Source organism: Pollicipes pollicipes, unplaced genomic scaffold (assembly GCF_011947565.3).
Source record: "Pollicipes pollicipes isolate AB1234 unplaced genomic scaffold, Ppol_2.1 Scaffold_7231;HRSCAF=8579_pilon_pilon_pilon, whole genome shotgun sequence".
Taxonomy (NCBI): domain Eukaryota; kingdom Metazoa; phylum Arthropoda; class Thecostraca; order Pollicipedomorpha; family Pollicipedidae; genus Pollicipes; species Pollicipes pollicipes.
In genome coordinates this window covers 28,236,755-28,380,933 of record NW_023597034.1, presented here as the reverse complement: position 1 = coordinate 28,380,933, position 144,179 = coordinate 28,236,755, and the positions used below count along the sequence as shown (strand labels likewise).

Below are 144,179 nucleotides of genomic sequence, written 5' to 3'. Positions count from 1 at the left end.
CGAACTCCGAGTCATAAACCATTCGTAAAAAGGCGAATATAATAGCCGGAACGCCCGGCGCCGTCCAGCAAACCATCTCCATGCGCGGCCCCGCTCCGCCAGCCATCTCCAGGCCCGGCGTCGCTCCGCCAGCCATCTCCATGCCCGGCGTCGTTCGGCCAGCCATTTCCATGCCCGGCGCCGCTCCGCCAGCCATCTCCATGCCCGGCGCCCTCGACCGGCCATCTCTATACCAGATGCCGCTCGGCGATTATCTCCATGCCCGACAGCGCCCGGCCAGCCTTCTCCCCGCCGGGCGCTGCTTGGCCGGAGGCATTTAGCAGCGGCTTCTTCCGCCTCCGACAGCGCCGGCCAGACGGGCGCGGCCGTCAAAAGTTTCCAGATAAACAGGTGGAGCCGTAAACATGCCATTCATCTTGCCGCCTGAAGCCGGCTCCAAAGAGATCACGGCCGTCGGTCAGAAAGGAAAAGAACCGGCATCTGAACCTGGCTAGGGCTCCGGCCCGGTTTCAGCCCAATTCATCTTCAGCTCAGCCCCAGCCCATCTTCAACCCAGCCCTGGATTGAGTTTTCATAGCTGTGAATTCGGCCGTCCTAGCTTTAGAGGACGTATGCTGTATGCAACTGGTTCACAGCTGCATCGGGGTTTGCATATATGTGACTCGACGAGAGCCCAGCCCGTGTTGTCGCCAATCAAACGCTGCGTGCGCTGACGTCTTCGGGCCTGACACATGAATAAATCAGCTGAAGAAGTGTCCGTAGCTGTAACTGATCTCTGGAACGTATGCGATGCTCAATGTTTGAAGCTTGTTGCTTGCACTTGCTTTGCATGGTTACAATTGGACCATTCAATGTGCAAAAACCGGGTAAAAATCGTTTGATTCCATAGGTGGCATCGTATACTTGTCCTTGAAATGTCTGAAATGCCCTCACAAGGCAATATGTAGTCATGAGCATATCCAATTCGCTTGTACGTTGTCACGACTGACAGCTCAAACGTAGGATTTGTCGTGGATTCTACTGGATCAAAACTAGAGGCAAATTTTCTTAGATCCAAATAGCGACATACGGCCTGGAATGTCTTTCTATTCCACCGTCAAAAGTTCCATTCTAAGCTACTACGCGTCCGCCGTATTGCACGCCGGTCGTATTACACGCCACCAGCCCGCCCGTGGCCTGGAAGGGTTGCCGGGGACCTGCAGTGTCCATGACTAGTATCTGGTCTGGAGAGGCTGCCGGACCCGTGGCGGATATCTGGTCTGAGGGGACTGCCGGGGATATGATAGGTATCTTCCTGGAGGGACTGCCGGCCACGCGACGGGTATCTGGCCTGGGGGGGCTGCCAGGGACACAACAGCGTCCGTGACGGGTATCTGGTCCGGAGGGGCTGCCGGGGGCACGACAGCGTCCGCGGCGGGTATCTGGTCCGGAGGGACTGCTGGGGGCACGACAGCGTCTGTGGCGGGTACCTGGCCTGGAAGGGCTGCCGGGGGTCGTGGCGGGCATCTGGTCTGAAGGGGCTGCCGGGGACATGACAGGTATCTAGCCTGGGAGGGCTGCCGGGGGCACGACAGCATATGTGGCGGGTATCTGGTCTGGAAGGACTGCTGGGGGTCGTGACGGGTATCTAGCCTGGGAGGGCTGCCGGGGGCACGACAGCATCTGTGGCGGGTATCTGGTCTGGAGGGGCTGCCGGGGGTCGTGACGGGTATCTAGCCTGGGAGGGCTGCCGGGGGCGCGACAGCATCTGTGGCGGGTATCTGGTCTGGAAGGGCTGCCGGGGGTCGTGACGGATATCTAGCCTGGGAGGGCTGCCGGGGGCACGACGGCATCTGTGGCGGGTATCTGGTCTGGAGGGGTTGCCGGGGGTCGTGACGGGTATCTGGCCTGGGAGGGCTGCTGGGGACGCGACAGCGTCCGCGGCGGGTATCTGGTCTGGAAGGGCTGCCGGGGGTTCCGGCCTGGAAGGGCTGCCGGGGGCACGACAGCATCTGTGACGGATGTCTGGTCTGAAGCGGCTGCCGGTGACACCATGGCGTCCGCGCGTCACGATGATTGCAGCTCCCTGACCCGTCTTGGGTCGGTGTCGGATGACACGTTTCCCTGCGGGGCGGCACCCCGCTTCCTCCAAACGGAAACCACAGGCCGAGCGTGGCACGCAGGCAAACCGTGTGAAACGTGTTTCTAAGCAGCCGGCACCCCAGGGTGTAAATGGTTAACAATGCTGCGAATTGCGAAGTGTGGAACTGGACAATGTTATGACCTGCAACGCTTAATTGCATCAATCCTATTAACCTTCTCACCAGCATTGCCAGATGGAAGCTCACGGTCTACTGCGCTCTCAGCAAGCACGTCGTGAAAAATGGTGCGCGCAACAGTGTGTTGTTTTATTTAAATCGAGAGCTATTTAGAAAATCGAAACGCTCCCCATGTGCTCAAAAGGTACACCTTCACAAGTCAATGTCTATAGACATTGTAAATGGTATCATGTCTTGTAGGAGGCATTATCCATGCTTTTCACTTCCGACAAGTCCTCTCTACAGGAACTCTGAGCATGCCGTCATGCGAAAATCTACTCGGGTTGTCCGATCTGTGGGAGAATCCAAGCCCCTAAAACCGCGCTTGGAGCAGCAGGTAGTTATTTATCCGAAAACCAGGCCTGGAAAGAAATGACTCTGATCTTTCACTGCCTTAGCGGGGATCGTGCCGTCGAACGGCCATTCGGCCCGCATAGGCCAAGGACTGACTTAGCCTGTGTTCTGTCATCTTACTTGTTATCACGAAATGACTCTGATCTTTCACTGCCTTAGCGGGGATCGTGCCGTCGAATGGCCATTCGGCCCCCATAGGCCCAGGACTGCCTTAGCCTGTGTTCTGTCATCTTACTTGTTATCACGAAATGAACCGCGTAACTGGGGCGAAGCGCCATTTAGCCGAGCGTTTCCGGAGGATCCTGGGCCCCGTGAACGACGGATCGGTGGACCCCGCTGACTCGTCGGCCGGGTGAGGTCACGTGACCGGCGCCCGTCGGCCGCCGAGATCGACTCTGGCTGCTCCGATGCGGCCGTCGGCGCCCAGTCGTCGACGCCGGCGTGCAGGGGGCGGAGGTGGAGCCCGCCGCGCTGCCAGGACAAGCCACAGTTGACGGTCAGTGCAGAGCTCGGCGGCACCGGGCCGGTGTCAGGCGTTGTTCAGTGTTTGGCTCCGCGAGAGTAGGTCGGTTACCGGAGGCGGGCGGTCAGTACAGAGGTCTGTTTCATTGAACCTGCCCAGGAGATGACAAGAACCGGAGATTGTATGTCATTTCCTGCGTCCATGTCCTGCATATCATGATAGTTCATCTTCCCTGTGGGCAGCTCTGCTCTCAGGTGTAGGTACCAGATCGTGCGGTCAGCCAAAGCCTGAGCACCGAATTCGTTTGGTTAGTCAGTACCGTTTCTGTGGCCGTTGTAAATTGTTGTACTGAGGTCAGCACCAGCTTAAGTACAAAATAAAGCAGGCGGTTTAAACTCCAGTGGTTTGTATACATACATACATATATATATATATATATATATATATATATATATATATATATATATGCATACGGGAGTCGCCATATCGATCATTTCCATTTTACAGACAACGGCAAAACTGTGAGGTTCGACAAATGCGTGGTAAATACTCCGCTGGTCATGATCGACGCAGTCCTTTATTTGATCTTGCATCTACATTGTCACTGAAGTCGGTAAAAACTGACCAAACAGATCTAAATCATATGGCTGTGCTAAATGAGCCGATGCCTACCAGTGGCCCTGGCATTCAAAGATAAAGAACAATATAAGGTATTACCTTCTGCTTTCAGCAAAACGCTTTGAATAAACAGCAGTACACTTTTAACAACAGCCCACGGACTTTTTGCGCAAGGGACGGTACCATCCTCCTGACGATAATGGACTTCGAGCGATGTTTCTGAAGGATCGAAGTCGGGAACACGATGCTTTACCGAACCGTGGCTTCTACATTGCGGGGTAATGGTTCTGTTCTGGGTTGAAAAAGTTCCATTTCTGTCATTGAAGAAATTCGGAATCGTCTAAATTGCCGCTTGGAGCGAAATATTTTAGAAACCGCTGCAATATAACTCTAAAGGCATTACATTAGAAAAACAAAGACAAATAAAATGCAATGCGGCATAATAATGAAGCATTTTCGTTTCGGGAGTTAATTTGCCCTTAAGTATCACTTGCTGGCCATCAGTCGCTGAATGATGATTGAGACCAAACTAAAAAAATTATTAAATGCACGCATACTTAATATAACCATTCAAGTGGCGTATAGTTCTTAGGTTGTTCTTCTCAGGTCTCAGTTCTTCTCAGGTTGGTGGTGCGGATTTCGCCTCCCAGCCAAAAAGATGAAGCCTCCTGTTTTCACTCATCACCTGTATACACCATTTTTTATAAACCGCAATTCTTACGGTTCAGCCCCCACATCTTATTTTGAGAAACTTTACCCCTGCTCCTGACTCTGGAAAGGAAGTGCATTAAATCTGGGGAGAAAACTGTTTTAAGTGCATTTCGGAGGAAGGTTCAGTCATTTTTTCCTGCTCTCTCTCACCTCCACGTATTTTGCACAACCGCATCCATGTACCCCTATATTTACAGGTTCTACAAGCACTTGAAAACAATAGTACTTTTGGTTTATGACATCGCCGTACAATCAGCTGGAAGTGTTGGCGACCAACTCAATAGATGCAAACAGCACTTTTGAACACCTCTAACACCTTTAATTAGCTCACTATACAATATGGTGAAAAATGAAAGCGTTTTATCTCCCGCCTGTCCACCGACCAGAACGCCAAATCTGAGGTGTGACGGGCAATGTGAGGCATACACCAGCGATGCTCGGCATCTTACCTCAAAGCCACTGATCCTCTCAGCAGCAGGAAGCCAGGATGAATCCTTAACTCGTGTCGTTGCAACGTCCTCCGTTGACCTCTAAAGATACAGGTAGGCTTGTCACAAGAACAAGCCTCCTGGATCGGCAAGGCTGCTTGACGCTATTACCAGAGACGCTCCCCTATGATAGATATTTAGGAAAGCCGCACAAGGCCTTCAAAAAACCTGACGATTGATTATGTTCTTTAAGCCAGTCAGCTTCTCACGACAGGAACACAGCCAACTACAGCCCACAGCCTGCCGCTGAACCCGATCCATTATCTCGTGGCGAGCATTCGAGCCCATCTGCCTCAAATGGCACAACGCTTTAAAACGCCGAGAAGCAAACTGATCACGTTCGTCGCAAGATGCTGTGGCCAGCCACGATTCTCACGACTGGAAATCAGCCTAGTTATTTGCTACTTTACACTATTCAACACTCGGGGCATTGGGAAAGGCACCGTGTCACCACTTATCTGTGACGTCAGCACTGGTATGGTAAAGCCTGTAGTATATTCTGTCACTTGATAGAAACCAGTGTCCTAGAATTGACGACTTTGGGTGTAAATCACCCTAAAACGAAAACCGAGCTAACTTGACACCATCAAGCATCAGCAACGCTCCACAGAACCCGTACACCTATAGCTATATCCTGCATTGCCCATATGTGAATCATGCCATTGTATGCACAGAGCAAAGGCGCCAGGTACCTTCAAGCCCGAGAGCCCAGCGGCTCCAGCCGCTTGCATGCATCAAGTTCGGTTTATTTACAAAATGCATCACAATCTACAGTTGTGTGCCAGATGCAAGGTTTTCACGCATCCCTTTTTGGGTCACACCACGTTAACACAAGCAAAGCAAAGCAAAGCCTGGCAGATAATTTTAGTCCAAATATTTATTTTAACCGAAGTAACTTGACCGCTAAATTGCACCACCTCCAAAATGTAGCAATGAAAAATCCAAGAAATGCTATCTAAATAAAATATAAAAGATTAATATCACCATTTCAGTACTCATTTTCACGAATCTTAAGTCAAATCGGTGGATTGCAAAATGCGACCAAAAAACATTCAATTCTTTATATTTATTTAGGTAATCACTTTTGTTTTTCTTGGTCCCTTGGTCTGGAGTGTGATTAAATGTTATGTTTTACTTATTTTCTGATTGTCTTTAAAGACACCATCTTCAGCTTAAGATATTGACCAAGTTATCTGCAAAACGTGCCATCAGCAAACTTGCGCACATATTTCATGTAATCAATTAGATTAATTCGCCAGCCGCCTAAACATGCTTGATATGCACCCAAGCGTGAATAATTCGTAGGCCATGAAAGAGGCAATTTGAAACACGGAGGTTATTTCTACCGCCATTTTTGACTTGTTAAACCCCCAGTTAGTCGGTTTTTGGGCTCATGGCGGGGCTCAATAATAAACATAAGCCAATGCAATTCCATTTCCTCGCCACGTTATACAGCCTGCCATACATAGCTTTAGGGCGGACCAGGCGCAGCTAATGCAGAAGTGTTTGGTAGCGGAATTCTGCTCTACGGAACTGCTTTCTCATGCAGACCTCCTCTTACTTATTTCGCCTTTTAATGTTATCGTTTGGTGTGCATGACTGATATATATTTTGTGGGTGGGTTGGATGACCCAGTCTATCAGCAAAGCATGCGAGAGATGCTGGCTTTTTGTGGTGGGGGGGAGTAAAAATAATTCTGCCCTTAAAAAACAGTACATTTTTTATGGGGCAACTAATTCCTGATCTTACTTGCTTTCACTTCGAACACATTATTTGTGGCCAGATTTAGTCATTTTATATTTTAGACCATCGACTTCTGTTTATAAGACAAATTGTGATGCCACAAGACATGCAATGAAACTATGTTTTTCCATACTCTTGATAATTGGCCTCAAAATTGTGGAAGTGGTCCCTCATGTCTGCTTTAACAGGATGCTGCTCACAGTGCCGTGGTTCGCTGACTGGCAAGTGACTGTACTGTAGATATGCATATGAGGTAGATATTATTTTTAGCAAAAGAGCATCCCATTTTAAATGTGAAGCCAACATCTCGATCTTGAAGTCATTAGATATGAATAACCAAACCTACATGAATGCCTTTGCTGCAGCTGAAAAGGCAGGGAGCAAAACTGGTTTGTGGCCATCTATAAGTTATGTTGCATCTGGAGGAGGGAGATTGTTTTGTGCAGTATACCCACTATTGCCCTTGACAGGGGCTAACCATGACGATCAGGATAAGTTGTTCAAAGTGGTCTGAAGGGCTTTGATGCGTGTGTTGTTAACTTTGTCTGGTGTCAAGAAACTGACACAAATGAATTGAACCAAACACAAGTTGAAAAGGGTCAAAAACAAGCTTATCATGTTTGTATTACAAGTGCTACTGTCAAGAAATAGATGAGGTGAGTTGAGATGATGTTCAATATATGGGCTGCTCCAAGTAAGTTTAAGTTGGTTAATTGCATGGCAAGTGGAAGTAGGAATCTTGCAAGAATTAGTGACTCACAAATGCCGCCGTGATGCAAATAGGTTAGACAGGATGAGACGAAGTAAGGTTTCTTTAGGCTACGCTTAGCTAGGTTGCTTTCATGGAAATAAGCATTGGTATTTTGAAAGAAATGGTGACATAATATTTGTAAATCCTGACCCCATCTTAACAGAGGCCAGAGGTATGTTTGTTGTGTTTGATTCGGTGACATTTGGTGATGTCTGTTTACTCATAAATTCCAGCTTTTGTGAATCGAATTTGTTATGCTCGCACGGCCTTTTGTGATGAAATTTTCCGCTCGTCCACACATGCTCGCGCTGCGAGCCTTAGCAAGCACAAACCAGTACTAAGTTTTAAGATATACTAAGCATCCCAGCTAAACTTCGTCTAGCTGGTATAGTGCGTTGTAATGTGGTCTGGTCTGTTGTAATTTGGTTCCATTTTTGCTATTTTGTCACCAAGTTGCTTACAAAAGTGTGCGTTTTTGTTACCGGTCAAATCCAGCACATCAGAAGCTTTTTCATCCCTAGTTCCTGTCATCAGTAAGCATCGCAGACCTCATACCGACCGTCCAATCATTGGGTCATCATCCGACTCTCGCTCGATGATGATTAGTGGAACGGCTGCTCGAAAGTTAGCAGATAACTCTGATATACCTAAAAGTTTGGATAGAGTTCCATGATAATTAGGCAAGGTGACGGTAATAGACGAAAGAGTATTACAGGTTGTGTTAGTCACCGAGAAAGAGTTGCTTTCAATTTTTCGAGTCACAGGCAGTTTTCCCAAGTTGTGAGGGTGCTGCAGGCTTTGGGGAAGGCTTTGGACGGCTGTTGGGAGTTATGCCAAAATTGCAGTTGTTTTAAACGGAGAAGCATCAGAAGAGTCAAAAGTGCACCAGTTTCATTGACCCGTTTTGTTTCACCGTTCTTAGACGGAAAATCTTTGTATGATTCGGACCTCAATGCGGTGGCAATTAACTTAAAGGATTGTTTTCTCTTGGTGGTTGTGCAATGAAGGATGAACTCTGTTTCATATAGCACGACGTGAAAGGTTGTTAGTTGATCCCGTTAATGTGCAAAATGACAAACTTGAGGGCCTTTGCTGAAGACACTGGCATCGATGTCATCTGCCAATGCAGCCCGCTCAATTGCATTCTATGGACTCTATGCAAATTGCGTGCGGACTCATCGGACGGATCGTTTTCGGCCATAATGTAAATAGATCTGAGTGAATCCCATTCCGAGGTGCAATCCGGCTGTCTTCCTCGGAACCCCATTCGAATGAGGCACTATCCATCTGCCTTGGACGTCTGGCCCGCGCTATCTTCGCCGTTCAAGCCCCCCTCCCCCCTCCCCCTCCCCACATACACACTGCGGAAAATGACTTCACATGGCATTAGGTTAAACTTCACAGCGCATGAATTCATGTAGGTTCCTTCGTAATCACATGTTTGTCGGGGTAAAAGTGCGTGCGGGCACATCTTTGCGAGGAAGAAAATATCCGCGTCAGCAAAACTTAACTGCCAACAAGTGTACACAAAGTTTGTTGCATCCCATGTCTTGGTATATGCACCTTTTCGTAACTGTATTTTTTACTACATTTTATCACATGCAATTTTACCTGTTACGTTTTTGTAATTGCAGTTCTTTGTGCACGCAATCATTCGCATGTCGTTTCTTTGCGTCTGCAGATTGTTGAATCGTGTTTTTTCGTCTACGTTATTCTGGGTTTCACCTTAAGCACGCAATTCATTTTAAAACACTGGAGAAAAGATGAATGAGGCGCAGACATTTGACGCGTCACCAGTTTGGTTCATCGTTCTATTAAATGTTGTTCCTGGCTCCCTTTCGGTTCCTTTGACAAAACAAAGCCCTCGATCTTGGTTCCGGCTAGTTCTTCCGACTAAACAACCACTGGATTCTGGTTATTGTTGATTCCTTCGACAAACCGAGATCCTGGATCTTGGTTCCCACTCGCTCTTTGAAAAAAACGTTGAGCCTGGTTACCACTAGTTCTTGCAACAAAGCTTAACCCAGTCACCTCTGGTTCTTATGATAAGATAAAGGTCTAGATCTTCGCTCTCACTGATTCTTTCGACAAGCCAAAACCCTAGATCTTGGTTCCCTCCGGTTCTTTCATCAAGACATGACCCGTGATCCCGCTTTTCACAATTTTTTGACAAATTAAGTCCCTGAATGCTGGTTCCCCTGGGTCTTCCGAGAAAAAAAATCCTGGATCCTGGTCCTCACCGGTTTCTTAGCAGACCATGGCCCTGATTACTAATTCTCATTGCTTCCTTCGATAACATCGGACTTTGAACGCGGATTGTCACTGCTTTTTCAAAAGAACAAGACTCTGATTTGTGGTTCTCGGCCACAAAGTCATGCAAGTCAAACGCGATAACCCACATGTTTTGTTTTCACAAGTAAGTCATACACCACACAAAAGTCACATATCACAGGCAAGTCAGACAATCAGCATGCTCCGATACCACTACTACGAATAACAAAGGTTTACTGCTAGTTGAATGTTATCGCCTACAGCTTAGAAGTGAGTAAACCCCATAAATATTAAAGCTGTGTAATTAACATGTTTATATTTAGCCTAGTTGTTTCCAAAGAAGATATCTGAAAAACGTCAGTTGGCCAGGGTAAAGCTGTGTGGTCTGTGTTAGTTTGGTTCGGCGCTACCGACCATTACCATTGTCTTGGTCAAGGCGGATAAGTCGCCTTCATTGGGGTCTTACGACACACTCAGCTGCTGAGGCTATGTAGCGCCGCCTGTCTCTCACCCCGGCAGGAATGGCGGGCACCACGGGAATCGAACCCGTACCTCTGCTTTCCCAGGCTAGCAGTGGTTAACGCACAAAACTGTTGCATGATAGATAGATCACTTAATAAGAAGTCAAATACCGGCATTGTTTTGTGTTACAGACGTGGTTTCTGATCTTGTCGCTCAGGTGGTGTGGCGGAGGTTTGCAGTCAACTGTGTCTGAAGCCATTTTGGGCTTATTGGGTTGGAAAGGAGGTCCATGCCGGCCGCAGGTATGAAAGGACTGGTTGGTAGGCTAATTTTGTAGCAAAGGAATGAATATTTCGGTGAAACTTAGGTGATTGTGGCGGACGCCAATTTTCCATGCCTGCATACATTCCACCAGCCAGTCCTCGAGCCGAGCTTGGGCTGCAAGTGCCAAAATTGGGCATTGTAGCCATAGGTGCAAGATCACATGCATGTAGAAAATTTCTGAATGGTTAATTAATATTATTCTCATCCAGTCTAGGACCTCAGGAACACTAAAGGTGTAGTTTTATATTGCTTGGTGCCCTCGATGTGGCACTTGCAGCGCACGGTGCTGCACTGTTTTGAGAGAAAAAAAAACAGTGCAGACGCTCACTGCTCGCCTGCGTCAAACGTCCACTTAATGAAAACTCGCGTCCCTGAAACGAGCACGTTTCTCGGAATCCCCCCCAGTGACCGCATGTTTTCCGTTCGCCGTTGCTAGGCAACACAGCTGCCCGTATAAATATGCTGGGTCGTGCCGGAAATCTTCCGAAGACATTCCCGGAATTTATCGTGCGCTGGAAACAGCTGGGAACCACATAGCCGACGCATGACAAACTAGTGCATTGAATTCTGCCCTGTGAGCCATGAGCACAATGAGCAATGGGTACTATTATATTTCAATCGAACATCCGACATTCAACTACCACTCCACATAATGTAAACTCGGTTTGGTAAGGCATCATTTGCAATGTGCACTATTCTTTTAGAGTTGGGTAGAATTCCTTGAAATGCCTGACTTTTCCAAATATTTATTTCATGTCCATCTTTAGCTGTGGCATATCCGTCAGACAAATAGCACAATAATGATGCCTATAATAACGGACGAATAACAAAATGAGACAAATAACGGACGTGAGTGTTTCAGGTAATACTAGCTTGTTCAGCCAGCGTAATACGCGTGTGACGCATGGCGCGATGTTGGTGATGCACGGCGGTTGCATGAGACACCGACCATTACATGAGATCTCTTGCCTGCTTTTATGAAATGCCAGACTACGCCAGACGCATACGGCATGTCCATCTTGAACATCATAAACCTATCCCGAAGTCACCGAAAGCAAGCTAGTGGAAAAACCAAGGCTGCAAGCAGACACCACACAGCCTTGAGTACTAGAGTGATCTGGAGTATGTCTCAAAATATTTCCATTCATACGCTGTCAGGGAGAAAAGGGAGAGTTGTGTATCAGATTTTACTCCAAGCTCCCTAATACCATAACCCCTTTGAATAGGACTAAGATTCTTATATCTGCAGACCTTTAGCCATATATATTGTGGTCAAGTTTTGTTGAGCACGCCTCCGGTTTTGGTAAGTGGCTGCTAAGAAACACCCTTGAAATGATGCAACCTGCATCCCCTGGGACAAATTGTGCTAAATGGTGGGGGAAGATGCACTGATGCTTCTTTCGTAGCGAGTAGGCTGGATCATAAGCAAGCGAAACGCGTTGCCATTTGTGAATAACATACGCTCGACTCTTCCATGCCGTGATTCGTCGTGGGCCCGGCATGACATATTTCCGTCCTTTTGTAATCAACCAGCGTTTGTTTCACAATTACTGCCACCTCGGTTTTGGATGCTCAGGCGGAATTATGTACAGAGGCACTGTAAATGTGAACTTTGGTCTGGATAAAATGGCGTGAGATTAGATCGCGCTGAAGTCTACATGGCTGTAGGCGATTGAGTGTCTGATTTTTTAACTAAAACAATGGGCATACCTTGTAAGATTGCTGACCTTTGGAAGGTCAAAGTCAGGCCGTGGTTGTCACAGAAGCCCATTTCTAGGGAATCGTTCAATCTGATGCGAAAACAGGGTGTTAGACGAATTAATACATCTCTGAGATAGGCAAAAACTTAATTTGATTTAGAATTATGACAAAATCCATTGACCAAGGGCCAGGTATGAAGGTCAGACCGACGTCAAAAGGAATCTGCTTTTTTACTCAGGAGCTTGTTTGATAGCGTACTTTCTGCTGCTCATCTCAAGCTTATTAATAACAGTGACCGTAACAGATATGTTCTATGTACTTTTTAAATATCGGAGTAGGCCACTGACTAAAACACCGAGGTCAACACTTTGTTTTCAGAAGCATACCGCCTAGCGTAACATACGTCACCTCTGAAAAAGTGGGGGGAGGGCAGTTAACACGCTGACTCACCCCTCTTGAAATGAGCGGGTCCTGATCCCTTGCCCTGTAGCATCTACCTGCTTTTAAGCGTGCTACAGCCCGTTCTGTTCCTACGCCCATGCACAAGTCTCAAAACGTTCTCAACAATCAACAAAACATTTCCAAAACTCTCGAAAAACTGCTTCGAAGAATTAATAACACTGCGCACCATAAGCATTCGTAGAAACGAGTAATATTGACGTGACTTAATTCGTATGTAGAACATTTGGATAAGGCCAAGGACAGAGAACAAGGGATGCACAAAACGCATGCACCATGTACGGTGAATCGTTCGCAAAGCCGTTGACACAAGGACAAAGTCATCGCGGGGGTTCTGGCCGCGTGAGCTGCAGGCTCCTCAGCTGGGCCTTGTTGGGGACCAGCTGCCGTGGGCGTGGCTTTGTGCCAATCCATTGAGAACTGCGTGCTGTCCCATCTTATGTCGATCGATGGCGCACCAGGGCCCGTCTGATGGCCGATAGTTTATCCTGGCGGCCTGCCCCGGACTGGACACCAGGCGACCCCGCCGCCCTGCCGACTCGTTGGCCCCATCTGGAGGGCATCCGACGTCTGGCCAGCCGGCCACTCGATCTGGACACTGTCTTCTGCTAGGATGAGGTCCGTTACCCGTCTACAGCGCGCCTGCTGTCCGTCCCATCTCAATCTTGTTTGCTGCCGAGCCTGGGCTAGCTCTGGTGCTCCACCCTGGACCCGCACGCTGCTCAGCCCTCCCCTCCCCTTGATAGTTGAGGTCCGCAATGGGACGACCTTGACCTCGCTGTCTGAAGGTCGTCGGCTGCTCCCACAAGATTGGGAGATCGCTTGCTGCCTGTCTGTTGCCGCCTGGCTGTCTGCATGCAAGCCATTTGCCAGAATGCGCGCACAAGTGCTGAAGAGCAGATGATGAGCACTCTTTGACGATTACATTCGTATCACGGCTTTTGTCTGTAATCGATTTTGTGCAGACAGGCTAAGGTACAATGACTCGGGCCATGTGGAGAGCATCGCATGGTGTGGGAATGAGTCTTGATGGATGCAAGTCGGACAGAGACAGTATTTTCTTTAATATATCCCATGTACCGGGTAAGTTGTTGAAGTAACAACACAACTTATTAATGCCTGAAAATACAAAAAAAGATGAATGAGTGTATAGGGGACTACCAGAGAAGTTCTTTGCCCCCGTTCTGTCTGTGACACACAGTTGAGATTGTATAGAACACTTAACACCGGGCCGACCCCCTGCGGTGCCCACCCCTTCTTCAGGAAATTCAGGGAACGTCCTCACCAGACGCGGGCACAACTACAACTTAACAGCTGTACAGCTTTGGGGTGCTTTTTGGGTGGCGGCTGAGAATTTTACATCTCATTTTGAAGTAGCAAAAGGTTGTGCGAACTTATGGCGAAGCACTGGCTCTTGGGCGCTGCTGTGCTTTGTCCGCGGCATTTGTTTGCGGCGAAAGTTCCTGATTAATGCCGCCTCAGGTGGCCGCGGAGGCAGCGCTGCGACGTTAATCAAGTTTTCATTTCCGCTCTGTTAAATCCATAGCTTCTGTGGGACTGTGGAGAGCGTGGGCGTCCCGCGGTTCCCAGCGTGCGGAAGCATGACATTGTGGGCTAGGCGGACCTGTTTTGTCTTCGGCCGTCTGGACCTTGTCGCGTTCAATACACGCCCTTAGGCGGCGCCGTTTCTCGAGACTTCAAACTATTTTCCTTTATCTTGGCGCACTAAAAGTTCCGGCGGCTGCCGATGGAAATGGTGTGGCGGTCGCCTGAATACTTGGCGTAACTTGCTCGGCCAAGTGGAACTCACTGCCAATACAATCAGTCGTCAGTCATCCGCTGCGGCCTCGTGCGCTGAAGTGGCAGCGTTATCTTGAGTTGTGCTGGCTGACTTACCGCACGTGACATCCATTGATGCGGAAAGCATGCTCCATTTCATTATTAGTAGCGTCGGACAGCATCCGCCGTGGAAGTCATTCGCCATGTTTCGTAATGATGGCTGACGCTTTGCGTAAACGGACCGCAGCACTAGGCGAGTCGACAGCCCATGTCGTTTGCGTGGCTCTGGGCCGCTGGCAACTTTCTCGAAAGCGTATGGTGTGAAATGGTTAAATGGTTATGAAACATCCCTCCCACGGCAATTGCCGTGTAAATGCGTTAATCGGTTTAATATGCTTGAAGTTTTTGCCTAGAAACGATTATCGTTGATGGAAGTTTTGGGATAATTATCGTTTGCTACAAATGTTGTACATCATACGGCTGGTGTTTAAAAACTTGTAGGGAAGCTGTACTATATGGATTGCTTAGCAGATATCCCTAACATCAGGCATCTAGCAAGCTCAGGCAAGTCGCGTCGCTCCAAACATGCAACAAATATATGTGCTGTAGAAAACGTATGACATCATGATACATCTTCAAAGGCATTGGCAAGTTCCGTGACAAAATGCTGGTCGCAGCCGATCAGTCCCGACTCTTCAAGCGTTTTTCTCGTGACATCGCCAAGCCGCTTCAGCCAGCTGTCGCTGAAATGCGATGACTGCATGACGAAGCTGAGATACTCCGGGATAATATTGACATCCTGTATTGCCTCGGTGCGGTTGCTTTTTGGTACGAGGCATGTCGGATTGTCCTGCGTCGGGGGTATGTACGAGGATGTCGGGGCAAACCACTGTGTTTTCGAGGACAGGCATGGGTAGATAGTTCCCAGTTATTGAGAAAGATCTTCAACCGTAACAAGTTTGATATCACCCCATACGTGATATGCAGTCGTGTATGTACCATGTCTGTTGAATGTGTTCGATAAGCATGGGCGGATGTAAAGCATATGTGAGAAGGGCATTGCCTTGGTGAACCGAGTTGCCTTCGATAATGAAGTCAAGTTATGTTGTTCATGTGGTGGCTGTTAGGCAATTGCCGGCGGCGCTTATGATGCGAAATGGACACGTATTGCGGAGGTGGGTAGGGACAGAGTCGCATCCAGGGGAAACCTCCGTCGCTGACCGTGTTGAAGGTCAATACCCCTGTTCATGATTGTATCGATGATCAGCACCACCACTGATGATCGTGTTGGTGACCACCACCAATGTTGATGATCGTGGTAATGATTAATACCATCGTTGATCGTTGAGATGATCAATACCACAGTTGATGACCGTGTTCCACCATAGAGCTGGCGGTCGAAGGTCAACACATAGTCTTGATTGTGCGACAAGACGCTTGTCACTGCTAATTAAAACGCGGATTGACTCTTGCCTTTATCACCATCAGGTTCATTGTATTCACACTGCATTGTTGACTGAGGCAGTTTTCGTTATCTTTTTATTCAATAGTTGGACACCTTTTCAAACGAATATTCGATTGATATCAACTTCTTGAAGTGCGACTGCATCGTAGCATTTATGTGTCGCAATGTATGCAAATTTTACAAAAGCCTAAATTGTTGGCGTGGTGAATGAACTGTGGTATGGAGGGTTGCGAACAGTTGCAACCGGACAAAAAAAAAAGCAAAGAAGTCAAAGAACAAAAAGTAAAATGAGTCAAAGTCAAATGGCAAAACGTCGAACAGGATAAAAGTTAAATGCCAAAAAGTGAAAAGGGCAAAGAGTCAAATGGCAAAAAAACGAAAATGGCAAAAGTCAAACGCAGAACGTCAAAAAGGATAAAAGTGAAATGGATAAAGGCCACACGGCAAAAAGCCAAAAGAATAACAAGTCAGATAGCAAAAAGTAAACTGCTTAAAAGTCAAAAGATAAAATTAAACTGTAAAAAGGCAAAAGAGAACACTCAAATGTAGAATCTCACAGCGTTGAAACCCAAAAGGGATAAAGACTACGTCAACAATAGGTTTCCCAATTGTCTCTCATTTCCCTTGTAGTCTTTCTCACTAACATTTAAAAAGCGAAAAGATGAGTCTAAGAAATCCAAGCCAAAGGGAAGGAGGTGCCTGAGAACCCTGAAGCAAGTAAGCTAAAAAAAAAACGTTTTTCCATTGCGCGGGGCATCTCCAGCTCAAATTCAGGGAACTCCCTGGGCTCTTCACAACTGCGAGGCCTGTGCATCTCATTTATGTTCAGGCTGGGCTTCCTTGGTATGGCAGCATGGCCCCTTGCAAGCCTGCAGGGGCCCTTTTGTCGTGGGTGTAGTCAGTGACGGCGTGGCAGGGAGGGAACAGGGAGACATTTACCAACCCGACATTTTAGTTAGCAGATCCAAATTTGCGTTTTTGACCCTTTCTGCATTAAGTCGTAAATTTGACGGAGGCTTCCACATTAAGTGTCTCTACTTGCATAGTCCGTGGAAAACTATGCAGCTCGTCCCATTTGTTGGAATACTGGGACACAGTCAATGTCCAGACAATAATAAAAGCTGTGACTTTATCGGACAGCCTGATAAAATCAGCCGAACACTTTTAACAGTAGTTGTTGCTTTTTACGACTTATTCCTGTTCAATCACAAATGCGGTTTCTAACAAGCAACCAGGTCCGTTTAAACATTTTAGTAGGCACCTGATGTGTCAATATTTTCTTCTTTCATTTGTCTCAGTCATTTACAAATGGGATTACCTGTGCCTCCCCAACACTCGAAATGACTGAGAACGGGGCATTCACTTTATCCAAATTAGGAAAGTATGACAATTTTCTGAGGGGTTTGAATGGAGAATGGTGATAATGTTATAAAATTGGTTCATTTGTCTTCTTGCCATCAAAGCTCAAAAGGCCCATTAAAAAGCCTCGCCCAGCAGGATTCTCCGCGAGAAGACTCCACTTTATGTAGTGTTCCCGAAACGACCTGAAAAGTGTTTTCAGAGCTCAAAATCCGTGGCACCGCTCGTCTGAGAGCATTGTTGTTTTAGGGCCATGGTCTTCTATGTTTGAAAGGATCTAAAGCAGATAAGCTAAAAGACATCATATACCGAAAAATCACTGTGAGTTAACACGCGCTCGGGTGGGAGGGTCAAATTGACCCCCCCCCCCCCAAGGTTTGTCCAGAATGGTTTCCAAACGGAGTGGCGCAGCCGCGCCAAATGTCTCACAGCTGTAAACAATTGAATAGCGGATCGTTTGGTATTAAAAATTTAGATGTACCTTACAAGGTCGCTGACCCATGGTAGGTCAAAGTCAGGCCACGGTTTCAGCGAAGTCAATTTCTAGGGAATTGTTCAATCTGATGCAACAACGGAGTGTTAGACGAAGCTATACACCTCTGAGATGTTTTCTTAGGCAACACAAATATTGATTGAGCAAATTAAGTTCACCTAAGGTCAGGTATGAAGGTCATACCAAGGTCAAAGCCAACCTGTTTTATTACTCTAGGGCTTGCTGTATGGGGTAGTTTCTAGTGCTCATTTGAAAGTCATTGATGACAGAAATTGCATTATACATCTTCCATGGACTTTTTAGAGGTCAGAATAGGTCACTGGCCTAAAATAACCTAGGTCAACTTTTTTAAAGACATACTGCCTAGCGTAATCTTAAAGTTTCTTTTTATTCTTTAAAGTTTTAAATAAACAGGTCAAACGAGGTCACTCACCTTAAAGAGCGTGTAACATTTTGCTTAGCAACAGTTATCTAGGTTCTGGGGATACTTTAGAGACCTACCGGGAATCTGACCTTTTTTGATCTTATTTGACCCAAAGGTCATGACCTGGGAACCTCAAACTTCGGCTGAAGTGAGTTAACGTACACACTCTGTAAATTTGGTGTCTCTAGCTCCCTTAGTTCCCGAGATCTCAGGGGGTCAAACTGACCCCTCCCCATCCCCACCCAAGCGAAGGGTACCTAGCCGGCCACCGGGGCGCATATTAAGACCCTTTACCAAAAGGACAGCTTCCTTTCAGTTGCTTCAAGACACTACATCACGAAAAATCACCTTGAGTTGAGACGCTTACCCGAGGGTGTGGTTTTCTGTTCGGATGAGGAAAGGGCTTCAGCCGCCTCCCTCCCCCCCCCCCTCACTTTGGCTTCAGTCGCCCAAAATTTTGGGTAGAAGTGGCCAAATCTGGGGAGAAACCTGAACGCATATTTTGTGGTAATTCGGGTCATTTTTCTCTGTTCAGCCCCTTCCCCCCAACCATCTTGAAAAACCCCGCCCCCGCTCTGCCACCACGCGAGAGAGCCCTTTTTATCCAAAGCTAGGGCCCGGCCTGTGCTCCTTTCGCGGAGTTACAGAGTCGACAAATGATTTATTCCAACAGGCTGGGCGGGGCGGGCTTTTCAAACACTGCCACCCTCTCGCCTTAGCCCCCCCCCCCCCCCCGTGAACGCCTTAACAGAGGCCCACGGTGCGTTTTGGAGCCCTGTTCAATCCAGGGAAGTGATTTTTATAGCCTGTTCTGCCGTTGTCAGTTTTACGCTCAGCCCTTTGGACTTTTTGTGAAATGACTTTTGATATTTGAATTTCGTCCATTGGACTTAATGCCCGTTTGGTGTTTGCCTTTGACTTTTAGGCCTTTGACTTTTATTGCTTGTGACTTTTGTCTGTTCGACGTTTTGCATTTAACTTTTATCCTTTTGACTTTTTGTCATTTTGCTTTTGTCCTTTTGACCTTTGGCTTTTTGCCATTTTGGCATTTGACTTTTATTTTGCTTGACTTTTCGCCATTTGACTTTTATTTTGTTTGACTTTTCGCCATTTGACGTTTTGCCATTTGACTTTTTGTCCTTTGACTTTTTGGTTCTCACTTTTTGTCCTGTAACTGGAAACAGTAGCCTTGGGTATTGATGGAAGGGATTAGCGGAAGTTTGCCAAATGTTTGTACTTTCACTTATTTTTAGCTCAGGCGCGGCCGACTGCGTCGGTAATACCAGATTTCTCGAAATCATTCTGCTTAACTCAGAAAATAATTCTGCTTAATTCAGCGGGTTAAAACAGCTCAAAAGAGGTATTTCTAACCCGTAACTGCTGACAAAGGCCCTCAGCAGATTTCGTCGTCGTCATGACGACGCCGTTTGACATGATGAAGGCGGTCGCGACAACTGCAGTTGTCGGGAACTCGGGATACGCTTTGGAGCTTCCTAGCAAGCAAAAAGAGTAGTGCTGTTACAAAGCGTTCACGGCGTGACTTCGACTTACAAATAATTAAGATTGATATCAGCATCACATATTGATGGTACTGTGGTGACTTTTAATAGGCGTTAATGGTCCTGATGTCTCACCAGAGTGTGTTTTAGTTGTATTCCCCAAAGGCAGGACACTCTCTGGTCTATTAGACTGGGCCATTCACATTTGTAATGCGCGGTATCGTTGCTTGTTGCGTCACGATTTCTTTTATCGAAGACAAGAGCTCAATGTCGGCCACAAATTCCGAAGGTAAACCACGCCGCGTGAAACGCTCGACTATGGCGGTAAGAATAAAGTGAACTTTTGCGGCAATTCATAATTTGGTATTTTATCTATGCACACAGCAATATCGCTGAATGTGCAGTGGCCACATCACGGCATCAGTTTGGATGTGATCCGATCATGGTTCGTGCGTCATGCTGATGATTCATGATCCACTGCACCGATCGCTGTACCCAACATCCCGCATGCAAAAGAAAGCGCAGGATCACTGACCTCTTATTGGACATGCAAGACGTTGTTAGGAAATTGTTGAAAAATCACCGCCCTGCGGCATTTGAATAATTTTCTTCATTTTTGTCACCGTTGTGTTTACAGCGGGCGTGCCTCCCCTGCGACAACAGAGGGCGAGACTTCACCGATCTTAAGTCGACTCGGAGCCCGAGGCGAGGCCTGGCGAAATATGATAACACCGCTCCCGAGAAGGAAATGGAACCGTCGGGGATCAAGGGGGCATCTAAGGAGTTTGAACAGCAGATTATTGATCTTGAGGCGATCAAAGCAGGCCAGTGGATGTTTTTAGTGGTCGTGTGTCCCAGCTTATCGATTTTCAGGGTGATATCTGTCACACGTTGGGCTTTCGGGGCCGAATCTGCAGGAGTTTTGCTCATCACGCGCGCAAAATACGGTCGGCAAGATTGCTGCCAGTAAATCACGGTCGCATTGGTGGCAGCTGGAAACCGAGCTGACCCTCATCACCACCACAGAAGAACATCTTGAAACACGACAGCTATGCCCACAGAACAAAGGAAAAATACAGAGGAGATGTGCTGCGAAACTCACGTGATCCCGACCACGTTCGGTTATTTTCCTCACGCGCTGGCTTGCTCGCAGGTTGTGAGCACCAGGTGGAGCCTGGCGTTGCCGTTGACATCCAGTCTGCTTGCAGTGCTTGAGGCCTGGACTGAGTGAGCTCCGCACGCGGAAAACTTCTTCGGGCCATCCCGCCAGTCCGGATGCAGCGCCACGTCGCGTGATGAAGCCGCCGCAGGAGGCGATGCTGGTCCCGACGACGGCACCGCTACTGGCACTGGCACTGCTCGTCTGGCACGCGGCCGCCCTCTGTCCGGCGCAGTGTCACTGCAACCACACGGCGCTGACGGTCAGCTGCGAGCGCGGCCGGCTTGAGCACTTCCCCATCCAGCTGAACCCGCGCGTCGAGCGGCTCTCGCTCGCCGGCAACAGGATCGCTCGGCTGCGCGGCTCGTTCGACTACTACACCCGCCTCGTGTCGCTCAACCTCAGCCGCAACGCCGTCAGCCAGCTGGCCGAACAGACGTTCGAGCACCAGCGCCGGCTGGTCGAGCTCGACCTGGGTGACAACCTGCTGACCGAGCTGCGCCGCCGCACGCTGGCCGGCCTGCGGCGCCTGACCAGCCTTTCGCTGGCCGGCAACCGGCTGGCGCGGCTGGAGAACGGCGCGCTCGACGACCTGGCCGGCCTGAGGCGGCTCGACCTCAGTCGTAATCGGCTGACCTCGCTGGCCGGCGGCGCGCTGCGCGGCCTGCCGCCGCTGGCCGAGCTCGACCTCTGCGACAACCGGCTGGCGCGCGTTGGCAGCGCCGAGCTGCGCCAGCTGGCCACCGTCGGTGAGCTGCGCCTCTGCAACAACCAGCTAGCGGCGCTGCCGGCGCCAGACGGCGCGCCGCTCTCCGGAACGCACACGCTCGACCTCTCCGGCAACCGACTAACGGAGGCGCGCGGGCTGGCCGCGCTGCGCGGTCTGCACCGGCTCGACCTCAGCGGCAACCGGCTGCTGACGCTGGCCGCCGCTGCGCCGCCACCCAGCCTGCGTCAGCTCGACATCAGCAACAACCGGCTGGCGGCGCTTCCCGGCGACACGCTCGCCGGCCTGCCGCTGCTCGAGGAGCTGCGCCTCTGCGACAGCCCGCTGCTGGCCAGCGTCGCCGCTGATGCCCTGGCCGGCTGCCCGGTGCTCCACACACTACACTTGTGCAATAACTCGCGGCTGGAGCGGCTGCCGGCGCGGCTGCTGCCCGCCGGCCTGCGCCGCGTCGGCCTGCAGCACAACCGGCTGGAGGGCGTACCGCAGCCACCGGCCGCCGCCAACCTCAGCTGGCTGGACGCGCGCGGCAACCAGCTGCGCTGCAACTGCTCGCTGCTGTGGCTGCGCGCCGCTGTGGACGGTCTGCGAGTGCCGGACGTGCTGTGCGCGACGCCGGCGCCGCTGCGCGGTCAGCCGCTGTCGACGCTCAGCGCCGGCCAGCTGTGGTGCGCGCCGCCGGCGGCGCTACTGCTGCTGGCGCTCGGTCTGCCGCTGACGGTGCTGGCGCTCAGCGCCGGCGGCTCGTACCTGCTTTGCCGGCGCCGGTGCCGCCCCAAGACGGCGACGACCGACGCCGCCTGCACCGCCGCACACAAGCCGGCGGCCGGCGGGCCGGACGCCGGCCTGCGCTGGCCGCGCTACTGGCCTTACGAGGACGCCTGCGCGCGCTGCGACATCGCCGGCCGCACGACCAAGCTGTTTGGGGCCGCGTCGCCGGATCTGTACAGTCCGTCTGGGCGAGACTGGGACCTGTTCGAGCCCGATCTCACGCTGACGCTGACGCCCGACTGGCACCCCGGGGCGGGCGCCTGCTCCACCGCAGGCTCGGGACCTGCCACACCGCACAGCGTTGATGCCACGGCCAGTCTGTTTGGATCGAACAGTAGGATTTTCTCGTTGTACCCGAGCGCCGACAGACGGTCCGCTGTGTGCAGCGTGCCCAGGGTCGGGCCTGCCGCGCACAGCGTCCGTGAAGCGCAGCGTGACGATGCTTGGTCTGCTGTGTACGGCGCCCATGACGTCAGACCCGCTGTGCGCAGCGTCCAAAGCCGCTCGGCGCGCCACCAGGACTTCTCGCGGGCCGGCGGCGGCGCCGCGCCCGACCTGTGCCACCCGCGGTCGCGCGAGCGCCGGAAACGCAGCCCCTCCAGTCCTGACATCTGGCGGCCCAACCCGCAGACTGTCGGCCGCCGAACCGGCGCTAGCCAAGCGGTGTCGGCTACGTCCGTCAGCGGCCAGTTTACTGAGCAGACGAAGGATGGAATCCATTACATTCCAGTAACCGTTGTGTGAGCGCATGGTGGCACCGGTCTGGGCACGCCACATTCCAAATGTTGCAGACGTTGTTCTGTTGTGATATTAGCGATAAGTTGTGCGATTTACGATGTTTTGAACCACGCGATATTTACGATATTTACTAGCACACGTATGCATATATATATATATATATATATATATATATATATATATATATATATATATATATATATATACACTTCCATGTACATTGGCTCCAAAATGACCAATGAAAGGGAATGTTCCATGCCCGAAGGCATTGAAGCAAACATCAGATGTGATAAAATAAGCTCACTTATAACTGTTGGTATACTTTTAAGCGGAAAAGATTGCTCTAGACAGCACAATTTCTCTATCTAGTAAATATGCTTCGCAAGACGTCATTGTTTGTTTGTGTCGTGAAGCGTTTGTATGATGCTGAAGTGCTGCCAAACTAGCCGTGCGTAATTGCCACCTAGCACTAACTTCCAGTACTTAATGCGCTGGGAGACGGCAGCGGCGGTGCTTAAAAAGCGTTCTCTAAACCAAATATCGTTATGCGCTCGTGTTTCGACCCGTTCTCGTGCTGTTCTTGTGTATTTATCGATGAGTTAAAGATGTTAACTTGTGCTTACGTGATCTGTTATGACGTTATTATTGCGTTCTTGGGGTGTATGTTTTGTTTCTTTAATCACTAGCATTCATGTCCAACTTCGCATATTTTTTAGCACAAAACACGATTAATGCTTGGACATCCAGCTCTCCTATTCCCTATCTTGCGCCATCCTACACCCTCGCGACACCCCGCTTGTCCGGGGCAGGCTGTACGCGTCGGCCACGAGCGGGCCGAGCGCCCCGAGGGGCCCCCGAAGAGGAGCGTTGGAAGGGGCCCCCGAACGGGTACCCAGCGCCCATGCGCAATTTAAAGCTTGGCGGCCCCCCCCCCCCTCTCCAGACGCATGGAAGTCTGCCCCTCCGTGAACCATTTTGCTTCATCCCATAGCTCTGAAATGATCATTTCTGGTCGAAAGGGCTCTAATCTAAAAGCCAAAAACCAAACTAATGATTGGAGGTCCGTCCCGCTCAGCTCTATCTTGCTTCATCCCTCATCCTTGCTACACCCCGCTTGTCCGGGGCAGACTGCACTTGCCAGCCACCAGTGGACCGAGAGCCCCGAGGGAGGGGAAACTCTATCGGATTCCCAGCGCACACACGCAGGTGAAGCGCGGGGTTGGCCCCCCAGGCGTATGAACAATTGCCCCACCATAGGCCCTCTTCCTTCATCCCATAGCCCTGAAGTGATATTTTCTGGTCTCAAGAGCTCTAATCCAAACAATCAAACAACCAAACTAACGATTGGATCTTCTTCAGCTTGCTCACTGCGAGCTGACTGGCGCCCACCTAAGTTGGAAATCGTTCTTACGATCAGATCTGACCTGATCTGAACGGTCTGATCTGAACGGTTTGGCGGTATCGTACGCACTGGCCCTGAACGCCGCACGGCTTATGGGGTATTGGAATTATAATGATGTTGCCATGACAGCATATGTGCCTGAATGCCTTTGAAGCATTCAGGATGTACTTTACTGCACATTTTCGCGGGCGTGTAGCTCGGAAATTAGAGGGCTTTAGGTCTTGAAAGGGCTGGGGTGTAAAAGTCCATGGAATGATCTTCAAAATGGCTATCTCAGCTAAAAACCTCATAAAAATGTGCAACATTCCCATTTAAAGACATGTAACAGTTTTGTTAGTGGGCATCTACCATGTAGGCTTGTTAAGGCAGCCTTTCATTTTAAAGGTGAGGATCCAGTACATGGTATATCGTAAAACCTTCATGCCATGAGCAATTATTCGTTTTGGCCGTGAACATCGGCCAAGCGAACATAGTAGTTGAAATGTTTGTCGGGAGCGACGCATGTATCTATATGAGTCGAGCGCCTCTGGTTGAACGCGGTAAGGTAGTTAAGTTAGCTAGTTTTGTGCGACTGAAAATGAGTGAATGCTGTGCAATACAAGACGACGGTGGGATCGAGGACCCACGCAACGTACAACGCGTTCCGCTTGGAGAGCAGGGGACTGAATCTGAAGCGACGCGTCATCTCGTGTGCCGGGACGCTGCTACTGCCTGTGTGAAGTCAAAGTGAGTTGGGGTTGGGATTAGGACGTCAAATGATAGTGTTTGATGCCAAACTAGTGTGTTACTTCAATGCGCATAATTTGCACCAGAAAGAGCCGATGTGCTGCCATAAAAACATCTCGCGGCACAAACGACGTTGCTTCACTTCAACTGCCTTTGGTACTCCAGTAGTCGGGACAGCCGGTCTCGATGATCAGAACAAGAGTCTCTAGACTACCGAAAAATCAAGACGCGTTGAATCTTCAGTCGACATCATTTGATGCCGACCGACAAGGGTGGTAAGAGTGACGTCACAGTCCATGGCTTGCCGGTTATGACTGTGGTAAATGCCGCGACCGTAAGACATCATATATATTTTGGGCACTGTGCTGAGTCGGCTTAGATTAACACGTAACGCATTCACTTGCAAAGATAGCTCAACAGAGCTGGTGCCTACTGACGAAATTATGTCTTTGTGATGCTGATCGCACAGTCAAAATTGTGAATACAGATACAGAGAAGAGCCTTTTGAAACTCGAAGCATGTATAGGAATAATAAACCATTTTGTGTCGACATCCGGGTAAAGCCACGGTGCGCTGAGGCGACGTAGGTCCGCAAGTCGGCAGCTATTTTCGCGATTTCTGCCTTGCCATTTAGTTGGCTGAATTAGCGCTGAATCAACGGCTTCAGTTACGTTTGCTGCCCATTCACAAGTGAACAATCTTCACAAGCGGGGATTAAAGCACTTGCATCGCAGCGTGCATTTCGAGCTGAAAGTCGAGAGAACAGATGAGTTGCCAGAAGTTCTCAAGCATCAAGACAATTAATTCTGAAGCCATGGGCAGTCGCGTCGTACGTCTTCTTGGCGGGCCTTTAAGTGCAGACGCTTTCAGGACGTATCTGGATTGCAGTTAAATGAATCACGCAACCGAAATTTACACCAGACTAGTGCAGACAACTGATACAAAAGACAACGCGGCGATAACTAATGCCCACAAATGCGTTGAGAGCAGTGCAATTAAGCCCATGCAAGCACACTTTGTGTGTGGACTGAAGTACTGCGACAAGTCAGTCAGCACTGTTGTGCTGTAGAAATAAAATGTTTGCAGCGTAGGAATGGCTCAGCATAGTTTATAGCCCACAGCTCGGGTCCGAAACTTGTCATTCGCAATAGCTTTAAAGCATCACTCAGAGTGGGACGCCCTACGTCCAGAACTAACGGTGCTTTTACGGGACTCATCGAACAGCTGCACACCCCATCAGCTAATGCTCTTGTGATAAACGTGTCATCAGGCCAGTCCAAAATGGCCACACATCCAGCCCCGACACGCCCGCAGGCATGCGAGAGCGCAAAGAAGACATGCTCTCAAATGCATACAGATTAATCTGTAAGGAGGTCAAAACTTTGTGTTAAACTACGCTGCAAATCGCTCGCGCTCCAGCGCCACTCCGGGCAGGCAGAATTTACCGACGGGCGAAGCTAGCATTCTCCGACGCTTAAGCCTGTAAGCCGTGCGAGTTTCTCGTTCCCATAGTCAACAGAGTTTCAAAAAGCTATGGTTCCATCTTGTTTGGAAGTTGTTCTCACGCCGAAAACAGCGAAAATGCATAGAAGAAAACAGTCGGAGAAGCTCAACACTGCGTGGTGTATTGAGCACTGACAGCTACTGATTGCATACCGTACTAACATCGTTGTCGGGTCTGGACTATCTTGGTAAGCAGGTGTGGTAGTACTTCTGGAATGAGCATCTTACAGCAAAAATGGGACAATTGTGGTAATTTCGATGAAAGTTGGTGTAGTGTACGCAACACCTACCATGACATATTTTCCACCTGTGCATTCAGTGACTGCGAATGAATCGTAGGCTTAACGAGAAGGATTCAGCAGGGTAGGAACTTTCCAAACGCGGCGGGGCAAATTTCTATCTAGACGGAAAAAATTTTGAGCCATCGTGATCGCTTGGTACGCTAATATGCACACAACACTTCGGTCAGTTAGCTCTTTAGCCATCGTGGGGTGTTGTGGAGTCCTTCGCAGGTCTGGAAGATGTTTGGCTCTCAGGCGTGCACGTGCCGCAGCCCGAATTCTGTCCTTGAAGTTGTTTGGATTCGAACCAGGGTTTTCTGACTGCGAGTCCAGTGCTGTACCAACTCAGCTAATCGGGAAAGAACAAAATTGATCATTTGGCTCGCATTCAGAAGCCCATGGTTCGAATCCCAGCAATACCAAAGAGAGAATTCGGGTTGTGGTGTGTACATGGCTGAACACCAAGCATCATTCAACCCTTCTAAGGACTCCATAAAAACTGACGACTGCCGGAGAGTGAAGTGGCCGAAGCGTTCATTGCATACTAACACACCAAGCGAGCAAGATAGTCCGAGCAATTATTTCGTCCGTTATACTGATACCTGGCCTCATTCCCTACGTCAAACTCTCTTCTCGAGTTGATTTATTGTACGCACCTCCATTGTACCTTTTACAAGAAGTGGAGCCATGGTCCCGTTCTTCCACCGCTATTCTCAACTTCAGTGACATGGCCCGGCCGGGTCCGATAGGGCAGTGATTTTGTGGCGGCTTTAATCCTTCGGGACCATCAGAACTTTGCACTTTTCATCAAAAAGTAACCGAAAAGAGCTCAAAGCAAAGTAAAACAGCAGGAGGTTGCCAAGACATGTGTGTGCATACTGAACAGGCGTGGTTGTTATCGACCAGAAAGCAGCCAGAGTTATTTTCCAAAGGCTCGTCCTGAATGCAACTTGTCAGAGCCAAACCAAGGGAGGCCAGGATCACGGAAATGATTGGAGTGTGTGCTTTATAACCTTGCGACCAAAGTCAACCACGACTTTTTTACCGCACACTTCATAGAAAGGTTCTGAACTGCACCGATTTCGTCGACCGGATTGATCAGGCATTTTTGTGTGAACCAACCATGGGCCCATCCCCGGCCAGTATACAAGCAGCGGATTGTAAATAAGCGCGTGGACATTGCAGAAGGTCACTTCTTGTTCTGGTGAAACTTCATGTAAGTGGGGGGATGGTCAAATAATTGGATTAGTTCTCAGTTCCGTCTCCATGCCTTTTAGTTTAGTCTCGCGACGGATGGGCCCTCTTTATGGGTCCCTGAGTCGTCTGACCCCACTTGCACATGCTTTGCTGCCATCTAGGTCAGCGTGTCGCTCGTCCTCACGCTAAATAAGGTGCATTACGGAAGTACACATGTTGTAGCACTGGCCAGCGTGGAAGCGTAGCGTTCAACCCAAGATTGTCAGCATTATGGAGAAGTGTTAAAATGTCGGGAAATATTTCATATGAAGTTGGCGATGCTTACCGCACTGCACTTTATGCGAAAGTATCACAGTTTTGGCTAGCCGGTCAAATAACCGTCATTTCCTGCCGATGACGCTTACAGGCGAAGGAAATGTTTAAAAATAGAGCTTAAGATCGTGCAATGTAAAGCTGTCACGCAATTAAACAAGCAAACTTTGACAACTTTATGCTTGCATTCTCAAGCTCCAAACTGCGGGTTATGAGGCAACTTTTAACTGCGGCTTCTCGGCTGATGGGCGCCGGCGTGGCTAAATTTCAACTCGGCGCGCCGGAGCTAAGTGCCCCGGGATGAAAACCAGCCGAAACTTTGCAGCCCATTTTCAGGTGGTCCTCGCGCGCGGTGCAGCCCCTCACAGCTCCAGAGCCACGGTACCCGTCAGCAGACACACTTGCCCCGGGCTGAGTCAGGCGTTCCGTGGAGTGGAGTAGGGGGAGGAGGAAGCTCAGAGCCGTGGTACCACCCCGTCAGCAGGCACACTTGCCCCGGGCTAAGTCAGGCGTTCCGTGGAGTGGAGTGGAGGGGAGGAGGAAGCTCAGAGCCATGGTACCACTCCCGTCAGCAGACACACTTGTCCTGGGCTAAGTCAGGCGTTCCGTGGAGTGGAGTGGAGGGAGTAGGAAGCTCAGAGCCGTGGTACCACCCCCGTCAGCAGGCACACTTGCCCCGGGCTAAGTCAGGCGTTCCGTGGAGTGGAGTGGAGGGGAGGAGGAAGCTCAGAGCCGCGGTACCACTCCCGTCGGCGGACACACTTGCCCCGGGCTAAGTCAGGCGTTCCGTCGAATGAAGGAGGGGGGGGGGGGCGGGAAGGCGCAGAGTCTGGTGAGCGAGGTAGGATGCCCACACAGATCACACCCGGGCACAGGCACCAGACGAGCCTCGGTGGTGCCCCGCCCCGACGGCCGAGCAAGAGGCCGACCCCGGACCCCGCCCCATTAGCCAGTTTCCCGGCCTATTGTCAGTGTAACCCAATTTATGTCCGTGCTGGCGGACGTCCATGCCTCGCGTGCTTAAGTGCTCCCCGCTTCCTCCTCAGCAAACTGCTCAGGAAAAAGCACTTACGTTGTCTGGGAAAGTGGATCAAATGTTGCTTGTCACATTCCTGTGGACCTTGGGTAAGTGGTCAGAGTGTAACAAAGCGCAAATCCGAGAGGTGTTCTGAATTTTGCAAACCCGTCGGATATTTTTTAACAAAGTAGTGCTCTAAAATAAACTTACTTTGGTAAAAGCTGCTTAGATTTTCTCCCAAGTAAATATATCAGTTATTTTTGCCCGACTTTGGCCATTCCGGGGGCATAGCCTGGTTTCCCCCCACCTCTCCTGATGCGCCCTTGACTCCAGCAACATCCGATGTGTGGCTTCGCCCATATCACCAAAAACTAATGAACTCATGAAATGTACGATGCCGAAAGTGTTTCTAGTTTGATCTGGAGCGCCTGCGGCTTGGCGTCCCCCCATGTCATTGAAACTAGCGGCCATCTCTTCTGACCCAGCTCTTCCGCGGTCTCGATATCACAATGTGACCCGCGATATGGCCTCGAGAGCGCGGACAGGTTCCAATCAGCTAATGCTGTGGTCTGCGGCTGGGCTTCGTCTGATACTCACGTTTGAAACGAAAGGGTGGGGTGGTGCTGCTGCCGTGGTTGGAACGACAGAGGGTGGCGGTCTTTGAAGTTGTTGGAGGGACATTGCGTGAAGTTGGAATGTCACGTTTTACTATACATCCAGTCCGGTTCTGAAGCGGCCGTGGACAAAAAAGTAGAGCTTTCTGGACAGTCGTCTTGCTCCGTTGTGCCATTTTGTGCGATCTAGGATCCAGACAGGGGTTCCATATAAGGTCATTATAATACTTATATATATATATATATATATATATATATATATATATATATATATATACAAGGTCTGGATGACACATTCCATTTCAATCTAAAATTTTATAAAATAATATGCTGAAAAGTAAAGAAGTGGAGACATGCCAAATAAAGGGCTAGATATAACCGCAAACGTCTGGGGCAAGAGCGAAAGGTGTTACGATTTGGGTCCACATTAACGTTGTACCAAACATTTTTTCCACCAACATCGGGCATCCTATATCCGCCAATGGTCCGGGATATTCACACAGACTACGCACAAGTACCACCAGAAGCGCTTCGAGTTCACTACTACGAAGTAAGCACTACCAGAGGCGCGGGGTGAGGGCTTTGGGTGACTCAAGCTCCCCTCCCAAAACAAAAAATTCGGGAAGAAACTTAAACTAGGCGTACGGTGTTGCATGTAAATAAATGACCTTAAGTGTCCCTAAGCCCCAATCCTATACAAACTTCCGTGTATCTGAATCCGAAATATTGGGTAAAAGGGTAACCGCTGCCCTTGCAGTACCACAACATGCTCAAATCACACACTTCGTTTCAGATCGTTTTCCAAGGTCATGGATCCGCTTCTGACCCAAACATCTGGCTGGCGTGCATGGTCTCGGGTCCATCGATGTACCGAAATGCAAAGGAAGTCAGGATGTTAAATGGTTCATTCAAATGAGGCAGAAAACTCAGATTTTTACCACATTTGCTAGTCTAAAGAAGACACTGATGTCTTTCAAAAATATGGTCTGAATAAAAAATATAGGGATGTCAGACGGCTTTCCTTGAGAACTCTCCCATCACAGTCGGTCTCAAAGAGTGTGAAATGTTGGGAGGAGTAAACCAACGCCCGTACGGATTTCAAGTAAAATTCAGGGCACAGTAGCAGGCAGACATGTGCCGGGATTCTCAAGAGGCATCCCAAGACTGAATCCCTCAGATGTGAATCCCTGATGTTCTTAGATTATGGATGTTTTTTTAAAAATATGTCTCAGGATATGATGGAAATCTGGATCTCGTTTTCAAAATTTGTGAAAGAATCCTCTGCAAAAGCGGATCTTTTTGAAAATTTTCGAAGGGTTTTCTGAAGTCCTGGATCTTCTTTAATGTTGCCAAAGGTGGTTATGGGATCTTGTATTTTTAAAGCTTTGTTTGCAAATGTTCTAAAATCTTAGAGTTAACTTTACATTTTCACAAAGAACCTTTTAAGATCAATTTGCATGTTTGCGTCAAGTGTTTTAGATAGGTATGCAAGCTAGACCAATGGATGGTAGAGCTATCTTGTTTTCATAACTTGAACCTCCAAATACCGCTGCTATAAACTTGGTAAATGTTATGCATACCCTTCCCCTGCTTATCGACACCTTGTCATTGCATTAGCAATCAAGTCATATCTCATAAATGCATATATGTGAAAGATCAACTTGCAGTATTGTCTAATATAATTAATACAATGGCATCCGTACTTTGTAGGTGATCCATTATTATTTGATCGCATACACTGGCTGCTGCCTCTCCATCCTGCTCCTTCTTCAAAAGCGAATGTTTCACATTTGTTGGGGGTTTTAACTGGAATGGCAATCTTGAAAATCATTTGGTGCAGTTCACAGCCCTGCCCTTCTTAAGATATAAACCCTCTAGTTTCTGAGCTAGACGCCCGCGAATATGTGCAGACTACTCCGGGCAGACTATTTCAATGACGTCCAAGCATGCACGAAGTCATAATAATGTCATTCAAACCTGCGGTTTCACTGGCCATGTAACGATCAAGGCCAAATCAAATATATTTGACAAGTCATTCATATCTGGCGTTCGTGAGCACGATTACCAGACATAACGGCCGCGACTGGCTCTCATTCAATGCTGTGGAAGATACGATGACGTAACCAAATAATGCCGCGTTGAGCGGCATATTGACAAAAAAGAGAATTTGTGTTCTTGGGATCAGTGTTTTCAGTTAAAGGTATATCAATAGCTTTAAGTGAGCTTATTTCATCATATTTGATGCTTGCTTCAATATCGCCAAGGTTGGAACATTCCTCTTTACTGCACTGCACTATAAAAGGTAGAATTACAATCACAAATTTAACCTAATTCAGTTTTGATGTGACAAGCCATGAAGTCGGTATCTGAACATGCTGGTGAGAAATATCGTTCAGACGTTTACGTTACTCATTGAGAAATATGCAATTTGTAAATTACTTACATGCATTGTATGCCGCGACTCTTGTGGTGTGACTGTCTAAACCATGCCTTGTATTGGCTACATCAAGGCAAAGTTAAGCCTCATTTCACTTAAATGATTGTGCGCCTGCTCGTTAATCCTCGACTTGATTCGCCGTTTTTCATAACGCGGGCTGAAAGGGGGGTTGATGCGACCCCTGGCGTTTCCAAGCCGATGAAGATAAACCTTAGAAAAATGCCAGCGAGTTGGTCTTAATGAGATCTCGCGATTAGTAATAGTTTTAATGTTGTGTCTTTAATAACTGACCCCGTTATGGTACGTCAAGAGACGAATTTTCAAGACAATCGCACAATAAGTTTTCAATTATACCTACGAGACCATGCCTTGTGGCGAAACGAAACATAAATAGGTGTGTTCCTATTTCAGTTTTGAGTACAACGGTGTATATCTGTGTGCATTTTGAGCGTAAGGGTGGCATGGTATGGTTGTTACATGGCTCCGTCAAGGTAAGAATGCTAACCCGCCGCGTGCTTTCCGCAGCAGCGGTGGTCCAGGCCCGCCGCCCGCGTCGTAGATCGCCGTGCAGTGTTTCTCATAAACCGCTGCTGCTCCCAAATCAAAAAGCTATAAACACGGTTTTGGTGTCCAAATGTGCGCAGCAGATGCCCCATAGGCTACTGAAAGTTTGGGCGCCATTGCACAACATTACAAGCGGGTAAGCTCAGAAAACCTAAGAGGGTAGCATCAACCCCCTATAAGGGCGAGTCATAATTATCAACGGTGGAGGCATATTCAATACAGCATTATTATTATTCTTCAATACAGCATCGTACACAGCATTGCAGCTACAAACCCATTTCACGAGGGTGTGTTTGGCGTCATGTATTCAGAAGCAAGCACGTTAATTCTGCTCGCAAGTCGTGGAAATATATTCAGTCACTTTTAAACGCCGCTCTAATTTTCTAATTCTAAGGACGCATTTTTTCAAGGCAGACTGGTGGCCCGGCCTGCTTTGCAGCCAGTTGGGGATCCAGCCCGCAGACACCTGCTCTGCTACCATGCTGACCTGCCATTGACCCTGATGTTTGAGTTCGTAGGGCAATCTGTATTTTTTTGTTTTTCCTAGTTTTACACATACGCATTTCTTTATGCATGCATGAACAAAATACACATGAGCAAACGTCATATCAGTGCTATCTAATGAGCGAAATGTTTAACTTAGTTTAGCTACAACTCAGAAGGGGAGAGGGTGGGATTTGAAATCGGCTCTCGCCATAATGTGTCAGCAATTTCACCTTGCACCTCATCTCAATAAACCACAAGTGTGTCTTCTAAAATTGCCTGCACCAGCTGATGACTTTGCATTGCAAGAGTAAACACATGCCAGATGTTTTACATCGCGGGTCTCCTTAGTTCCCAAAACTGTTCAAAACCGCAAAATAGCATGCAGTTCAAGGAAAGCTGAGACGTTTGTTACGCGACACCGCCCCAACAGTTCCCACATTTTCAGTCTGTGTGCCCCGCAACGGTCCAATGCGTCACAGTAGCTCCGATGTCAAAACCCCTATTTAAGTTGTTGTTAGGGCTTAGGGTGCTTCGACAGTCGCGGTCATTTTTCCCCCAGACTTTTGCTGTGCAGGGCTATGCCGTGGCGTAATGTAAAGCTTGCTGTTGTAGGCTTCTCAAGCGCGTGCAAAGAGCACAACTTGCAAAATAAACGGTGGGAACACGCAGAGCGCAAGGCAAGTACGCTACGGCGCCTTCAACAAGGGTCGTGCGGCGTTAGAAGATGCCATAAAGGTGAGTAAATGATCGCGAAGGTCGATGTCATTAAGCAATGCGAGAACTATTCCCACGCGGATAGTGGGCTGTTCGCCTGCGAGCGAACGCAAGGACGATTGACGTTGCGCATGACGACCGAAAGTGGCAATACCGCCCCGCTTGCAATGAACACGTGGTTTTAGCTGTCAGTTGCCCTGTTGTAAATGCTTGGCAATCATCTTCAACGAACAGTACGGCTTTATTAGCTGCAGGGCTGGTGTCAGGACATGCTGACTGTTTGACAGGTCTGTGGTGTGTGGACTTTTAACTGCTGCACTGCCAATATGTGGATCATCCAGGTGAGAATTTCAGCTATCAGGCCTCTGCTTAAGAGTTGCAGGCAAATAATCTATAACGGGCAGTCAAGCTGTGTTGATTGCATTACTGGTATCAGGACATACTGATCGTTTGAGCATACATTCATTTTTTGTTTGAGCACACATCTATGATACATGGCTCCGTTAATGTAACAATATGGGCCTGACGCGCGCGTTCTGCGGTATCGTTGATTGCCGCCTGCCGCCCGCGCTGGCCGTAGATCACCGTGCTCCTCAAAAACCGCCGCTGCTCCTGGACAAGAAAAACTAGGAACGCATTGGTGGGGTCTAAGCACGCGCAATGCATGCCACATAGGCTACCGAAAGTTTGAGGGCGATTGTGCAAAATGCCCGAGAGGCACCCTTCAAAAATATTAGGGGGAGGGAATTGTATCGACCCCTCCCCCCCCCCATCAGGGCGAGGGTTGAAAAGAACAGGGCTATAAAGTGCACTGAATGATGTTCAAAATGACTATTCCTGTCCAAAATCCTATGCAAATGTGGAGCATTCTCTTTAACCAACGTTGCCAAGCAAATAATCGTGATATTGTCAATACTTGACGCTTTGTCCATTATATTTACCAATGCTTACTTGAAACAGGTAAAAGCAAACCGACAAACGAAACCGACACGTTTGCATGCATGGTAAGCTAACCAACAAGCTCAAGAGCAGCAACTTAAACCGCATTGCCGGCCGTTGAGGGTGGACCGTCATCACCGCAAACCCACTGGCGTGCATCGAATTTGTGTTTACTTGTACTCGTGTTGCTTGGACATCAGATTAGCACGATCGACTCAAAATAAACTTTTCCTCAGGCCACATTGCGTCGTGCCCCTGATTGGTCAAGACATGCCTCTGGTTGGTGTAGAATCCTTCCCTGCCACAATAGGTCCCAAGTAGCGCGCTGGATCCATGGATCTGGACGTGGGCCTAAATAGTTATTGATGAGTCTAAAGATGTGGGACAACACGCAACTGAGTTGATAATATCGCGTACATTAAGAACAGCATTACTCTCGCAGTAAATAAACTAGACAGCAAATGCCACTGACGCCAACGGACTGGCCACCTTACTCACTTGAGATTGTTGGTAACTATTATTTTTGTCGCATGGGCATGGCGACTGCTAAACGTTTGACATGTTATAAGAGCAAATGGCGAACATCGCTTCAAGTAGAAGCTATACCCGAAATGCTTCCATTTTACCCGAAGGCTGACGACGCTGCCTTTCGAAATGAGCACATACACAAACTGTTATCATTATTTGCCGACTCGTCATTTTGGATTATGGAAAACGACCTTGGAACGAAAATGTTTTAAGGGCTTGCAACAACATTGCTTCAAGAGTCTGGCAGCCAGTAAAGTTTGCTGAATCGGATGTGTACGCTTTGCAAACCAGCCGAGTGTGGGATGTCTTCGCGTATGCATTGTCTTATGCTGCAACGAATGCCCATCTTATGATACCTGTTACCGATCGAAGAATTCCATTGCATACTGTAATAAGCTTTTAGATACCATGAGGCAAAATCAGGATCGCCTTGTCACGTCCAGAAAGCACCAAAAATGCACTGAATCCAACATCTAATATTATAGACTGATCTTGCCACAGTGAAGCAGATAGCGGTTGTTGAGCTCAACGCGTAGAGAACTGAGAAGGAAACCGTTGACCACATCTGAGTGTCGATGCTGAGCCCAAGGACGTAAATCTATTAGAACTGATCTATTTTTCAAATCGTAAAGCTAACAGATCAAGCAAGAAAGCTAACAAAGACAAATAGCGCGCAATCTAGTCTAATCTGAAATCAAAGTGACGAATAACAGTTACGGCTCGTTTTTAACTTGTTTCCTCTCCTTAATTCATTATAAACACCTTAAGTGTTTGGATCTCAATGCACCACATTAACGGTAGAAAGGAAGTAGCTCAGAGCTAGCAGACTTAAAGGAAATGCTGTGTTTAATGAAATGCCAGTTCACCGTCAGGACATAGTGCCCTTTTAAAAATTTCTCTTGCGACGCTAGGAAGTAATTCAAGCCCGCGGACGTGATGCCGATAAGGTCAGTGCTAATGTCGTTGCATGCGCACACAAAGAAATCATGAAAGAGTTTCTACCTGGCTTCGATTGGATCATGGGAACTTTTCCAATTGTTGCCGTTTAATGACTTTATCAGCTGGTGTTGCCCATGTCTTAATTTGAACTTCCTTAACTAAATACCATAAGAGTGTAGAAGTTACCTGGTCACCTACGCGGCCAACACAGTAGGCCACCCAGATCGGCCAATTTCGGCGCCGTAAAGAATTAATAGGCAATATTCAGTGAAATAAGAATTAGGGATCTCAATCATTTTTACTCTGTGGAAGGCAATACCTCAATTTTTATCGAGCTGGGGGGTGCGACAGTTGCGGGCTAGGCTGTGTCCGGACCAACTTCATATCATCAAGACAGCCTGAAGTTCTAAAATAAACATAAAAAGAGATCATCGGATCACCTAGCCGATTACGCCGCGAGATCCCCGCATATTTTTATCGTGCGTCCGCCGCTTGAGCCGGCACTTGACCATCTCGAGATCAGCGGACCCCTGCGGCGCGACGCAGCGGCAACCTGCGCGGCCCTTCGACGCTGCATCATCCTCACACAGGCGCACCGCCCCGCTTCCTGCTGCTCTCTCATTCATCATCCGTTATTATCCGGCTGATAGATTATAATTATGGCGGCCGGCCGTATCTGGCGGCTCCCGGGCCATGCGGGCTTCCGACGGCGCCGTCGGCCCGTGCGACGGCGCCCTGTGCCGATGATAACGGACCCGTCCGTCAGCCGTATACGGCCGCTGACAGACACTCGCCAGATTGAATAATGCGCCATCTGTCACCGCCGACCGAGGCAGCGGGACAGTCCAGCAGCCTATGGCGGGCCTTTTCCGGGCTCGTGCAGGCTCGCGACATGCACGGGAAGTGGGAATACCATTCGGAGGCGAGCAGCGGATGAGGCCCCAGGGAAATGTAGACGGCGATATTGGATGACTTGTATGACACGGACGGCGAAAAAAACAGGCCAGACTGCGGGACTGAATAATTTGCATGCGGCCACTTTCAAATGAAACAGGGCTTCGTTCGATCACGTACAGCAGAAAAGAACTTCGTTATTTCATTCAGAGTGGCGGAGATGGAAGTCCGCACCCGATCAGACGGAACATCATGTACTAAGGCAGAACTAACCAGACGTACTCGGCAGGGAACGCACAAGGGCGAAAACTGCGGCGCAGGTTCTAGGCAGCTAACGTGTGAGCGCTATGATTTTGGAAAATTCAGGCTATTTCAGTGGAGACTTTATGCGTAGTGGGACTTTGATATCTGCTACGTGCGACGACGAATAAATTCTGGAGGACTTGTACCCGTAACAAGTGTAATGAAGTCGGCAGCAAGTGTAACGATTGCAGTATCGACCGGTCCACTTTAAAGCTCTACCCGTCCGCCGCACATAACCGTGCCGCAGGCCGCGTGGCGTCGCTCTCGGCAGGGTGGTGCGCGCTTTGTCATAAGCCGGCCGGGCAGGTTATGTGCAGCTGCTGTAATTATTCCAGCCCAAGCGCAGGCATCTGGCAAACAGACCAGACCACGTGGTTCGCCGGAGGCTACAGCAATGGCCTTATTGTTGTATCAGCAGCACATTTGTGGTAAAGTGATCCAACATTTCTGTTAAAAGTCATCCTCAGAGTCCAACCGGCCAATCCTTGCATCACAAAGTTCCGGGAATCGTAAGGCGATACCGCCCTTTGTGATTGGCTTACCTAACAGCCCCGCACATCCTGCGATGTCGTATGTGCTCCTCAATGGTTAATAATGGCGAAATGCCATATAAGCCTTGTTTACATAGGGTGCGGTGCCAGATAGGAACAAAAAAAGGTTACAAATAAATCGCCGAGATGCCGATTAAGAACAGTTGTTGCAGCATCGCATTAGAAAGTACAGGTAATATAGAGTGATCTTGGCCTAAAATCGCGCCAAAATCGCGCAAATCTCGCCTTCACGCCTTTCCCTTAACTTAAATAGCCATATAAGCTTGATATTTTCGATGAAGGGTTGTTTAACAGCAGCCTTTTCGTACCGTTGCATGACCGCATAGTTGTCTTCATTACGAAATTTTAGGTATTCAGGTGATTGCCGCTAATACCCGGGTCTATCGGCAATTGGTGTGGTTTTACGTATGATTCTGTTACAGGACCTTGAGAGGAAGTCTTTGGGGGCATTACAAAACATATGGAAGAGGTATGAAGGTATGGGCATGAGACACGTAACCTCTGCCTTCCATGCCACTGGCGGCTCTGCTAGGCCGCATTGTTCCATCGAGCAACGCGCCGGACCGTTGCGTTGAGGCTTCTGTAACCACACGTCGAGCAACCCGCCTGACGGTACGTTTTGGATTTCCTGATAATAGCCACCTACTGTGCTAAGACAAAGATAAATATGAGCCAACTTGAGGGGAGGACGGGGAGCACGTGCCACTGTGCCCCCCCCCCCATCCTTCCCCGCCGGCGCCACCAAGTAACGTTTAATTGTGCCCGTGTTGTCTGATATGCTGGCATGACCAATGAAACGTTACAAAATATTATAGTTCCACTTTTCGCTGGTTTTGCGATGATAAGGAACGATGAATTCGGAGAGTAGAATAACTATTTACGAAGGACGTCAGTGCCAGATATGTTGTTATTTTCCAAGAAATAGATTGTTATATGTTATATAGCTTATTTACTAAGAAGTGAATCATTAACATATGCTGATCATCTTTGATCCTAAAAGGACACATACGCTCAGTGCAAACCACAATGGCTCAAAACTTGCATGTTTTCATTAAAAACAAATTGAAACTACCGCCCGCACATGCAACACCACAGGACTAGCCCATAATTCTAAGGACATATTTCATTTTATCACAATGTCTAATGGATATCATGAAGTCATGTTACTTAGCGCTAAACGTTTCTTTAAAAAATTGATTGACTAAAATTCTCAAATCAAGCGAGGAAGACGTCCAGACCAAGATATTCAAGTTAGAACTGGGCCGTAGCATGTAAATGAATGTTGTCGTGTGTGGGGGGGGGGGGGGAGGGGGGTAGTCAGGCTTTGCGAGACATCTTCCCTGTGTGCGTATGCATGTACGTGTCGTGTACGTGTGCGTGTGTGTAGCTATACCAGTTATCTCATTTCAGCAAGCTACGCCGCGCTTGAGCAGGATCGCGAAAAGTAACGCTGACATTACAATACCCCCCCCCCCCCACACACACACACACATAAATCATGGAAAACCGCCCTGGATTCTTTTCGCAAAGTGATGATGTAAAGGACCAAATCCCCGTGATCTTAGGGAAGATGTTACCCCTCCCCGCACGCGGGAGCATTATCAGCCAGCTTCAGTAGTGTCTAAGGGGGGCAGGGGGAGGAAGTGTCGCGTGCATCTGCTGCCGTGATTTGTGTTTTTAATAACCGGAGCAGAATTAGGGTGGATGCTTCTGCAGTGCTCCGGCGCTTGGCTACTTCAACGACGTCTTTAACAGTTGATGATCATCTGAGAACTGTTTATTCAGACGACTGCATTCGGGCGACACCAAGTGCCACGCTAGGGAGTCATTATAGACACATCGCTGCCAATACTCCGCTCGAGCTCGGCGGCTCAGGCGTGAGGTTCCTCAGGGCATCAGACTCAACTCCACAGCAGACTCATTAGCTGAATGACGTCCACGCGGCCCCGGACGCCAGCTCGCGCCCACCGCTCCGCAGGTCCCGAGCTCCCGACTCCGACCAGGTGACTTGCGGGGCAGGAAGCCGGTCTCCGTTAACCCCCGGTTCGTACCGCACATAAAGGCGACCGCCGGTGGGGTGAGAGTGGGACCCGAGGCTGACCTGTGGCGTGTCTGCCGGCAGTATCGGTCCGGTGAGGGAGGCCACCACCGCTGCCGGCGGTGGGTCAGGACACATTTGTCAGGAAGACAGATGTGTAGATTTTCCGCGCCGTTAGACCTCCCATTGTTTTGCTGGGTGGCGGCGCGGCCCCGGCCCGCTCTGAAGTTTGATCTGGCCCGGCTGTATCCCAGACAGACGTCGGAACGGCCAGCAGGACCCAGATGAGCTGAATCAGCTCAGCTACATTCCCCGCGGTTGTGCAAAACCGTTAAGTAAAAAAAAAGGCCACACCTTCAGCTGGGGATGGCATTAGTGTATGAGCGTGCGTGGATGCGTGCATGCGTGGCAATAGCCGAACGTTAGCCTGTTCTTGTCGCCAGTCACGTAGCATTCGAACCGTAACGCATTGCATGCTGCTGCGAGCGACACGCTCGTAGCATGCCCCCGGTTGGTGTGAATGACTGACAGAACGAGCAGCCATGCGAAGTGATTCATTGGGGATCGACAGTGTCAACTTCCGCCAGACCAGCAAACATCTGTTTGATGCACATGACGCTCTCCTCCTGGGGCCGAGTCACGCAGTAACAGTTATGGCCGCAAAGGGTTCATAAGCCCGAGTAATATGCCTCGAGTAATAGCGCCCAAGTAATACGGCTCGGCTATGGCCACCATTGAGGATGAACCAGTCTACTGCGGTTCTTTTATCAAGCAGATAACTATATGAGGGGTAGCACGACTCGAAGGCACGATATCGTTCATTTTTGGGCTAGGAGACGGTCTACTCGTTTTGTTGTTTCTCGGTTGAATGGAACAAAGGGCGCGGCGGGATCACAGCAAGCGTGGTGGCATGAGCAGGCGTGGCTCATCTGATATGGCCAGGGATCAGTTCAGACCGCCCGGAACGCGGAGTAACGCACGGCAGCAACTGGGTCTATCCGTCCGTGGGTGTAGAACGCCTCGGGAATGACTAGGACACAGTCGTTCTCTTTCGAAGTGTTGTGTGCCGAGCCTTGTAAGCCCTTGGTGACGGGATGTTCGGGACGGGAGGAGATCCCGTCAACGCTCGAAGGACAACAGGGCACTATGTCGTCGGGCGGGTCGGCCAGGCCGAGTCTCCACAGTACACCGGCCGTAGAGACCTGTGGCGTAAGCGCAGATCATGCCGGGCGCTCGCTGCCTGCCGATGGGCTCCACCGTCCCATCAGGTGTGCTGTCCACATCCAGGCCCCTGAGGGACGCGCCGAGAGGCGGCGCCTCGCAAAGTTCCCCGGCAGGTGGGAGGCGAGGGCGCAGGGGCGACACCGCGTATGTTTGGTAGGGGGAGAGACGAGGTCGTAAAGCCGTCACATCAGCACTTGAATGAAAAGTGAGTGAGAAATTATGCGTTGAATTACTGGCGCGCTCGTAAATGATCATTGCTGTGCAAATTCCTCATGTGCCTTGCGCTGCACCACCGTATGGGGGCGCGGGAGCCGGAATGGGGCGGGGGGCTGAAACCCAGATCATTCTGAAAATTCAACATTGGCCCTGTAGGCGTTGTCTGGACAGGAACCACACAAGCGGCTATCGCCCCTTTTCCTCCCACGTGGAAGCGCGTCTGTTGCCCCATATCGGCAGAGCCTAAATTATCGCTGTTTCATAGCTTCCTCTGGCCACAGTACACCTTGCCATCTAGACCAATTGGCCATGTAATGCATCAGTGTATAAATGTGTGTTTGTACGCTGGCTAAAGCTTTGTAGGATGGCATTTCAGGTGTATCTATCCCCCATATACGATACGGCTTGGGCGCCCGACTTAAAAAGTTTTTAGTTTGTTCGTGGAGAAATAATAGCGGAGTAAATCCACCCATTTATTACGAATGCGACAAAAGCATCGCTGCTTGCAGATCACCGACTTTACTTACTCCTTCCAGGCTTGCACCAACCGTGTTTATGGTGCCTCTTTAAGCGCAGCGAGACGTTTACGGACGTGATGCGTTAAAAATGGGAAAAGTATATGGAACCTACAGGATGTTAGGTGGTACCAAATGATAATCAAATTTGTGCTTACAGTGACGTCTTCAGGTACCCCGTGTACCAGCATTTGCAAGGAAATGTTTTGCATGTCCTTAGTGTAGTATAAATATGTTGCCACCTTCACTGGGTTACGCTGAGGGAGGACGACCTCAGAGGAGCGTGGAGAGCTCAGGTCAGACTGGGGGGCCTCCGAAAATATTTGAGGTCACGCTCCTAGGGCGGGACCTTTTCAGTGGTTCAAGCTCTTTGATGTCTTTTTCGACCATTCGCCGAGACATATTTCCTCTCTTTCATGTTTTAGCCAACGAAAGAATTTACAGAGGGATGTGATCTTCATTGTTTGTACTTGGCACATGGCTTTCGACCTTCGGAAACATATAACGACTAGGATCCAGGTTACAACTTGGAGCTGATGAACAGGAGAAAATACATACGTGCGTTCAAAGGAAAGAGGTAGTCCGTGGATGTCTTCGACTGCCTTGACGACTGAGTGCGGAGAGGAATGCACGGTTTACGTATGCTTTCGAACCTGTCAGTTATGTGACTAAGCTCACCCGGTACGTGTTGCCACAAAGTGGCCAGATCAGCTAATCGCACAATTGGAACGTTGGTTGTGTTTTTGCGATGCGATGGAGGATGGGAGCTGGAAGATGGAAGATGGAAGCTTGCGACGGCGAGGCCATCACTGCGCTGATGAATGTCGTCACAGCGCTTTGAAGTCTATCTTTCGCGCGCCGACTGACGGAACTCGAGTCCATGACTGGTTCAATCTGGACCGATGGCTCGAGCGATGAAGAAATTGGCCGATTTTTATGACGGATCACGGTGCTAAACTTTTCAAAGCTTCAAAAATTTGCAACATCCATTTACTGACAGCGCCGGTTTTACGAACAATTTTGGTTGATGGCTTTCAGCGATTTAGAAATGTGTATCAAAACACGTATGCATCGGTGGAATTGTGACTTCTTGGTAATAAGCAATGAAAAAACTCACGGGTAGTTATGATGCCTGATAACTTTAAACCAAAACATTTCGACTGTTTAAAAAGATTCCTTGGCATGTCTGACGCAGACGCAACAAACCGGCTCTTATAACGCCGATATTTTCTTGTCAATGGGTGCACATTACTTACATATCTTGCTCATCTAAATGTGATCCGTAATGTGTGATGTCTGAATTGAATGATTTTCTAAGCCAGTCTCATTCCAAACATCAGCGTAAACAATAATGGTGCTGCCCAGCATCCAACACCCTCGACTGACCCACGTCGTTGCCAGCTATGGTATTATCCTGGAAGTTAGGTAAACTATAGGCGTGGACTGATGGCACAAATGTCATTAAGGAAGCTCACACCGCATTAAACTTTTTGAAACTTTTTTCAGCGCATTAATTCTTCGTGACCATGGCTGTTCACGCATTCCTTTTTTGTTACGCAGCGGAGCTCAGGCCGAGCGCAGACCGTTCCTCAAGGTCGCTGGGTTCGCCACGTTTTCATGATGAAGACAACATATTTTGTGTATGGTTCTCGACTGTTTCTAATACATCCTGTGCACATTAGCGCAATTATGTAGCTTAAAGGCTCTTGGGTGAAAAGATGTACCGGTGGCAGCATTGCAGCATGACAACGTGATCCACCGATTAGACTGGAGCGTGCGCGCAAAGGTTCATAGTGTCCAAGTGATTGAATCACGTCTACCATAACTACCGAACAACCAAGTGGTGATGCCACCACTGAAAGTCATAGCCAGAGGCGAGAAGCGGTACACGATAGCGAGAAGTCGCCGTCGAAATAGATCGTTACGATTTGTGCAGTACGTTTTTCACCTAATTGTTTATGATTACATATATCTTGCCAGCAGGATAGCTGGATTGAAAGGTACACCTGCACGGTTTTACGTAAGTTTTATACCAGGGATCCACCTCACCGCCCCACCAAAGAGAAATTCCACACAAGCTCGCAGGGTCTTGCTTCTCTGCACGCCTGGTACTGCTGGGAGTCTACTGCAGTCGGCGACTGCCCGAGCGTACACCCAGACTTTCCCAACTGCACTCAGCCACACCTACCTTAGTATACACCCGGGCTTCCCGACTACGTGCCACGCTTGCCCTAGTACACAGCTGGGCTTTCCTCGGCTACAGTCACGTCTGCCCCGGTATACACCTGGCTTTCCTCGGCTACACGCCGTCACACCCGCCCGCCCGCCCACCCGGGCTTCCCCGGCTACGCTCAGTCACGCCTGCCCTAGTATACACCCGGGCTTCCCGACTACATGCAGTCACGTCTGCCCCAGTATACACCCGGCCTTCCCGGCTACAGTCACGTCTGCCCCAGTATATACCCGGCCTTCCCGGCTACAGTCACGTCTGCCCCAGTGTACACCCGGCCTTCCCGGCTACAGTCACGTCTGCCCCAGTGTACACCCGGCCTTCCCGGCTACAGTCACGTCTGCCCCAGTATACACCCGGCCTTCCCGGCTACAGTCACGTCTGCCCCAGTATATACCCGGCCTTCCCGGCTACAGTCACGTCTGCCCCAGTGTACACCCGGCCTTCCCGGCTACAGTCACGTCTGCCCCAGTATATACCCACCGCCTTCCCGGCTACAGTCACGTCTGCCCCAGTGTACACCCGGCCTTCCCGGCTACAGTCACGTCTGCCCCAGTATATACCCGGCCTTCCCGGCTACAGTCACGTCTGCCCCAGTGTACACCCACCCGGCCTTCCCGGCTACAGTCACGTCTGCCCCAGTATATACCCGGCCTTCCCGGCTACAGTCACGTCTGCCCCAGTATACACCCGGCCTTCCCGGCTACAGTCGCGCCTGCCCCAGTGTACACCCGGCCTTCCCCGGCAATAGTCACGTCTGCCCCAGTGTACACCCGGCCTTCCCGGCTACAGTCACGTCTGCCCCAGTATATACCCTACCCGGCCTTCCCGGCTACAGTCACGTCTGCCCCAGTGTACACCCGGCCTTCCCGGCTACAGTCACGTCTGCCCCAGTATATACCCGGCCTTCCCGGCTACAGTCACGTCTGCCCCAGTGTACACCCGGCCTTCCGGCTACGTCACGTCTGCCCCAGTATACACCTGGCCTTCCCGGCTAGTCACGCCTGCCCCAGTGTACACCCGGCCTTCCCGGCTACAGTCACGTCTGCCCCAGTATACACCTGGCCTTCCCGGCTACAGTCACGCATGCCCCAGTGTACACCCGGCCTTCCCGGCTATAGTCACGTCTGCCCCAGTATACACCCGGCCTTCCCGGCTATAGTCACGTCTGCCCCAGTATATACCCGGCCCTCCCCGATACGCCCAGTCATGCCTGAGGGCACCATCTGTTAAGCAAAGCCTTTCCTGTGAAAAGATGGGGTCCACACTACGGACCCCATTCCAAGCCCGTGAATTTCCTTCAAGCCTGCCTGAATCTATTTAAACTAAGCCGGTCTAGTGCAGTCAAAAAAGGAAATCTTTCACGTATCATGCATTGCTTACGTACCAGATGACTGCCCATCAGGATATTCTTACAATTAAAATGATGCACGGTTAATGTGTATTATTTCTGACTGAGCGCAGACTTGTTTTCGTCGATTGATTTAAACGTAGCTTGATAAAAACATAAATCCAGACGAGATCGAAGCCTTTTATTGTGCGTTTTACCAATCCGATTGACATCCCATCCGATAGATAGCATCGGATTGTACTATTCAGCGAGTTAACCCCGTCTGTTTGGCAATCTGACGCGAGCGGGGATCATGAAAAAAACACGAACTGCTTTCTCATACACATAGAGGACTGCAATTCCCACAACCATCGGCAAATAACGGACTAAGCAAGTTACCGAAACTTTCTCCATAACTGGGTCGCAACTGGGTGATGCAGGATATGACGCGGGTTTTACGCAATTTTTGTCATCACTGATCGTAAATAATACCATCGTTAACTGAAAACATCATTGCAGCACCTAAGAGCGCAGCCAGAGCCTTGGCAAGGGGGGCACAGGGGTGACAAAGGGCCCCTTCAAAACTCGCCTAATAATGCCCAGTTGTTAATGTGGAGGGCATGTTGTTCTTGGATATGATGTACAGTATATATATATATATATATATATATATATATATATATATATATATATATATATTGCCTATGCTTACCTTCTTGAACTGGAATATAGATCAGACGTTACCGCGAGGTCAATTCTGCCCTGAATTTAAAGCAAATGAACTGCAAAAATAATGCGTTATATGACAGCACGACATAGATCGCCGGCGCTCTTCAGTTTACAATGGTCAATGGGCTCTTTTAAACCGATAGAACCCAGAAACTTTGTGAGAATATTTGTCTGATTTGTTCAGAAATCAAGGATTCCACGCACGCAGAATGAAGATCAAAATGGGTCAACAATTTGTATTAACATGGCCAAGCCTTGTTTGTCTTGATATTTCTGACATTTAGTAGGAAATATTAGTGCTACAAACCATTTAACGTGGTCTTGAGCTTGCGCACCCGCATTTAGCAACAAACACCTCCACGCCATGCGTTGCAGTCTCCATCAGCCGCGCAAATTCTGCCTCGCGGCTGACATTAGGCTATGGCCAGCAGGTGGACGAAAGTGATGATGCATTTGAAAGGAACACATTTGAACGCTTTTGAATACCAAATCACACGTTTAAAGATATTCCGGTGTACATTTTACCCGTGCGGTTTTCAGACAGATGACAATAACGTATTGGTCTGTACAGCATGGCGAAGTGGTGCTCGAATCTGGTGGTGGAATTGGAAGAGTAAAGGTAAAATCTTTACTTTTCGTGTTGCTGCGACTGTCAGAAGAAATCGCAGAAACGCAGTTCTTGTTGCCGTCGCAGTTCGCAGTCACAGTCCGCAAAGAACTGCAAAATAAATCGCCCAGTGTAATCTTTCAGCCGTACGAATCAATTTGGAGGCATACAGAAACATTATTTTACAATGGCCATTGTTGCGCGCAGGGCGCCCGCCCCTTATTTGCAGTGACCAACGCCGTTTGGTTTTACGAAAACTGCAACTCGAGTCATTGCTATCCTTGCTGTCCGAGATAACGGGCGTGTCATTGGGACTTAGTGACGCATTCAGCTGCTGGGGTCGTATGGCGTCACCAACTCCTCACCCTGGCGGGGACCAGAACTCTCACCCTGACATTTGAGATCACGGCCCTGGGGACAGAGGTCCCTAATGTGATCTACAGCCAGCCCTTCGGATCCTTCAGTCATCGCATCGGCCCCTTGATCTCTGGTCTCGAGAGACCCTTCGGTCCCTCTCTGGGCCCCTCATACGCCGCTCCGACCCGGGGCCACTTGCCACTTGCCACAGGACCCCTGTTATGCATTGCGGCCCCTAACCGGCACAGGAGCCCCTTATTGTGTCAGGGACTCCGAACATTACAAATCGCGGACTCCGGCTTCATTGCTGCTTGGGGAATGGGTATCAAGGGCTCCGGCGGACGTGGGGCCGACTGTTCGGTGTTCATGGTCTGACCAACTTAGACACCCGCATTGTCTCAGGGGTTCCTCAAACGGTGCGAGAGGACTTCTGATTGATATTTCAGGTCACGACCCTACGGGCTGCGATTCTTCATATGACCTACAGCCAGTCCTTCGGGCCCTTATGCTTTCCATCCGGGCCTTTGATCGTCGGTTCCTGTGGGCCAACCGGGCCCCTCTTTGGGCATCATCGAACACTTCCCTTGGTCCGCTCGGGCCCTTGCGAGCACAGGACTCTCTGCTAGTCGCTGCGGGCCCTGACAGATACGAGGCTCCCGACCAGTGTAAAAACTGGCCCCGGCTTTATAGCTGATTGGGAAGTGAGCCCGCAGGCCCATACCGACACGGAGCCGGCTCTGCGGTACTGATGGTATCGGACCGACGTATAGGCCCGTATTAACTCAGGGGTTCCCGACGGGTACAAAGGGCCCTCTGACCGTTATTCGAGGGTCCGCCTCGCATGTCGGCCTCCCGAGTAAGACTCCGACCAGCCCTTCATGCCCTTACATCCCCCAATCGGGCCCTTGATCGTCGAACTCGGTGGGCCCTCTAGGCTCCTTGAGCCCCTCGAACATTGCCCCTGGCCGACTCGGGCCCCTCGACAACACAGGGTTCCTGTTAGGCGCTGTGGGACCCCGAGCAATGTAAATCACTGGCTCCAGCCTTGTCCCCGCTTGGGAAATGGGCCCTTATGTTCATGCGGCTACGGAGCCGACTGTGCGTTACTGGTGGTGTCTGACCGAAATAGACCCTTGTCGACCCAGTGGGCCCCTGATCAGCGTCCAAGGCGCTCTGGCTAGCATTGGCGTGCCCGGCCCTGTGGGCCGGGGCCCCTGAATTGGACTTCCTGCCGGCCTATCGGGCCCTCAAATCGGGTCCTTAATCATAGGTTCCAAGAAGCCCTTCGGGCCCCTCGGCGCCTAAGGGGAGGGGAGCACGTGCCCCCTGCACCCCCTGCTTGCGCTACTAGTAGCACCACGGAGCACACCTCACCGCAGCAAGTGGAACTTACCAGACTTTTGACGCGAATGAGCGCGCCCACTGACCTGATGCAGGCAGCAGCAGTCTAAAAGATGGTGATACAGGCGGCAGAAAACCAACGGATGGTGACGCAGGCAGCAGCAGACCAACGGATGGTGACGCAGGCAGCAGCAGACCAACGGATGGTGACGCAGGCAGCAGCAGACCAACGGATGGTGACGCAGGCAGCAGCAGACCAACGAATGACGACAGGTAACCAGAGGTCGTATGGCGGGCCCGCGGCACAAACGTTCAGCACCACGCTCATCCACGCTCTATAATATGCTGCATTGACGTACCAAAACAGCGCGGGAGCACAAGACATAGTAAAGCGCACCAGCTTGCCGCACGATTTCATGAGGCCAATCTGATTCGGGATTTCAGATTTCACGTTTTATCAGCAACTTCAGTTGCTAAGCTGTTGGCCATGTTTCCGCCTTCGCCGACGTTTTTAAACTGCTCATTGCCAAGGATGTGAAGATCGCAGTTGATCGTGAATCAGCGCTGCTATCACACTGTTCACTGCTATCACAGATACTACAAATCGGCGCATTTTGCTGAGCACGGTGTGTAGATACGCCTGTACCCAGGTCCGGCAACCCAGCCATGCCACCAGCGACTGCTTTTTAGCACGCCTATGCCGCGCCCTACCATCCCACATGTAAACCACCCGCCTGCATGCTCCGTGGCACGCCGCGCACGCCATATCGACTACGGGTGGAATTATAGCATGCACACACAAAATGGCGCGCTACGGGCAGGCTGTGCCGAACTGCTTATTTCGCCAAGCACGTCCAGGGACAAAAAGCAGTTCATCCGAATTCAGGGATCCCATCGGAGGGGACGCACTTCTTGGCGGCCCCTCAACGGCAGGAGAGCGCGCTTCTCGACGACCCTCAACGCCAAGCACTCGATCTGTGATTCCTGGAAGCTCAGCCAGAGCCGGTCGCCAAGAGACAGGTAACAGAAACGCCATATCGCCAGTGTATTCTGCGAGACACTGTGATCAAGGGCTGTGCGACGCCTCAGCAATCTGGCAAACACGCCTCGGTGTGGTGCGAATGGACCGCTCGGGCGGCAAGCACGCCGCATCCGTCCTAGAGATCGCGTACAACGGCGGCGCGTCGCACTCCGAGCTCGCACGCTACAACCCCGACCACGCTGCTCCGGGCCGACACGTGCCAACAACCAGGTGATCATGACAACACGCTAGCACTCGCTTCATAAAAAAGATCCCGTCATGTCTGAACGGCGTCTGCTTGCGCCGACACAGTCGGTCCACGCCAGTGGAGGGACAGAAACGGGCACAGGCGTCCCAGGCGCCTCAGTCTGTGACCCGGCTTCGGCCAGACGGGCGTGTATCCACACTTCAGTGGCCGGTGGTGCTGGAGACGGGCGGTATACCGGCCGACAGGTGATCTGGCGGGACGCAGCGTCCCGCACGGCTCACTCGTCCCGCCTGGCCTCCGGCTCCGTCTTGACGCAGCGTCCCGCACGGCTCACTCGTCCCGCCTGGCCTCCGGCTCCTTCTTGACGCAGCGCCCCGCACGGCTCACTCGTCCCGCTTGGCCTCCGGCTCCGTCTTGACGCAGCGCCCCGCACGGCGCGCCTCTCATTCGTCCTGTTTGGCCTCCGGCTCCGTCTTGACGCTCATCACCGCGTCGTCCTGCATAAGGAACACGCCCTTCGGCAGCTGGCCCAGCTGCGGAGCAAGCACACGTCTCAGCGTCAGGCGATGCGTGCCACAACTCCGACGCCGGGTAGCTGCGTGTTGGGCCGACAATAGCGGGGTGCGGAATGGTAACTCAAGACCTTTGACGGGCGTGGCATGCCGCTAGAGGAAACTTAACATAGCAAAAACCCTCCTCGAGAGTGCCGCGACACGAATGACATTGGTTAGTGATCTGCCTGAGAAGCAGTACGGCTGGGACCACATATGTTTGCAATAAACTTGTGACAGCTATGAGCCCGTGGAGGACTGAAGGAAAAACACGCGACCTGCCGACTCTGCGACACCAAATGAAAAAGAAAACAACATGGAAGACGTCTCTCCCTTTCAAATTTCGTACCATCGCTCGCAGCTGAATTCGAAATGGCTCCATACTACAGAAAAACACGTACAGGGTAAACTTATGACGGAATAAATATCGCGCGTGTTCAAAAATAGTCATCGATGCAAAAACATTCAAATGTATGCGGAAGCTTGAAAGTAAACAAGAAGTGGAATAACAATCAATATCACGTCAAAACGAATACACCTATTTATTTAAAAACACTAAGGAACCAAACCACCGGCGGGCATGATAACGCACTGTCACCTGAGGCACTCGAACACATTTATCTGAATGCCCTCTAGGGGTGCCCGCGTAGAAAAGTGGAGCATACGCGCGTATACGTATCGTAGCATATGTAGGGCCACAAATCTCTGAGAGGCACCTACCACAGCGGGTATGGCCGCCCGATCAGGGGCCCTACTCTCTAGTAGGCGCCTACCACAGCGGGTATGGCCGCCCGACCCGGGGCCCTACTCTCTAGCAGGCGCCTACCACAGCGGGTATGGCCGCCAGATCAGGGGCCCTACTCTCTAATAGGCGCCTACCGCAGCGGGTATGGCCGCCAGATCAGGGGCCCTACTCTCTAGCAGGCGCCTACCACAGCGGGTATGGCCGCCCGATCAGGGGCCCTACTCTCTAGCAGGCGCCTACCACAGCGGGTATGGCCGCCAGATCAGGGGTCCTACTCTCTAGTAGGCGCCTACCGCAGCGGGTATGGCCGCCAGATCAGGGGCCCTACAGGCGCCTACTACAGCGGGTATGGCCGCCCGATCAGGGGCTCTACTCTCTAGCAGGCGCCTACCACAGCTGGTATGGCCGCCAGATCAGGGGCCCTACTCTAGTAGGCGCCTACCACAGCGGGTATGGCCGCCAGATCAGGGGCCCTACTCTCTAGCAGGCGCCTTCCACAGCGGGTATGGCCGCCAGATCAGGGGCCCTACTCTCTAGCAGGCGCCTTCCACAGCGGGTATGGCCACCCGATCAGGGATCCTACTCTCTAGTAGGCACCTACCGCAGCGGGTATGGCCGCCAGATCAGGGGCCCTACTCTCTAATAGGCGCCTACCGCAGCGGGTATGGCCGCCAGATCAGGGGCCCTACTCTCTAGTAGGCACCTACCACAGCTGGTATGGCCGCCAGATCAGGGGCCCTACTCTCTGGTAGGCACCTACCACAGCTGGTATGGCCGCCAGATCAGGGGCCCTACTCTCTAGTAGGCACCTACCGCAGCGGGTATGGCCGCCCGATCAGGGGTCCTACTCTCTAATAGGCACCTACCGTAGCGGGTACGGCCGCCAGATCACGGGCCCTACTCTCTAGTAGGCACCTACCGCACGGGTATGGCCGCCCGATCAGGGGCCCTACTCTCTAGTAGGCACCTACCGCAGCGGGTATGGCCGCCCGATCAGGGGTCCTACTCTCTAATAGGCACCTACCGTAGCGGGTGTGACCGATATTTCCTAGGGATTAGGGCCCGATCATGGGGTCCTCATCTCTGGGAGGCGCCTACCACAGGACTCTAATCTCTGACAGGCGCCTACCACAGCGGGTATGGTCGTCCGATCAGCGCCACTGTTCCGGGCTATCTGGCCACTGGTCAGGGGCTATCACCATTACAGTGCAATGGGATGGTGTTCGGTAAGTGGAGTGCGAAGATAGTGTCACGTGGGCTTCACGCGCCCCGCAATTAAGTTTCACAACTTCCCGACGCTAATAAAGACCCGCGGCGGAGGCGACCCCGCCGTGGCCCGACGGCACGAGACGACCCATCACCGCTCGGCGCAGCTCGTACTGGACTGGGCCACATCCGGCCCGAGAAGCGTCCGCAACAGAGAGTGGCGGTATTCAGGTAAACGCACCGCCGTCGGGGTGCCCAGCGGGCGAACGGCCGTCAGCGGCGGCCGAGCGCCGCCGGCAGGCCGGCCGGGCCGGTAAGTCCCGCTCGTCATAACAGCACCGACCGCAGCCGTGCCGCTGACAGACGGCCGAGCCCGCCAGCGGCCCAGCGCCGCCGGCAGGTCGGCCGGGCCGGTAAGTCCCGCTCGTCATAACAGCACCGACTGCAGCCGAGCCGCTGACAGACGGCCGGGCCCGCCAGCGGCCGTAGCGCAGCTCCGGGGCGCGGGACGGGGGAGGGGCAGGTGGTACTGCGCCCGGTGCGCCTCACGCTGTCGAGCACCTGTGCTTGCTCATATGAAGGTAGGGGCGGAAGCAATGTTAACGGGGGCGCATCCAATTTGCTATATGCAAAGAAACGTTCGATGCACTAAATTAGGTTCGAATCAGCATTGCCAGCAATACAAATAATCAATTCATCAGCGATTTGCGCTGCAGGCACCGGGACATATTGGGCTCAGATCTCCCGACATCCGTGCGGGGAAGTGGCGGGAGTGATGCGCCCTGCGGGCAGCATACCAGTGGGCCGCTGCGTCCGCGCACTAACGCGGCGCCCAACCAAACTGGCCGCCTTCAGGGGCTGACCTGAGCTGGATCGTCACTGTCCGAACACTGGAAGCAGGACAGGGACAGGTCACAGGACTGTTGCGGGAGGAGTGTGGGGGGGGGGGGGGGTCTATGGATGCAAGGAAAGAGCAGGAGAACATGGAAGTAAAGACAACAGTGACACAAGAATCGATAGTCATCACCAGAGCAGACACTGGCGGCACGCGATCGTTAAGGGAAGAGTACATCGGCATGGACGGAAGCACGGAAGAGGTGGGAACAGACAGGCGGGGAAAGATTAAGAGGAGTTTGAGGGAGGGGAGGGGGAGGGAGGGAGGGGAGAGAGAGGGACAGAGAGAGAGAGAGAAAAAAATGCAGGGATGGGATAAAGTCATATGAAGACGGAACCGAGCGGATCGGGAAATGGAACCTGCTGAGGGCCGTCATCTGGTTTAAAGCGTAGCCATATGAGCGCAGATGGGAGGGATCGGTGAATACAGCGGAGAACCAGGGAACCGGGGGAAAAGTCCCACCTGTTTGGGCGCCGCCGGCTGCTACAGAGGATAGCAGCACGGGACGTAGCGGGCCCTCTCACCTGGCCGGGCGTGCTCGGACGCGATCCGCCCATGATGACGAATTTGCCGCCGCCCGTCGTGGCCGCCTTGCCGGCCGCCGACGGCGAGTTGCTGACGATAATGGTGCGCTGTGGCGTGCCTGCTGCTCCGCACACACCGGGGGAACAAGCGGCAGTCAGTTCTCCGCACACACCGGGGGACCAGGCGGCAATCAGTTCTCCCCACACACCGGGGGACCAGGCGGCAGTCAGTTCTCCGCACACACCGGGGGGACCAGGCGGCAGCCAGTTCTCCGCACACACCGGGGGGACCAGGCGGCAATCAGTTCTCCCCACACACCGGGGGACCAGGCGGCAGTCAGTTCTCCCCACACACCGGGGGGACCTGGCGGCAGTCAGTTCTCCGCGCACACCGGGGGGGACCAGGCGACAGTCAATTCTCCGCACACACCGGGGGGACAAGCGGCAGCCAGTTGACAGCTACGGCACCACACACACAATACACAACACAAGCCACGCACCAACCAACGGACAATATGACGACGCGTCAATCGGTATAAAAAACCTCGTCTAGCTGTCAAATCCAGAGGAACAAGCGTTGCTTACGACCTGGAAATGTGCATGCTCCGATATCAACAATAACGTGTGCGGATGTTGTGTCGGTTTTCCTTACAAAGGGCTTACGCGACTGTCCTGATCATATCAAGCTAGACTCTACCCCCAGGTTAAAAACCAAAGCCAACAAACCGCGCCGACGATGTCGGCGATGACGTCCATTTCCGGAAGATCACTGGAGAACACTGAGCCCGCTTGAGCCGATACAACTATTCACGGGACAGGAAATCCGCAGCGTCCAATGGTGCCCGATCGTGGTACCGCGCCATCAGTGCCCTACGACGACCCATCAACTGGCCAAGCAACTCAACTGCCCTATCGCGTCGTACGCTATGAAACATGACCTAAAGTCAACGGACCAGTCCTCAGGCATTCTCAAAAACACGTAATCTTCTGGTTTATTAGTAACATTGGGCGTCCAAGGTTCATTGACGAGTATTTAAGAACAAGAGGCAATAAAATTATGCGTTAAAATACCTATGACCATCCATCCATCCTCCTCCCACACTCAATTCTTCCTTTCTGGAGAATCTCCTGCGAACCTGTACAACAGAGAACCTATTTCGCGCACCAGACAACCTCTCCCGGAAAAATAATGGAGTAGCTATATGCTGGATGGTGCCTCAACGCCACAAGCGAGTGTCAAGAACGGCACCAGATCTGTGTAGCGCGCCCCCGCCTCCGAAGAGCCTTCGAACTCAGCTCTCATTGGACGCAACTACACGGTGAACTGCAGCGCACCAAACAAGTCCTTGTAAATGATTGCTACTCCACCAGTGCCACTGACCATGAATTTATGTCACAATATCAGACAAAAGCTGTCCCAAGCAAACATAAACAAAATCAAACCAAACTGTTCTATCAGAATCAAATGTCTGATAGTTATAAGACAGGCGAGCAGCGTATCCTGAAGAAAATAATATCTGGCGTCAAGCCGGTGCACCGGACAATATAACGCTCATTATCTTGTCTTCTACGAAATACAGAAAGGCCCTCCAACTCATCACGAGAAATCATCTCACAGCCAAATCTGACCCCGTGAAACGCAACAACGTAGTTTACCAGTTCCCTTCTGACAGGAGATTGCAGACTCGCGAAGCAATCAAACTACGTTGGTGCCAATGCCACCACACTTTCAAGACGGTTGCCGATGCACTTAACTGACGGTGCCCCCAAAGAGCACAACAGAAAAGAAGACGACCGGAACACCACTCGAGACGACCTCAACAGAGACACCAGCACCAAAGCATAATCAAAGAGGGGGCTTCATGCTCTTGAGGCTGTCACGACCAAACCAAGGTCTCCGGGGCTGAACAAATAAACCAACCCCTCAGTCGCCCTCCACTCTATCTAAGGACACCCGTTACCATCACCGTAGAAAGTGTCACTTATTGCTCATCACGTGTTTGTCGCTTGACTCCTCATGCTGACAAAAATGTCAACCACCTAATTTACTGTACAAAATTTGACGACCGAGATAGGCTTCGCCTTACGCAATTGTTACACCTACCTAGTTATACCAAACTGTAACACGTTATCATATATTTCTCGTTTGTATATTGTATGCGTGCACGTTTAATAACGGAATATGCGATGATTTCGAAACTTCAGGCCAACCAATAGATGCCAAACATACGCGAATTACTTGCTAGTCTCAATAGGAAAACTAAAGCAAGTGGGGAAAAAGCTGATCAAATGCACCCAGACCAAGGAGTCAAATAACGCTGGCACATGTATCATATACAGATATATACGTACACGGGTACATATATATATATATATATATATATATATATATATATATATATATATATATATATATATGTGTGTGTGTGTGTGTGTGTGTGTGTGTGTGTGTGTGTGTGTGTGTGTGTGTGTGTGTGTGTGTGTGTGTGTGTGTGTGTGTGTGCGTGCGTGCGTGCGTGCGCGCGTGCGTGCGTGCGTGCGTGCGTGCGTGCGTGCGTGCGTGCGTGCGTGCGTGCGTGCGTGCGTGCGTGCGTGCGTGCGCGTGCGTGCGTGCGTGCGTGTGTGTGTGTGTGTGTGTATTATGTATGTATGCATACATGTACGTGCGTACACGCATCTATGTATGTATACGTATCTTTGCCTTAAACCCAGTATATAACTCAGTATGTAACCTTTGGTCCCAAACGATCCGTGTACCGTTATTTCCAGCGCATCCCGACGGTTTTCAGCGGCGGCGCGGCGCCGCCCCGGGTCGTGAGAAGCGGCCGGCTGTCACATAGTGCGGGCGGCGTCCCAGCTGCCGCCGGCGCCGGCGCCCGTCGCACCCCAGACAAATTGGGGCGCCCAGCCCGAACGTCAATCGCCGAATGCGATTAGCATACATCACGGACGGCGCGTGCCGTCAGATCGAAGTCGGCCCCTCCCCCAGACACCACGCCCCGTCTGCGGCGGCCCGCCCGTCAAACGTCACCCCCCTTGCTGACGGGACCTGTAACGCGTGGACGGGATTTCAACTCGAACTGATTGGCAGAGGTCACTTGGCAGACGTCTTGGAGTATCAGTTAAGTCTTGCATCCAGTTCGGGATTGTGAGCAGTTCTTGAAACGTCGGCAAAGGTCACGCAAACTACGTTAGTCAAGTCGCACAAACGTTACCCCCGCGGCGTTATCTACCGCTAACTTTTCAGGAGGATATGTACTATAAAATAAAGCAAACCAACTTGGCTTGGTTGCTACTTGTGCAGCCCTCAGCATTTCTCAGAATTCAAGATGGCAGCCGCCGCCATCTTGAATGCTAACCAATTTTCATATTTCAATTTCGATGGCGTATATGGTCGCGTAATATCTATTTCAGGAGGCTATCATGGGTGGCGAGCGCATTTCTGGACTTATTTTTGGGTTGCGAGGTTGAATTCAACGCCAAATCATACGTCAAAAGTTAAACTCAATGAAAACATCTGATGTAAAATGTCCCGACATCTAAGGAGACATCAAAGACAGCGCAGTACCACCAGCTAGCACGCGTCGCGTTACTAATTCCTTTTCATAATCATCATCACTATGTATACTAGCTCTCCTCCGTTGTCTTTGACATCCATCTGCTTGCTGGTGCAACAGCTTTAGCATGTGATTTCTCCCTAACATTTGCAGCACCCTGTTCCCCAAAGGCCTAAGTTGTTGCTGTGACCAAGGCTGTGGCTGTGGCTGTGGCTGTTGCAGCTGCAGCGTGCAACGTTGCATGGCTTGTTTTCAGCGGCGCAGCTGCAAGTTTCTATATCCACGAGCGCTTCGGGAGTAACTGCCGCTCTTAAGACGGGCGGTCTAATGGTGAAAACCTCGACGCTCGGACCAAAGTTGGCAACATCTCTAGCTTCTCGTCTTCGGGAGGGGGGGGGGGGCACATCACGGGGAAGCTTCCTCGGGGGAGCTAGGAATGTAGCGGGCCAGTCGGATCTCCAAATCTTCAACCAGGTCTTCTGCGGCCCCAGGAGCTGGCCACAGGATGTGGTATAGCAGCGGACGGAGGTCAACCAACATCGGACATGCCGGCACCGCGGTCTCGCTGTCCGATTGTTGCCTGACGTGCACGTCCACCAGTAGCTCCGGGCATGCCGGCACCGCGGTCTCGCTGTCCGAGTGTCGCCTGACGTGCGCGTCCACCAGTAGCTCCGGGCATGCCGGCACCGCCGTCTCGCTGACCGTTGAATTACGATATGACCTTGACTCAAACCTTAAAAACAGCTGCATAACTGAGCTCCTCACCAACAAAAAATCCCTAAAAACGGTGTTTAACGACCCTACAAGTCGTCCACATAAAACTTTAAAACTTGACCAACGGACAATACGAGAAATAAAATAAATGCCGAGAAATGTGCTAAGCTGCACGAGTAGCAGCCGCTAACTTGACTCTCCTAGGTACATAAAACCAGTTACACCGAAGTTTCCCACAAAAGTTCGCGGTGGTTGACACTGCAGGGTATAGGAGGCCTAAGGATGACAGCTTGACTATATATACCCAACCAAAGTGAAAAGCACCTTCTACAGTAAATGCATTGTGTATGCAGCATATGGTTTAACAATTATGGTTAATAACAAATACAGTTATTTACCAGAAGACGACACGTACCAGAAGACAACGAGCGGCAAAAATTTATCAATAGTGGTGATTTTCTGTATTTGTGGCCATCTTTCTCATTTGATCCTCGATGTCACCTTGAATTTAACTCCGCCATGAAAATCAACTAAAGAAATGGACTCCCTGCCATTAAAACCTCCAATGCGATGTCACACGACACTCCAAGTCGTCAAGAAAAAAAACTAAACTGTCACTCAAGATGGCGGCGGCCGCCATCTTGAATTCTGAGAGGTGCCCAAAGTTGCACAAGTGACAACTGGGCTAATTTGGGTCTCCCCGCTACATAGCATATACTTGGCGGTAGTTGGTCGCAACCGATGTATTTGAGTTTACTACTGTCTACAAAGGAGCATACAACAACTGGCGGTATTCGGATATGACCGCCTGCGTGATAACGCCTGCCTATTCGACTTTCGCGCACTGCATGTCCCGCTTTTCATACGTGCTGTTCTACGTATTCAATACCACTTGCTTCAGTGTGTGCACCACAGCGTGCGCGGACAGCACAAAACAGCGCAGCCACGGAGCCACAGCCACGGGCCCATCTTCCCCTCCCCGGCGTGAGGGTGGTCTGCTCACCGATCCTGGCCGTCTGACCGGCGCCAGCCAGCGCCAGCTTGGGCGTGCCGGGCGCGGCACCAAAGGCGGCGCCGGCGGCCGGCGGCGGCGCCATCGTCTGAGAGCGCGCCTTGGCCACAGAGGCGCAGAGCAGCGGACCCAGGTGGCCAAACTCGGCTTGGTACTCGTCTGGGATGTCCGGCGGCGAGCGGAGCTGCTTCAGCAGCGGCGTCAGGGCCCGCTGAGAACGGCAAACGCAAGCAGTCAGGTCACGGCCAGGAGCAGCCATGAGGCAGGTCAGGCACGGCCAGGTCAGCTGTCAGAGCAGCCATGAGGCAGGTCAGACACGGACGGGTCAGACACGGAGTAGGTCGGCTGAGATACGGAGGGGGCCAGGTCAGCTATGGTACACCTATGGTACAGGCAGCGGGCAGAGTCGCTGCCGGCGAGACGCTCACGCCAGATGAAGCACTGAAAAGTGGCCAGCATAAGCGACACACGACCAAAGATCCGGCTCGTCAACCAATGATGTACACACAAACGATGTCCCAACGGAACACGACCACGCTCCCATGACACTGCAGTCCGGCCCAGGGAGGCGCTCTCTGTCAGCGCCGGGGCCAGCCGCCGCGCCGTAGGCCGGGCACGCCCCACCGATGATGGCCGCTCCGTCCGCCCACCGTCGCGACGAGCCGGCCGACTGCTGAGGGGCCAATCTCGCAGGGCGCCAGGTGGGCCGCCGCCCGTCACATGCTACGGGCGCGGTGGCTGCCGGCGCCGGACCGGGCCGCGCCGCTCGGGTCCCCGGTCGACGGCGCCGGTCGCGATCTTCGGCCGCCGGCGCCACCCTCGACCGAGACCTGTGCGCCCTTTGCACCGCTCCGGCCGCGCCAGCTGTTTCCGAGCCCGCACGGGCGCGGCTGTGGGGCCACAAGCATCGTTCACTCACCGCGAACAGCTGCTTGAGGTGAGTGGCGGCCAGCTTGTCGGCAGGGCTGATGGTCGCCGCCTCAGCCAGCTGCTCTAGCCGCGCGCCCATCGGCTTCAGTTGCGGCATGACGAAGGCCTTGATGACCTCGGGCCCCAGTTCGGAAAGACCTGGCCGGTAGAGTTGGCGGGCTAGAGGACACGCCCCGATGCGGCCGGCCAGCACATACGCGACTTACGACTGATCTGTCACAGCCACCGCTATTTGTTTGGCGCAGCATATCAGAGGCGGTGCAGCGGCCTGGTGCATATCAGGGGCGGTGCAGTAGTCGGGTGCACATCAGAGGCGCGCAGCAGTCGGGTGCACATCAGAGGCGCGCAGCAGTCGGGTGCACATCAGAGGCGCGCAGCAGTCGGGTGCATATCAGAGGCGCGCAGCAGTCGGGTGCACATCAGAGACGCGCAGCAATCGGGTGCATATCAGAGACCGCTAGCTGTGGTCGGGGTTTCCTATGAGAGGCGCTGCATTCCCTACGTTTGCAGGTGAGACTTGAGGGAAAACTTTCTTCTGCCAGACTGAAAATGAGCCAGCCAGCATTTGTAGCTATATCTGAAGACATCAATACCACTCATCCCGGAAAAGCTTTGATTTATGAGCCCACGGGCCTAACAGACGAAGTCCACGCAACTCTCGTTCTGAAAACGCATCGAGAGGCAGTGCGTGGCGAGCCTTCACATCTCCGCAATCTACAGCGGTCTCAGCGCGTCTTCCAGACATAGCACCTAACAGCGCCCCGAGCCACCAGCAGCAGTGCAGCCGCGCACTACCCTCCCATTACGATCCCGGGAGGGGGACGCACCGGCCAGGGCGCCGTAGTGCGCAGCCAGGGGCGCCTTGTCGCCCTGCAGGCAGCCGGTGAAGAGGCGCGTTACACGCGTCTGCATGTTGTTGGTGGACGTGTTGAAGTTCTTGCAGATCTGCGCCAGCAGGCGGGAGGCGAAGTCCCGCAGCGCCCAGTGATTGTCGGCCTCCGGCCTGGCACACAGCTGCCGCGACAGTATGCAGCTGGCCACCGACGGGATCAGCTCGTGCAGCTGCCGACACACACAGACCGGCGGGCTGTCAGCGCGCGCGCAGCTGCCGACACAGTATGCAGCTGGCCACCGACGGGATGAGCTCGTGCAGCTGCCGACACACACAGACCGGCGGGCTGTCAGCGCATGCGCAGCTGCCGACACACACAGGCCAGAGGGATGTCAGCGCGCGCGCGCGCAGCTGCCGCGACAGTATGCAGCTGGCCACCGACGGGATCAGCTCGTGCAGGCTGCCGACACACACAGACCGGAGGGCTGTCAGCGCGCGCGCGCAGCTGCCGCGACAGTATGCAGCTGGCCACCGACGGGATCAGCTCGTGCAGCTGCCGACACACACAGACAGGAGGGCTGTCAGCGCGCGCGCGTAGCTGCCGACACAGTATGCAGCTAGCTACCGACGGGATCAGCTCGTGCAGCTACCGACACAGACACGACAGCTGGCTTGTAGCTCGCGCAGCCGACTGACATAGATGCGCCAGCCGGTGACTGCAGTGGATCATTGCCGTGCCGTGCCGTGTCAGGTGACTGCCCTCAGCTCCGGGCAGCCGAGGTCAGTCGAGCCTCGCCCGGCCGCCGCAGCTGGCCGACAGTCTCCGTCCAAGCCCAGCGGTCTCAGCACAGAGCAATACAGCTGTTCGCGATATCGATGTGCTACCATTGGGGACGAAGGAAATCTGTAAGCAGCCTCTCCCAATGCGGTAAGGCAGTCTATTGTTCTTAGAAGCTTAGCTTCACCTGCAAAAGTTACCGAGAAGACCCATGATGATAATCACATGCTACTTAACTGGCATGTGAAACGCGGACCGCCTGTGACAATGGCTCGATACTAGTATAAAACTTGCTGTAGGAAGGGCGGCCAATCCGTTGCGAGCTGCATTGCAGAACGACGGAGGCTGATCAAGCACTGTGATTTCGGTGACGCTCTGGCTCCTGTGCGGAGAGACAGTGCTGTATGCTATATGTCGTATGCTATAACCTGCCGGAATGTGGCGTTAACAGCGCGCAGATGCAGAGGAAGCTCATATCGGGAGACTCGGCTGACGTTCGGCCTCACCCGCCAGACGTCTTTCTTTAGAAGCGGCCTCCAGGGAAGTCAGCATCATTTCAGGATCGGACAGCACTGCCAACGACATATCAACGTCGGAGGGAAGGGAACCAAACTTGGACGCAAGCGAGGTTTCGCAGGCCATTTCAGTCGGAGTAAAGCAGTGCTACCGCTGAGGAGCTTTGCATCCTACTGACGCTCGTCAGTACGTCTCGTCCGAGTGTTTCAATTGTGGAAAGGTTGCGCAGTTTGACCGGAAGGTGCTGGCTAACAGGGGGTGCCGTGGATTAATTCTAGATCGCCGCAGGGCCCCTCAGTCAGCCAATTTGCCGACAATGACCCGACTCCTGTCCCGCCATGTCTCTGATTCTGATGGCATGTCAAGAGCAAAAGCGGAGAAGCTGCTGGGTGACGCGGCTGGCATGCGCGGATTGCTCCATACCTAGAACTGAACAATTTGGAGATGCCTGTCTGCAGCGAACGTCAGAGATGCTCACGACTTGACTTCAGGAGGCTGCCATGACCGAGAGGCGCCAGCTCTGCGTTGACGGCGTTGAGCACCTGGGTCACAGAATCGTCTCCGAAGACTCGAGCATTCGGCCGCCAGTCTCAGTCCCCGCACGGAGCAATAAAGCCGTGTGTGCAGTAGTACGTCACAGCCATCACCCGACGGAAGCTCTCAACGCAGCCGCGTTGACTGACTGCGAAGTGGACGTCCTGTCCAGTTACAAACAAATGCCAGCGGCATGGTGATAGTAGTGGCGGTAGCTGGCGACACTTCTCTAGTCAGAACGCACGGCCAGGCGTTGTTTAGAGGATGCGCAGCGCGTGCGTTGACAGCAGAGTCCGCACGAGTCAGATCCGACCCACCCACCCAAATGGCGCAACAAATGACCGAATGGCCCACCGCAGGCACTGGTGGCGCGATCCCCCACCAGTCAATCCAGTGATAACTGTGAAAATAAGACAATGTGCTTAAAAAACGATCAAGGCGGTTAATCGAGCTGCGAAAAGCCTACGCCGAACCGACGCCGGGACCGATGAATTCCATTGAGCTGATACGATGGGTGACCACGCCTGACATTCGCCAACCAGACGTTGTTACCACCCCAACGTACGGAAGCATTTTCTACGAATCGCAAAATGCAATGAAAGCAAACTGGAGACAACGGCACTACGCACAAGCGATTCTGACACGCGGCACTATAACCAGCCTAGACCGCAGTCGCCCGCCCAGACCCAGCAAGCGCCAGTCAGCGGGATCAGTCGAGGCACACGCCACTCATCACGGCCCGCGCCAGTCAAATATCCGCCTGCGCCGCCAGCGGCCGGCCACGCAAGCCGGGCCGGCCCGGCCTCCGCCTGTCAAATCTATCGGACGCGCCTGGGCGGCGGACGGACGATGGTTTTCGTCGGAGAACACCGGCAGGCGGAGCCCGATCGCGCAACTTGGCGCGCTGAATGAAAAATGAGCCGGCGCGCTTGTCAATTACTGGCGACAGGCCGACCGGCCCATTGAAAATAGCCACCTTCATTGGAAATATGCTAATGCAAGCCGCGGCATACGTTACGGGGAGGGACGGGAGGCACCGGGGATCGCGGCGGCGGGCGGCGCGCTTCGAGATGGTGGCGCATCAACGACAGACAGCGGTGAAATTAGGCGGGGAAGTGTCGAGAAGGGATATATGCCGGGGTCTGGAGGAAGGGTGGGAACGAGGGGGGGGGGGGGTCGAGATGATAGGCACATCGGGTGAGAAGAATTGAGTGGGAAAGTCTTTGGATGGGATCGAGGTGAGCAGACAAACACTGACAGGGAAGTGGCCTCAGAAAACAAGGCGGTCTGATGAAGACCCTGATGCATACACGGACAGGGTAGAAGAATCTGATGAGGTATGACGATCTTGGAAAGCATATCTATCTCAGGATAGATTGCAACACACAGCACTACAAGGCTATGAACCCGGCAACAACATGACCGCGACAGCCGCAGTAGACCGGCAAAACTGAGCCGTACGTGCTACGGTTCCAGACCACGCCAAGCGCCGCCGACTGGACCCGAGTACGGTGGCAAGAGCCGAGACCAAACCACACCGAGCGCCGCCGACAGGACCCGAGTGCGGTGGCAGGAGCCGAGACCAAACCACACCGAGCGCCGCCGACAGGACCCGGAGTGCGGTGGCAGGAGCCGGGACCAAACCACACCGAGCGCCGCCGACAGGACCAGAGTGCGGTGGCAGGAGCCGGGACCGAGCGTAAGCGATGTTGACGGCGTCGTCGTCTGACAGCCAGCGACGCGTGGGGCGGCCGTCGGCCTGGTGTGAGTCGGCGCCGGTGGCATGTCACGACATCTCCCTGTGGTACACTTGACGTGGGCGCGAGGGATTTCATCGGGGTGCGGTGAAATGGCGCATGTCCGCGGCCGCCTCCGATCGCCGCACATGGAACTGGACCAGCACAGCCTGCGGAGCTTGCCAGAGATTACCTGGTCGGGTTTGTGCCCACTGGGTGACACCCAGGAACTGCTGCAGATGCGGCCTGGCATGACACTCATTGAGTGCTACAGATGCAATCCGACGTGATATCTCACACCAGCGGTGCGCATTCATATAATACAACTGCAATTCAATACAGTCATCTCGAGAGCAGCCCAAGCAGTTTGCAACTAACTGCCCACAGCGACACCCCAAAACAGAACGGGGGGCTGGAGTACAGAACCAGCCGGTCATCATCGGAGTACTCACGTATTTCTCCAGGTAGAGCGTCTGGTTATCCAGCAGCGCCTTCACCATGCGCATCAGGTAGATGAGCAGCGCCAAGTTGAACTGTACCACGTTCACCTTGACGCCCTCGAAGATGAAATTGCAGAGGCGCGGCAGCATCTGGTGCAGGCCCGGGTCCGAGGACAGGCTCTGCAACGCTTCCTGCCGGGTCGAAAGAACGAGTCCGACTCAGACCCCCAGTAGAAAATGAAAGGGCATCAGCGCATGCGACCCTCGACGATGCAGAGAAAGGCCGTAGGCTTTTATGCTCATTGTTAAGATAACCATTCATGGGGTACCAGTGGGGTCCTGTGCAGAGGAATAGTAAGATTCAGAGAACCTACCGGAGGAAACCGTGGATCTTGACGCACAGCGCTGGAAAATTAGAACAAAACGACACTTCTACAACACCTGCGTTGGCGAGCGAGTCATATTTGAAGGCTTGTTAAAGCCAAGTCACGGCAACATCGATCGTCCTGTCGGGAGGCACTGCTCGCTGGGTCCCGGAAACGATCACCCCGCCCGGGGCGATGACCGTCCTGACGGAAGGTAACGAGGCCCTTTCCCGAGTACCACTGGCTGGGAGGTGGATGATGGATGGCTCTGGCTCTGGCTCTGGCTCTGGCTCTGGCTCTGGCTTTGGCTCTGGTTCTGGCTCTCTCCCTCTGTCTTTCTTAGGTGAACCGATTGACATCTTGAGACATCTTTCGACATCGGCATGACATCTTAAGTGAACCAACCTGTATGTTCTTAACCAACAAATGATGATGGAAAAGAAGTCCGCTGTTTGCACACACATGATACAACGTAAGTTACATCTCAGTATGAAGTTTTCCAATTGTGCAACGCATATCATTTCATGGCCAAATAATCCATGGCATGCTATATCTTCAAGAGTACACTACCATAGCGTAATAAATATCCAACCTACAGCTAAGTAATTGGCCAAAAACATTCCGAAACAATCTAACATCAGTGGTACATTCTGCCATCGATTCAGTTCCGTATTCAATTCATGGACTCCAGATCCAGCTCCAATAACAAAACAAGTTTAGCTACTTCTGTCGGCTCAGCCCACCCCCAGCATATTTTGGAAAACTGCACTCATGAATTTTCCGGGCCATTCATCAAATACATCACAGGTCACAGAGAACACATGCCTCATGCAAACACACTATGCCTGCCAGGAATATCAAATGGATGCAACTGCACAGCTCCTCAGGACATGTTCCAATAGTAAACACCATTCAAAAGCCTGAATTGAATTGAAAGCAAAGCCCCGCACTGAAATTTGTAAAAATCATGCCTATGAAATCGATAGCAGCACGTAAATTCAGTCTTCCGCAGCTTGGCCCTTATTTGCAAATCGAGTAACTGCATACAGCAATACCGTCTGATGTATACGTACACTGACCTGGTGCTAAGTCAGAAATAAAACCATGGGAAATACCAATTACCAAGCCTAGCTCTGCGATCCGAGCAATTTCAAACTAAGAGCTTCAAACAACGAAATGGGCGCACGGAGGTCAGTAAAGGTTGGTCAATGTCAAGATCTGTTGAAGGTGCCCGGATGTGTATATAAAGAGGGTCTGCACGACACGTACGGACAAGCTCACACTTGCTAACCACGCTCGAACAAAACATCAGCTGTCCATGGACAAGGCATGAGATCGTTTATGGTGCAACCGTGCTTCACAAAGTACTATGTTTACCTTCTGCATCGATCATCTGTTTGCCACGTGGCATTAAGATGCCGAGGTTGGTCAGCGTTCTGTGTACATCCGTACTCAAGGCACTTTGGGTACAAATCGAGCATTGAAAGAAGAGTTTTATAGTTAACCTCTACGTCACGTTGCTGGACGCAGCAAGGCAGGCAATTAGCCATGATTCAGGTACCTATTGAATAAGACGCTGCCCGGGTGGACACGGACCTTCTGTGCTGGCGGCACAGCCCGAAGGACACGGACCGCTCTCTGCTGGCCGCACCTTGCCCAGGTGGACACGGACCGCTCTGCTGCTGGCGGGCACATGCCCGGGTGGACACGGACCGCTCTGCTGCTGACGGCACACTGCCCGGGTGGACACGGACCGCTCTGTGCTGGCGGCCACACTGCCCAGGGTGGAAACGGACGCTCTGCTGCTGGGCGGGCACAATGCCAGGGTGACACGGACCGCTGTGCTCTGGCGGCAACTGCCCGGGTGGACACGGACCGCTCTGCTGCTGGCGGCACACTGCCCGGGTGGACACGGACCGCTCTGCTGCTGGCGGCACACTGCCCGGGTGGACACGGACCGCTCTGCTGCTGGCGGCACACTGCCCGGGTGGACACGGACCGCTCTGCTGCTGGCGGCACACTGCCTGGGTGGACACGGACCGCTCTGCTGCTGGCGGCACACCCGGGTGGACACGGACCGCTCTGCTGCTGGCGGCAACTGCCCGGTGGACACGACCGGCTGCTGGGGCACTGCCGGTCCGCCGCTCTGCTGCTGTGGCACACTGCCCGCATGGTGGACACACGGACCGCTCTGCTGCTGGCGGCAAATGCCCGGTGGACACGGACCGCTCTGCTGCTGGGGCACACCGCCGGGGGACCGGCTGCTTGCGCTGGCGGAACAAGGGCGTCTGGGAACTGCCGCTGCGCGCACACTGCCGGGTGGACACGGACCGCTCTGCTGCTGGCGGCACACTCACCGCTCTCCGGGATTCATCGCTGCCGACGCACGCCTCCGTGATCTCCTTGTAGTACAGCTGCAGCTCCACCGACAGCTCGTGCTGCGCCAGCTGCTTGACGCTCACCGTCTCGATCGTCTTGGCGCGCTGGTTCTTGCTGCAACAGACGCGCCAGCGGCTGGAGGTTAGCGACCACGCAGTGCCACAGAGCGGATCCGGTGACGGGAGGCTCCGGCAGGTGCCAGGCTCCTCGGCCGGTAACGTACAGTCCACGGCTTTGTGGATAACGCCAAGATCAGTGAAAACGTGGGGGCTTATCGCTCCCAGCAGCAGAGGCCAGCGTGAAGAACAATCAGACGCCACGGCCACCGACGCCATCGCGTTCGACATGGACTGGCCGAGAGCGGCCTCTCATTGCTCGTATACCTATCAAGGACGCCATCGCCAGCCCGCTGGCGCCGTGCCGTCCCGATCCAGCTCAGAACAGCGCACAGCAGGCACATTGTTGGCATCGCCACCGGTCAGACCACGCTATTGTCGACAGAAATCGGTCGGAGCGGGCTCATATGTGCACGTCTGAGCGGGCTCCGGCTAAGGCGCCGCCCTATGGCATTCGGCAGCGCAATAACGGCGGCCGCAACAAGATACCCGCTGATTGGATTACAAAGCTTCGGCTGTCGTTGCAGTACAGTGAGGCGGAACACGTGCCTTTCGCTTTTGAGCCACGGCATGCAAAGACTGGTCCCTGAGGCGTGACATGACGCTCATGGAACACCGCCGCTCTAATTTATTGGTATCAGCAACATGAGTAGGGGCGCGGTATTGCACTCATTCAACGGCATCTTGTCCGAGCTTATTGGACTCGACATGGTGTTCCGGAGCCGGCAATCCTGCTCATGAACAGAAACCAGACCGCGGTCCTATGACGCACCCTGAGGTAAACCAGATCATGCAACCCGGCACATCCCGCAGGCCATACAGCTCTCCCCGGGTAACCAAGGACGACCGCAATGTACTGCACGCGGGCGCACACCGGACTTGGCCATGTAACCCGCCCGAGGATTCGCCCAGCAACAAACAAGCAACGCACACTGCTGGGGTAGCCGGCCTGATGGCACGCGTACTCCGGAGTGAACCAGTCATTGAATGTAAGGTATATCTCGGGGTAAGTCGGATCCCATCTCTAAATGGGTCTGGCAGGCTGTGAGACATTTATAATAGGGCCCCAGTTATCATTACTATCATTGAGGTTAACAGGACCAAGGCGACAGGGCGTAACACGGCGCACGCTGCGACCAGACCCCCAATTGTATACCCAGGGAAACAACCGCTGCCTCGAAGTGCACAGCAAGACTCGACACCCAACGAGGTAAGTAAAGCCCGGGAGCGCTCCCCAGCCGCCAGTAAACACCCGAGAGCGCGTGCCCAATGCCGAAGCTCACGCCCACAGGCTGAATGCACAGCCGACCGCGGCCACGTCTGTCCTCCCCCAGCCTCCCCCGCGGTCACCCGCACACGGAGCCGGCCGGGCGCGCGGCGCGAGCGTGACGCCTCACCTTTTGCTGGGCACGGCCTTGGCCTGGCTGTGGCCGGGCTTGCCAATCTTGCTGGCCGGGTTGGTGGACTCCTGCTTCTGGTGATCGAGCGCCACCGGGCGGCGGGTTCTCCGGGATGGCTGGCTGCACGCCGTCGATACACAGCCAGTGCACTGTCGGGGGAGCATCACTGCCAGGGCGGCCGATGGTACACCGCTCCCCGACGGGACTGACCAGGCCGGCACGAACATGTCACACCGATACACCCTACATAAAGAGGACGACGATCCCTGCACCTCAACATGACTATACGGAAAAAGACGTGGCACGGCTAATGACATGAATGTTTGACATAAATGGCATAACATAAACAAGGGACGAAAAGTCGGAACAAGACGGCTGAATGCTAAGATTGAAAACTGTCCACACGTAGGACCATGGAACGATATAAAGCGACATAAAAAATACGGACTGAAATTATTGAATGACTGAAGTGGGAAACAGATACGATAACAAGTGCAGATAGGATGATGTTCAACAGCGAAGACGTCGAAGCGGAGAATGATCTAATGGAAACCCATGATTGTCGCCCTGGTGACTGACAGGGCTCACCATGAAGTAAATGACTGACGGGGCTCGCTATGACGTAAAACGATCCGTTGACCAACGATCACCAGGCTTAGATGGCGAACCGTAAACTACCAATCATACAGCTCCCTAGTCCCCCCCCCCCCCTCCCCCCCCCCCATCACCGCCACCAACCAGCGCGGCGAAAGACCGGACTTAGCTCTGTTTAAAGTTGGTTTTCACGCACCGTCTTTTCAACTTGCTCCCAAGTTGCAATGCTTCTGTCGTGAGCTAACCTGGCCTGATACAAACTACCTTGATCAACCAAGCGTAACCCTACCGCGCGGATATTGCACATTCGGGAAGCTAGGGAGTCACGTAAGCGCCTACAAATTCAGACCAGCGCCTGGTTCCGCTCCCGTTCCGCTCCCGGTGTGAAACGGCCTCAGGCGTGCGGAAGCTACCCCAATGTGTATGTTCCCTTTATCACACACAAACGGCACGTGTGTGTACCACCGACGGCAGCCGGCCCGGCCGGCCCGCACCTCTGATGGTGGTGTCCAGCGGCGCCTTGGGCATCTGGGCCGACACCAGGTCGGAGAGGTCGACGTCCTTGTCGTCCTGGAAGCTCAGCTCGCGGCCGCCGCCAGACGTGAACCGGAACGGGATGTGCTCGGCGCTCTGCACTCCGTACAGCGGCTGGAGGACGACACGGAGGGACGGTGGTGGCGCCGACACCGTGCCGAGCCGCGCCTCGCGCTGGCACCGAACAACGCCGAGCCCGCTGGCACAGCGTGTACCGGACGCGTGATGAGAGTGAAGCCGATGCAGAAAAGCGGCAAAGAATCACAAACACACCCGCACGACCTTAGTTCGTAATTTCATATTTTGTAACTAGACCGGTGCCGCTGGTCGTCCTTCGTCGCTATCGCCGAAGGCCATCACTGCATCAGGCGCAGCCTGAACATAAAGAAGAGGAGCGACATGCGACCCGAGTGCATCGCCGCAATCCTCAGCCGAAACGCGCCCTGACAGACATTCACAATGTCAATGGCGAAGCGGCAATGCAGGCGACACGTAACTGACCTCCATGTTTCGCATCCTCAAAGCATTGTCGAAGTCAATCGGGAGCAGCTTCTTCCGCTTTCCGTGAGCTTTGAACTTGTAGGCATCCTGAGGAAACGCGGACATTGTACGTCAGGTTAGCCTGCTGCTGCATGCGCACCGTACGATCACGGAAAGAGACCGAATACCAGCCAGAATTTAAGACAGCATAGATCGCGTCGTTCAATGTAACATTGATATGTTTATGAGGAATTAACATTTTAGGGGAATGCACGCACCACTGCATAGGGTGCTGGCGGCTGCAATGGCTATGCGAGGGCTCAGGGATCACGGCGCCACCGGGACTTAGACTCGGGCGCCCCCCACGTGGGAACCGAAGACGGTAACCACTCGGTCACGACACTCTGTGAATGATGTTTGATGCCATGGACGGCAAGACCATCGCGGTGCATTTCGGCAAGAACGCAATAACATCACGCAACACACTCCCGTCTTCCTGTCTTTCCGTCTTTCCGTCTTCCTGCCCGCCCGCCCGCCTCAATAGAGCCGCATTACATAGAACGTCTTCATGTGTACATAGAAAGTCTCCATGATGTCAGAGTCGTAGCCAAAGTGACCGCGCCAGAATTGCCACTGTAGCGGACGGGCCATATCAAGTGCAGTACTTCAGTTTGGAAAGAGGTGGCAGTGCTGGCTGGTGCGTGTTTGCTCAAGGTCAAGAAAAAATATGACCATTGAGTTCAACATATAAAGTCAAGGACACACACACCAAAAGATCATGTGGAAGGGCCAAACACGCGCACATCACGATCGTCGGGTTGATAACGCGCGTCAATTTAAAAGCCACATTACGGCGCGTGATGCAAATTAACCCGTCCGCTACAGTGACAATTTACACACGGCAGCGGCTCTGACGTCATAAAAGCATCCCTTACAATGACATACTGACGAGCGCATTAGCTAAATAGTGGAATACCGTTAATAGAGCAACCCCGCGGAACGTCTCTGGCCCGACTCCGGCACTCGGAGACGCGACTGTAGACAAGGTTGGCGCGCATGTAGCGTACATTATATATTGTGCGAGAGGAAACAAGGCCCAACTGGAAGGTCTTGGCATTGGAGTGTGAGTGAGGACGGATGGGGTACCGTTGGTGGACGTTGGTGAGAAAATCCCTTAAGATAGCTTACTGGACAATAAAATGAATGTGACGTTTGCATGTCTGGTGCTTATTGCTTAGTGTACACCATAATTGCGTGCTTTGTACACTAAAGCCTCACGATTTTGCTTCTTATAATGGAAATCTGAAGCACAGATTTGATCTGGGTTGAAATCCCCCATTAAGTACCGAACTTCCAACACCGTCACACCCCCCAATTGTCCACCACGTAAGGTTTGGGGGCGCATTAACCGGGCGTCAGACACCATGAAGCATGCCCACCTCCTGACACCGTGACTCGGCCTCAGCCCATGCCGGACATTCACTCGGCTTCGGATCGCAACCCCGTCGCATCGCAGTGTAATCCACCACAGCGTCTGCTCGCGCCTCGGACGACGGACATGAGGCGTACCTGAATTATCTGCCGCAGCCGATAGGTGGTGTCCTCGGCCAGCTCGCGGATGGCGTCGTCCGGCACGCCACAGATGCCGACGCTCTCGGCGGCCACCCGCACCGAGTCCAGGCTCAGCGTGGAAGCCTGCGCCGGATCCGGCTCGCTCCGCTTGTGCTTCACCTTCATCGCCGCCACCAGCAGCCGACGCAGGACGGCAGGGGGGCGTCACCAGCTCGCGGCAGGAGCGTCCGAGCGCCACCAGCCAGCGGCGGGGGTCGCCCGGCGTCACTGGCCAGCGATGGGGGGCCACCTGGCGTCACCGACCGGCGACAGAGGATCGCCTGGTGTCACTCACCCGCGGCGGGGGACCGCCTGGCGTCACCAACGAATGGTGGAAGATGGTCAGGTATCACCAGCAGATGGCAGAGGCTGACTGGATACCACCCATCATCTGTGGGCAATCAGGGGGGGGGGGGCACATGGGAGTTAATGACCAGTAGTGGGGGCAGCCTGGCACCACCAACAGACAGGACACTACTACTGGGTGGCACTGACAGCAGGATGTTCAAAAAAGGCAATTCAAGAGCAGATAGTTGGCCATCTTTCATACTAAGACAGCAGAAATAAGAGCCATCCAAAAGATATGGTGGCACCCACATAGATATGTGAGTTCTGCACTGACCAATAGGCAGTGTTGGTTTAAAAACATGCAACACAAATTTTCATATCCTTTTAATGGAGTGCCAGTGACCACACTCCATAATGACCATAACGAGTTCAGAGGCCACGTCATCACTAGAATTCAAGCCTGGATTCAGCATTATGTTATTACAAAAACAATACTTGTGATAAAATAATGTTGGAACTGTGTCTTAGCTGGCATGTGGCTTGCACCTCAAACGCACATATAACTGCACAGGATAAATGTGGAATCAGGACAAAGGGCCAAAATAATAGCATATAATCATATTTGGTTCAGCAACACTTCTAGCAGTGCCACATGCAGCCACCTATCCACTTCCTCTGAGATTGAAGTGGATAGGAAGTGCCTCAGTCCCATATCAGTATTTCATGATGTAAGCCAACAATGACACATTGAGGAGCAAATTTACTACATAAAGAAATTGTGGTCTTGGGCATTTTTTCCATTTCAAAAGTGTGCACACATCTATAAGTGTGTTTATTTCAGAGCTGACGATTGCTTCAATATTATGTATCTTGTTCAGTGCACTCGTGAGAAACATTATGCACATGGATAGCCCAGTGCTATACATCTTATTCCTCATAGAATGACCTGGAGAAGGGACATGGATCAGGTTTTTACTGTTTTTACCTCATTCTGTGATATTATGCACCCATGTCACCTTGACTGCCCCTGTCCCAAGCAGAGAGCTTGGTGCCCCATTTGAGGCAGATTCAGACCTACCCCCAAATATCTTACTGACTGGTCTCCCACCCTTTGCAGACCACTTCAAATACAACACAACAGCTTCCACCAGTATACTGTGCCATTTAATGAAACAATAATATGTAGCATTTATGTGTGCTATAAGACAGTTCTATGACCACATTTCCTTGCCTCAACAAAACTGTTCTGAAAAAACCAAGCTGCTAACAAGTAAAAATACAAATGTGCAACTAACGGTAGCCACCAAACAGAACTCACTTACTACCGTGCCTAAAAATGGCTTTAAATCGTACGATTCTCTTAAAAATCGGACCATACGTTGATTCAAAGATACCCTTTCTGAAAATCATGTCGTTTTTACCTAGGCCTCCTTAAACACTTCCGCATACCTGCAACACCACATCCCTCTCCCAATTCATGTCATTCAACCGCTCTCATGCAGTTAATAATTTGGCGGAGCTTTTCAAGGAAGTGTGTTTTGTGCATATATGTGACAGCTGATGATGACGTCATTGGCAAGCTAAGGGTTTATCAGTGAAGTGATTTCTCAAACATGGTTGGGCGACGTGGGACGGGAGGGGGGGGGGGGGGGGAGAGCTGCGCCGTGGAACAAATGAGGCCTTCTCTTGAAATCTGTCAACAATCGGGCCTCCGCCGGATTTGTCCACACAATCATTATCACAGTTTAGGAGCTTTAAGCCAGGTGGGGCCCCCCAGTGGAGAAATTGGAACGAACGGGGATGAAGCCCCAAACTGAATACGGAACTTAACCGCGTACCGTGCTTCACAAGCTGCTACGTTTGCAAACGTGACGAGTGTTTAGGGAAGCAGGAGACTTACGGAGGTACGCCAGGCGTATTTACTCCATCAGATAAAAAAAAACACTGCGGGCAAAATGGGCTGCGAGGCTACCTATATAGGCTAAGTGTAGAGGTCTTTGCCTGCGCTCCCAGAGCATTCTGCTGTACACACAGGATTGGTGTATAAAATAAATACGCATTTCGAGCACGAAATTGAACTGGGGAGTACACCTGGGTACTGTCAACACAGCAGTAATACGAAACGGGACCGGAACGAGTCAGTCAGAGCACCAACCTGTTTTATTACTCCATGGTTTGCTGTATGGGATAGTTTCATGTGCTCGTTTCGAATATGTTGATAGCAGGAACCGCATTATACATCGCTCATGGACTTCTTTGAGGTCAGAACAGATCATTGACCTACAATGACCTAGGTCAACATTTTGTTTTCAGAAACATACTGTCTAGCGCAATCTTTCTCACTTATTCAAATGCAAAACTCAGAGCGGTCTTGTATGATTTTGGTCACCATGACCTTCAGCAGGTCAAAAAAGGTCAATGATCTTAACTGAACGTGTGACCTTTTGCTAAGAAACAGTTATGTAGGTTCTGTGGGCACTTTAGAGACGAACCTGGAGTTTGACCCTGTTTGACCTTATTTGACCCAAGTTATGACCTAGGAACCTCAAACTTTGACGTAAGTGAGTTCACGTACAGGCCAACACACCCTGTGAATTTGGTGCCTGTAGCTCGTTCAGTTTCAGAGATCTCAGCAGGGGTCAAATTGATCCCCCACCTGAGCGAAGGATATCTAGCAGGCCACCCGGGCGCGTGATAAAAATGTGAACAGAATTTTTCACGGTAGCTTCTAGTTTCTGTTCTGGTTTCAACGTAAAAATAACAAGGAAACGAAGAAAACCGCATCCCTTGTTAGCAAGTTAACTATATCCGGGGATATTTGTTGTGGGGATCACCATTTTATTAACCCTGTGTTCCTCTTACAAGGCACTGGCTACCCCCTGCCTACACACAAAAGCAGATCAAGTCATCTACGCTGAATGAGGGGCAATTAAATGTCCATTGGGGGCAATCCATACCTAAACAGGCAGCTTACCGGTGGCATTATTCTGGGGTGGTGTGGTGTAGGGGAAGATAATCCGGAAAAGGCACTTTCGTAGGTGTCCAACACATGTTTTACCTCCCAGTTAGCAGCAATCCTGACCCAGAAATGTGCAACAAAGCAGCCATACCATCAGATCGCGGTCAGTCATTCGGAGACAGCCGGGCCAGGACAGTGGCCACAGACGTCGAACGGGAGCAGGGCTCAGACAAGGAATATACGACAGAAGGGCCTTCATTCTGCGGCTTGGTTTTCAAAAAAGAATCCTCAGTTCTATGGCTCTTGTGACGTGTTTTTGGCACTTTCAAGCTCGCGACTTTGTTTCCGCCTAAAATGCCGCGACAAGTCTCATTTCTTGGAAAGCAGCCAGCGAAATGAAGGCGCATGCAAAATCTGTTGTACTGTGAGCCATCGATTAACTTTCGAAATTTTCACCAACCCATGCTCTGGCCATATTTTGGCATCTACCCTGTGGAAGCAGATGCTTCCTCAACGTTCCAAAATGCCTACCCGCTATTGGAATTTCGGCTCCCCACGAAAAACAACGTTGAAATGGACGAATAGTCTCGGGAAGCTGGATAGGCTTATTTCCCGAGTGACATAGAGGATTCGCATAGGTAAGAGTGTGCACCAGTGAGAAGCAGCTCTAGATGCATATCTAGAAAGCAGTGATTACATTTGAATACACTGCGATAACCCCCATCTTTACCCTCCCCCCTTCCCCTAGTCATTGGGCTTGTTTTCCAGAAAAGCTCTTGAGGTACGCCCTGAGCATTTCCCCCCCCCCTCCCACTTTTTGAAAAGTTCCTACGTCTATGCACGCGCGCCCATTCTAGCCTGCAGATGGCCCATCATAGTATGCAGGCGAGTTATGTCCTGAAGGAAGTTTATCATTTGCTTCGAAAGTTTAACTCTGTTCTGGCTTGCAGAGGGCCCATTGTGGCCTGTAGGACCCCACCATCTAATATGAGAGGGCTCATTCTGGCATTTTGGTGTCCCCCAGTTTGAGCATAGTTCCCGCGCCCCTGCACCTGAATGCCTCTTGGCTACATCGCCGCCAATTGCACGTTGTAACGTGATCAGCGTGGCGTCAGCTGTGCACCACAGGGCTGGGGCTGGGGCTGGGGCTGGGGCTGGGGCTGGGGCTGGGGCTGGGGCTGGGGCTGGGGCTGGGGCTGGGGCTGGGGCTGGGGCTGCGGCTGGAGCTGGGGCTGCGGCTGGGGCTGGGGCTAGGGCTGTGGCTGGAGCTGGGGCTGGCAATGGGGCAGGGATGGGCAGGCACTTGGACTGGGGCTGGCGCTGAGCCTGGGGCTGGGGCTGGAGCTGGGGCTGGGACTGGGGCACGGGGTGGGGCCGGCACTGGGACTGGGACTGGGGTTGGGACTGAGGGTGGGGTTGGGACTGAGGCCTGGCATAACATGGCCATGGACGGTAGATTTGGGAAAGGCAAGGGTAGTTACCCCCAGCCAAATCCGGGCAACATTTAGGGCAGAAGACAGGACCAGCAGCTGAGGCAGGGTGGAAATGCACAGGGTAGAAGGGTGCAGGACAGGAGGCAGCGGGATGGGACAGCGCAGGAAATAATGGCACAAGGCAGGAGTTCAGATGATAGCACAGGGCAGGAGGCGACAGGAAGACAGGGCTGGGGGAGGGCAGGGGGCCAAGACGGATGGGGCTGTATGTTTAAGAGGGAGTTTGTCGCGTAAGATAGGTTCTAAGTACACACAACAGGTTCTAGAGATGACAGAGCAGAGAAACACGGAGACATTACAGCGAAGGACACAGACCCAGCGCTGGGGCGCATGCGGGCCGCGGTGCGGTCAGGCTGGCCGGCGACGGCGGACGCAGGGCTCTCGCCGTACAAACAAGGGCAGAGCAGCTATCCACAGAAGCGGACTGTATGCTCTGGGGTGGTCGCATCGTGGTGCCGAGGAGCCTCCGTGACCGCGTGAAGCGACAGCTGCACGAAGGACACGTCGGCTACACGAAAATGAAACAGCTGGCGCTTCGCTTCGTCTGGTGGCCGGGGTTGGACGCCGGGCTCGAGGCGCTTGGCCGCGGCTGGCCGTCCTGCGAGACGGAGCGCGCAGCTCCACCGCACGCGGAGCGCCATCCGTTTGAGCCGGCCGAAATAAGCGTGAGTTCGATTTAGTAGCTCCTGCGATTGTGAGTATATTAGGGCCGCGCTCTGTCGTCAGCACGTTTGTCAGCGCCAATCATGGCCCAGTATTCGCCCTACGTTACGTCACGTGGCTACAAAGTCACGTTCCTGTTACGTCACACGCTGGTTGACTGATGCTAGAATTTTCTGTCAGCTCGTCAGCATGGAGGGAAAGCGCTATCACATTACAAAATCACTCTGACAAAAAAGCGGGAGTTTAATTTGGCACCTCTTGCGTTGGCGAGCACGTCGTTAGGTGGGGTGGGGGCACTTGTCCTCAATTTTGGGGAAAATGCGACAGGAGATAGATAAGGAGGAAATTGAAATGCCAAGAGTAGCCATGAAAAGGTGAGTGGCTGTGATTGGTGTGGTGTGTGGTTACGTTGTCCAGGAAATTAGTAGCGTTATAAGTAAACACTGAAAATAAGGGGGAAAAATTGAAGTGCGTTGGAAGCGGGAAGAAGCACTCAATATACGGATGGAGTAGATGATGGTAATACTGGAGCAGAAGCCACGAATGGCCGAGCAAACGTCACGCATTCCAGCTGCTCAACGTGCTGACCACAGACTAAACGCGACCTAAATGGGGTGGGAGCACTTGACTCTAATTTAAGGAGGAATGCGACGTAAGATAGAGAAGGAAGGAATTGAAATGCCAAGGGTAGCCGTGAAAAAGTGAGTTCAGTCAGAAATGTAAATTTTTGTAAGTTGTTGGAGGTGGGAGCAAAACGAAGGCCCAACGACCTACCTCCCCATTTTTTTTTCACGGGATTTAGCCCAATTCATTTTGATGCAACACAATGTATGTTTTTAACCTTTGCAAAATTTCTAGAAGTGTTTAATTTAGGCGGCATGGAAGTCATGCAGGGTTGGATGCAGAAAGCAGGCACTGGACGCACGCGTCTCTTCTGATCGGCACGTGCAGGCGCCCCTTCAGGGGTCACCTTAGGGCGCTGATGGCGCTCTTCTTCGGCGGTCATGGGAGGTGGCCCGTATTTTGGTTGTGGAGGACGGGAACGGGGCTAGCCATGAAGGACTTAGGCCATTCCCATATTCCAGAGCTTTTCATTTCAACCTCATGAACCATTGCGTGTCTTATGGCGCTAGGCATGTGAAGTTTGTTGCATCGTTTATCCGCTCAGCTGTTACGATTTGCATCTTACGGTGAGAGCAGCCCTGACTTTCTGTTATGAGAGTGGTACGGGACGCCACCACGCAGAAAGATCAAAGAAGATAGTATTTGTGTTATGAATATCTTTTACCCACGTTTATTCGTAGTATTCCCGCCAAAAACACTGGGGGGTCAAGTCAACATGGGGGATGGCTCAACATTGGCGGGGGGGGGGGGGGGGGGGGGAGGGGGCAGGGCCTTCACAAAAGAATACAAATCGACACCCGTGGTAACAGTCCTTGGTGTGGAGTGTGGTTGCGTTCCCCAGCAAATTAAGGTTGCTTGTTAAACACGTGAATTGAGACGGAAGAAATTGAAATAAATTGGAAATGGGAATTAGGGGCAACCAACACACGAATGGAATAGGTGGTGGTAACTCCGGAACAAAAACCCAACTTCCAAACACCACGTTATAGGTAGTGTGTCATGGCCGGCAGTAAGCGAGAACTAGTGTGTGGTCTGAGAGGAGAAGTGAAAGTAAAGTTAATACACACCCGGGTGGCCGGCTAAATACCCTTTGCTCGGGTGGGGGAAGGGTAAATTTGCCCCATGCGGACCCAAGTGCTTCTTCCTATTTCCAATGAATTTCAATTTCTTCTCTCTCATTTTAGGTGCTTACTTATAACACTAATAATTTGCCGAGCAACGCATCCACATACCACACAAATCACTGCCACTCACCTTGTCATGGCTACTCTTGGCATTCCAATCTCCTCCTTATCTATCTCAGATCGCATTTCCCCCAAAATTAGACAAGTGCCCCGACCCCATCCAACACATTCGCCAACGCAAGAGATACCAAATCAAACTCCCGCCTCAGTCAGTGCAATTTTGTAATCTGGTAGCGCTTTCCCTCCATTCTGACGGGCTGACAAAAATCCTGACAGCAATGTCAGCCTGCACGTGACGTAGAAGACCACGTGACTTGGTTATCACATGACGTGAGGGGGAAAATACTGGGCTGTGATTGGTGCTGATGACTGCACTGACAACAGATCGAACGCTGCAATTGAACGCTCCGTCGGCACGCATGACGTCACGCATTCCAGCTGACAATCGTGCCGACGGCAGATCGAACAGGGCCTAGGAGTGGAACTATTTTACCTGTCGGAATAAATACGCGTTCCATTAGTGTGAAACGGAGGGAGGTGGAATGTTATTGATGCTGTCTTCGGAGTAGTGCTGGTGTGGTGTAATCGTAGGTGGGTTAGAAGTGACCTTTGACTAGTTAATTCTTTTATACATTGCCCTACATGGATGTGGTGGTCCGCGAGCTTTGTCCTGATGCTAGTAATGATTGCGTTATATGCCTGCGAGCTGAATTTGCGAGGCCGATCACGATGTTTTTACGAGTTGCACGCTTTTCTCAGCATCTGATGCATTATTTTCTCGAGATATTGCTAAATGATATTGACAGAACATTATAAGTTCAAAGGCTCAAACAATGGTTCGATGCAACATAATATTAGGCAACTTCTCCGCTGATACAGACCATTTTGCTGAGTGTGAGGCCAGTGTATGCCAGTGTTACTGCATGCTCCATGCTATTTAACATGGCTACAGGTACCAAGTGTGGTGGGAGAATAAAATTGTATCATTCAAACTAAACTGGTTTTCTTGAACATTATGCTCTATCTATTCTGAGTTGATATCAAACACATGTGTACCAAACAGGCACCATATCATGGAAATAATGGTACCAGTTATGTATCCAGTGCCCATCTACAAAACATAGTTTGAATTGGTTTGACATGATTTGTGCAGTACATTGCTTATGTAGTAGAGCTGTAGATCACTGAGTAGTAGAATTAACTTGGCATGCCAATATATCAATGTTAATTTATCAAGATGCTTCATTTTTTTCATTCATATAGCATGCCAAGTGATATATTTTCTCTGATGCATCCCAGATTTGACTTTTCCTCAGATTTATGCCTCCTCGCTCTTACATTCAGATACAAAGTGAATGTAGATGTAGGCAAGTGTATAGATTGGGTCTGTATAGAGTAAACAGTTATGTTGTAATGGAGGTAGAAATATATGGGCAGCAAGGGATGGGTGAATTTGACTGGGTGCAATGGAATTTCCTTCTACTTTTAATATCTTAAAATCCTGGGTTGTGGCCATAATGCTGGGCATTGCCAATGTGGGAATGAAATGAGCATACTGTGTGTGCTCATGACTCAGTGTTCAGACTTGGGAGGGGGAGGGGCAAAGGTCACAGACTGTGAGACATCTTAAGTCCATCATTGACAGGTGGTTGAAGGGGTTAACCCTTGATCATCCAGTTGAATACCATTATGCTGGGCAGCATGCCTTGCAAGAGACATGCTGAACATGGCATGCCCACACTATGGATGATTGCAGATGATTTTCAGATGTGTGTCCTTCATTGGCACTCACTGTCATTGTCTGCAGGAATCAAAGTATTGTCTAGCTTTAAAGTGCCAGTCTGTTATCCAGAGGTTTGCCTTACATTTGCTTCCATTGCCATTGGCAGTCTCCCCCTGCCATATGCACTGATGATGCTGAAACATTCTCAGGTTTGGCAGATTAAACATGAATGAGAAGTTGAAGGTCATTGTTGAAGAGCTTGCTAAAGAGCCCTTCAATAAGAAGTACAATGTCATTAGTTTTGATGCCTTGGGCTCTGAGCAGCTACTACAGGTGAGAAGCTGTAAACCATTAGTTTAGAAACTAATTTAGGGCTGGTTTTTGCACACATTTCTTCACATCACATTTCTTTGCAAGGAAAGCTCCCTATCCTGCATACTGCTATAGAATGTGTTCATATGCAAATCCATGCGAGGTCAAATCTGTGAACATAACCCCTAAAGCCTGAAGTGAGCATGTGTGCTGAAATGTAGTGGTTTTGTGCCCTATTGATAATTTTCCATTTCAGTTTGAGAATGCAGGCATTCAGATTTCCCACAAATGTGCCAAATTACAGGTGGGGCTTGACTAGAGAATGTTGAATCAGTTTTGGTCTGTGGCATGAACAGCTGACTACACCAATGTGAAGTGGTACATGAATACTGTAACCAGACAAGAGTATGATTCAAACATGGTGGTCCAAAGCATGAGCTGCAAAGCAAAGTTGTAGCAGCTGCCAAAATGTTCTATCAGGGATGGGTAGCATTGTGTGACATGATGTTATTTTCAGCATGGAACCCAATTAGCTATGATCTCTGGATATACTTTCAATATTTTGTGTTGGTATGACTGGCCTGCGAGACACAAACCAAGCATGAGTCACCACCTCTGTATGTGTGGGATTCACCTGAAACCATTGAAATGAAGGCACCGCACCCACTGTTAGCCACATTCGGTCATCCTCAATGCCCAGAACAGTCTTGCGATAGATATTGTTTGGGTAGCGAGGACGTCGCGTTATCGGAGGTCCGGGTCAGAAACAACAAAAATGTTGGTAGATTAAGGCAACTTGAGATGAACACTGACCTGCTCAGTGCCGACCTCCACTAGAGTGATGGCACATTAGCATGCTCCCACATCTGAACCATCATTGAGTGGCCACAAGATTCGTGACACCTTAGCCTGGTTTAGCATCCAGCCAGTATGAAGTTGACCACAAGATGATCACAAACTGCGAGACGATGCGATGTTGACGTCGTTACCACTGAAATGGCCGCATCGGCTCGAGCTGTGTGTGCCAGCGGAACAGGACGTGGACGATCCCCGGGAACGTTTAGCGATCCCTTTCGCTATGATCTACGTGTGTACGTGAAACAGCCAGCAAGCAAGTACACAGCCAGCAAGCTACAGCGACGTTTATTTATGGCGAACAAATCATCACTGCTCGCGCCCACACGACGCACATTGCGAACCTGCACAATACCGCCGGCTGTGGAACAGACATGGAGCACTCAGCAGGAGAGCTGGACTGCGCATGCGCAGCCAGCTGGCCTGACCGCGCGCAGCGTTACAGGATCCGCGGTGGCGGCACCGTCTCCACGCAGCGTCCGGCTTCCATGACTCAGCCACCTGGACGAATGTTTGACGTGCGACAGGGCGGCTGCCTCGGGCCTCCGCATAATCGACAATCAGTGCGAGGATCGTGTGGGCAACCGCCCCATCTGTCGGTTTCATGTCGTTAGTGGTACAACAAAGTTTCCTACCGACAGGAGTGCTCCGACATCACTGCGACTGTCTGCGACTGCAACTGCAGTCGCAGTCAGTTGCGACTGCAACTGCACAATATCAGTGCTACGTGACAAAACGTCTTCAGCAAAAAATTATACCCGCTTTTACTTTAAGTGCAGATACTGAGGAGCCGCAGCTTATGCTTGTTAATTATTCTGCGAAGACTTGCACTCGATATTAGTGCCACACGACGAAATTCATGCTTCAAAAACGTATGGCCGTAATGGCCTCTAGTGCAAAAACGCACACAGTCATTACTAGCGCACGACATTACTTTCACAGCACACACCTATGCTCGACATTAGTGCCACAGGCCAAACTTTTACTTGCGAAGTGTGCGTCTGTCATGACTTGCACTGTAAAAACGTAAACGGTCTACGTTTGCGTAACATTGCTTCTACTGCGTATAACTACCGTGAAGTGCAAAATGCGTGGACACCTAGTAGGGCTGTAAGAGAATTCCCAGCTTAGGAGAAAACCCCAACTAAACAATATTGCAATTGAATGTTCGTGGTGCCGATACGAAAAAAGCTATCCATGGCACTACGTTATTCTGTCGATTTGTCACTTATGGCTTGTCAGCAACGACTGTAGTTTTGGTAGCCAAATCTTGATGACGAATACTGTCGTGGCATGGCATCCGCGCTAATTGGGCCACCGGGGCACGGGGAATCAGCATGTCGTTGACTTGGCTTTTGCCACTCTGCAGGCGTTAAACGATGTGTTCGCCGAGATCGATAATCAGCACGCCATGGACCTGCGGGAGGAGCCGCCGGAGGAGACAGTGCTCAGGATGCTGTCCTTCCTGCGCATCCTCAAGTATCAGCCGTCGGCGGACCCGTAAGTAATCCGATGGTTTGCCAGTGTGTTTAATCGGATAGTCATGCCGTGCACTTCGGTGTCGCGTAAACGGCGAGTGGCAGTGGCATGCGCCGTTAGTTGTAGGCACAGGGAGGGAGGGAGGGAAGGGAGAGAGGGAGGGAAGGCAGAGAGGGAGAGTGGGAGGGAAAGAAAGAGAGAGAGAGAGAGGGTGAAGGGAGAAGAGAGAGAGAGAGAGAGAGGAGAGAGAGAGAGAGAGAGAGAATAGAGAGAGGTGAGAGAGGAGGAGATAAGAGAGAGAGAGAGAAAGAGAGGTCTCTCTCCTCTTCATCCTAGGGAGAGGGCGGAGAGCTGCTCCCCGCTTTCTTTCTATTTAGAGAGAGGGGTCTTTGCTTTCTGGGTGCTTTCTTTTGGGCTCTTTTTTTCTTTCTCCTCTGAAGATCGATATTTTGAAGGGGAGAAAGGAGAAGAGAGGGATATGGAAAGACATTGCTCAGATGAGGGACTCAACGGATCTTTTTCTTTTTGCGCAGAGGGGTGAAGAGGGAGAGAGAAAAATCAGTAGCTGCCTAGAAATAGTCTGCTTTCCTGTATATTCCAGGGACCCGGCGTTCTGTCTGAACATCACGCGCTACCCTTCTGTTTTTTTGTGTTAAGGCGATCCATGTCGAATTGGCAGGACATATTTTGTTGTTGAAATTGCATGCAACAGCTATCACTTCGCAGTCTTTCCAGCAATGTATTTGTGCTGCGTAAGTGATTACGATGCCGGTTATTCAATGCTTGCCTGCCCTCGCAGGAGCTCATTTCGCCAGGGCCTGGTATCGGGTGAAAAGTACATTATATACCCGATTCTGGAGTGGTGCCTGCTTAAGCTGCCGGACCTAAAGAAGCGCGCGTACCTGGCCCGCTACCTCGTCAAGGTCGAGATCCCCGGAGACATCCTCACCGATCCTGAGCTGGACGTCATGTACAAACAGGTGGGCTCAGGTCCTCAGCTTTGCGTGTTACATGTGCTCCCCGCACAAAGTTCTATGTATGTGTTTTGCTGGTTGCCTGTGGCCTCCGTGTACGCCACTTGGGTTAATGACAGGGACGTGCCGAATGTCGTCATCCCTCCCGCTTTCCGTTTTTCTCATGGACAGGTGTCGTATGCAATCAAGCACTCGTCTCCACTAGCCAAATAAATTGTGATCATCCGGTTTTGTTCTTCACCGTTTATGGTGTGCCCCGCTTTGTTGATCCAGCTGCGTGGCCGTGGCGCTGCTGCCGTTCCGTGACCTCACCGGGTGTGGCGATCCCTCCTGTCACCAACAGTACGAGGACTTAATCGAGGAGTTCAAGGCGACGCACAAGGAGTACGAGGCACTGCGCAACTCGGTCTTCCAGACCGCCGAGCTGCGCAAGGATATCGCCGCCATGGAGGAGGAGCGCGAGATCGTCACCAAGAAGATCGAGCGTCTCAAGAACAAGGTATGTGCCGCCACTAGCGCGCGTCGCTGCCTCGCCCGTTCTGGACTGTATATGTGTGAAAACACATGACAACTGCTGGTATTGTGACTGGTTGGAAGTGCTCCGCACTTGGTGTACACGTTAAGCCGTGTTTTTGCGTGCGTGCGTGCGTGCGTGTGTGTCCTTAATCCGCTCTGTAAGTTGTCCCTCTTGTGTTTTACTGGTCCTCAGCGATTGGCGGCTGCTATCCCTTAGACGCAGGTATTTCGTACCCATCAACAACATGGGACGCACCAGCAGCAGGTCTGTCTGGTCAATCATGCCATGCCGTCAACGGTCGCGGTTTAGTCTCACGAGAAGTCTGGTTCGTTCGTTGCACTGGGCATGCCACGGTGAAAGTGGTGTTCACGGTCGTTACAGAATGGAGCCGGTCGTGATTTGCCCAGATTCGGTCGGCTTCGGTTTTTTTCTCACTCGGTGTGTTTTTGCAGGTGGAGGGCCACCCCAACAAGGACGTACTGCTCGAGTCCGCCAAAAAGTTGCGTTTGGAGAAGGATCGCGAGCAGGAGCTGGCCAATCAAAAGATTGAGCAGGAGCAGGCCATCTCGCGCGCCGATCAGCGCCTGGCGCGAATGCAGACCCAGCTCAAGGACCTACGCGCTGCCAGCATGGGCACCACGCCGGAGGGTCAGTTGGGCAGTGACGGAGACAGGCTGAGGTCGGGCGTCTGCCGGGGTCACTAGTACAGGCTGAGGTCGGGCGTCTGCCGGGGTCACTTGTACAGGCTGAGGTCGGGCGTGTGCCGGGGTCACTTGTGAGGACCAGTGAATGGGGCGCTTCTAATTGAAACAGCTGTTCTCCCCGTCCAAGTAATGGTGCGACATGTTGCTCTTTAGCCTTAACTTTAGCCTTTAAGTATACTGGATGTCATTACCTCACCATAAGAACTTTGAACTCCTCATGTCGAAAACCAAGATATAAAGGCCATCTTAAACACTTCATTTAGAATGTGTAAGATATTTTTGTCTGGTATGAGTAGAATAGACAGCAAAGCGTACATGAATGGAGTTGCATGCAGTCGCGCAAGGTTCTTTCGAAGAAAATAAGGTCAGAGACTACCATCTTCCAAATGCGTTTTGTTGCTAAGTAAACAGGGGAACCATGCTGCTTTGTAATGCCTGGTCGGGACTTGGCTGAGCAATGTTTGCCGTTGTCATCAGCTCTGATACAGAGGCTGGAGGAGGATGTGAACGTGCACACATACTTGGCCAATGAGAAACTGCCTAAGGAGCTAGAGGTGAAGAAGAAGCAGGTGGCCAACTTGGAGAAAGTGGCTAACGTGCCTGCACTGACTGCCCAGGACTTGGAAAAGATCAAGAAGAAGGTGGGTGTTTGGGCCTATACTGATTAAGAGGAATGGGTGTGCTTGGGCCTGCACTCATGCAGAGTGGTACAATTTGACTATTGTCCCTGATGTTGATCAGCCATACATCAGCGTAATTTCAGTGCAATAGTGGGGCGTGAAGCGTCATAATGTCCGGAGAGTTTGTCACGACTGGTGAGCAGACCGACGTCCGGCTTGCTCCCCAGATCGGGCTGGTGAACAGCAAGGACTGGTGAAGGGACTGACGGCCGGCTTGCTCCCCAGATCGGGCTGGTGAACAGCGAGGTGGCCCACCTGGTTGAGCAGCGCATGATGGCGTCCGACTCGTCCGACGACAAGCTGGGCATGTTCCGTCAGCAGGCGGCTGTCGTGGCTAAAAAGAAGGAAGCGGCCGCCGAGAAGCTGCAGGAGCAGCAACAGATGCTGCAGCAGATTATGGATGATCTCGCCGTATGTCCAGGGCTTAGGCGCTTCGTCATATGAACATGTGGACATAATATTGATGTGTAGGGCTGTGGGTTGCTGGATGTGTGCCATGCATCTGCTGGTCTGATGGCGAATCCGAATGCCGCTAATGCGTTTACTCTAGTGGTGTGTTCCAATGTTTTACCCCGCCTCTCCCCCCCCCCCCCCCCCCCCACGCCACCCCGCCCGATCCCTGGTTCCCATTTCATGTCGCATTGCTATTCGTAGGGAGAGGATCTTTTCCCCAATGCTTCCGTAATCGTTCACAAATATCTATCATTTGATCAAGCAGCCTCAGCATTCAAAACCACAAAGCAGCGCCATCACGCTGCAGATAAGTGTGGCGTCTTGTCCTTTACTGCACAAGTACTTCGTTGTTTTTTTAGTACGTATTACGACATTGGGGTTCTAGATATATTTTTTGGCAGATCCAGCCTATCCGTTGGAGATCATGTTGTAAAATAACCTAATTGCCCCACACTTGAATTTTTGGGACTTGGTTCGCGACTTTGCTTTTGGGGGAAAACTAAAAAACAGTTGAGGGAAGCTTGATACCGTTGGTAAGAAAATTCGATAGTTGCGACCTGTATTTGGGTTTTTGGCAGCAACCGTATCGTTTTTGCGCGTTCTTGCAAAGACTGGCTCGATGTAAGTAATCAACGCAGCTTAAGCTTAAAAATTGCCTTACAGTAGAGCAGAAGGTTCCTAAGATAGTTTTGGAATATCTTCTGAACAGTTTTGGCGCGCTGCTGATATTTTTGGGCGCGTAACTGCGTAATCTACCCGTATGAGCTCATAGTCTGGTGTTGACGATTCTTTACCCACGATCTCTTGTCAGTGAAATTATATTCAAAAGTTGTCTGGTAACGATTATTTCTCGCGGGAATTTATCTGAAGAAATGTTATATACACTCCTTTCCTGGTCTTTATCACTGAACTGCAGTCCTATCGTTTTGCTGGCGTGTGCCAGATCGGCTCATCTAATGGCAAGCCAGGTCAAACTTTGTCTTTTGTGACCAATGCGTCTGTTAGAAATTCAAGCGACCTCAACGCCATTGGCACAGCTCTGACAGCTTTGGGTGACCCTTTTTAAATGGACCCTGAATGATGTGGTTTGTCGAGCTCTTGACATATTAGGAGGGACCAATGCAATAATCTCTTTCACCACGCTTATCCGACATGACGTAGGAGTCAGCGATGTGTGTGTACCGCGCCTCGAAAATGTTGGTATGGGTTATGTGCTAGCTACTTGGTTTTGTGATTTTAGACTTTGCTGTATAATCAAGAGCAACAACTTTCGTGCAGTCCCGTTGAACTGGGCAAGAGAGTGTCCTCGGTCCCTGTGGTCCATAGTGTGCCTGTCTCGGCCAAGCCTCATTCCTCGGGTTGCCCCCGTCTGAGCCGCCCCTCCCCCATGTGACCCGCACCTGTCGGTGTGTCCCACCCTCCCGTTAAACCACTGCCCCGTCTAACCTGCGCGTCTCGCCGTCTGACCGGGCCACATCTGACCTCCGCCCCGTGCATCTGCCAGGAGAAGCGCGGCCAGCTGGAGGAGCAGGGCGGACCGGATGGCACGGTGCGCGGTGACGACTTCAAGCAGTACGTGCACCAGCTGCGCGGCAAGTCGGCCGTCTACAAGAAGAAGCGGCTGGAGATCGGGGAGCTGCGCGCCGAGTTCGGCGTGCTCAGCAGGACCCTCGAGATCCTCAAGGGCAAGGACGCTGTCATCTCCAACATGGTGGTGAGTGGCGCGCCTTACGAGGCCGTGTGCCGTGTGGGGGTCACGTGAGGCCGTCACGTGTGGGGTCGGCTGCCACGGGCAGTGACAGTGGCGTGGGAGACGCCTGGGGCCGAGCTGCCTCCTCTGCGCCAGTCTGACATGGAGAAGGAGCGCGGCGTGAGCGGCATCACGTTATGACGGCCGTGCCACCCTTGTGTCGTTGACTCCGTGCCCATGTCGGCCTGATGGCGTGCCTCCTCTGCGCCAGTCGGACATGGAGAAGGAGCGCGGCGTGAGCGGCATCACGGGCACCCAAGAGAAACTGGAACAGGAGTCGGAGAGCAAGGCCAGCCTGGACGAGCAGAAGGGCGAGAAGCTCAGTGACATGTCCACCATGGTGCTGCGACTGAACGAGAAGATCGCCCAGCGCAAGGCCAAGCTGGCGCCCATCATCAAAGGTGGGTCACAGTGTCCGACGGTCACTGTAAGCTGGTACGGTGTTAGCACCCATTTTCGTAATTATCTAATCTGACAGTTGCGATTTCGCGCACGTTCATTGATTTCCTGCATTCCACAGGTCATGAGTAATCTAATCAGAGGAGTTTTGACAGCCAATTTGTCAGTGTCATCCTGTTGGCAACAGTGGGGTCTATGCTCCTGATTACCATGTGTGGCCTTTATCACCACCATGCTAAGTCCCGTGTGGTACAAATACTTCCAGCGTCGCCTCACTCCCTCACTCTACTTGTATGTGCATGCAGAGGCGGCGTTGCGGCTAATGACTTTGCCGCCACTCTAGCATTAGTTGTGTGATGACTGCAGCGGGTGTAATCTGCAAAGATGACTGTTAATTGGGCCGTCGCGGGGCTCACTACGAGCCGTACCCAGCCGGTGTTGTGTGCGGTGAGTGGGTTGTGCTGTCCGGATGTGGTGGTAACCGCGCCACCCGCGCGCCTCGCCTGTGAAGAGCTGCGCGGCATGCGGCAACAGAGCCAGGAGGTGACGATCGACTACGAGGAGAAGAAGCACGCCTACGACTCCATGGCTGCGGGACTGGAGAGCAACAACGCCAAACTGGAGACGGTGCGTTCCCGCTCCAGCAAAACGGCTGGGAGCCGGCGCCACACGTTTGCTCCTTGAGCCATGCAACATAACGATATCGCACTGACACTCCGCTGATGGGAGGGGGGGGGGGGGGGGGGAATCCGTCATTACGGCGAGCGTGGGGCTCTGCTGCTGGGGCTGGCACCGGACACGTCGCTGGGTGCTTCTCATGAATCCGCCATTATGTTGAGCGTGGGGCTCTGCTGGTGGGGGCTCGCACCGGACATGCCGCTCGGTCCCTCTCACGAGTCCGTCATTATGGTGAGCGTGGAGCATCGGGTGCCATCGTGTAGATCTGGTGTTGGGTCATTCCTCTGAACTGCACTGAGGAGCGTCGCGTGGGGCGGTCGAGCTGACCGAGGAGTTCGGTGCCGAGAGTCTGGAGCGGGCCCCTGACGCGGCCACGTCGGCCACGCGGCAGGAGGTGCGGGACATGAAGCGTGAACTGGCCGAGTCCGAGTCGCGCATGCACTGGCTGAACGCCCAGCGAGAGATCTTGACGGCGCAGAAGCAGATGGTCGAGAAGGAGACCAAGCTGTACACGGAGAAGGGCAAGGGCAAGTCACGACGGGATCAGCTGCAGGTCGGTGGTGCTGTGTTTATAACAGTCTCTACAGTGACGTTTATGCTATCAGTTACACGTGAGCTGGTCAGCCTGCAGTGACCTGATTAAATAAAAATAACTTCTGAGGTATTTTGCTGGTCCGGCCTTCGAACCTTTTCAAGCGTACTCTCATCATGATAACGTGGGATGACATTTTAAAATTTTCAGTCAAGAAATGACCACAGCCATCGTCAGTTTCGCGTGATTGCTATGCTGGTATACTTATGGTATGTGTTGGACTGTTATGAGGACGTCTTTGTAGGAAACCCCAGGTGACCATTGTTCGTTCTCCAGGCACTGATAACGGAACAGGAAAAGCAAAGCAAGGCTCTGAAGGAAGACCACAAGAACCTAAAGGAGAACTCCGCTGGTTCGGCAAAACAGATGCAGATGTGGAAGGATTTGTTGAAGTAAGTTAATTTGGTCTCTTTCAGTCCTGTATTGTGCACCACTAGTGCACACTTAGGTGTGTGCACTATTAGAGCCAACTGCTAGAGTATGAAGTCGAGTCATTACCAACAGTAGCTGAAAAGAACGCGTAAATGAGTTGTATTGCATTTGTGCCTATTAGCCATAGTCGAAGGAGCGGTACGGACCATGCCAAAACATTTCGGCGCGTTAAACTTTTACCACCAAACTCTGCCGTTAACCTTCATGGGATGTTTGTTTTTTGAAGATGTTGAGGCGAGCATCAGGTATGATGTAGCAAGCTCGCGACTATTGGTATACTTTTTAAATGGAAAGGACTTGTAGACCGCAGAATGCTCTGTTTAGTAAATATGCCCAATGCGTCATGGTTTGGTTACGTCATCATACCTTGCACAACATTGATTTAGAACCAATTGACCACCGTTATAGCTGGAAATCGCGCTCACCAACGCCAGATATGAACGCCATGACAGTAGCTCAGAAAGTAGAGCGGCTTGGGTCTTAAGAAGGGCAGGATTGTGAACGGTTCCGAAAGGTATTGAAAATGGTTAGTTCAATTCAGAACCCCATATAAATGTGGAACACTCCCTTTAAATTGCGCGGTCGTGTAATGGATTCCAGGGCTCGCACAACAGGCACCGGAGAGCGTGGCCGCCGTTCCCAGAAATCCATCCATTAAAAAGGTTGGGATTAATTGTTTTGTTCAGCGTATAATTATAGCGCAAACATATTAGGCCCAAAGCGGCATTCATATTAATAACACAAACACATTAGGCCCAACGACATTCTCCATGTTTCATTCTGCAATGTGGTAGATGTTTGTAAGATCTCACTGGGGCAGGGTTACATGAAACCAGTGAAAATTGGGAAGGCCTTCTGAAGTGGTTGATGTAAATATTTTCATTTATTTATATCAACATAACAGAACACCAGGGGTGTGGTTTATGTTCTGATTCTTGCTGCTTACTTTGGCATCACTCCAGACTAGAGATTGTTTCTTACTGGATCTCAGGGGAATCCTGAGCCGTAACTGGGCCCTTGCTGGGTCGCAATCTGTTACGGGCTGTATGTTGGTCTTTGCTGGACTCGTTGGCACATTTAAATCGATCCTTAAACAAAATTCCAGGCTCGATCTTGGTTCTTGCTGTTTTTCTTGGCCTGGTGTCAGTCTTTTTGGATCTTTGATCTTGTTGTCAGGCTGGATCTTGGGTGTTGCTGGATCTTCCGACTTCATATTAGGCCGGATCCCGGTTCCCGCTGGATGTTTTGGCCTAATATGAGGTTGGATCCTGATTCCTGCTGGTTCCCTCGGCCTTATTCCAGACGTCTTCCTGGGTTATTCCTGGTTCTGGAACCACGAACCGGGAGACGGTTCCCGCAAAGCAATATTGGGAACCAGGCACATGCCTGCTCTGAATGCGCGATGACTAGGTACTTGCCTAGATCCTTTTTATTAGGGAAGTGTTTTTTATCTATGTACGGCTTGGGCCTGGGCTTGAATGGTGTCGGCGACAATCAAAGAATGAGTCTAAAGCTATTAAATGACGAAAATGCTTACCGTTGTGATTTTTTTTTTTGGGGGGGGCACAAGACGGAGCCTGCTGCCCTCAGCTCTAATGTCAGTAACAAAATCAACAAGGTTGATGAGTTATCGCTGCGTCATTGCGCTGTAGCTGCATGACGGCTTATTCCTTGTGAAGGATGCCTCGACCCGATGCTCCACTTGACGATACAGGCGTCATCGTTGTCACCATCTGTGAATCTCAGGCCGCCAGAATCACAACCCGGTTGATACCGGACAACTAAAGGCATATCATAAAAAACAGGGGAGCCAGGGGCACTATCACGTGACTGCTGGCATTTGCTAAAAGCTCATCGGATTTCCCATTGTCTCAACCTTAAGCAATCATAATTTACCAGGTGTAGCTCTAACTGATGATTGAATCGTTGAACGATAATTTATCGATCATCCCTGATACGTCGTGTTTGAGATCGTGCATTAATCATAAGCATTTTAAGCCAAAATGAAATTGCTCAAGGTGGACTTCCATACCATACAGATATCGATATTCTGCCAAAAAAAATCTGTTCGTTAACGCTCTTTAAACTTATGTGGCATCTGACCGCACTGAGCTGAGCTCGTACGTGTTGCAAATCTCCTACGTGCGATGGTTTTTAAAGCATGTTTAAACCGAATTTAACCGGTATGATGACTGAGTTCCGAGGCCCCATTGGGTTAGGCGGAACAGCGAATGAACCCGGTGTTTATCCACGAAAGTCAGTTGATGAGGATTATGACCGCTCAGACGACGAATAGGAGAACATGCTGATGTGTGGCGAGATGAGGCGTGTGGTGAGGCGTGCACGCAATCCTGCCCCAGTTAACGTCATTGCTCGCTGCAGGCTTGTGGAGATGAAGCGCCAGTGCTGGGACGCGCCCAAGCGCCAGGCGTCGGCCGGAAAGTTCCAGAAGGAGTCGGCCGGCGAGCGCCTGGAGCTGTGAACCGCCGCCGTCCCCTGCGGCGCTCAGCTCCACCGGCTGTCCGGGACGCCTCTACACAGCTGCAGCCGCCATATCGCACGTCTGCCTTAGACCCGATCTCTTGGCGATCTCAGACCCGATCTCATGGCGATCTCAGACCCGTTCTTATAGCGATCTTAGACTCGGGCTCATAATGATCTCAGACCCGGTCTCATGGCGACCTTAGGCCAAATCTCACGCGATCTCAGAATATATATTTTAATGTCGGGGGCTCCACGGCTGCCTGATCTACGCGTAACGGATTTGTGATCTCATCTGGCTAGTCACACGCACTGCGTTTGGTGTGTGTTTCGTTAAGTGGCACAGCCAGTGTGATTGCCGTCGCCCGTCATTACGTGTTCAACGGCGGACCCGTCGGCTATGGGTTAGGCGTTCTTCTCGCGATGACTTCGTTTGTTTTATTTACATTTTGAGACAAAATTATATATATATATATATATATATATATGTTATTTGTTATTTGGTGCGGGTAACTTTGCTTGCTTTAGGAACAACCATTGGTACCTGAGCTATATGAACCAGCCATAGGCTTCCGGATATTTTGTCCGGCACTTGACTGCGTAAATATGTGACATTGGTTATCTAAAGTTTCGTTGTTGGAACTTATGGGAATTACGGGAAGTTATGGTTCAAAGGTTATTTCCGAAATGTACTACTTAGTTGTGTGTATTATCTCTGCGAATCGGTGAGTTTTGTCCCATCAGTGTTTCACTGAATGCTGCTTGTCTGACCGAACATGAAGGCGTTCTCGATAGGGCGACGCACCGCCTCTCGACAGAGCTGGCGTCAACGGAACCGTCCACCGCTCAGTGTTGGAAAATAAATGCACCCAAGCTTACTCACTCTGGTTTTCGGTAGTTTTGCTCGTTATACCTAAGCATGACGCCTAACCCGTGGCAATACTGACGACTTTTTGGCACCATGATGTCATCAGCGTTTAGCCGCCCTACCGCAACGTAACGCTGGTGCATAGATGGAGAGTGATTGACAAATGTGCTGTCTTACCGGTATATGGCAAGCACTTGCTGCTGGCATGGACATTGCCGTGGGTGTCCGACAACACGGGAAAGCAGCGTTGGCGAGGCCGACAGAAGCGGGGCCGGTGGTCGACCCCTTATCTCCTGAAAAAGGACAAAAGTCATTAGGGGTTAAATGAAAAAACGAGGTGATAATCGGGACCTGTCCTTAATGTTCAACCGACTCGTCATGGAAGCGTGGGAGGGAATGACGTTTATGACAGAGAACGTGGTTTCAACCCTGATATGGGCAGTGAATTATACGAACTAGAGCGCGTGTTCTCGGTTTTGGCGCTTTTTCGGTATTTTAAGCTTCACTTACAACACCTGATCACCCTCTGGGCATATCGCGTTGATCATGCTGTTCCCGACGGCTGACTTTTGTGCCAGGAAAACAGGCGAATGATGGCCAACTGGTTTACTGGGCATTTTTAAACCAGTTGCGTAACACGTCATCCTTGATTCCCTGGAAATGCTGATGCGCTGGGAAATAAACACCGTAAGAAAAACAATGTCACTAAAAATGCCAACAGAGGCAGGAATAAAGAATACACACGCGCACGCACCATCTAAGTTAATGCGGCAGTCGCATCCGGACCAAAAACGCCACCTTGTGGCGCGTGAGAGCACTTAAAGTAAGTGTCGGTGACCACCTGGCCCGTCACACCGCCGCCCACCGGCCCCCGGCAGCTGGAGAAGGTTCCTGGCCCGTGCAGAGGCGGGCAGATGCAGGCTGCCCAGTGGCCGGGCGACCCCTCCCTAACGGGGTCAATGCGTCCCCGCGCTGTGAACGCCGCCACCGACTGGTCGGCCCGCCGGCCTAGTGAGGTTAGGACCGGTATGCACAGCGGGGGACCGAGGCAGCGAATATTGCGGGAAATTGACAGGCGGCATGAAGCTAGCAGACACGGCCCCTAACATTGCAAGCAACTACCCTCTCCCTTCCCCTGCCGCTGTGTGTTGGCCACCACACTACGTGCCGGCCGGCTGCATTCGGTGATGCGTCGTGAGGTGGTTATGTAAACAAGCTTGATGTTGATCAAACGCTGTTTTACGTTGTCAGCCGATAGCGTTGAGAGAGAGAGGAGAGGAGAGAGGAGAGAGAGGAGAGAGAGAGAGAGAAAAAAAATAATAAGAGGGGAGAGATCGGCCTCGTTCCTGCTTGGGAGATGGGTCTCAAGGGTTCGGCGGTCATGGAGCCGACTGTTTGCCTACGTGCGGAGACCCTACATAATAGTATTAGAAAGCCTAGTAAGAGGGAACCAACAGAAGCCCTCTGACTGATATTTCAGGTCATGGCACTGCAGGTGGGGGGCCGGGTCTGAGTCCAATCGGGCCCTTGATCTCTGTTCCCGAGGGGCCCCGCGGCCCCTCTTCGGACCTCCTCAAGCGAAGTCCGTGACCGACGGAGGGCCACTACCCTGTCATGCGCTATGGGCCCCTGGCCAACAAGGGGGCCCCAACCGCTGTTTCAGGGACGGGACCAATGCAAATCACTGCTCCCGTTCTCGCTCCTGCTTGGAAAATTGGCCCCAGGGTTCAGATTGACAGGGAGCTAAGTGTTTGGTGTTCGTCGTCTCTGGCCGAGTTAGACACCCGCATTGTCTCAGGGGATTCTCAGACAGTACAACAGGACCTCTGACTGATATTTTAGGTCACAACCCTACGGGCTACGATTCTTAATGTGACCTAAAGCCAATCCTTCGGACTCTTATGCCCTTCAACCGGGCCTTTGATAGTTTGTTCCGTCGGGCCGCCCGGGCCCCTCTTCGGGCCTCATCGACTGCCCCCGATTGCCTGGCGGCCGCTTGCGAGCACAGGACCCTCTGTTAGGGCTGTGGGCCCTTGACAAATATGGAGGCACAAACCAGTGTAAATCACTGGCCCTGGCTTTGTAGAATCACTGGCCCTGGCTTTAGGGACCTGTTTAAGTTGACCGGGCGTGCTGATAGTGGAAGGAAACAGGATGAATGACAACGAAAGGGTCAGTGATGAGACAGTGGAAGGGCCTTGTGTCAGATGTTGGCCCAGGGACGAACATGGCGCAGGACCACCACCCCTTTTTGGTCAGGGGCCCGAAAGACCGAACTGGAGTCACCTGCCAATTATTAGAGCCCCGTGTCGGTGAATCCTTTGGCTTCAATGAAGCCTCCTGCGTCGATACGGAATCAACTGCTCCGTTCTGAGGGCCTTCCGCGTCAGGGAGGGGATCGATACATGATGCATCCCTGTGCGGCCCTCCTGATTGACCAGGGGGCCCGGCCGCCGTTTCTCCAGAACAGCAGCCAGCAAGTACCCCGGTTGGCGGATGGCAACGGAAACCCCGTTCAAACCCTGACTGGGAAAGGCAATGGTCCCCCTTGTGTTCTACTTGCGGGACTCCCTGTCCGCGAAAGGTAAGGGGGTCTCGGTGCTCAGTCTACTGGGTCAGTCCTTTTCCGGATCTGAAATGCCCACTTTCTCAGTCTTAAACGTGTCATTTCATGACCTAAAAGGGGAACTGCTCGTGTCTATGTTGGGTCCTGCCCAGAGCTGAGATAGGCAGTTTCTGTGCTCACGATGGGCCCCACCAAGATCTGAGGCGAACACCCTTCTGAGTTTGCGATGGGCCCGTCTTGAGTTAGAGACGGACCCTCTTGAGTTTACAAAGGGCCCTTTTCGGACCGGAAAAGGGTCCTTCCCGTTCCTGAAACTGTTATAGGGATTTCCTGCCTTGATATTTATCCTTCCCGGACCAGAGATTGGCTCTGCACGCTTACTTGGATGACACGCAATAAACGAATCTCTTCCGCAAATCCGCCAGGGCCCATAAGGGCCACCTGATGTATGGGGAGAAATAGTTTTGGCCCTTACCTCATACACGGGGGATAGTTTGCCCGCTGATACACCGCCACTGACTTTCTGAGCGTGCGATGGGTGCAGTCCATATCAGAACTTTCCAAACTCAAAAATTGAGACAGACCTTTTTTCGAGCCTAAAGTTTTCCGATTCTCAACCTGTACTGGGTCTCTAACTTGAGATGAGCCGTTTCTAAATTCATGATGGACCGTTTCATGACTTGAGAGAACCCTCTCTGAGCCTATGATGGGCCCTTTTCCCGGCCTGAGACAGGCCATCCTTGGACTTAAGATGAACCCTTTCCAGACCAGAATCGGGCCCTACTGTGCCTGGAAGTGACATGAGTGTTTTCCCCATCTTGAAGTGGGCTATTTCTAGCCTAAGATGGACCCTTAGAGGACACAAAACAATTCACTTCTGAGTTTAAGGTGTGCCCTTTCCGGACCAGACATGGGCACTCTGCGCTTGCTTTGATAGCACGGTAAGAAGCAAGTTGAAGCCACCTGAAATTATGGGTGGGGGGGGGGGCAAAATATATATTTTGTACCCGTCCTCGAATAATGCGTTGTCCCGTTGTCCCCCCCCACCCCTCCTCCCCCCCCTCCTCCCCCCAGATGCGCCGTCACTGTCCCGTCCCCTCCTCCTGGTTACGAGCTAGGCATAATGAGCCAAAAAGATAACACCCGTTTGGCCGTTCATTAACCCATAGGTGCGAAACTTAGACATGTGGGCTGCTTGTCATGGGAGGAAGCCAACGGTGGCCGGCTTAGAGGCTTCAAAACCTTTTGAACACAGCACTGCATAATTTGCAGCTACACTTGAGCGTAACGCTACGCGGTCTGTCCCCTTTTAACACTTTGGCTACACTCCAAAGCCACACTCCTCCAACGTTACACTCCTTGGCTTCACTGCTTCTTCCTGTCCACGCGAGACATGATTGTATGAGCAGTCCCTTACCAGCATCTCATTTTTAAACCCTAATCGGCGGTCCGCGATAGCCATCCCCCACCGCCCTTGACCACTGCCAGGCGTGCGGCCGGCCGCGCGACGGCCCGGCTGCGCGGCCCGGCGGCCCACGCCGCACGCGTCAGCTGACTGCGGGACACGTCAGCTGAGGGGCGGCCGCCCCGGGAAGGTAGGCTGCGCCGGCCTGCCGGCAGTAGTGCCTTTCACCCGCCCGCGAGCGGCGGCCACAGGTGGAGAAGCGGACGGTCAGACAGGAGGGGAGAGGGCGAGGGGATGGCGGCCGCCATGTCCCTGGGACGCGTAACGGTGTCGTGCGCGGTGGTGGTGTGCTGTGTAATAGGACTCGCAAATGGTCAGGCGCAGCAGCAGCAGCAGCAGCAAGTGCCAGTGCAGCAGCAGCAGCAGCAGCAGCAACAGGTGCCAGTGCAGCAGCAACAGGTACCAGTGCAGCAGCAGCAGCAGCAGCAACAGGTACCAGTGCAGCAGCAGCAGCAGCAGCAACAGGTACCAGTGCAGCAGCAGCAGCATCAGCAACAGGTACCGGTGCAACAAGGGCAGGTGCCTCAGCAGCAGCAGGTACCGCTGCAACAACAGCCTCCACCCATGCAGCAGCAGCCGCCCCATATGCAGCAGCAGCCACCCATGCAGCAGCAGCCGCCTATGCAGCAGCAGCCGGTCATGCAGCAGCAGCCACCTATGCAGCAGCAGCCACCTATGCAACAGCAGCCGCCTATGCAGCAGCAGCCACATATGCAGCAGCAGCCACATAGGCAGCAGCAGCAGCTGAGCCAGCAAGAGCACGCCCAAATGCAGGCCCAACTGCACGCCCAGATGCAGGCTCAGCATCATGCCCAGATGCAGGCCCAGCAGGGCGGCCAGCGGCTGCCGCCGGGCGTGCCGCCGCCGCAGCAGCCGCAGCCGAACATGGTGCCGCCGCCGCCGCCGGGCGGACAGGGCCAGCGGCTGCCACCTCCCCCCGCCCCCGGGCAGCCGGTTCCCACCCTGCCCGGCGGCCTCAAGTTGCCCGTCGCCCATCACCAGCCTCTCGGTAAGCCGGCCGAGCCCGCCCGACAGGACTGGTGGGACGGAAGTGTCGTCACACTCCGCCGCGCGCCGCACCAGCTCAGTGCAGCGGGCACTAGTGAAATGGACAGCGGCCGTACCACGCCTGACGTGACTAGGGGAACCGGTGTAGCAATATTGGGCCACGTGGGCGACAGGGATGGCTATATTTCTGCCTGCTTTCCAGGGGCAGCGCAGGGGGGGGGGGCGGGGGGCAGAGTATGTTTCGCCCCCCCCCCCCCAAAGAAAAACATCGGAAGACCCCTCTTGCCCAACAAAAGGCTCACGTGGATTACCGAAATTTCGATCGAGGAGATCCTCACACTTTAGCTGCAGGGTGCTAAATGGGGTTCGACAGGCTGTTTTCGGCATCAAAAAACTCGTTTTATAGAACATGAGACTGCCTTTATGAATTACGCACCTCATGCTCTAGATCAGGAGGACCTATTTTGTGTTAGCTGAGGCCCTTTACTGAATCGGGAGGTACCGTTATGAACTAAGAGGTCCAATGATAAACTAGGAGGCACCGTTATGGACTAGGAGGCCCTTTGATGAACTAGGAGGCTTCTGTTTTGGACTGTGATGCACCCATTTCAAAATGCATGACCCCTGTTATGAACTAGAAGGTCCTCTTTATAAAAGAAGTAACGGGATGAAACAAAATACGGAATACGAAATAGCGGGTGCTCATTATCTTTTTTTATTTATTCCGTTACGAAATAGGAGATCCCATGATGAACTAGGAGCCGCCGTGATCAACTAGGAGGCACTTGATGTGCACTAGGAGGCCCCGTTTTCTTCTACGTGGCCCCCATTATTAACTAGGAGATCTCCGTTCTGAGCTAGTAGGCCCATTTTGAACTAGGCGACCCCGTTTTGAACTAGATGGGGGGGGGGGGTCCGTTATGAACCAGGAAGTCTCCGTAAACTTCGAGACCCCTTTATGAAGAAGGTCGTCTCCGTTATGAGTTACGAGGTCCCGTTATGAACTTGGACCCTCCATTATGAAGGGAGGGACCCTGTAATGAAATTGGAGGCTCAGTTATGAACTAGGAGGCCCAATCATGAACTGGGAGGTCCCATTATGAACTGGGAGGCCCATGTTATGAACCGGGAGATCCTTGTCCTAGATTAGGAGGCGCCCTTTATGTATATCAAGAAACCGCTTTTGTGGAATAAGAGCCCCTTTCATCTATCAACAGGCCCATGCCCAGACCAAAGCACTTGGGGTGCATAAGTAGACCAACAAGATCCGACTTAACAACGTTCCTTTGAACAAATTTTTAGCACCTCAAGCAAGCTGGGCTGCCTTGGAGGTGAATGGATGTACTGTCTGAATTCGAGGCTTGGGACCCAAATCGGTGAAGTTAAAAATGTTCTAGAGGTCGTGCAGCAAGCCACGAATGTGTAGATGTATTCGAAAAACTTTGCTAAAATCGTGAAGTTTGTTTCAAATACGTGAACACTTGCTGTATAAACATGTTGGTGTCACCATCGTGCGGAGGGTGACACTTACGCCTAGCCAATCAGCCTCATTTCATATCAGCTTCATCGATGTGCCCTGGCTAGTTGGTGTTCTAGGTCAGTTGAAGCGTCAAATTTTACATGTCTTCCAAAATGACGCCCTCATGCGTATTTTGGATATTATGCAGACACCGGGTTTATTATGCAGATACCGGGTTTATATATTATGCAGACACCGGGTTATTTGGATATTATGCAGACACCGGGTTTATTATGCAGATACCGGGTTTATATATTATGCAGACACCGGGTTATTTGGATATTATGCAGACACCGGGTTTATTATGCAGATACCGGGTTTATATATTATGCAGACACAATATATTATGCAGACACCGGGTTTCATTGCCGCTACTCCATTTTACACTAAACGGCTGTTGGTGTCCATCCCTAGCCAGCCCTACATTTTTACAAGGTCAAGTTAGGTCAGATGAGATGATGAGAGGTCAAGAAACATCTTGAGTTAAGCCCTTTACTTTCGACATTGCCATCGGTAATCATGGATTACAACGGGGTTTTGTCGGCTCCGCAGTTTTGCATGGTTTTCCAGATCGGACCACGTGTCGCTTGCATGGTTATGTTGGGACCTTTTTGGGAATTCAGTGCCAGATGGCTGCAGTGTTTTCAGTGTTATGCGCCCGTTATACAAGTAAGCTGCATTATACGCTTAACCAGGCTAAAGGAAGTTTTCCCTGCTTGTACACTCATGAGGAGTTTAATTATTTGATGCGTATGCTTGAAATTTGGAATTCTAACAACTGAAGAACGCATTTTAACTACTTCCGGCATATTAGATTAGTGAACGAAATTCCGGAAAGTTTTCATGGAAAAGGGACCTAGCACGCAGGCAATTGTAGAGTGGATGGCTTTATGAGTACGATTTGCCTTACCAACTCAATCCGGGGTATTTTGAGTCGTGCTCATACTAGATATCCCGTCAAATACCCCGTCAAATACCCCTTTCTTTTCTCAGGCTTCACGGGAAATATTTTGTTAACCCAGCTCGCTGTCCACCTTTGGGTGCTTAAAAGTACTTTATGGAAGACTTTCAGGGACGTTTATATCCGAACATATTCTGCTGTGTGGGTAATTGCAAAAATAGCGTAAATGAAGCTAATTATCTCAAAATACAGCGCAAGCAGTAACGCTGTGTAGTATTTGCTGGAGAATCTACCGAACATTTCGTTTAGTCTTACCCATATCAGTTCACATACTTGTTCAAAATCCATGCCAACCCATACCAACTGTTATCCCTATCACCTGGGCACCTCTGGGTTTATCTGACCCATAAAGTTCTCTAGTTCACACCCACCTGTTACCCATTCCTAATCAGTTCTACCTACACTACCCACCCGCTGGACTGCCTTGCCCTACGTAACCTCTGCAATTTGCGAAAGGTTGAGGAAAGTTTTCTGTCTTTTCCAGTAACTCGGTTGGTGTAAGCGTCCGCTTTCCAGTTCATTCATCAGTGGCGGGCTGGGCTTGAGTCGCTTTATGCCCTAGCCAGAGAGCAAGGTAGGTGTAGAATAATTCTGGTTTCCATGGGCGCCCCTATACTTCGCATATACTGAAAACTATGGTTGATTGAAATGTATTATATAAGATGGACATTCACCCATCAGTTTTTTCGTTGGTCCCTCAGAACGGGATACAGCAGGCAAGGAAATTTTCTGATTTTCTTAATCTTCCTTTGTATCTATTTTGTCAAAGTTTCGCCTACCTGATATGCACAGGGGCGGTTGTAGTGTCCGGTTTGGGAAGGGACGCTGAGTGAAATTTCGCGAAAACGCAAGATGGTGATCGCCGCAGGATGATGTGCGCGCTGCAGGATAATGCGCGTTGAATGGAACAGTTTTACCATGGGTGTCATCGCTGTAATCTAAAAGTAGCATGGCAGAGGCGTTTCCAGGGCCAAAAAAGTTTCCATCCAGCGAGAAGAATATTGCTGATCGCCAATAGGAGAAAATAAGGAATACTTCGAGCATCAAGGTGCAAAGCTTTGTACTTTTTTCCTTCACAACCAAATTGTAAAGTGGCAAAGGCGTGTTTAGGCAGACCAAAAGAGGGTGCAAAAGGTATAGCGTCGAACCTAAGCCAGCTGTACGGTGATTTAAATGGTCACTGGAAGAAAATGTTTACGTATGTGAAACAGGAGGAAGGAAGACGTTGCAAAGAGAAGTCTCCAGGGGTGGGGGCAATGTGAGGTTGCATCATGTGAAACTATGGGCACAGGAACAGCATGTTACATAACATGTTTTCACTTATGCGTTGTCAGCTTTGCCTGAAAAAATAGCTATTAGCTACATGCCATAAGTAAGCTCAGAAATGACGACAGAGGAGAGTAGGAGATACCTTAGAATGTGGGGATCATGGTAGCCGATAGCGAACTGCCAGCGGATGGATGGAGGCCGCTTCAACAGGATGGAGGCCGCTTCAACGTTCAAATCGCGTCTCCCCACTTCTTCTCCTTTTGAAAGCTGGATCGTTCATCACATATGTTCATACACGTCACTTGAACACCGTAACTCATTTAAAGCAGAAATCGGCGTTGTGATTCAAAGTATAATTTCAGACCGCCCCATCAGCTTTTTCGTCGAAATGAAATGTCTTTGTTGCATAAGGTGGATGTAAAAGTTTTGCGGAACATAATCAAGACAAATGTCACACCGACTGACCAAAACACTGAAATAAGACTTACTATATATTACAACAGTGGAGCAACCAGCAGTCTTATAATGAAAAACAATCTTACAGCAGACCAAAACCAGCTAAAGTGCACCAATATGATGCATGAATTTAAATGCTACTACATGCTTCAGTAACTATACCTGTATTGGAATGACCACCACATCTCTATCACGACGCATGACTATGCACCTGCAGGAAGGAGCGCCAGACCAACATATGCGCAAAACCCATAACCAAAAGCTCCTACGCTCTGACCCGACTGAAAGCACACTGACTTTAAGATTATGTCCGAGCAAACGCCATTTACTAGTTGTTGAGCCATTCTCATCAGAGAAAGAACGCCTGACTTAAACAAACAACTTAAGCCATGCGTGACTGGACCTGTCCAGTCATCCATTAACAGCAGGGTGATTCGATGCCTTTACCTTTCCGTGGTGTTCAAGTGGCTGGAGAAGCGATGTGTGTCTGTTTGAATGTGTTTTGTAATTTGACTAGATATATTTGGATGCATTATCTGTTAACTGATCGTTCACCAATGATTATATTCTCGTAGAGCATGCGTCCTATTTGCCATTTTCGATGGTTTTTCGTCCGGCCGTTTTATATTGCTTTCAGAATGGGAAATGAATGTTCTTGAAACGTTGGTTAGGTTAACGTATTCAACGTATCTATATCTATAATATATATATATATATATATTATTATATATATGGCAGCTAACGACTCGACGAACACACGAGGAGAGCAATGCACACAGCCCCACAGCACACATTAGACAGCCCTGCGCTAACAACGACACACACCAACACCACACCACACACACACACACACACACACACACACCACACGCACACCACACACACGCACACCACACTCACACCACACACACACACCACACACACCACACACACACCCGCACACGCACACGCACACGCACACGCACACGCACACGCACACGCACACGCACACGCACACGCACACGCACACACGCACACGCACACGCACACACACACACACACACACACACACACACACACACACACACACACACACACACACACACACACACACACACACACACACACACACACACACACACACACACACACACACTCTTATATATCACACACACACATATTTTCACTCGCTTATACTCTTCCTTTCACACCCCTGCCGCTGCCTATGATATTTTGTAGCCTTCTTCTTTCTTTGCTGACATTAATCCTACGCACCATCGTATTTGTCCCGCACGAACTCAAGCACTATCGGTTCTTTGTTATCCTCCCTATTTCTGTCCCCTGGGTACGCTGATGAAATGTCGCTAGTAAATTCATATGTCGCCCCGACATACCAATTTTTTGGACACTAACTAGTGATCCGTGTTAGTTGCATGCAATTCGTTAAATAAGCTTAGAAATATGGGTCTTGTTAGGGGGAAGGAAACGTCTTTTCACTCTCGATAATCCACTAAGAAGCCCCTTGACACGAAGGGAGCTCATCGAGTCCCCTCCATTAGCATAAAGCAGTTCTCGCGCCCATCAAATGCTAGGGGTAATGCGGATTCCGTCACTGGGCTCGTGTACACGATTCTGACCACGATTCACGCACACGGTCATTCGGTCCACGTATACTCAAGGCAGTGCGCGACAGCGAAGCGGTTCGGGACAGCACGAGAAAATCAGTATAACGCACCGCCACGCATTTTTAATCGACATATAGTGTTCTCCGTTTCGCTGTCTCAGTTGGTTAAGGCACCTGCCTTCTGATTCACCCGTTTGTGGCTTGGCGGGGACTAGGATGGTCTGCGATTGGTGGCGACCGGCGGGGTTATGGTCAGGTGACGTCAAAGGGCACCACAAACCTCGCCGAGAATGCGGCACGTTAAGCTCTCGCCCTAAATGCTATCGTTGGTCCGTGATTTCACGATATGATGATGCTGTCAGGGTTCGCGCAACAAGCGCTGATTAGGGTTTGGATCGGATCCCAAAGACATCAATCAAAGGTCTGGAGTAAATCGTTAGAAACTCGGCTTCGTGAAATCAACAGTTGATTCATGGACCAAGGGAATCACTTTATTGTTGCGACAGATTGTACCTTTATAAGACAACTGCCCTTCAGAAAATTTGACGGCACTTCCTCAGTGCCATTCGTATGCGTCCTTCTCTCACCTTTCCCAGCCTCCCTCCACAAATCTTCGAGCTGTGTTTCGGTTCACCCCAATTGAGTTTTTTTTTTTGAAACTACGATAATATTAGTTTTGATAAAATCAAAAAGTGTCTGTCGGCAAAAGGCAACTGATTTTGCATGTATTAGATCCAGGAACGTAGCCGAGGGGGCGGGGACCAGGGGACTATATCCCTCCCTCCCTGAAGCTATGATGTTTACACTTATATCCTTTCGCAGCAAATGGGGCCAAAGCCGGAAATTCGACAGTTCACTTTCGTGTGGGAAATATGCTGGGTATATCCCTCGTTACAGCTATTCCGTTTGTCGCTTGCCTGGCAGTACGTGCGATATGTGTCTTTGAACTTGTCGCTGCTTTCGTGTCCTGTCTCCTATTTCTTCTGTCGAGATTTCAAAAGAACAACGAGCACCACCCGGTGGTGCGTTCACCGAACTTCGTCATATCCATCGTTTAGCAGCACGTCTACAAAAATGGACTCCTACGGGTGATCACAGGCTGGCTGAAGTAAGCCCCGTGGACATAAACCTTTCGTGTGTCAAAGTTTACTGGGCTCGTTTACTCACTTCTGACGGTATTGCAGCCGCCATTTATGGGGCATGCGGTAACTATCGGTACCTTCCCGTCGAATAGGTGAGGTTTGGTTCGGGTGGTGCTCGTCGTTTGGCTCCGTTTTTTGAGCTTCTTATTGACTAGTAGTTCAAGGAGAAAGATGGGGGTGGTTGAGGGGGGGGGGGGGGGGTACGGGCGCGCCGTCTACTAATGCATTTTGCTCTCTGAAAGAGAATGATGGAAGCGTTATCAACATTATATTTATGGAGGCGTCATTTCTGACTGGCAAGTATACATTAGAACAGGTGCTGCGGCGCAAGCATGAGTTTGTCATTAGCGCAGGGTCTTCCCAAAACGTTGTGGAAAGTGGGACTCATTTTTTGGAAAGGTTGGGTCTAAAATGTGTCAAGCCTTGCTATCTTTCAAGTCCATTTGCAAGGATCATTATAATACCAGGCATACCTCAGCGGGACAGTTGATTATACGGCAATTAGGAAAATGTGTGGTATGATACACTACGCACGTCGGACGGAGGGGTTGCATGATCATGGCAGGTGTCTTCACAAACCACTTCCGTTGCAGCTGTCTGGTTGTGAAAATCGATGCCGTGTGTGTGACAGCTGTTCTGCGTCACCTCAGGCACGGATCCCATCGATCCCGAGTTTGACATCATGGCGCCGGGTCTGGCCATGGACTACCGTATCTGGGTAGAGGCAGGCAAGGAAGAATGTTTCTACCAGTACGTCCAGCCCGGAGCTCAGTTTTACGTCAGCTTTCACGTGAGTTTGCGCCAGCTTTCACGGGGATGCGGGACTGACCACCGGCTGGGTATCGGGTTTCAGTTCTCACTTCTGTGTCAGATGTGTGAACAGAATGACGACATTCGTCAGGTTGCGTGCTTCGTAACACCAGTCGAAGGTTTGTTCGCTGTTTGAAGGCGATCATCTGCGCGTCTTAATGCATCTGTTGCTGTCCAGTTTGGTTGCTGACGGAGTTTCGAACGGCACTCAGACAAATGTCGACGTACTATAATGAATTTTCCAATGGCGGTTACCGCAAGAATAGTTGTCCGTTTTACTTTGCGTTCAACTTCGAACACATGATGTTAAAACTCTAATAAAAGTACCCGAAACTAGTAACGACAGACTCAACAGGAAGCCGGAAGACGCGCGAACGTCACGTGACTGGCTTAACAAATAGAGACGAGAAATTGACACGCTTAGCTGGATGATCGAGCGGAGAATCACGTGGTGCCAAATGTGTTGTCGCACGTGACACGTGCACGGAAGCGGCCAAGACCAATTTGGCCGGTTTAATGCTTTTTTCCGTTTTGTACTGTGTTTCGGTAGCCAAAGTACATGGAGGCGCAAATCCAATGGAAAAGCAAAGTGTTAATTGCTAATTTAAGCTTTGAGCAAAGCATTAATTGCTCTAATGGCAGGCGTTAATTCACGTGTCCAACACGAGTTTATGCGACGCATGGTCGTGCCAGTATTGGTCGGGAAAGCCAGAAATGTCAGCATGTTGAAAACGATGCCGAACAAAACACGCTGTCGCCGAAACCGCAGCCAAATTATAATATCGTAATAAATCGTGACTAAATTTACTTCACCGTGTGCGTCGATTTATCGCCTTTATTTACCCACATTCATTTGCCATTATGTGCACTGCCCCGTTCATACATCACCTTAATCTAAACGGTCCCAGCTCAATATTTTCGCGTCGCCAAAATGACACCAGTCGATTGTCCAGTCGCCGGCGACCAGTATTTTAAGTAAAACGACGAAACACGCTCGCGTCGCTCATTCATTGGTCGTGGCGAGAAAGGTGAGCTATAGTGACGATCAAACGCATTACCGGAACCCCTTGCTTTGAGAGATGCCAGAGGCCCACATACTTCGAGTGAAGAATAGTTGGTAGCGCGTACGATAAGAGGGCGCACAGAATGCAGGAAGTTTTAGCGGAGCTCACTGCTAGTCGCTTAATGCATTGGCAAAAAAAACCTTATGTATACAAGGACATCACTAATAGCCGTATTCCTGGCGGAATCATCAGGAGATTGGAGAGATATATGCGTTGATATTTCGGCTGTACGCTTTTATCAATACGAATATCAGTAGTAAACGCAAAATTTCCTGCCGATCCAAGACGATTTTTTCAGGTTTTTTCTTAACAGCGAGCAGTAGTTTTTACAGTTCACCAACATTCACGGAATAAACAATGAACAATTGTCAGTCATCACTATCATACAGTGTATGTCCAATCAATAATTAAAATTCACGAAAAATACGTGTACATGCAAACGAATTCAGGTGAACAGGCATCACGCATCACGCATCATTTATGCATGCGAGCGATTTCAAGCAAATAGGAATCGCGCATCACGCACCAGTTATCCACGCAAACGCTTTCAATTTAGCAGGCATCGCGCATCACGCGTCAAGCATCACCCGTACATCAAACGATTTCAGTGTAGCACGCATCACACATCAAGGCACTAATGACCTTTGCATAATCGGCCATGAAGTGTTGGTGACCGTTGTTAATGGCACGTATAGAAGTGTCTTATGCGATACATGCATTCAACACGTTTAGAACAAAATCACTTAAAAATTCTCCCCCAAAATTGTCTGTTTCTTTGTCTCGGTTTGACCTTAACCCAGTCTGACTTATTACTGCCTTTAAGGACTGCCAGCGACGCAGTCTATTCTGTATTTTTTTGTTTCCGTACGACACCCCAAAAAATGTGATTTTGTCCAGCCTACCGAGCGAAGCATTTCGATGGCCGGCTGGGCTCCCTTTAAATAACAATTTCCGTTGAGCTTCGATATCAAACCTCTTGACGTCTGGCGACCTTGACCTTGACCTTCGATCACAAAGCGTATTTTAATTAACATCGTCTCCCTGACAGCTTGCCGCTGCTGCTATTGGGTCTCATGTTTGTAGCATTTGCGTTTGCGGAGGTACCGTCCCCCCAAGACGCTAGGCTGAAAGCCCTCCTAGGGGTACGCTCGAGTTGATGAAGCTGCTTTTCATACAGATGAACAGGATGGTTGGAGACCTAAGGGTGCCGATTGTAGAGGAGTTAACGCATATTCGTTAGCCACCGCATGCCTGGGAGACCAGAGGCACTGGATTCGATTTCCGCGGTGCCCGCCCCCTTTTGTGTCCCCCCCCCCCCGAAACATTTTGTGTCCCCATGTTTTTTAGCATGCCGATGCGTTTTTCGAGCGGAGTCCCGTGCGACCGTGCGCCGTGTACCCTAGACTCCGAGGACCCTCACGACGCCCGCTCGCATCCCTCCGTGGCCCCCAGGCGCTCTTCAGACGCTGTTGTGATGAGTTTTGGGTCGTCTGTTCCCTAAATCGTCCATGACCAGGTTTTCTACAGGTCGTCACACACGGTGCTAATGCACTCTGTGTGCCGCGTGACTGGGGGTTCTCCATGACCTCCTGTTTTGTGTCGCCAGACGTTGCGTGGGGGAGACGGCATGACTGGGTTCGCCGTCCGGGATCCGACCGGTCAGCTGGTGCATCCATACCAGTGGAAGAAGCAGTCCGAGTATGAGACCACGTCCGAGACTGGCGGATACTTCACCTCCTGCATCGACAACCAGTTCTCCCGCTTCGCCGGCAAGCTGGTCAACATGTATCTGACCACTTTCAGGTGCGTGTGAAGAAATCAGCGTGGTTATCGTAAGTGTGGGTGCAAAAGGTGTGCTTCTACCTCAAGCACTATGTCCATTTCACCAGATTCGCACCCCGACCTTGGCCTACCGGGAATGAATGTGGTCCGCAGTTGGAATGTGGACTACAAATTAACTCACAGAGCGGAAATAAGTAGCACCTGCAAAAACTCATCTATGGCGGTCGGCATTTTTCGACGCCCACATCTACGACTAAAAGTGTTCTAAGAGTTTCGTGCTTCCAGAAGTTTCCTTGTGATTGCAACTTTCTCTGGCATGGCCTCTTACCTGGCCGTAACGCGTTTCCCGACGTTGGGACCTGAAATTTGGTAAAAATAGCTTGTTTTGATTACAGGTACGATGAATGGGAGAAACACTCTGAGGAACTGGAGCAGTATGACATCGTCGCTACCAATTTTACGGTAAGCCGCGCCATAAGAGGGCTTCACAGAACACTAACATTTTTTCCACTAACGTAGGACATGCCGTTGCGCTCTTATGGTGTCAGGCCTGTGTTGAGTTCGTGCTTTCTGCAGTTAGCTTTCGATACCTTAGTGATGAATTAATCTTGTTTCTTCATGTGATAAACTCATCGGGCATTTCGAGTGCATTTTGCTTTTGCCCGTCCGTATTATATTGGCCTCATCTTATCCGAAATTACTTTATGTTTGCTCTGGGTATAACTTGCTTGTGTAATTACCAGATAAGTGTCATTATAGATGCTCGTCATTCTGCACAGGAGGCTTCACCTTGCGCCCTTATTAGCGAAATTGTTCAAGGTCACGCTTATGCCATGGCTATATTTTAACCCGACAACGTTGTTGCCTGTCCTTGTTTCTTTTAGCCTCAAAACTTCCCCAAGTTGACATGATCTGTGTACACCTTGACCGCATCCCTCGCCCACGCTGTTTACAGAACGGTCTGGGCTTAGTGGACCACAAGGTGCAGATCTCCAAGCAGTACCTGAGCCATTCCAGGTCCCGCGCGGCCAGCGACTGGGAGCTGCTCATCTCCAACAACGCCTACGTCATGCGCTGGTCACTGATCCAGGTGGTGGTGGTCGTCGCCACCGGTTGCCTGCAGGTGTTCTTTGTGCGCAAGCTGTTCGACACGCACACTAAGCCGCGGGGACGGATATGAGCGCGGGGCAGAAATGGTGGACGGGTTAAGGGGGATCTGGGTTGGTCGTGACATCTGACGGGCGTCAAGCATGTGCTGATTTCACCTCTGGTGAATACCACTCCAGGACTTCGGTCGCACGCGATTTGCGACTTGGGGAAGCAGTCCACATCGGCGCGAGATCTGTGGTACGTGGGTGGGATAATGCAGATGTATCGTACCGATTTTATTGAGTGACTGGGGGGGGGGGGGGTACGGTATGGAGGTGACAGAATTGAGTGCACGGCAAAGGCAGCTGCTTGAACTGCGAGATGTATTCGCGATGACTGACATTCTTTTTTAATACTGTCCAATGAAGTGTGTCATCTTTGCCGCTTGAGATAGTACTGAGGTTACTATCACTTTGTTGTGATACGAAACGCCTGTTCTCTTGTTTTCTTACAGGAGTGGGAATCTCATGCAGTCCCGAATGCAGTTGGAATAAAACATGAAATGTATTTCAGAACAACGAACTTGCTTTTCGCTCATGATTGTAATGCAGCCACACGCCTCGCGGCATGTCGACAGAAGCGGCGGCGAGCGTTGTTCAGGCTCTAAATGTCCTGAGTTGGTCACTTGCGTTCAGTACGGCTGCGTGGCGATGGATCGTTTCGTTGCAAAGTCATCTCGCAGCACTGACAAGTCGAGGAAGAGAATGGACATATTTGCTCATTTCATGTCGTGGCTGATCTATGATGTGACCTGCTTCAAGGATGCAGTGGCCAATGCGTATTGAAACATCCAGAATTCATAGGCGGTGGTCACAACGTCCAGAATCGCGGTATTCAGCGTTCATGACATCCAAAAATCGACCAATGTCCCTGGGCAGAGGGAAATCACTGGCATTCAAGCGCGCAGCATCCAAAACCGTAGCACCTGAGGTTCATAACACCCAGCACTCACAACATCCAGCCTACGCGAGATCCAGGGTTCCAGATGCTGTACCAATACCTGGCAAACCGCAACCTATTGGTTTAGATATTACCCGGTAGCGGAATACCGTAGCCGAACTTGCCCCATCTGTGCCGATGGGCGATAGGGGGTAAAGATCTACCCAGTTAAACCACCGTGCGTGTACATGGACAGCGTTTTGTTTGTACACGCAAACTTCGCCGCGTCAGCACGCTCTTGGCAGCGAGCGTAATGAAGAACTCTAAACTTTGATCTCTGGGCAGTGGCATCGATGATCTCTGCGACTACTTGGCAGTAGCTGCACGGCGGTCGTGGAAGGCTCTTACTGTGTTACCTGGGCTTTTTATCGCGGGCTGTGGATATAATCATCTGCGGTGTTAATTGAAATATGTGAGGCTTTTGTAGTCCAATGAAGAAAAGGAAGAAGCAAGAGTTTTCTAGAGTCGATGCATCATATTTATTCTCTAGCAGTGATCTGAACTTCAATCTCGTCGAAATTGTCAGTTATTGGCAACAAATATCACGGGTATTCTGGGACGTCAGTTGTCAAGTGCATTTATGAGGAGCATTGCTCATTTACGTCCGACAGTACCTTTATCCCTATTCTTCGTCAAACTGCCAGGACGAAAATAGTTAGTTGCATTATTATTCCGGCTCCGTTCCATTGTCGTTTAATACTGTATCGGATATACCATATGCAACACCGTAATTCTGTAGTACAATACCGTGTGTACCGTACATGATCCCGTGATGAACTACTCAATGGCTTTGATAAAGGCATGTTGCTGATCTATTGATATATCTGTCCCTCGTTTTTCCTGGCTATTCGACCAGGAACAAGCCTAGAAGTATTGTCTTATGCAATATGTTCTGGGGCTAAGACAAGGATGCCGCTAAAACAAACCTGACCCCCACCCTGCACCTTTGTAGAGATTTAATCCGAACCCTTTTGGATGGATAGATTTCTGAGACCCGAGCTTGCGCTAGCCAATGCTTGCGTGACTATCCCCACCAACGTTAGTAGCAATGTACCAGGGTATTGTCCAGCTGCCGCGCTAGTCGGGCCAGTTTTACTTTTCGTATTGCTCCTAGGACAACAAATGACATAAATTGTAGTACGGACAGTAAGTGCCACACCATGCGGAGCAACACACGCGGTTCTAGCCAGTATCATAAACACCCGAATTATGTTCGGTATTCCGGCTGAAGCCTAGCACCGACCACCGCGGTTGCGGAGATCTGCACGCGCTTCGCAGTCCCACGCCAGGACGGCGTATTGCGGAACGACTGCGTATGGACTCGGATGGATTGGACATCGGCGAATAAGGTAATGGCTTTAATCTGATACATTTGTGGAGACAGCTGCGGATGGACCCATGGTCGTCGTATCTAATACGGTCCCGTTGTGCAATAACGAACAATATTGGAGCAATGTGAGCGTCGGACAAAGCATGGACATTAAGTTCTTAGTCACACGACCACGTATAGAGAAACGCGACTCGCTGTTGTAACAAAGTGACAGCTGCAACGTAGCCGCGCCGGGCAGGCTCACTCACGGCTTTGGATCGGCAGGCCTACCTCGGTCTAATACAGTCTAACAGACCTACCTCGGTTAACAGTCTAACCCGCCCACTGTGCAGGCGGCAAACGGGCTGATCCTTGTCTGCCAGCAGCGTGATGGAAAACCCGTGCTTTGCACCGACCCCACCCAGGAAAGACGGGCATAGCGCACTACCCGTCGACGCGAAATAAACAACCTTGCAGCGACAAGCGCCCCTGAACGGATTGACGCAATAGATGCACAGACAGTCTTCCTGGCTATACTTCTTTTGGCTTCCAGCACTTTGCAATGATGCCACAACACGGCACGATCACAGGATTTATTGACTGAAGACATGAAATCGCCTGCGCGGACCGCGGCACCACTAAAGCTTCAGAGCACCCTACAAGTCGTCTGCTTACAGGAGTACGCCCTTAGACGAGCTGTCCCTGTTGACCAGATGATGATACGCGCTCAGATGAGCTACCCCTCGTCTCTCTCCGGCTGGTCGGTAACAAAACAGTACAAACATCGCAAAGCCTTCAGCGCCGGGCTGCAAGACTCACCAATCGGAACCGGCTGCGCGCCGTCTCACGCAATCGGCCGTGACGTCATAGACTTGCCCTAGCACGTCGTCGCCAGGTAATCCACGGATGCATTCAATGCGTCCTGCCCCTTCTCAACCGCTCAGTATGCCCAACGCAACAATCGACGGCCACGCTCTCCGCCCCTGGTAAAGTCCAAAGTCTCCGGAGAGCCCTGGACGACGGGATTCACAGCAAACGGACTTCACTGGCGCTAGACGCACGCTACCGGCCAACACGGGCACCATGTGGCGGCACGTCAGGCACGCAGGCTGGACAGATCACAGTGCCTGCTTCCAACTCGATGCCTTTCGCAGAATTATCCCGAGGCAAGCTGGCTTACGTGCCGGCTGAACAACTCGAGGGTTTCTGCCGCCCTTCGCCACTAACAACGGGTCATGATGGCGATCATATTGCAGTTCCGGTTTTGTTCCAGGGATGCAAAACCCCACGCATAGCTCATGCTCATTCATGCACTCTCGCAAAGTTCAGTTTCGTCCTTGAGCACGCCGCGTGGCATACTCCTAACAACCCTTGTTGCTCTAAAGTGCGTCGATATCTCACGCACGTTTGGTTCTGGAGTGGGTCGGCACGGTTCACCGTCACTTTTCGTCCTGCAGAGCATTGATGAACTCCTCGAGCCGCTCCTGCACCTGGCGGACCCGCTTCAGCTCTTCGGCAAGGCTGACCCGACGGCCGGTCAGCAGCGTGCGCTTCTTCTCGGCGTCCAGACTCCAGTCCTCCAGCACCTGGAATGGATCGCGCAAACTTAGGAGCCTTAATCCTACACGCGAGGATAAATTTCAGGCGCGCCACCTACATATACAGCTGCTCTAAATGCTATTCAACCGCTCTACACCCACGTACACTGACCCTTCGACAGGCGGTGTCTCCTCCACTGTATGATACACTCGGGTACACTGACCCCCCGACAGGCGGTGTCCCCTCACTGTATGATACGCTCAGGTACACTGGCCCGTCGACAGGCGGTATTTCCCCAACTGCATGTTGCACTCCGGCACACTGACCCCGACAGGCGGTGCTCGCCCCCCACTCACCTCCTTGATCCGCTTCTCCAGCCGGCGCGCCTCGCGATTGATGATCTGCTGACGGAGCGTGTTGGCCGTGGTGCGCATCATCTGCTGGATCCGCCAGAAGAGCACTACGTCATTGCAGTCGCACTCCTGCTCAGCCACGTCCTGGTGGTAGAGCCAGAACGCCTTGCGACAGTCGTAGGCGCGCGCCAGGGCCTTGCGCAGGAAGAAGCGCCGGTAGACGGGCCGCCACGTGTCCCGAATCAGCTCGTTGTCCACCTCCAGGCCTGAACTCGTCTTGACATTGTTGCGGATGGCCATGATCTCGTCGTAGCCCAGCTGGGGCGGGTGCTCCTGGGGCAGACGATACAAACATCGTAGTCTCAGTGAATCAATGACATGAACAGCACATTATCAGCCGATTTAAAAGCACCGTCACTGGAAAAACCCGCACAACAGCACATAAATGCGCCGCGATCTTCACACTCTAAGCTGCCTGCCCAATGTTAAACCCATACTGCTCGATTTCTTTTGCCAATGCAGTTGTAGCGTTATCTGTGTGTGTGGCTTACGTAGTCGGCGTGCAGAGCCTTATCGAGCTCGGTGCGGACGGCCGCCCTCCGGACGTGCTCGCTGGTAGCGGAGCGCCAGTGCAGCCAGCGCTCCCAGACGCCCGGGCCCGTCATCTCGCGCAGCATCTGCTCTGTCGTCTGGGGAACGGAGCACGCACTGACACACCGACGCAGCGCGCTGCCAGTACCAGGGTGCGGCCATTCCGCCGCTGACCGATCTGATCAAATCCGTCGCTCATCCTGCCACCGACCACACAGAGGCCACACCAGCATCGAGGGGCAGCTCAACCAAGTGTGTTGCACCGGACCTTAACACGTCTGACACGTCAAGCTGGGGCAGCTGACGTCCCACCAGGGTCCAGTACACTTGCACGACACACAAACCACGTCACATCTTCTGGCCCGAAATACTAACCGACACTCTCACAATAAGCGCAGGTGAATCGCGCTGGTACACGACGGCTGTATACCGCGGGCGCCATACAAAGCGTCGTCTGTTGCTGCCTTAACCGGTAGCAGCAGGCAACGACGGCATCCAGCCACTGTTCAGAGCTGAGCACCGGCCGGCGGGCGTCGCCCGGACCGCCGCTGTGGCGCCGCGCACCTGCAGCCTGTCCTTGATGCTCTCCTCGAGGAACTGCACGGCGGCGTCCCAGTGCCGCTTGTCGTGCACGGCCCGGTCCTCCAGGGCGTTCAGCTGGATGACGCGCAGCAGCTCGACGGCGCGCTGCTCCCAGTCGTGGTCGTGCAGCGCCTGCTCCACCGCCGCGCGCTTCACCGGGTCGAACAGGCTGTCGTGATCTCGCCGCCGCTCGGAGCGAGACATGAAGCGCCTGAAAATGCGCGCTCGGTCACACACCAGGTCCACCGCAAACGCAGTGAGTGAAAGATTACGCAGTTTGTGTTAACCGCTTGTTTTCTTTGATTGCATCATTTCGCTTGCATTATTTCACGTGTACTCTTCACTTCTGAAGTTATGATTCCCGTTTTGCATCTGTGAAGCAAAAGTTTGCGCCACCAATTCGATTCGCTCAGGTAGACGACACATGGCCACGCGGCACATTTTTGTGCCAGCACGTTTTCATATCACATTACGAAGGTATGCCCTATACAATAGCACTTATATCAAAAAATAAGTGAGCCTTTTTCCCGAATGAGCGTAATAGCGCAGAGGCCACCATAGCATCAGTTATCTCGTCACAATGTTCTGTGATGGGCCTCGATTGTACAGCTTTGGAATAAGGGTAAATTAAGCTGACGTCGAAAATCTTACATACCATTTAAAGAACAACGGGCAGAACATTTATGTACTCGTTCAATTTCTTGCTTCCAGATGGATCAAATCTGTCTTTTAGTCCATGCCCGATTGGATATATGAAAATATTTATAGATAACGTAGAAAGACAACATAAAATGTAGATAGGCAGATTAACGTCACTGTCGAAAGAGCTCCTCAAATGCATCAAACTAGGGTGTCGAAGATGGCACCCTAGCGCTTCCATAACTACTGATCATTCATGGCATCCGGTTGAGTAAGTCGGCCAGACAGAAAAGAATCTGCTAACATCTTCCGATGCTCCACGCTCTATGCGACAAACATCGACAAGAAAAAGGCCCATTACTGCATACAAACGTCTTAAATTTCGGCCCAATGAATCACACGAATGTCCAGCGCTTGGCGCCCTTCTGTCGGTGACTGTAAGGTGCCAATACTTGCTGTCCTTACGCCGGTGACGTAAGGTGCCAGTAGTCGGGCGTCCTTACGTCGGCGACGTAAGGTGCCAGTACTTGGCGATGGTCTCTGCACAGGTGACGTAAGGTGCGCCAGTTTTGCCGACGAGTCGGCTATCAGTACAACAAGAAAGGGGAAAAGGCGTGATCGGCACAACTATCAATGCCGGGTAGCACGCACTTGAACTCCTCCTCGAGAGTCTCCCAGCCGACTTCAACGCAGCGTCTCGGCAGGCTGTCGTCCGCCCACTGCTTCAGCTTGATGTCCACCGTGGTATTGAAGGTACCTGAGACCAGGTATTACACGTTAAAAGATGAGCATCGCTGCGATCCGATGCACATGACGGATTCCAGTCGGGTCGCAGTGATCTTATGGTGTAACTGTCACACACCGGGAGATGATCTCCCGTGGTGGATGCCAGTCAGGTCGCAGTGACCCTTTGGTGTAACTGTCGCACCAGGAGATGATCTCTGGCGGCGAAAGAGTACCGGTGATTGCATTAAGTCAGTGTTCAGCCGACAGGCAGTAGCAGTGTGTCCGCAGCGCGGAGTGATGCTGGCTCGGACCTCAGGACCCTCGCTGTCAGCCGGCTGCTTACGGACCGGACCTGGGCAGCTGGGTAACGTTACCCAAACAGGACTGGTATAAACTAAATGCCAGGGCTGGGAGGTGGACGGGAGTGGGACGAAATCCACCGGCGGGGCGCCCGCCGCCGTGTGCACGTCGCAACGCTACGCCATTGGCAGACTGGTGTCGACTCCGGCCAGCTTGTCTTGGCCGCCTGACCATACAGTCTCTCACAGTAATGATTGAGGATTACGCCTCATCAACTGCCAGAGCCATTGTGAGACAGATGCCTTTATTACGCATCATGTGGGATGCAGCGATGGAGTGGCAGGGGCTGGAACCAAAGGCCGACAGGTCCAGAGCCTAACACCCTAACCACCGTACCACCACCGCCCCCCCCCCCCCCCCCCCCCCAGCTCTTTGGCGTACTGAACTGGTTTCAGTATGACCAACTGGCTTCCATATGACTTAGTGACTACCGTCTGTCAAACGGTAGCCGTCAACTGACTGCCGCTTTTTGGCATGGGTAGCTCCTCGGACTGCGGTAAGGACGTCAAATGGTAACAACTCGTCCGCTTCAGCTTTGGCACCTGCAGTACCACCGAAAACCTAATGCAGCGGCTCTATCTCTGACCTGCATTGCCGCTCTGCGCAGCCGGCAAGTAGATCTTCTCGAACACGTAGGACACCATCTTCTCCCACAGTCGCTTGTTGAGCGCCTCCTCCCACTGTTTGGGCGACACCATCGAGAGGTTGACCACCTCGTCAAGGATCTCGCCACGCGCCTTCTCGAACAGCTCGTCCCGGTCCAGCTCACGCAGCCTGTGAACGGCCCAGGAGTGTCGCCGTCAGAACCCAGGGTTCCCAGACACAGCTGCAGCACCCGTCATGCCAACAGGAACACAGCCTTAGAGGTGTTTGAGCTGAGCCACACGCAGAGGTGTCCGGACTGAGCCACACGCACGCACGCACGCACGTACGCACGGCTCCACACACCGGACACCAGGCAGCGAGCGTCCCGGCAGACCGACCCGGACTGAGCCACACGCACGCACGCACGCACACACGCATGCACGCACGTACACACAAACACACACACACACACGCACGTACGCACGTACGCACGCGCGCACGCACGCACGCACGCACACACGCACGCACGCACGCACGCGCACGCACGCACACGCACACGCACACGCACACACAGCAGGTGGCTGGCACTTGACCGGCAGGCAACACCAAGGCTACCACGCACTGGTACCCAGTAAATGCATTGAAAATAAGACGAGCTCTGTTTACCCACGCTAACGTCACAACCTGCGCGGTTGCCGGTCGTCGCCGTCAGCACATTCAGCGTCAGCCTGATGTCCAGAACCCACTGACGCTGGGGTCCAGGGCCGCACCACCAGACGGCCACGTGCCGGCGCGTCTCACCCGGGAAAGTTGTTTTTCCACTCAGCCTCGAGATTGAAGCGAGTGGCCTTGAAGGCGTCCGCCTGCTGCTCCACCGTCTCCCGCACCATCTTCCAGAAGCACTCGGAGACGGCCATGCTGAGGTTGCGTGTGGTACACTGGGCAGAGTTCATCACTCCCGACCTGCGTTCAAATCGGTCACAACGACGTCAGCAACGGCATGCACGCCGCGTGGGTCACCTGCCTCTATTCAGGTCAGCAGCGTCCGATGGTCAGGCCTATTACAACGACCACGTGAACATCACACATGTGGACGGTAATTGGCACCTAACATGATGTCGTACACGGCACAGTGCCGTCGACAGGTGACCATGGATCACGACTCGCGCAAACGCACAAATTACATTGACACAACATCATGTGTCTCAGCAATCCACGTCTGCCGTCGAACGTCATATACTGGGTCAAACATGGATTAAATCACTGCCCTCGAACACTCAAATCAGTTGGCAACGACAGGGCCATGAAAGTTAATGTACACAAACAGATGACGCGCAGTAAGGCGGGTGGTTTGTTTACAACTGAACTGGCAGCCATCAGCTGTAATACAAGCTGCACTACATACCGCATTGGGTGAGTATATTACAGACGACATGGAAACGCCCAGCCGCCACTCGATATATGCACTTTCAACAGAACAGGAAGGCATCATGCCCTGACCGGAAGAGCGAAGACTTCTGGAAAAACTGCTCCTCGTAGTTCCTGATCTCGTCGATGCTGTCGTCACTGCTGCCGCGCCCAGTGACAACGGCGAAGTAGCCGAGCGCTTTCATCGGAAACAGCTTGCCCGAGAGGATCTTCCGTATCTGGGGAAACGGGAGACGGTCACCGCGTGGGAAGGGCTGCGGCGGGACAAAACAGACAGCGCTGCCAGCCGGAAACGCGGCGCAACCTAGACCATTGTGCGATGGCACGGACGGCTGCCGGTGGTCGGCCGGACGAGGAGCACCATCCAGTTAAAAGTAGAACAGGCCCCCAGGGGAGATTTTATGATGCTTTAGACACGCGTGACTGGGAACAGCCGTCCTTGGTACACAGCATATAGAGCAAGACACACGTGACCGAGGATAGCCGTCAGACCTGGTACACAGCATATAGAGCAAGACACACGTGACCGAGGATAGCCGTCAGACCTGGTACACAGCATATAGAGCAAGACACACGTGACCGACGATAGCCGTCAGACCTGGTACACAGCATATAGAGCAAGACACACGTGACCGAGGATAGCCGTCAGACCTGGTACACAGCATATAGAGCAAGACACACGTGACCGAGGATAGCCGTCAGACCTGGTGCACAGCATATAGAGCAAGGCACACGTGACCGAGGATAGCCGTCAGGCCTGGTGCACAGCATACAGAACAAGGCACACGTGACCGAGGATAGCCGTCAGACCTGGTGCACAGCATACAGAACAAGACACACGTGACCGACGATAGCCGTCAGACCTGGTACACAGCATATAGAGCAAGACACACGTGACCGACGATAGCCGTCAGACCTGGTGCACAGCATATAGAGCAAGACACACGTGACCGACGATAGCCGTCAGACCTGGTGCACAGCATACAGAACAAGACACATCTGACCGACGATAGCCGTCAGACCTGGTGCACAGCATATAGAGCAAGACACATCTGACCGAGGACAGCCGTCAGACCTGGTACACAACATACAGAACAAGACACACGTGACCGAGGATAGCCGTCAGACCTGGTGCACAGCATACAGAACAAGACACACGTGACCGACGATAGCCGTCAGACCTGGTACACAACATATAGAGCAAGACACACGTGACCGAGGATAGCCGTCAGACCTGGTGCACAGCATACAGAACAAGACACACGTGACCGAGGATAGCCGTCAGACCTGGTGCACAGCATACAGAACAAGACACACGTGACCGACGATAGCCGTCAGACCTGGTACACAACATACAGAACAAGACACACGTGACCGAGGATAGCCGTCAGACCTGGTGCACAGCATACAGAACAAGACACACGTGACCGAGGATAGCCGTCAGACCTGGTACACAACATACAGAACAAGACACACGTGACCGAGGATAGCCGTCAGACCTGGTGCACAGCATATAGAGCAAGACACACGTGACCGACGATAGCCGTCAGACCTGGTGCACAGCATATAGAGCAAGACACACGTGACCGAGGATAGCCGTCAGGCCTGGTGCACAGCATACAGAACAAGGCACACGTGACCGAGGATAGCCGTCAGACCTGGTGCACAGCATATAGAACAAGACACATCTGACCGAGGACAGCCGTCAGACCTGGTGCACAGCATATAGAGCAAGACACACGTGACCGAGGATAGCCGTCAGACCTGGTGCACAGCATATAGAGCAAGGCACACGTGACCGACGATAGCCGTCAGACCTGGTGCACAGCATATAGAGCAAGACACATCTGACCGAGGATAGCCGTCAGACCTGGTGCACAGCATATAGAGCAAGACACACGTGACCGACGATAGCCGTCAGACCTGGTGCACAGCATATAGAGCAAGACACACGTGACCGAGGATAGCCGTCAGACCTGGTGCACAGCATATAGAACAAGGCACATGTGACCAGGGGCAACAGTCAGACCTGATACAAGACATATAGAGCAAGACACACGTGACCGACGATAGCCGTCAGACCTGGTGCACAGCATATAGAGCAAGACACACGTGACCGACGATAGCCGTCAGACCTGGTGCACAGCATATAGAACAAGGCACATGTGACCAGGGGCAACAGTCAGACCTGATACAAGACATATAGAGCAAGACACACGTGACCGACGATAGCCGTCAGACCTGGTGCACAGCATATAGAGCAAGACACACGTGACCGAGGATAGCCGTCAGACCTGGTGCACAGCATATAGAGCAAGACACACGTGACCGACGATAGCCGTCAGACCTGGTGCACAGCATATAGAGCAAGACACATCTGACCGAGGACAGCCGTCAGACCTGGTGCACAGCATATAGAACAAGACACACGTGACCGAGGATAGCCGTCAGACCTGGTGCACAGCATACAGGGCAAGACGGAAGCGAAGTCCCATGGGATGAGTACGTAATATGGAGTCCGTTGGATAAACGACGTCGTAGAGGGGTGTTTGGTGAGTAAAACCATGGGAAAACCGTACGTGACTTACTGAAGCCATTGCAAACGAGCATGTTATGATGCTATTTCACTATAGCATTTCCTCACGGCTGAGTTACTCACTCGGTCCGGGTTGGCTAAATTCTGCTCAGCCAAATCCACCTTCGTCAGCACAAAAATTGTTCGCTTGCCAGTCGGGTCCATTTTTGAAACTAGCTCTGAAGAAAAACAAATGTTATTCAGTACATAATCCATTTTGGTGAGGGATACACGGATATACCCACATCGCTCCACCCCAAAATGTTTTCGTTTATAACTATCCACAGACTTCCGCACGCAAACATTCTAATGGCAGATTTTGCCATTGGATGGCAGAACCTGCCATTGGAATCACACACAATTATTGACATCAAGACGATAGTTAGTTCGCTCGGCGATAGACAATCGTTCGATAGTTCGCACACCCACTGCACGTGCACCATTAAGCAGATACAATCGAGTTTTACGTAGTCTTTTACAAAGCAGATTAAGCACTGATTAACGAACCGCTGTCGATGAGCACTTGGACACACACCCAAGTAGCCACCGCAACGTGTCAAGCGGGCGGTATCATCGCCGGACGACCCCATACCATTGTCAAATGGGCCCCACCATACCCTGCGCCGCAGCATACCCGTAACGTTGCTCCGTTCGCCGGGCGACCCCATACCAGTGCCAGATGGGCCCCACCCACACCCTGCGCCGCAGCATACCCGTAACGTTGCTCCGTTCGCCAGACGACCCTATACTAGTGTTAGATGGCCCCACCACACCCTGCCCTGCAGCATGCCCGTAACGTTGCTCCGTTCGCCGGACGACCCCATACCATTGTCAAATGGGCCCCACCATACCCTGCGCCGCAGCATACCCGTAACGTTGCTCCGTTCGGCGTCAATGCTGCCGTCCTGTATGCAGAGGATGATGGCGTTGGGGTTGGCCATATGGTTCTCGGACATGGCGCTGATGGCCTGGCGCGTGTCCACGGCCATCTCCACCGTCTCGGTGCTGATGACGCCCGGCAGGTCCACCAGCACCATGCGCGGCAGGCCCGGGCCGCGCACCGTCATCGAAATCACCTCCTGGCTCACCGTCTTGCCGCCGCGCACCGAGTTCAGCATGCGCAGCTCCACCTGCCGGCGGTGCCCGGAGCGCGGTTTGAGGACGCCCGCTGAGTGGCGGTGTGCATTACACGCTTTGGTGCCGCCACTGCAGGCGAACTGAACAGGACGACGGGCCTTCCAAAGGCGAAGGAACAAGGACGTTGAGTTTTATTAAGCCATCTGTCGTTCTCAATTCGCATAAATGAAAATCCATACGTTGTCTCGACTTTTCAAAACTTCGCGCGCGCCACCCACCAAAAGCGGGCATCCAATTGAAAACGTAAAAAGCTTCCACATTCATTGATCTGATCAAGTAATTCAAAGCTATACCTCTTTTCTGAGATCCCTGAGGTCAGTCTCGTTGGACAGATCAAACTCGCGGCTGGAGTCCTTGAACTGGGCAATGTGGTATGGGCCCTCCGAGAGGGTCACCTTGACCGGGGCGCGGGTCATCATTTCGCCGGCACCGCTGTGGGGCAAACAACGCTCGTCACACTATAGTCATCTGGTTCGGACCATCTGTCATCCTCCCAACTGCACCACCGTAAAGCAGCAAACCTCATGACAGTTCATATTTTACAACCGGACACATATTGTATCACACAGGCGAGCCTGACTACAGAACGACAGCAGAAAAGGGAACTAACTTGGAATGCTGGCGTATAGACATGTTTCTGTTCCAATTCACCTGAAGTATTATAGCTAATCGGCACATTGTAGGATGGTCGTGGTATACACGATCATCTAAAGGATGGATATATTACCAGGGCAAAATTATCACATCATCCGAGAGATCGTCATATCTCCACTGTCCTACGACTGAAATATTCGTTTCACGAAAGCATAAAAAAATTCGCCTGGAGGGGATTCATAATACCGACAAAGTCAGGTAACATATCGATTGCTCCCAGCCGCGCCACGATGTGCCCAGCCACATTGCTTACTGTTCTGTGAGATAGTGAGCTGAGGCCATGCGTTTTTCGCACGCCAATATTCACCATAGCATCCACCTAACGTGTAGGCCTCGTTACTCCAGCTAGCATCTTTCTCGAGATGGTCGATGGCGTCCAATGGCGATCACTGCTCATGACCGCCATTTCGCAAAAATACGACACTGTCGAGTTAACAGCTAAAATAATTGTGCGCATTAATGCAGGGTGAGCGAGCAAGCGAGCGAGAGAGGCTTCGCTCGGCTCTCCAGGCACTTGCTAAAAAAAGTCAAAAAAAGAACCTGTAAACGCGTCCACAATTTTATCTTTAGGTATAATAACAGCGTATGGGGACTTTGCCTCTCACCGACCGCCAGGGTTGTTCCGAGACGCGTACCTTTATGAGGTATTATGTGGATGCGGTGGCCGCGTGATCGGAGCCGAGCCCTAGACCGACAGGTCCAGAGGCCAGCGACATAACCAATGTAGCATTGTCGCCCAATTTTCTTAAAAAAGCGTACCATTTTACGTGATTGGTTAAACGGCTGATGGCTGACTTTGGTTTTCGTTGTCCTGGTGTCCAATGAATGTCGATTGATTACGAGGAGCGATTTCCCAGTCACGGCTGACACATACGAATCGGCACCACATGCCAGCTCCTCATCGATCTGACGCATCACGAATCCTCATCGATTTGACACACCATGGAAGTCTTGTCGCAAAAGACTGCTATTCTAGGAATCATCTCCAGGACGAATGTATTTTGCGTTTTGAAAGTATTTTGTTATAAAATTGCATCTGCATTTTGTTATTCAAGTTGCATTTTGAATGTAACGTATTCCAGGCCGCAAAAAAGATCAGATGACGTCAGAGGAAAAGACAGACCGTGCTGAGCATTCCGGCACGTCATGCTTCCGCCACCAAATTCTGTTATTAACATGGAACTGCGCGATCGGGTGGTAGGGGTCAGGGCTCACACAAGCACTGCTTAGCTCTGAGCTACGATTCCAGAAATCCATGCATCCAAACGGTTTGAATTAGATCTTTAAAAGTCCACCCACGAGAAAGTACTAGTGCGTGTCATCATTTCGAGAGCAAATGCTTTACGGGGGGCATACCGGCATGCGACCATACCGAAAACGGAGTACTAGGAAAAGATCCGCACGCGAGTATTCATCACAAAAACGGGAATCTTAACGGATGAAGGTGCTAATAACCTGGCGAGTCACATCACATCCAGGAGGGATGTCTACCAGGAACAATCCCGGTGCGTTCGATCATCTCCAGGATGGAGACCTTACCGGGGGAATATTCTGGCGCGTGCTATCATCTCGAGGACGGATGTCTTGCCGGAGCTCTGATCACCCACTACCACCACCCGCGGCAGGTGGTCCTGCGTGCTGTATGACGAGTCGTAGTCGTTCAGCTCGTCCAGCACCTCGCTATACATGTCAATCAATGACTTCTGCCAACGAAACCGAGAGGCGTTTGATTTGTCGGCCTAGGGAAAAAAACAAGCCAACGCGCAGAAAACGCGCTCGCTTTTCAACCAACACGATTAAAATGTTGCGCAAAGGAATAATCAGTCATCGGGAAGGAGCACGGCAGACAAATACCAGTGGCCATCGCGGGTCTATTGACGCTGAGATTATTCCGCCGATCTAACACATGATCCTTGGTGACATTAAAATATCTAATATCACACTACGAAAATGACGATTAAAATTCGATGATAACTCGGCCACAGGACTGAACGGCATCTCCGCGGGGGCAGAGATGACAACGTCCCCTTTTCCCCCTCCCCCGTCCCCCCCCCCCCCCCCAGTTGTGGGCACGCTGGCAACACCGCTGCGCACCTTGATTTTCCTCTGCACCACCGTCTCGTTCCCGCGCAGCAGCAGACGCTTGCGCAGCTCCTTGTTGTCGCGTTCGACCTTTTCGAGCTCGCGCTGATATTTAAGCTGCACATCCGCCAGCTCCTGCTGCAGCGAGTCCAGCTTCTGCTGCATCGTCACTGCAGGCAGCAGCAAGCTCAGAGTCACGGCGTGACTGGGACCAGGGTTAACAGGCGAGCGACACGCTCGGGGTCACCGGGCGGCGTGCACGGGGTCTCTAAGCTTCAGTCTCGGGGTCAAAGGTAACTGGGTGAAAGGATTATAGTCCCTGGGGCACCATGATCCCAGTCGGCGCAGCCCAGCCTGTGTGTGTTGTCCCACTCCCTGGCCCGGCCTTCGTCGCGCCGGCGCGGCGCCGTACCGTTCTGCTTCGTGTCGTCTCCAGAGGTGGTGGTGGGCCGTGTGAAGGCGAACGCGGCGGCCGGCGCGGCCTCCATCGGGTCACCATCACCGGGGTCTGCCGGCACGCGGCCGGAGCGTCAGGCGCGCCACACGACGACGCGCAGCACCGAAACCGGCGCACCGCCGCGTAGCAAAGGTCTCCACCAAAATATCACAAGACACGAACAGAGCGCAACTTATATGCCTGGACGATGAATGATGACCTGAGAACTCGGCGAAAGCCAAAATAGAAACGAAATGGAGAACGAGTGAATCAGAATACGATTGAGCGCAATACCAGAACATTAACAATTCAAGCACAGAAAGGAGGTATGTAAATAAATAGAAGAGAGCTATATGTTTCAATTAAAATACGTCCCAGACCATGACATGACATGACGTAAGAGAATCTACAGTTTGCATTGAACTGCAATCAACTGGCACTGCAATGTCAACACATTACTCAGATACACCATTTGGTAGAAAGGTTTGATTCCACACACCTGTTTGAAATGGTCCAAGGCCAAGGAAACGCAAACCTAAAAGCAAAACAGGAGTATAAACGGGACGGAACAACAAACTTAGAAAACGATGTTTTGTCAAATGTAGAGATCGTGAAGTTTGCGTGGAAAACATCAGGCACCATTACTCGTGTCAGCGCCAGCACGTGGGAGAATCAGCGTCCATAGCTCTGCACCAGCAGCCACCCACAGTACAAGCCCCCAACAAAAGAAGTGTGGAGACACATGACACGACCGTGTTCTACGACAGGTGCTCGCATTCTGAGGCCAGTGATCTCATACTACAAAAGGGCCGGCCGGCGTCAAATAAGCAGGGTCAGGCGGCAGCCAAATTCATACGCAGCAGCGGCAAGCTGATCAAATATATACAGCAAACTATGCTGTTCTCTACCGAGTGTCCCGGTGCATCCAGCAGCTTTGCATTGCCAGCGACGCAATCAATATATGATTGCCTGGGAGTTCACGTCTCAGCGTCTGCCAGAGCCGTTTCGAGACGGGATGTCTTTACTGGGCACCAGATAGGATGTGGTAGTGGTGTGGCCCGGACCGCAATCAAAGACCGAGAAGTGCAGAGGGAGCATCCTAACCACTGCATCACCCCTGATCCCGAGTCAGTCTCCCAAGGCACAACTGTTGCGGTGTTGACTTTATAATTGGTGGCTCTTTCAGGACTGTGAGTCGTTTTTTCAACTATCAAGAGCCATGTATGCTGGGGCGCACATGCAGCGTGTAAAGGACATGGAAAGGCAGCTGGGCGCATGAGGCAGGGGGACGAAACCAAGCGCGGCTTCGGTTTCGCAAATCAGGGGACTTCCTCAAATAGTTTCGAGTTCGGCTTCGGCTTTGTGTAATCTTGATCAACCACCTTCGGCTTCGGCTTGGAATTCGAACGATATCTGAGTCATGGCTTTGGCTTTGGCTTCATGCGAAACTGAACTACGAGTTTTCCTTTATCAGCCATTGTTTTACACTGCAGCTACGACTTTAATTCGCGGAAACGATCTTGCCCGACATGTCACTATAATATACCGCACCTCAGGGCCAATTTACGCCTGGCAGCAGCTGCACTATCTGTCCAAAACACCGTGTACATATCAACACAAAGGAGAGAGGTGATAACCCAACATTATCTTCCGTCCGTAATGTTAACACCTCTCCCAATCACTACACCAAACCCCCGCCATCTTGTCTGATCGCAGTTTTAGTGGACGCGAAAATGGTGTCGATTTCACAACATGACGTTGTACACCTAACACTGCTTTGGCGTCGGTCTCGCGATATTGAAATGATGGCGTTGACTTCAGCTTCGCGTTCCCTAAGTCCGAAGCCGCTGAGTGCGGCCTCGGCTCTGTGCGTCCACAGTTTGAAGCCAGTGGCGTTGGATTCGAGTCCACATTTTAAAATACGAGGCTGCTGGCTTCCGCTTCAAATTTGCAGCGGCAAACTTCAAAGCCATCGGCTCCGGCTCCCGCTTCATCTCACTGCCTAGGCTCTTCAGCTCACTCGTTGTAGCTTCGGCGTTGGATTCGTTGTCGAGGCCAGAGGCCCCGTCCCCACGCCTGATACACATACGATACTGTTCGGTATAGCGATGCGTCGTGTCTATGTTTTTGTAAGATGATGCACACGCCAGTGATCTCTGATCGTGTCTATCGTGGCGCGCAAGTGACAAGCTGCGAACATTTCGGTAGCTTCGCCAGCGAACGTGTTTCGGAGAGTTTGAAATTACAGTGGGAATTTCCACGGTCGACACCTCAAGACGGCTTATTATGCTCTCTAATCCACGTATTCGTGAAAACCCCTTGGAGGATCCGAGCAAAATGGCCTCAAATAGCAAAGAGCAAGCGGCGGTGGCAGTTATTACAGCCAACAGGCAAGGTCGCGGAGGGGGTTGGGGTGGCGGTTGGGGGGCGAGACCTGGGTCGCCGGACGGTGCACCCTCCGAAGCCTTGATAGCGTCGTCCAGCCGCTGCTGGAACCATTCGCGGAAGTCGGTCATCTTGTCTCCATACAGCTCCTTTGTCTTCGGATCTGCCGGCCACATTGCCAGTTGATATTTCAGCATTCAGGATGACATAGCTGGAGCCCTGCATGGATTAACGTACTTTGGGATTTAGCTGAATATCTTTGTGCCGAGTCCAGGCTATGCAGAGTCGAGCAAGAGAATGTGTGACGTGGCGACGCAGCTTAACATTATTTTTAGCTAGAAGCGCATTTGTCATCCTCCGATTTCCGCATCGGCCACATAACTCAAAATGAGATCAATCGTATAGAGATGTGACGCTCTCGGGTGGTGTGATAAATACCGGAAAACGCTTCATCACCTATCCAACCCGAGTCAGGGCCAAATCGAACACTGTTTATATAATTCACATCACATGACCTTCTAAGCATACCGCGCAGCTTACCGAATTCAATGGCAGAAAACGAATCCCTGAACTTATCCTTGAACGTGATCATCTTGCCCCTGAATGCGTCGACCGATTCATTCGAAGGCAGAATATTGTTCAACCAGCCCACATCTGGAAGACCCTTCTTAAAGTCTTCATAAGACTGCGGAAGGATGCACCTTTACGTGAATATGCTTGGACACTGTGGAACGCGTCATGGACTACCAGCCACTGCACGCCGACCATTACGATCGAGGTATGTGCGGGCAATCACGACGTGTGAATGAAGATTCCCTCTTCCCCAGGCCCTTCCCCTGCCGGTACATCTTAACATCACCTTCAAAATAAGCAGCTAACGAAGGATATCATCTGCAAGCCGGACATATCTGACATTAAACGGTGACGGGTAATGATAATATATGCACTCGGATGAACGCAGAGACAGTACAGCTCCCGCCAGCCCGTGCTCTTTCATGATCAACCACTTCTGCTTCCTTCCTCACAGCGCTATTTTCCGAGTTCTGACGTTGACCCAGTCCTCCCTGGACCAGCTGTTACGTACCTTCTGGATGGAGTAGCCGCCGGCCAGAGTGCCGCCGAGGAGCAGGATAGCGGATCTTGAGCGCGCCACGGACGATCCGCGCCAGGAGCATGATGATGTCGCGTGCGCCGACGGGCGCGGGCCAATAGCGCAGACCAGAGGAGCAGCCGCTGCCGGCAAACAAATGATACAGGGTGAGGCGGGCCAGCGGCAGGGCGCGGGGCGCGGACGCTGGCTGGGGTACAGTGTGTGGGGGCGGTGTCAAATACCTGACATGCCCAGTGAGATAGGGAAGTGCAAGGGTAGGTAAGACACATATGCGCACAGACACACACATACATTATACACGGGCATGCACGCACCAAGAGATAAGCTGGATAACGTTTCGATCGGAACACCTTGCTTCCTTAAAATCTAACCGGCTTATACCCGCAGCCTGTGGTTTGGTCAGTGTATCTTTACCGGTTGGCGCTATTTCTAACGCCCGCGAAAATGGTAAAAGGTTTATCGGGGAGTGTATTTCAAAGTCACCTTGGCATTCATAACGTCATAATAACGTCATTCAAATCCAACCATTCAATGAGCGGTGCGGCGGTCAATGCCATAAAAATATAATTGTTGAGGCGTTCATATCTGGCGTTCGTGAGCACCATTTCCAATATAATGGCCGCCAATTGACCCTCAATCAATGTGCAAGGTATGATGAAATAATCAAACCATGCCGCACTCAGGAGTATATTTACTCAACAGAGAAGTGAGCTGTCTAGAGCAGTCATTTCCATTCAAAAAGTATACCAAAAGTTGCAATTGAGCTTGTTTCATCATATATCATGCTTGATTGAATGCCTTCATATGCGAAACACTCCCTTTGAAGTGGGTATGCCACCTTTGTGCATACCCAATTGGCACCTGGGCAAGTGGATAAACATTCACAAGCACAAACACAGACTTTGACAACAGTCACAAGCACAGATGACTCAAAGCTTCCCTGATAGCATTTTAGCAACAGGACCAGAGAGGAAATGCTCAAAGGCATGAAAAAACTGTGATACCAGACTTTTGGCCAAGGTAGCAGAAATTGGGTTGCATAAAATCCAGCCAGCTGGTTTAGGAGCCTGCTGGATGACCTTGGTCAAGTCACATTTTTCCCATAACCACCTTGGAAAGACTGGTCTCTGGAAAAGTGCTTCATTGTGGGCTAGGATGATCAGCTCTGGACTTATTGGTCTTGGCTCTGAGCCCCTACCATGCCAGCACAGCATGACACATACCTCCCAAGGCATCTGTCCTGAACAGGTCCTTGTTGTCAGTGAGACGTAATGCAGCAATCATTATCATTAATCAACTTAGGGCCTGAGGCAAGATGAACTATATATAGGCAAGGCAAGATTAATTATACAGGCAAGGCAAGATAAATGATACCATTTACTAATATGCAGCAAAGTTACAAAAGACTGAAACTGCTGCAGCCTAAGACTGTTAATTACCCTGTTCAAATAAGAATGCACTATACAAAAAGTCTGTCAACCATTAGTGGACCAATAACATCTGCCCCGAGCTATGAGCCAACAACCCGCATACCTGATAACTCCTAAGCATATGTGTGAACATAAAAAAAAACAAAAATCCAGAATTGCAACTTGCTACATACCCTACCAGTGCCTGCTTCAACACAACCCACATAACATGTTTGTAATGCCAGCACGTCTTGACCCTACCCGTCAGATCCTGAAAACTATATGGACAGTACTTAGCACTTAATAGACTGCAACAAAGGCAAGGATTGTGTACATGTAGCAACCTCCCAGCCCACATCCATTGAAATTCAGTGACACCAATGGTGCTCTTGTCAATTGAGGCCCCATTTTACAGCTTGGGTGGTTTCCTAAGCCTACAAGTAACTATTATATACATCATGAAATGGTGATTCATATGTGTGTATTTATTGACCAGCTTAGTACAAATCCCTGCAGGTGCGAAGCACTATCAATTTACTGGTATGGAACAGCTATGGGCAACAACGACACGTGCTATCTATTACCGTGACTTTGATTATTTCAATGTAATTCGCTTTTAACGGCCAAAACTTGCACCATGGAAGGAGTGCCTTTACATGAGCACAAAACACCTGTTATGCATGTAATGCACATGCACACACAGGTGAAGGCACATGTCAAAGACCAGTCCTGCCTATGGTGATGGCATTACTGTGCTCAAAGGAACATGCTTCTTGCTTTATTATGTTCTCCACATTTGTTCAAGCCCCAAATAAGTGCATTCCAACATACATGCAAGAAAGCAATTTGCTGGTCCACAGAAACCTAGAATGTCTAACCTATAACCTAATCAGACTCAAGAAATCAATACCAGTATCCATCTCTGAGGTTAAAAAGCATAACAAAGTTCACAAAGAGTACATGCTTTTGCAGAGCCACAGCAGCCCTAATGTTGAGTCGCCCTACCTACCAATGTCGGGATCACCCCTATCATATGCAATTTGGCTCCCAATAACCCATTTGCTGTCTGAAATAATTTGAGCCAAAAATGTTGCAAAAGGAAAAATTAAAAAAAGTTAACATTATTTCAGTGTCTCTCAGCTAAAAACAGACAGGTGTTCATATTTTGTTGCACAAAGGTCACTATATTTTACTTTAAAATGAAGAACAAACATCCTATTTCTGATTAACATGAGTCTAAGGGCATTATCCTACAGATGATGTTTGCTGCCATATTCTTCCAGCCCTTGTTTATAACAAAAGTTATGTATCTCTCTCTGCTGTGCAGATCACTTATCAGGACTGCATAAAAAAGAAAGTGTGCATATTTTGCGACTGGACCTGACAACCTGGACCTGGACCTGAACCTCTGGCACCAAACCAACGGCACAAATTAAGCCATCCTCAAGCCAGTTTATTACGCAGCCAATTTCCAGCCTGCATGCCGCATCTGACTTCCCACCTCAAGCCTAGCAATAACAAAAGTGTGCAAAATGAGCTTTAGCTCCATGCATCTCAGCTATGGTGTTTGTGTTTTCTTAACATTAGATATGTGCAAGTGCTGTAACTGAGAGGAAGCTACCACCTCAAGTTGTTTAAACATTTAATAATGTCCACTATGTCTTGCTGATAAAGATATATTGTTTAGTGGCAAAGAGAGTATGCTAAAAAATTATGCAGATGTGGAACTTTCCCAGATGAGAGCATCATAAATGGTGCAAAATGACCATGATTCATCCCCCTCCCCCAAACAAATATGTCCTAATTTGTAAGTTTTAGCATGGGAAGTCCTCTGCACAGCAGTATCACCATAAAGGGTCAAAATAAAAGGAATACACCACTCCTTTAAACGAACATATACATCAAACGTCCTGTTTATAGAAAACATCGTTAATTACAAGAGAACAGCGATTTTCTTCTTGCAATGCCAATCTGGAATACTATGGACTAATGGTATGAATAATAGGAACAATACTCACGATCTTTAAGCAGCCGTTAAAGATAGTTCTTACAACGATAATAAATCATAACTGCGCGAAAATCACATAAACAGTGCCGACCGTTCACCCGGTGCCGCCTACCGCAAACGCACGCGTCTCGGAATCGAGAATGAATGTAACGTGAACGTGCGGCTGAGGCAAGGCCCCATAACAACTATGTCCTGAGGTAACGTCTCTCAAGTAATTAATGACGTAACTGAAATATCGAATGAAGAAGTTACAAGTTATGCAGCCCGGTGCAAAATCGTGACGTCACTGAAAGACCAGAGAAGTTGATGACAAGCAGGGGCATACCCAGACGAGGGGGACGGTCATTGCCCCCCCCCCCCCCACAGTGGTTCCCGAATGTCTCCATAGGCCCCGAAAGGGCCCATGGCTGGCTGAATAGATGCAATTTTTTACACAAAATGCAACAAAATTGGACGTCTTTGGGCTTCCAAGCAACTGACAACAGTTGCGGGCGAAGTGAAGGGACCAGGAGAAGACAAAAAAAAAATTATTCACGGATTGAAAAGGTGGTGATTCAGAGATTTTAAGACTCACTACGCTGTCCAGAGTACCAACACTGATTTCCGGAGCCGTTTATCTCCTTGCAGAACCAATCCGAAAGTTAAGGAGCCTAAGTTACAATGCCCTTTATTTCTTTGCATTTGTCAGCCACATTGATCTTGGGTTCTTCTCGCTTGGTGGCGCAGATGGGGGTATAGGGGAGGCGTGCTTCCTTTTACGCGTTTTAGAGGTCCAATTTTGAGACGGTGATTGAGGTCCCGATTTAAGGGTTCGAAGGAATCCATGGTTGGCCGGAGGGCGTGTCCAAGGGCCTTGGCCCGCATGCTTGTGCACTTCAATTCAACCAGAGCGCCCTTGGCGTTGATCGGGATCTCTTGAGACGATAAGCGCCGGTATGTCGGTCAGACACCACCAGTACCGCTCAGGCGGCTCCGTGTCGCCGTCGGCCTGAGGGCCCATTGCCCAAGCAGGGACAGCGAAACTTTGCCGGGGTGTTCTCGGTTACTCAGGGCCCTTCACGTTGGTCTCGGTCGCCTACCGGCACACTCGCCATGTTCTCATGAGCCCTCGTCATTCGTCTAGGGCCCTTCCAATTCTCTGTCACCTGCCTAGGGCCCTACGGTCTGGTTGGGTCCCATCCGTCGACCTGCTCGGGCGCATTGCATTGTTTGGGGGCCCTGCGGGTTGGGTTTTAGAATTTGAATATAGGGCCCTGCGCTCCTGTCGGGAGCCATCGCTAGCCTGCTCGGGTACACTTGACCCTTCGGGTCCTCCACACTGAGTCTCAGGTACTTCTTACTTGCAATGGCGGGCCCTACGCTCTTGCCGGTGGCCCCATCTGATCTGTTTGGGCACACTCGATGGTTCGGTGGCCCTCTACATTGGATCTTGGATACTCTTGGGTACTCTCTGTTGCCTGCTTTGGCGCATTCGATGTTGTGGGGTCCTCTATATTGTGTGGTGAATATTTCTTACTGAAGCGGAAGGTCCTGCGCTCTTGTCGAGATGTCATCCCTTCTCGGGCACACTCGATCGTTCGGAGCGCTCCACATTATGTGTTGGGTACTTCTTCGTTGAATGGATGCCCCTATGTTCTTGTCGGATCCCATCTATTAAGCTGCTCGTGGCGAATCCGCTGGGGGGGGGGGGGGCACAAAGCCATGCCCCTTGTGCCACGAATGGAACCACAGACTCCAAAATTACCCATAACCGGCCGGACACACACAGTATTTTTTAACACAAAAAACAACAAAATTGGACTATTTGGGTCTCCAGACGACCAAGAACAGTTGCAAGCAAAAGTTAATAGCCCATCAGCAGGCAAACTTAATTCTTCGCTGATTGGGAGGTTGGTGACTGGGGGCAATTTTGAGGCTCATTACATTCATAGGCGTTACGTTGTTGCCGGGGACCCATATGTTCACTTGCCGAGTTAATCCGATCGATAAAAAGCCTTTTACGTTGCCTTGATTTCTCTGCATTTTCTCGTAGGGCCCTACGCTGCTGTTGGGGTAATATCTGGTAATATGCGTGGACACCCTTGATCGATCAGGGTCCTCCGCCGATTCCCCTCATTCGCCCGAAAGGCTTTATAAGCTTTTGGCCCCATATGCTGAGATACTCTCAGTTGCTCATGAGCCTTTCATGTTAGTCTCGGGTTATTTTCACTTGCTCGGTGGGCCTTGTGCTGTTGTTGTTTTTTTATTATTTTTTTTCTTAATTTGTTTTTAACATTTGATCCGAACCCTTTGAATGGATGGATTTCGGGGATCAGAGCTCACGTTAAGCAGTGCTTGTTGTGTGAGCCCTGACCCCTACCATCCGATCGCGCAATTCCATGTCAACGGCAGAATTTTGTGGCGAAAGCTTAACATGCCGCAACGCTCGGCACGGTCCGTCCTGCCCACTGACGTCAACTGACCTTTAGCGCGACCGCTGCCACCGGCCGCAGGCCATACCTGTCAAGGGCAAATAGCGAGCGCCCTAAAGCGACTCGAACCCACCCCGCCACGGGTGGGTGGATCGGAAGGCAGGCGCTCTAACCAACTGAGCTACCGGGACGGACTACTGAGCTACCGGGACGGACTTCTGCCCATACAAAGCAAGACACCGAGCAATTCGATGCTCAGGGGCTCTCCACAGCGATGTGGGGCTCTCCATTTTATCTCGTTTGCGGGCGACCCTTCGCTCCTATCGGAGCCCCTTCTACTAATCTGGCCGGGGCACTCTTGATGGATTAGGGACGTTAATTTATGCACACGGGTCTTGGGAAATTTTCCTTTCCTAAGAGGTCCCAGTGCCCTGGCCGGGGTCCCATATATCAGCCTGCCGGGGCTTTCCCGATCGTTCAGGGGCCTGCCATGTTGGCCTTGATGTTGTAGTCTTAGGGCAGCAGTTAGATATGCACCGATGAATTTTTATGCACATTTGTCGAACATGATTTTACGTGTCGTCGACAGTATCTTATGCCATTTTCCGTTTGTTACTGAACTTGTGGCACCTATTATACTTGTGCATGAAATTCTCCATATGCTTTGAATGCTAGAATGTTTTGTACTCCTTCATGACAGATAAGCAAAAAGTCTGCATTTGTCTTTAGTCATCAGCTGACCACGTCGCCCAGCCAATAAGGCGTGAAAAGCCTAAGAATCAAGTTTATGCCTGATTTTGATGTACTTAGCAGCCAACTTTAGTTTATTTTGCCATCTTTTCCGAAAAAACTCAGCCTCAAAACGACAAAATTCAGGAAGATCTGGAAAAATGAATAAGCTCCTTGTACATGCATACGAGGCACTCCTAGTTTTCTTTTTTCATTTAATCGTAAGGCGATGATTTTTGGAGGAAGTCCCAAATTGTAAAGTGGGGGGCGCAAGATTGCGCGCCTCCTTCTTGACGAAACCCTGGATCCACCCCTGGTTACACGAGTCACGTAACGTAGCGTAACGTGACAACACTAACTAGATGCAGCTAACCTAGCCTAAGCCACCCTGCCTCTACCACTACCCCTATCCCTACCCCTACCCCTACCCCTACCCCTACTCCTACTCCCTACTTGTTATGATGTCCTACTCCCTGTTTCTTTGTTGCCTTTCCGCATATAATTCCCTTACCGCCCGTCGCTGTCCATTTAATTACCCTGTTTACATGGGCAGCTAGTAACAAAGGAGAAGACTCGGAGAGCCGCCGGCGCGGGAACGAACGCGCCGGCGGGACGGTCTGTGTGGAGTGCCTGTGACGCGTGTCAAATACAGAAGTGCCTATGGACGTACTGAGTGTACCACTGAGCCGGGAGCGAGACGCCAGAACAGCAGAACTTACATCTATAACCCCGACTACTACCGTCTTGTCATTACTGCACACACTGACTCTGGTTTTCTTAACTCAGCGGATTCAGCGTTTCGACTAGGCACGCGGCCTTGGTGGCCATGATGGCGTGTACAGGATGCCGCGATTCCTGAAATATTTCATCAGGCCAGACAGCACCCATTTCCTGTGATCGTGTTCTATGGCAACCCTGATAGCGCTCAATGTTCTTTTAGAGATATCACTCACGATTCGAAAACGGAGGGAAAACATTAGTGGCTGCGGTGGTTGCCAACAAGTGCGCCACCCTCTCGCAAATGTATCATGTTGAAAGGTGGGACGCTCCCTTTGAGACCTAAACCCGTCTAGTCTCTGAGTTGCTTGCCCGATAGTATGTGCAGACTTTTTCGGGCTTTTTCAAGGTCACACAGGCATCCAGAGCGCCATAAAAACGTCATTCAAATTCTGCCATTCCATCAGCCATGCAACGACTGAGGCCAAGAAAAATATTAATGTCAAGTCGTTCATACCTGGTGTTCGTGAGCACGATTCCCAGACAGCCGTCAATTGGCTCTCAGTCAATGTTTTGCCAGGTACGATGATATAATCAAACAATGACGTATGAGGGGGCAATTTACCAAAACGATAAATTGCGTTACCCGTAGCTGTCCCTCCCGCTTCAAAGTGTACCAATGATTTAGTGATTTTTTTCAACATATCTGATGCTCAAACGTGGAACATTCTCTTTACAGAAGGCTCTCTGGTGAAAATCCCAATTCCCAATCACTAGATCAGAGGCGCAGCCGAGAGAGGGGGCCAATGGGTCCCATCCCCTAGCCCCAGATTTTTCGTTTCTTCACCATACTCGGCTCTCTACAGAGAAGTAAAAGTCAGCGTGATGAGTATTCACTGGGCTCCTGGCCCTTGCCTGTGAAAATCCCGGCTGTGCCCCTGCATCTAAATGCATTATAGTCTCATCTTACAGTCCATAGCAATAGAGCACTATACAACCATGCCAACGGGCGCCTGCATAACGGTTTTTCCATGCATTGAGCAATATGCAGCACAGTGGTAGTCAAGCAGGGAGGGGAGGGGCCCTTATGCCAGCAGTTCTTCCTTTCCGGCTTTGTTGTTTTCTGACAAAATGTCATAGTCGGTGTGACATGTTCTCACTTTCTCACATCACTCAGTTTCTCAAATTTTCCTCCAAAGACAGATGAATGCACTCTATTTCAGTAGTTTTCCGCCATAGATCGGATAGCCAGTGACGTGCTTGTTCTGAATGAAGGACGGAGCTCAGTGGGAAGAAATCGCGCCAATTATAACTTTTTATCAGAAGACAACTAAGTTGAGAAGGAAAACTGCGCACCTAAGACCCCCCCCCCCCCCTTTGACTTCCCCTATGCTCCACGGTAATTAATCCGCGGGGAAACCGCAATGCAAGCGCTCGATAGCATGACTGTATAGTGCTCTGTTGTCATGGACTGCATGTCAAGACCCCACCCGCGGGCCTCTCACTCGGATGTGCCCCTGATCCATTGATTGGGGAAGGTGATTTTCACTGGAGAGTCGTCTTTAACGGGAATGTCCCATATTTGAATATATTGAACCAGGCGTTAGATATGATGAAATACACTCACTTAAAATTATAATTATACTTGTAAGACGGGACCAGACGGAATTTTACAACAAAAGGCTCCCTGTTCCGAACAGCCCAAAGTGCCGGCGGCACTTTGGGCCGCTGGGCAGCATATTGCCCCTCCTTTTTCAGACGCCCCAAACAATACAAATCGCGGGCCCGGCTTTGTTCCTCCTCGGAAAATGGGCCCCCAGGATTGAAGCCGACACAGAGCTTACTTTTGGGTGTCGATGGTCATTGACCGAACTAGATACCTTCATTGTCCCGGGGGATCTCAACCGATGCAAAGGTTCATCTCTCTGACCCTTGAAGTGACGGCTTTAAGGACTGGGATCTTGAATGTTACTTACAGCCAGGCCTTCGGGCTTTCAGCCTTCCAAGTGGGCCTTTGACCGCCAGCCTCGGGAGGGGGTATTTTAGGTCATTCTTTGAACCTCCCCGAACGCTGCCCTGGTCGATTCGGGGACATTTGCCAACACATGGCCCACTGTTACCCCCTGTGGACTCCTGACCAACCCGCGGCCCTCATTGACTCACGGTCTCAACCAATGCAAATCACTGGCCTTTGCTTTGTGGTTGCTTAGGAAATTGATCCTCAGGTCTAACTTGACGCGGGACCGACTGTTAAGTAATGATGCTGCCTGACCGACGAAGGGGACCTCATCGACTCAGGGGGTCCCCAGTCGACGAAGAGAGCCACCTGGTTGGCATTTGAGAGTTCGGTACTGCGAGTCGGGCCAGGAGGAGGAACACATGCCCCAGTTTCCTCCTTACTGCCTTCATCGCTGCCCAGGCAACAGCGTAGGGGTCTCGGAGGACCTAATGCAAAAAATAAATGGCAACTTGGAAGGCTCCTTACCAATCCGACCAACCCGGTAAGTGGATGTAAAGGACCCCTAGCAAGAGCGGACTCTGGATAGCGTAGTCTTAAATTTCCATCACCACCCTTTCAATAAGCAAAAAAATAATTTTGTTTTTCATATAACGTCCACGTTTGCTGGCGACTGTTTTGGTCGCCTGGAGGCCCAAAGATGTCCGATTTTGTTACGCTATGTACTGAAAAATGTTTCCGTTCTGTTGGCTTTGGCCCCCTACAGAGCCTATGGCTTGGGACCACAAGAAGGACTAGGTTGCCGTGGCCTCCTCTCTGGATCCTCCACGAGATACATGCGATCCCGTACGAATTTGTCAACTGTTTGACAGCGATGTTGTGGTTTTGTGACGTCACCATACAATCAGCTGGAAGTGTTGGTGAACTTCACCACATGCAGCAGACAGCTGCGACACCGGTCCATGCGCCTGGGGCGACCATGTGACAGGGGGTTTGTAACGTTTGTGAGTGACTGTTGTGGGTGGGAACGCCATTTATTGATATATGATAGGACATAGAGCAATAGGAAGGTGTTTTAGGAATTCAAAATGTCTGGCACATGTGTTAATAATAATATTGTACGGCTTGCGCGCTAGATTTAGCTGATCCGGGCCGTTTTACTGAACGCTAGGCTACTCCGGTGGAAATCTGATGGAAACCCTGCCCTCAATTAATGTACATTATCATCAGAATGCTGACGATGCCCTTGATCTTCTCATTTTGGCCCAATTTTATACATTTGACAGATTTCTAGAGTTGTAAGAAATCTGCCAATGAGGTGGGATATGAATATATGATCTTCACTTCAAAGAAGACCTATGTTGACTGGAGGGCCTTCATATGATTGTGCTGTTAGCTGTCACAAGCACTTCCTGCATTGCCACTGTGTGAAGGTCGGGTGCTTGTAGCATCACCACCATGAGCACATATAAACCTGTATTCCAAAATGGAATGTGGATCTTACTTCATGTGTATAACATGATCATCAAGAAATTTGATGATCACAGGCAGTGCATGTAAGGGGTAAGGCATCCATGGGTACCTGACCTAATACCCTGTGGCACAACCCCATGCCCAGGACTTGAGGTAAAGGTGACTTGATTCCTGTGCCAGCATTCTGATTCCTGCGTAGGGTATGGTAAGTTCAGTATTGCATAGTAGGCATTATGTTTTTAGTGGCTTATCTTTTTTTTAATATGGTGGTTTGACTTCTGCTCTTTTTGTGTCTCTTCATTATTTAAAATTTGTCCCCATGAAAGATAATAAGAAAACACATCTAGTATGTGCTCTGACTGACACCAGGACCAGAATGTTTTTGCTGTGCATGATGCACAACAAATATTTTCAGCCCTTTTGATCATCCAATGTGGATCCCAGGAAGAGTGAACCCATCTGCAATGGCTTGTACAAATTTGACCTTCATCTTGACATATTTGTGTGTGATGTGCATCTTGATTAAGAAATGCGTGAGCCAGACAAAGACATGCTTAGAAATTAATGAATGAGATGACCTTGATTAAATAAGTCAGCTCTCTGTTGGGTATACCTGGCTGCAAACAATATTGTTCCCTGTGTTGCCTTCTTCTTCAAGAACATGGTTTTGTTCAGCGATGTGACTTTCATCTTTTTTATCATCTGATCTCTTGCCTGATGGCTGGTGTATGTGATTATGTGGTGACACAATTCCATTTTCAGAACCTTGGTGCTGAATGCTCCCAGCTTGAAGTGGGGCCATGGAAGACTTTGCTCAAAGGTGGTGTCAGTACCATTTTGAGTACCTGCTCCACAACCCAGACACTTTTGTTTCACAACCTCACCAGCATAGCTTCATGCCTGCACCTTATCCACCCACCACCTCTGTCTCTTCCGTGGACGTGTGTCCTCGCCTGTACAATTATATTCCTCCCGCGAACGACTCCGCGTCCAGTCTGGCCGCCAAAGACTCTAGCCGTGAGGACTCCCACGCAGAGACCCCTCCTCGTGAGGACGCCGGCGCGGAGGAGCCAGCGCCGGACGCGGCGGCACGGGCCGGTTACCTGAGGATGCTGTTGGCCACCGAGACTCACAGACGCGAGCGAGAGCGGTGTCGACGCGCCGAGCAGGCGCCGGTGCCGTTGCAGCTGGGCGCCGAAACGGAGCGGCGCCGGCGCGACCAGATGCTCCGGCTGTACGGCGTCGGTGCCGAGCGCGTGGCGGCGCTCGAGAGTCGCGTGCAGCTGGAGTTTGGCCGCGTCACGGAAGCGCACCGGCCGCCTCTCTGGCCCAACATTCCGCTCTGGATACGGTTCGGTTAGCGTCTGATTGTGGTGGCTTGGAGGGACAGTCGATTCGTGAACAGCTTGTTTTCGATCACGGGGTGAGCAATGGGCTCTTCCAGCCGGTGTCCCACGAGGCCGGCTCTGTTTGCAATGCAGTTTGGAAGATGCGAGACTGCGTTGGAAGTGCTCTGTTAAGTAACTGCATGAGACTGCGTCGGAAATGCCTGTGTTTAGTAGACATATGATGCCGCGTCGTAAGTGCCTGTGTTATGCGCTCATCAGCGTTGGCTGCAGGCCTGTGTTTTACACTCATCAGCGTTGGCTGCAGGCCTGTGTCATGCGCTCAGCAGCATTGGCTGCGGGCCTGTGTCATGCACTCATCAGCGTTGGCTGCAGGCCCGTGTTATGCGGTTAGCAGCGTTGGCTGCAGGCTTGTGTTATACGCTCAGCATCGTTGGCTTCAGGCCTGTGTTGTGTTCATTATCGGTGGCTACAGGCCTGTGTTAAACGCCCATCAGTGTCGGCTGCAGGTCCGTGTCATGCGTTCATCAGCGTTACCTGCAGGCCTGAGTTATGCGCTCAGCAGCGTTAGCTGCGGGCCTGTGTTATGCGCTCATTAGTGTCGGCTGCGAGCCGTCACGCATTACTCGGGCTGATGACGCATGGCGGCAGCACCATTGCGGTGGTCTGCCGGCCTTCCTGTTGTCAGTGAGGCTTTGCTTGACTGAGACTGTCCCAGGGCCGACCCTCGTTGGCCTGGTCCGTTCAGATGACTGACCTTAGGCTGCTGAGGAATTGGCCGTCTGTTACGACTGAACGATGACCCATGTCACTTATTGTTAGATAAGACACGTCTGATTTGGTTGGTAATGCTGTGTTCTCAAAATCCTTATGGCTAGCACAAAATTTCGATTTGAGGTAGTCGCCCCCGCGGGAGAAATGTGACGACTTCATGCCCACCGCTATCAAAGTAATAATTTTCACTGGCTTTGCTGTCTTCGATGTGTCTCTTCTCTGGTGTTTATAATACGCCGTTCCGTCAAAATCATTGCGTGTTAAATGCCAAGGAAGCCTGCAACACTTTATTTGGG

At 51.3% G+C, this 144,179-nt stretch overlaps 5 protein-coding genes across 6 annotated transcripts; 3 read left to right on the top strand and 2 right to left on the bottom strand.

Moving 5' to 3' along the window:
* Nucleotides 1-3,092: 3,092 nt before the first annotated feature.
* Nucleotides 3,093-23,059, top strand: LOC119109951 (reticulon-4 receptor-like 2). The gene is made up of 5 exons (XM_037233695.1): nt 3,093-3,147; nt 20,870-21,463; nt 21,548-21,913; nt 22,007-22,149; nt 22,807-23,059. The coding sequence occupies exons 2-5, from the start codon at nt 20,957-20,959 to the stop codon at nt 23,057-23,059; spliced, it is 1,269 nt and encodes a 422-aa protein (XP_037089590.1). The 5' UTR covers nt 3,093-3,147; nt 20,870-20,956.
* A 27,015-nt stretch (nt 23,060-50,074) lies between these two features.
* LOC119110411 (transcription initiation factor TFIID subunit 6-like) lies at nt 50,075-74,514 on the bottom strand. Its single transcript, XM_037234224.1, is given in 13 exon segments — nt 50,075-50,810; nt 54,199-54,320; nt 59,473-59,692; nt 60,401-60,549; nt 61,239-61,473; nt 65,260-65,439; nt 67,970-68,105; nt 69,505-69,602; nt 69,604-69,656; nt 70,596-70,749; nt 71,137-71,223; nt 72,685-73,117; nt 74,464-74,514. Coding segments are annotated over 12 exon segments (1,692 nt in total). The 5' UTR covers nt 72,853-73,117; nt 74,464-74,514; the 3' UTR covers nt 50,075-50,720.
* Nucleotides 74,515-80,404: 5,890 nt separating this feature from the next.
* Nucleotides 80,405-94,846, top strand: LOC119110422 (intraflagellar transport protein 81 homolog). Of its 2 annotated transcripts, none has more exons than XM_037234246.1 (14): nt 80,405-80,524; nt 81,870-81,993; nt 84,197-84,327; nt 85,106-85,286; nt 85,624-85,779; nt 86,250-86,445; nt 86,979-87,142; nt 87,407-87,592; nt 89,139-89,348; nt 89,596-89,785; nt 90,295-90,410; nt 90,853-91,014; nt 91,330-91,445; nt 93,868-94,846. In XM_037234246.1, exons 2-14 carry the CDS (start codon nt 81,886-81,888, stop codon nt 93,965-93,967), a joined length of 2,016 nt encoding a protein of 671 aa, XP_037090141.1. In that variant the 5' UTR covers nt 80,405-80,524; nt 81,870-81,885; the 3' UTR covers nt 93,968-94,846. The 2 variants fall into 2 exon arrangements, with proteins under 2 accessions (XP_037090141.1, XP_037090140.1); XM_037234245.1 differs by having other exon boundaries at nt 80,405-80,528.
* Nucleotides 94,847-99,548: 4,702 nt separating this feature from the next.
* Nucleotides 99,549-111,833, top strand: LOC119110602 (transmembrane emp24 domain-containing protein 1). The gene is made up of 5 exons (XM_037234486.1): nt 99,549-99,874; nt 107,474-107,613; nt 110,304-110,500; nt 110,875-110,941; nt 111,435-111,833. Exons 1-5 carry the CDS (start codon nt 99,559-99,561, stop codon nt 111,657-111,659), a joined length of 945 nt encoding a protein of 314 aa, XP_037090381.1. The 5' UTR covers nt 99,549-99,558; the 3' UTR covers nt 111,660-111,833.
* A 3,482-nt stretch (nt 111,834-115,315) lies between these two features.
* On the bottom strand, nt 115,316-131,123 carry LOC119110496 (dynamin-like 120 kDa protein, mitochondrial). The gene is given in 19 exon segments (XM_037234344.1): nt 115,316-115,462; nt 115,772-116,101; nt 116,320-116,457; nt 116,924-117,152; nt 118,232-118,337; nt 119,253-119,440; nt 120,053-120,214; nt 120,752-120,897; nt 123,339-123,433; nt 124,123-124,384; nt 124,685-124,823; nt 126,585-126,748; nt 127,140-127,297; nt 127,540-127,635; nt 128,063-128,098; nt 129,998-130,111; nt 130,489-130,633; nt 131,033-131,077; nt 131,079-131,123. Coding segments are annotated over 19 exon segments (2,745 nt in total).
* Between the last annotated feature and the right edge of the window lie 13,056 nt (nt 131,124-144,179).

What these genes read in the sequence shown, in the direction of transcription:
- LOC119109951 (XM_037233695.1), top strand. Translation starts at nt 20,957, where the DNA reads ATGAAGCCGCCGCAGGAGGCGATGCTGGTCCCGACGACGGCACCGCTA. An exon ending in ATGCCCTGGCCGGCTGCCCG is followed by an intron (nt 21,914 to 22,006) that starts GTGCTCCACACA and finishes GTCGGCCTGCAG; the next exon opens with CACAACCGGCTGGAGGGCGT. An exon ending in CTGCGAGTGCCGGACGTGCT is followed by an intron (nt 22,150 to 22,806) that starts GTGCGCGACGCC and finishes CGCTGTGCGCAG; the next exon opens with CGTCCAAAGCCGCTCGGCGC.
- LOC119110422 (XM_037234246.1), top strand. Translation starts at nt 81,886, where the DNA reads ATGAATGAGAAGTTGAAGGTCATTGTTGAAGAGCTTGCTAAAGAGCCC. An exon ending in TATCAGCCGTCGGCGGACCC is followed by an intron (nt 84,328 to 85,105) that starts GTAAGTAATCCG and finishes CTGCCCTCGCAG; the next exon opens with GAGCTCATTTCGCCAGGGCC. An exon ending in TCGAGCGTCTCAAGAACAAG is followed by an intron (nt 85,780 to 86,249) that starts GTATGTGCCGCC and finishes GTGTTTTTGCAG; the next exon opens with GTGGAGGGCCACCCCAACAA.
- LOC119110602 (XM_037234486.1), top strand. Translation starts at nt 99,559, where the DNA reads ATGCAGCAGCAGCCACATATGCAGCAGCAGCCACATAGGCAGCAGCAG. An exon ending in CGCCCATCACCAGCCTCTCG is followed by an intron (nt 99,875 to 107,473) that starts GTAAGCCGGCCG and finishes GCGTCACCTCAG; the next exon opens with GCACGGATCCCATCGATCCC. An exon ending in AGTTTTACGTCAGCTTTCAC is followed by an intron (nt 107,614 to 110,303) that starts GTGAGTTTGCGC and finishes TTGTGTCGCCAG; the next exon opens with ACGTTGCGTGGGGGAGACGG.